Here is a 144179-nt window from a genome sequence, read left to right on the forward strand (position 1 = left end):
CGGACTTTCGAGGTCGACAATGGCTGGTAGAGGACGTCCGATCGTTTCGGTGGTTAAGTTGGGTTAGTCGGCCGTTTTTCGACAAGGTTAGGGTTCCGGCGAGGTTAAGGGGAGTGTGGCTATAATTTTAAGTTTTTTTTTTACTTGTATTTTTTTTAATTTTTAAATATTTTGGACCAATCAATCACGTGCTGACACGTATCATGGTCACCTGTTATAACTAGTTATCATTGACTCGTCGTTGACTGGTTGGGACCATTGGAGGCAAACTGGTCCCATAGTTGAGATTAGTAGATAATAAACCTTAGTTGAGATTATTAGAAATAAATCGCCCATAATTAGAGTTATTAAGTAATTTTCTTTTAACAAATTGGTCTTACACGATGATAATGATAGTTTTCGTTGTGTTCTTGTAAGTTTAAGGTCACAAGTTCGAGCCTTACATCTATGCTACTTGTGTGCACTTATATAATCTAAAGAGTTTGCTATATACATTTAACCGATACTCCCTATATGCCAATACTCCCTTCGTCCCAAAAAGAACGACCCATTTGGGTTGATTACGCGGGTATTAAGGAAGTTAAGTAAAAAGAAGTAAAAGTATATTGGAAAGATAAATTTACATGGGGTTTGTAAAAAAGTTGAGAGAGAAAGTAATAAAATAACATGGAAAATGAAATTTTTATACGGGGAAGCTAATTTTCAACAAATATTGTTGCAAATTGGTGGTGTTTTAATGCAAATGGGTCATTCTTTTTGGGACAAAGTTTTGGCCAAATGGGTCGTTCTTTTTGGGACGGGGGGAGTACTAATTAAATCCCAACAATATTGACTAAGGTTTAATAAAGTAGTGGGAGAGCCTAATTGCTTGTGTAAATGCTACGTAACTATGCAAGGTGATTTATTCAAAAAAATCTACTTGCCACGTGGTTCAAGGAGAATGGTTACAATTCTTACAAACCTCATCTATTATTAGTCGAATTTTGATTTCAATTAGAGAATTCCTATATTAATTAATTAATTAATGTAAATCATGCATTTTTTTTTTTTTAACTCATGCAAGTTTATATGCAACTATATACGAAGTGTATAAATGCATAATGCTCAAAGTATCAATGATATAAACTAATGATTTATTAGGACTTGTTCTATTTACTTAAAACAAGTATATCTAGTCTGAATTTTTTAAGGTCTGATCTGGTGTGGTCTGATCTGATTTAACAATTTGACTAATTTTTTACCGCATTTTAATACTAATTTTTAAAGAAAAATATTAACAAAATGGATCTTGTTAGATTCGTTTCATTATGAACTTTTTAAATATGTAATTTTTATAAATTTTTTTAATACGCAATTAACAATATTTAGCGATAAGTAAATGATAATAAAAAGTTTTGATCTGGTATGATCTGAATCTTTTTTACCTGATATAAATTTATTAAGTAATAAATATCTGAAATAAGTTGAAGAGAACAAATCCTAAATCGGGAATGTTTGCATCTCGCAACCAAAAAGTTGTGCGATCAAACTCCACTAAGAGGAACTTTGGAGTGAAGATTCCTTTATTCTTTCCCCCGCTTTCAAATTGCCTAGCCTGCTTATCCAGGCTGAGAGAACCAGTGAGAGGTTCCGGTCCGATAGGATCCTTCTACTTACCAACCAAAAATAAAATAAAGTTAAATATTGATTAATTAGAGTATTTTAAAAACTAATTGAGATATTAATGGTATGACAATTGCCTTGTTCTATAAGAAAGTTTGGAGTCTGTCTCACACATGATTAATATTAGAACTACTCTAATTAGTGGAGTGCTAGCCAGCTTAACTAATTGGACCCACATAACATAAGCCATACATGCAACTAACTAATCATGATGAAAAGACCACTTATGATTAAGGTTTGTACTAAATCTTATACAGTAGCTTAATTAAACTGTACTAATTTAAGATGAATGTACGTGGTAACTAGTATATAATGCTGGTACTTGATATACATACACATATATGGTATCACTATTGTATCTGTTCCTTAATGTTCTTGCTACTTATTATTTGCATAATTGCATGGGAATTAAAGCAATTAGGAGGAGATAGTAGAAACATGGCAACAAGTAGGGAGAAGAAGTGACTAGTAATTGACAAATGAACGAACAATGCAAGACGTTCGGGTAAAATCTATATTAACACATTACAAGCAGATGTGTCAAAAACGAACCAAATCGACCCTAATCCGACCCAAACTAAAAAAAATAAAAATAAATTAGATTTCGACTTATTTAGACACAATAATTTAGTATGTCTTATATTAGAAATAGACTAGGCCCTACTTGAATTCATTGAACCCCACTAGTACACCTCTAAATTTGTTGGAAGAAAAGTGTAGCTTAAATTACTACAAATAAAAGTAACGCTAAAACATTTGGAAAAAAAAAAAAAATGATTAAATAAACGTGCACTAATTTAAGTTGAGCACTTTGAACTTTAGAATTGATGCTTGTTCCACACTTCCACTTATTTATATGACTTACATCTTGTATTCTTATTGGAGTAAAACTTAAAGTTTTTTTTTTTTTTTTTTATTTTTATTTTTTTGAACCCTATTAAAGATTTAAAACTTAAAGTTCATTCCTTTTTATTCCCTAATTTTATTAAAGCACAGATTTTTATGAATACTTTTTTATTTTTTATTTTTGAATAATACATTGTTTGAGCTCACAAAACTTCATCAGTCCCATCTATCAGATCATTCAAGATCACCATCACAAATGTATACGTACATTATTTAACCAATACGCCGACCTAGCTCTACGCCCAAAAAATATACCAAAGTATATATACAGAACTCTTAGAATTTTTTTACTAGGGAATCATATAAATATATGTTTTTTTTTTTTTTTTTTTTTTTTTTTTTTTTTTTTTTTTTTGAGGAATATAAATATATGTTTATTGAATTCTATTTTAAATTTATACTAGAGCACCATCCATCTTATAAAATACTCCGTATAAGGTAGTGTGTTGTATTTTATTAATATTTCCTAACTTAAAAAAATAATACATTATAGAGTAGATGTATACATTTGATTGTTGAAGGTCATTTTTAAGAATACACCAATTGTTTCATCACATCAGTATAATAAGGCAGTGTAGTGTATTTTATAAATATTTCCTAACTTAAAAAAAAAAAAAAAAAAAAAAAATAATAATTATAGAGTATATGTATACATTTGATTGAAGGACATTAGTAAGAATGCACCAAATTTTTTTATCACATGCATCACATTTATTTTGATAGCTAACTTGTGCATTGTACATGCCAAAAGGGCAAAAACTAGTTATTATTGAAATTGAGCTAAAGAGTATTAGTTACATTATATCAAGTTAATAAGTTATATATAGAAAAATATGTATAAGAAACTATGTTTAAGCTAGGTTTGGGTCGGTTAATACTCCCGAGTTATTAAATGTACTCACATTGTTTTTCATTTTCAATGTGTGTGATCCGGAGCTACACCGGTTGCTACTCTAATTACACAGCCTTGTGATTATATGTACTTAATAGTTACTTTTAATATTTATATTGCCTTTTTTTTTTTTTTAATTAGTCCTTATAATTTGCAATTGTATTCAATTATTTTCATATTTGTAACATTGTTGATGATTGACTAAGATGGTTAAATAATCATACATCCTTCTTTTAATAGGTTAGGTGTTCGAATCTCTTAATTCTTAGGTTTTTTATGGTCGGTTCAAACCTTTAAAACTCGCTTGCATCAATTTATGTGTGTAATGAATGACATTAAACCACGATCGACATTTGGATGAGATGATGTGGAGAGAGAGAGCGCTATGTGGCATATATGATGAACTTCACTATGATTTATGAACGACTTTTATTATATATACTTCTATAAATTACTAGTATTTGGGTCCAAGCAATTCCTAGTCATAACTTTAAGATTAACCATTATTAGTAATTTAGTATACATTATTTATGACTCAATATTATCTAATTATCTTAGTTAAATGACAAATTTGTCAAAAAAAAAACCTTTTAAGTACACCATTTTGCGAAAAAAAACCTTTTAAAAGTTTTTTGACAAAAGAATATTTTATTTTTAAAAGAGAGCATAAAGTATGAAGATCAACACACATTGGTGGTAAGAAATTTTGTGATGGAATTGAAGGTTACACGTTTGAATCTTTAATATTATGACAAATTACTTTTTAATTTATTATTATTGTTTTAAGTTGATGAAAAAAAAGGCGATAAAATATGAAGGAGAGTGTCATGTATCACGTAAATATTCTATAGGACACAATTATAGATATATTTTTATTATAGGTGCACTGTAACTTTTAATTGGATATTGGTTTACTCAATATATTAATTATTGGTACACCGTACAAGACTTTAAATATGATGCCATATACAGTTACACACTTGTTTATTTTTTTTGACAATCAACAAAGTGACTTAGTCTTAAACCCTAGTGTCATCATCCAAATAAGACATAAAAGATGAGCAAATTAAACTCTATTGGTATGCATAGATGTGAAATACGAAGTAAATGTAAAAATGAGGACATTCAATAAGATGACTAGAAACCATGTCTATTATAGTATAATTAATTTAGAAATTAAAACTAATAAAATATTGCAAATTAAGTAGTCATTTTATCTTCCTCTTACAGGTTAAAGTGATTCAGCTTTGCAGATCATGTTTGAGAGTAATTAGGGGGGGGGGGGGGGGGGGAGGTAAGAGAATCTTCCTACACTCAAGAAAATGTATTGTTCTCTTCAGCTTAATTTCAGTTCAATTTCGCTCCAATCACTTAAGTTTATTTCCTAATTTCCTTTTCTCATAAAAAAATCATTTCAGTTTAGTTCGATTCAGCTCCAATTAGTTTAATTAGTTCAGTTCAGCTCAGGTTAGTAAATCAGAACAGGCCTGATAGTTGGTGGAATTCAAATTTATGACCGACCGATCTCAAAGTTACATGATAAGTTTTCCACCAACTTCATCAAATATGTTTGGTCAAAATATTTGTAATTTAGTATTTATAAAATTCTTATAAAAAATTATAGGAAAATAAAATGAAATGATGGAGTCAAGAAAGTTCTGATATATATGGTACATGTGTATCGTATCTATGTATCATATTTTTTTTATTTTTTAAAAAGGATGTATCATTAAAATATTACATCCCATTAATTTGTATTAGAATTTCCAATTTTCAAATAAGACAAAAAAAAAAGGATAAAGAGAATATACAACGATCGATACATACGTTATACACGTAGCATTCAAGCTAAGAAGACTGCTCGTATGTCGTATGCCGTATCTGTTAAAGTACATGTACATGCATGCATAAAGGATTAGTTAACAAAGTTTTTAAATTAAAGTGGCTAGTTTGAGCTTTTTCAATATCTTAATTACAAATTAGAAATGAAGTACAAATGTCAAATGATCGATCTTATTAAGAGCATTGTACACCAAACATGCGATAATATAATATACTAATTCATATTAGAGTGGAATTAAGGACAAATCATAACATACTTTATTTTGATTTGTTCCGTCTAGAATGGAATATGCTCTTCCTACGTGTATTCAATATTATTCTATGTGAAGTTATTTATTTTGGAATTTGGATGTAGAAATTTGGCATAGTTTCACCTAGTGTGCTTGAGGTTATACATTAAAACGATTTTAATAAGTATTTACACCATTATAATTTACGAAATATTTTTGTATATGTTGTGTAGATTATTAACATTGGTCAAATTAAATTATACTTTGTATTGATAAATGTATCGGGTTAAGAAACAGATTGAGTATAATTCTATTTCCATCGAAATACCAAAAGATTTTTCAAATAGGACAATAAAAAAAATATATAAGTGAATGAGGTATACGAAGTATAATTTGAGTGGTTTTTGTATGAAACAAGGCTTGTGTAGTTCACATTAATTTTGCTTATTCAATATGATCTAATCTGTTATGACCTGATATGATGGTCTAATTAGACCTATCTTTAACCTTATGTGTACGATAATAAATAAAGAATAACTATATCAAGTGAATTTTTGTTAGATTTTGATGAATGTGCGTTTTATTAATATGTAAGTTTCATAATTTTTTTATCATGAAATTAAAGATATTTAGCGATATAAAATCGTACATAAAACGATGAATTGATCTGAACTTATTTCGGACCTGTTCTAATTTACTGAACTAAGCTGAACTGAACTAATTGGAGCTGAACTAAACTAAACTGAATTGAAATGGATTGTGTATGAGAGAAGGAAATTAGGTTTTGAACTAAACTGATTGAAGCTGAAGAGAACATGCCCTTACTATAATCCGAGCTGAACTATTGTGTTTTTTTTTTTTTTTTTTTTTTTTTTTTTTTTTTTTTTCTGATTTGATCTGAACTTTTTTTTTTTTTTTTTTTTTTTTTTTTTTTTTTGTTTGTTTATGAAATAAGTGAAAATAACGTGAACTAAACCTAGCTTAAGTCAAAACGGAGAAATAAACTCTGAAAAAGTTAAAATAGGCATAAATAGATGGGACTAACCCAACAAAAACCGATGGCCCATCTATAGTACAACCCGTTGGATGGGATATATACGTGTAAAGATCTAATGAGGAAGTTAAACAAACAAAAAATTAAAAAAGTAGAACATGCAAAATGTAAAATGCAAGCAATGTATAAGTAAGGATTAGTTTAATGATTAAGCTTAAATTAATGCATTAATAAGTGGGGTCATAGATAATGTATATGTAGGTCCATACCCATTAAGAGTGAAAGACATTCATCCACGTGATATTTGGTGGAACTTCGCCTTCATTGATGTATTCAAATTTCTTTCTTTCTTTCTTTTTTTTTTTTTTTTTTTAAAAAAAAAATAAAAAATAAAATACTTTGTATTTATTTATTTAATTTTATTTTCTAATATTTCGGCTCAAGAACAACTTCCTTAACTCTTATTATATGTTTGCATGTTCAAAGTATATTTGGTTTTGGCCTTAAATAGTAAAAATTGTTTTGTTGCAATAAACAAATAAACCTTAGACTTACTCCATAGATTATTATATCAAATTATCATACCATATACGTTAGCAAGTACCTCACATGTACAAGTATATATTAATGTTTATTAATTAATGTTCAAATATTTAAGTATATAATATATGGTACATTAGGAAGGGGGTAGGGGAAAGCGAAACCTTGAGGTGTTTGAATTTGACTAATTTTACAATTTGTCTGTGGTTATTAGAAATACAATATACGAAAGTGTACTTAATTTAAGTAAACCCTACCTATTAGGCACTTTGCTGTTTTTTATTTTAATTTTTTAATTTTTTTTGGGGGTGTTTAGAGAGCCACAAAAGGCGGAGTAAGAATCAATCTCATGATTTTCTAGAACCGAGAGGAAAAACTCTAACTATTTGAGTTATACCTCACTCTCTAATTTTTTTTTATCTTTCGTATTGAAGTAATAATGATGTCTTAAATTGTTCTACTCATGAACCGGAGAATTGATATCGAGCTAGAAGTAGTGTCTAGTTTGATTTAGGGAGGTTCTTATCGCCTTTTGTTAAGGCTTAGGCGTAAAAAGGAGACTTTTGCAGATTGATCACTAATTTAAGATAACACCATATCAACAAGGTTGTCATATAATTTACGAATAACTTATCGATTTATCCGAGCTAGAAAGGAAAACAAGTGTTAAAAGGACAACGATGGCCCTCCTTTGGACATTGCCTAACCCGATTAAGCACCGCATGCCATAGTAGATGATGGGGACATATAAAATGTCATGTATACTTGAGTAACTCATCATTCTCTTAGATGAGTCATACTCCAATACCCACTTTTGAAAAGTTTCAAACTTATTAGATGACATTTATTTGATTAATCCAAACATAATTAAAAAAAATTAAGTAAATTACATATGACATAAGCAATTAGGTGCTTTGTTAAGTCATGAGTGGCAACCAAGAGTTGTATTAATAAATTATTTGATATTAATATTGAAAAATTCATATAAGTTGGGTATAAAAGCAAATTTCAATTATATTATTTTAATTAGAGCATCAAATTCAAAGCCTCTTTCTTTTTTCATATAAGTATGGAATAAGCAAATTTAATGATGACTAAAGTATACTTTTTAATTTAATTATAAGCTAATATAATAATTAACATGTGTCTTTGATTGGATGGTGGAATTTACTATGACATTCAAACAAGTTAAAATAAATCAAGTAATGATATTCCACTTAACATACGTATAAGGTTTATCCAATAAATTGCTCACGCAAAGTTTAGCATGGATCTTGACTAATTTGGCTAATGTCTAATGATGTTTAGATAGGCCACCAAGTACTCTATTTCTTCGTGGAGCTGGCCAACTGGGGCATAGGCCGTATAGTAACAATTATGTTATTATGTATCGATGTTGTACCGACGTTTCGTTGTGGACTTGTGGTGAAGTTTGGTAGGTTAATTCGATCATCTCTAAAAGACTAAAATGGTGTGTTTTTATTTTCGGGGATATATATGTCATCTTACACTTTTTAATCTAAACCATACCAAATTTTATTACTTCGTCCGTTTTTTAAGCCATATATGATATCGATAGTACCATTGCCTCCATTCTTGCTTTTAAAACACCATAAACATTACCACACCTTATCCCCCAATCCCCTAAACATGAGAGTTTTAAGAGTGCTACTAATCATATCATATCATATCATAACTAATATATAAAGCTAAACTTTTAGCCAGGCGATGAGACAGCGACACTTGGCGTTCCAACTTTTCGCCAAGTGTCGTGTCAAGTAGGATAGAGTTATATAGAATGCGACGAGACAGTGACACTTGGCGTTCCAACTTTTCGCCAAGTGTCGTGTCAAATAGGATAGAATTATATAGAATTCAATTTGTAGGATAAAAAAGGTAGTTTAGAATTTTATTTTCAATCAAATTTAGATAGAATTTTAGGATAAAATTGTTAATTTAGAGTTTTATTTTTTTATAAAGTACCAATATTTCATATGTACAAATTGAATTATAATTTTATTCAAAAAAAATTAGATTATAATTCTCATAAATTATCATATAAATTTATTTTTTGTATCATAATATATTTTTGGAGCGAAGGAATTAGTTCAAAATGTACCACATCCATGGTTTATAATATATTCTAATCAATTAAAATAATATACTTCACAATCTAATATAATTTTATTACTGTGTGTAGACCTGTCAATCAGGTCGGGTCAGGAGTCATTTCAAACAGGGTCAAAAAATATTTTTCACCAATATTATTATTATTTGTCATTATGTCTACAAGTTTAAATTGCCACAAAAACACGCCAATTCCTAACTAATTTTGTATCAATGATATGTTTTAAAATTTGACATATAAATTGAAATATATCTTTAAATTTAATAAACAACCCGGGCATCGCCCGGGCACAAAACTAGTTACTTTATAAACTTCTTTTTGATCAATTATATAAGACCATAAAAAAAAAAAAAAAAAAAAAAAAAAAAAAAAAAAAAAAAAAAAAAAAAAAAAGCGAGCCACTATAGGAAAGCAAAATTTGGGTAGGATGTATGTACAAGAAAACATGTGTAAAAGCCAGAGATTATGACCCACTATCGAAGATGTACAAGGACTCAACACCTAAGAGCATTAAACTCGTAATGTAGTCAATTTTGATGATAAACTTACTAAACTATATCATATTTCTATTAATATAATGTATTGTATATTAATATCATATATTGTGTTGGTAAGGAAAAAAAATAATATAAAAAATATAACAAGTCGTCTCTTACAAATTAGTTAGATCATTTATATAGGTCAACGCTTCAGAGTAAGGCTCAAACTCGTGAACTTGCTTGACAGTATGAACTATGAAGTACTTATCCTCGTAATCAAAGTATTATAAACTTAAGGAGGTGGGTGATTGATGGGGTCATATTATTCATAACTTCATACAAATATCAATGTGGTGTAAATAATAATGAAAGAAAGAGAGAACTTGTTGTGTAGTAATCCAGCTAAGCAGTCCAATCATTAGAATAGCATTAAGCCATGGAAAACAAACCTTTCCTCAAAATTATGAGGTGATGAGCTTTCGAAATGCGACCCACTTACTTACTTTGCTTGTCAAAAATATTTTGGGATTGATTAGCCTTCAGAACTAATTCCAACTTAATTATTCAGGCCCCACACGTTCCACAAAATATCATCTCCATTAAGGAGGGTTAAAAGAAGCTTAAAAATCGACATTAGTTTTATGAGACGGGTGTATGGTAAGACTCGGGTGAGTTTTTAATTACGACTATCTTTTATAGGGAAGACCGATGACTATCATAAAATTAAGAGATTAACTTAATATCCCTCGCAAGTGAGCTGAGACTAGTTATCCTACATTGAAGGAGACAAGGGGGATGAATAGCATATAAGTTCGATGCACTGCTTCGTCTCTATCTATCACCATTTGGTTTAAGAATAGAATGAGCTTATGTTAAGCTTTATAAAGATTACGAAAGACAAGGGAGACACTGTAAAAGTCTCATATACTTCGTACAACCACGGGAATTTCCTACAATGAAAAAAAAAACGTAGTTTTCTAAACATACTTCCATTTAGATAGGTGAGTAGTGAAATCAAGATGACTCCTTTGGGGAGAGCAGATGAAACGACGAATATAAGAAAAAAGGTAATTGGCCAAATATAAAAGCATGATAACTTACCATGAATCTTTTAACCATCTATATACTTGATCGTAGTAAGAGTTAAAATGCATTTCCTATGAATCAAATTACACAATTAACGCTTGAAATGAGGCTAGAAACCAATAAATTAAAACATAGTTTCAGAGCTGACTGATTATAGCTAATCCTATTGCCTTTTACATATGCATTTCCTATGAATCATATTACACAATTTAACGCTTGAAATGAGGCTAGAAACCAATAACTTAAAACATGGTTTCAGAGCTAACTGATTATAGCTAATCCTATCGCCTTTTACAGAAATTGCTAGTGGTGAAAATGGCAGGGATCAGAAGTTGCGACGATGATTAGAAACAGGGCCAAAAGGTCTAGTGGATTAGCTTCATCCTGAAAAACTTTGCCTTCTCTAAAGTGAGCACAGGAATTTCAAAGGCTTTCATCAAGTTTTTACCATATACGGAGTAATTGAGAATGAGACTGTGGTTCTATACATGCTACATCATGAATTAGTAAATTGCATTCAATATTCAAATTTTGAAATGCAATAATTTCGAAATTTCCATAAACATTACATTAAACTAAGTTTCAGTATCAAATCCAATATTCCAAAATCCTTCAGGGGTCAGTGGAGGAGCATACCTGTACCTATGCCTTGAAACACCCTCATGATGTTCACACCGAAACTTATGTCCATCAACTTCTCCATCTTTAGCATTGGAAAGGACAGCATCATAAAATTTCTTGCACTGCTTGCATTCTATTCCATTCAAATTTTCCCGCTCAGCTTTTTTCCGAACAGGTTCCACATATTTAAAACCTTTTGAACCATCACCAGACCTAGGAGCTTGCAACTGCTGTCTTTTGGGCGCAGATTCAGCTCTCATGTCCTGTGTCTCGTCATCTGAATCCATGTCTTTTGGATTTTCAGCTGGAACATCACGTAAGCTATCCTTCACACTCTTGTGCAAATTTCCCCTAATGTCTTCATATGGTGTATCAAGAAAATCATCATGCGGATCAGGACCACCGGGACTTTGACGAGATCGAGTCTCTCTCCAACCAGATACAGGGCGCTTTCCACCAGTTAATGAGCCCAAGTTTCTGGTCTTCCTACTAGTGGTCCAATGGTTTCCAGTAGGAGAGTCAGACCCAGATGAAGATTTGGAGCTTAACTTCTGATTTAATCTGACAAATTTCTCACCATCTGAGCTCTCCATAGTGTTGATTTCTTGCTTCACTTTGTTCAACTCACATGCCACCACACTACTTGCTAAATTTCTCTTCTTGACTTCTGCAAAATACACATGCTTAATTATTTACGCAAAGTAGTATTCTAACTGTAACTCTCTTACTCGTAATAACTAATTGGGAATGAATGGAATGATGGATGCAAACAAAAGAGCCAAAAACGGTTGTAAGGAAGTGAAACCCTTCTTTCCAACAACAAACAGATTGACACCACAGGAATGACACTCATGATACTGAATTTACATAAACTATCATTAGTCAACAGAAGATGAAAGAATCCAGGATAGTATTAAGCAACAAATCATACGATTAGAGTTTGTAAAGGTATATACTTTGAGACAGGAAAAATATATTGCGCAATAATTTTTAAAGCTAGTCCTTTTCAACGATCCTCACCAGATAATGCTAATTTTGTTTCATCACCGTTTAATGGATCACCTTCTTCTTCTTCTTCTTCTTCTTTCATTTGAAGCAACAGTTCTTCATTGGTGAGACCAAACTTGTTGAGCAGATAGCTGTGTTGAGACTTGAGTCTTTTATAAGCTGCATGAAGATCTCTTCGTCTATGCTTCTCGGTGGCTAACTCTGTAGTTTTTAGTTCAATTTGCTTGACCAAATCATTTTGAGGTACTCTTGCGTTAATTATTCCATCATCCCTATTTCTAAGACTCTCTTGAAGCTTCTCACCAAGCATTTTTTTCTCTCCCTCAAGTGCAGACAGCAGTTGATTCTTCTTTGTCAGCTCGTGTACTAATTGCTCACGCAACTGCTTTCCCTCATCTGCTTCAGCAATTTTTCTCCTATATCCATTTCTGAGACTATCTAAACTGGTTTCCACATTTTCCAGCTTCATTGAGAGTTGTTTGTTTTCTTCTTCACTTTTGATCAGCATCTGTTCAGTATTCCTCATCTTCAGCTCCTGTGAATCAATTTGCCTCTGCAATTCCTTCGCTAATTCTTTTCCATTGGTTACATCTTCATTCTTCTCCTGAAGCTCTTTGTCAAGTGCATCAATCTTTCCCTCAAGTTCTTGGGATTTGTTAACAAGAAGCTTCATTCTTTCTTCATGCTCTTTCACCTGCAGGTCCCTATCTCTGAGAGTAGTGGATTTCGCCTCAATGATATCATGTAATTTAGCATGTGATTCCATAGCATCTTCAACTTCTTTTGTCTTCTGCTGCAGCTTATCCTCCAATTCAGCTACCCTTGCTGCTAGTCTTGACTTCTCTACCATGAAAGCTTTACATTCATCAAGGACCAATTCCTTTTCGAGAATTAGCTGTTTCATTTGAAGCTCGAGTTTACTTTGCCTCTCTTTCCACTCATTTTCAGCAGCGTTTCTGGCTTCCAAATATATCTTCTGGACAGATTTTGCACTCGTTTGAATATTGGGGTAAAGCTGACTGCAAAAGATATACTCAATCTGGGAAATTCTATCCTTGGCTTCCTGAATTGTAGCGACCAGTATAGTGCTAAGCCCTGAGACATACTTTGTATCATGGCTCTCTACCTGATGACTTACTTTAGGAGACTTCTCTAATTCAGTAATGTGCATTCTGCAGTAATTAAGAAAGAAATTGAAGTGATCATTCACATTTTCACACTAACAGAAGAATAATCAATTTGCCTAACAACAACGACGACAAGTATATATACAGCTCGTACTCACCAATCCTAACAACATCAACAATTCTACGATGTTTGGTGATCCGAGATTTTGAAAATGGGATACGAATTAATACTTGCAAGTTGCAACCAACGAGTTTTCATCTTTTATAAACGATTCAACTGCCATTGCCTTGGTTACTATAAGACTTAAAGTATCAATAATACTTACTAGTTCCGTTAGGGGTAATTCCATAAAATAGATTACAAACATAACTACGGTTTCACAAAGAGGGGTTCGACTCGAGCAGAGCTCGAACAAAGTAGCCTCGGTTCAATTTCGATAGGATTTAGGCAAGCTCAGTTCGAGCTCAAAGTTCGACTAGCTTTAAATCCAAGATCGGATTGTGCTCCAATAGCCTCAAATTTTTCCAATTCATATCGTGGGATAGAATAAGATCGAAAATTGCAACAAATTAGCAACAATTTCAACTCAATTATCAAATTAGGGTCGAAAAATCACATTAATTTCTTCTAGCTTAAGATATCATTCATATCATCATCAATTGCACATTGAAAAATTCGAGAAACAAAATGGCTCATTATAATGTTTCACAATTTCAGTAATTATAACCAATACTAGTTCAATAATCCAAATTAAAAGAACCCTAAATTGAATTTAGACTGACAATCAAATCAACGACTATGAAATTCAAGCCCTAGATTGGGAAATTAATATTCGAGGATTACAAAAGAGAAGAACATCGTACCTTAGAAGCTGCTTCAACGGAGGAGAGAAAGCTCAGAAGCCGCTACAGTAGAGGACTGAAAGTGCGCTTCAATGGAGGAGAGAGAAAGAGATTTTCAGCGGAAAAAAAATAGCGCCAAACGAGTACAAATGAAAACATAGGAAAGTAGACTACATAATGTCAACCGTTACATCTACTACGGTAAACAACAGAGTTGTACATAGGAGTGTCTATAATTTGGATTAAAACCGAAATCCAATCAAATCTAAATCGAGTTATCAATTCGGATCGAATTCGAACTTTAAATCAGATCGGATTGAGATTTTTTGAAAATTCGGATTTTCGGATTGGATCTAATTGGATCCAATTCAAATTGAAAACCGAATTGTAAAATTAAGCTTGTATAAATATGTATTTCTTTATTTTTTAAACTTTAGCTCAAATACTTACTACTACATAACTTAAATTTAATTAATTAATGACTTGATGTTGAACTATTTATTTTAATCTTAATTTTTAAAACTTGTTTTTATATTAAAGCTTTATTTTTATAATCGCATTAGGTGCTAAAAAAAATAATGTATTATAATTCGGATTTTCTGATCGGATCCAAATAACCGAATTTTAATTCGGATTGGATTGGGAGAGAAGTTCGGATCGGATTGGATTGGAAAATTAAAAACCGAATTCTATTTCGGATCGGATTTGGATTAAATCCAAACCGAAAACCGAATGGACACCCCTAGTTATACATCAATTGATCAATACTCAATACTTCAATAGTAACAAGTTTTGTTTTCTCTAACAAAGTGTTGACTCACTTTAACTTAATAAGGTTTAATCCTGAGGTATGAGATTTGAATCCTATCAAGTGAGGATACTTGGGGAGTAAGGATTCCCGTATCCTATCCTCTACTCCCAAGTATCTGGTCCAAAAAAATCCGTGAAAATTGAGATGTGGTCAGGGAAACAAACCCAAATATTGAGTTAACACTATTCTTATGCTACTTGGGTTCTTGCTTCTTCCAATCCTCTAGTGGTATAAATGTATGATAAGAGGAAGGAGCAAAAACCCAATGGCACATACATAGTAACATAGAGCCTATAGGACCCATCAAGCCTCTAGCCCCCTTGCAGGCTTGCAGCTTGCTAGACAAATGCAACAGGTTAGCCAAAATTTAAGTAATTTATCTTATAATCTTTTATTGCTCCTATGAGTCCTATCTAAAGATGGCAATGGGCATGCCGGCGCAAGGTCTAACACGAAAAAAGAACGACACATTACTGTATATGCTGAGCCGTAAGTCGCTTTTATTTGATAGATGCACGATAAGGCACAACACGACAAAGCATGTTAAAATCAATGAAAATTTTGCTTAAGCACGCAAGCCTTGCACAATGGCACACGGGCATGGGCCGTGCATGGGTCAACCTTTTGAAAATTTCGGTTCGACACGGCATGTAACTCATGGGTCGGGCCTAACCAACTCCAAAGCATGTTGGCCCGGCCCGGCCCAGAGCCAACTTTAGTTCTATCGAGGCATGCATTCTTGGGTAAAAGTTATTGTTTATGACACGACGTACGCTATTACATTTAAATATAAGCATTGCCATGACTTTTGATGCATTGCCCTCCCCCTTCTTTTTATAACTACCACCATCTATCAACCACCCTCTAGTGCCACTTCCATTAATCAACACATGATAACCAGTTAAGTTTTTTCAATTGTCCAATGACGATGACAATTGAAGATCACACTTACACCTCAATATCGACATCGAACATCCTTAACTGATGGTTTTAAGTGACAATTCTTGATAAAATTTTGTTTGCATATTTTGTGGTTGTTAAAGTCTTGGTCCTGTGTGATTTTAGAATTGATGGTGTCTACGAGGAAAGGGAGGAAGAGGGAGACGGGGGAGGGAAAAGAGCTATAGGAAAATAGCAAAATACGTCCACTGTCATGTGCGACATCGAGTAGTTCAATTTGTTTGCACAAGAGACTTTAGGGCATGATAAACCAAAACACAACCTTATCACAGATAAACCCAACAGTCACCTGAGTCGAGTTAAAATTTAACCATAGTTAAAGTCTCAACCAATTAGAAAAAAAAAGCATTTAGTTTTAATTCATGATGGATTCAAAGAGGCACAAAAATCTTCCAAAAGACAAGCAAAACCCATACCCTCCACATTTTTCTAAGACCTTTTTATTTTTCATTGAATTTTTTTTGAAACTTTCATATTTTTCTTTTGAGATAAAATTAGATTAGAAAAATTACCCCTTAAAAATTGGGAAATTTTTGTAATTGAGAAAGAAAATAGCGGCAAACATTGAAAAACCTTAAACCAACGTTAATGGTGGTCCTTCATATTCATGTTCATGGTGTATTTTGATTCAAATATACTTGTTTACGAAGTATAGTTTACTTGTTTTTCGCCAGGTATTTCTTCAATTCAGTTGCTTTTACTTTCAATTTCTCTCCTAATTTTACGAACATACTGATTAAGCGTTGATTCTAGGGTTTTGATTTTAGTTTGAAAAATGTTAGGGTTTTTTGCGGGTTAGTTTTGTTCGTTTCAGTTAGTTGAAACTGTAATTTGGATCAATTTGATTCCATTTTACTAATAAATTACTATTCATTTTTTTGTTGCTGAATTTGATATTTTGCTGGGTTTTGGAATTTGAACATGGGTTTTATATTGTTGAATTCAGTATGCAATTTTTGTTTGATATTTTGCATTTTGGTAAATAGAATGAATTTTGATGGTTATTTTGTAATGTTTGTTAGTATGCTGAATAATAATGTTTGATTGCAGAGGGTATACTAATCCTTCATTTGCAATTCATAAAAGAGGGAATTTGATTGTTGTTGGACATTGTTTTGGAGATTGTTCTTAATTTTGATTTGGTGTTTTATAGAAATTACTTAGTCCCTTCAGTTTGTTTGTGTATTTGGAGATTTGATTCAAATTTGTTGTTATGCTTAAGGGTTATGCTGTTTAATTGAGATTCGGAAGATTTGGATGATACTTTTGCATATTCATTGAGTGTACATTGATAAGGGTGAAAAGAATTGGCATGGAGTGCAATAAAGATGATGCAATCAAGGCAAGGGAGATTGCGGAGAGGAAGTTTGATGCCAAGGACTTACCGGGGGCCAAGAAATTTGCGCTCAAGGCACAGAATTTGTATCCTGGTCTTGAGGGGATTTCGCAGATGTTGGCAACTCTTGATGTGTATGCCGCTGCAGAAGATCCAGTGCTAGGGGAGGCAGATTTTTATGGTGTGCTTGGTGTGACCCCTAAATCAGACGATGATACGATAAGGAAGCAATATAGAAAGCTTGCTCTTATGCTCCATCCTGACAAAAACAAGTCTATTGGAGCAGAAGGGGCTTTTAAGCTTATTTCAGAAGCCTGGAGCTTGTTATCTGACAGAAACAGGAGAGCTGCCTATGATTCAAGAAGGAACATTAGGGGTTTTTCGCAGAAGACTAAACCTCCTTCTCAGAGTTCATCTGTGCCGCCTGGTGCTAATGGTTTTTACAACTTTGCTAAAGCTACCATGTCTAATCCCAAAGTTAATAAAAATGCCTCCCCATCAAATGGCTCTTCTGTTCCTGGTTCATCTAAGAAGGCAAATCAGAATTCTTTCTGGACTGTTTGCCATAGATGTAAGATGCAGTATGAATACCTTAGATGTTATCTTAATCACAATTTGCGCTGCCCTAATTGCCGCAAGCCATTTTTCGCCATAGAGACACCCCCACCTGTTTCAAATGGTTCTGAATCGTCAAAACCACGGGAAGATTTCCAACACTGGCAAAACTCTCAGCAGGAAGCGAGAAACAAAAGTAGTCATAATGCTGGGCACAACACAGATAACTCACAGTGGACTCCATTCTCAGGAGCAGCTGGTGTTTCATCTGTTTCTCAAGCTGCAAATGTGGTTCAACAGACATATGAGAAGGTTAAAAGAGTGCGTGAGGAAGCACAAGCTGCCAGAAAACGAGAAAAGGCTAAAAGGAAAAACGATGCTTCTGGAGAAATGATCGGTTCCTCTAGCGAGAAAAAGAAAAGAGTGAGTGATGATAGCAATATGAACAATGATCATATGGGCCTTGGAGGTGCTGGAGTTGGCATATCAAGCACAATCCCACCTCCCAGGCACAGTGGTACTAGGTGGTCTGGGTCAGTTTATGCAAATAGAATCGGTGAACTCAACCGTACTAGGGAGCTATCCCAGAGCGAATTGCGTAGCATATTGATGCATAAGGCTAGGAAAGAAATTCTTACAAAAATAGCTGAATGGAATTCTGCTAGTATGTTAAACAATGCTGCTCAAAAGGAGATAGCAACTAAGAAATCTCATGACAAGGACAATAGGCAGGAAAATGTGGTGATAAATGGCAACTTGGGAATGAAGTCTAGTAAAGCAGCAGACTCTGGCTTAGTTTCTGAGGATAATTCCCTGTTAAGTGTGACTCAAGATCGGTTATCAATTCCTGTTCCTGATCCAGAATTCTATGATTTTGACAAGGATAGGACTGAAAGGGCCTTTGGAGAGAATCAAGTATGGGCTGTATATGACAATGATGATGGCATGCCCAGATTTTATGCTATGGTTCAAAGTGTAATATCTCGGGATCCATTTAGGATACGGATCAGTTGGTTAAACTCAACCACAAATACAGAACTTGGTCCTTTAAATTGGGTTGGTTCAGGTTTCTCAAAAACATGTGGAGACTTCCGAGTAGGCCGGCATGAGAAAAATGATGGTCTGAATTGTTTTTCACATAAAGTTAGATGGACAAAAGGTTCACGTGGAGCTATTCGTATCTTTCCAAGGAAGGGAGATGTGTGGGCACTGTATAGGAATTGGTCTCCAGACTGGAATGAACTCACTGATGATGAGGTTATACACAAGTATGACATGGTGGAAGTACTAGAAGATTATGATGAGGAGCTTGGAGTTGTTGTAATACCACTTGTCAAAGTTGCTGGCTTCAAGGCTGTTTTTCATCATCACTTGGACTCAAAACAAGTGAGGAGGATCCCTAAGGAGGAGATCTTTCGGTTTTCTTATCAGCTTCCTTCTCACTTGCTTTCAGGTCATGAATCTCCTAATGCTCCAAAGGGTTGCCGGGAGTTGGACCCGGCAGCTCTTCCACCTGAATTTCTTCAAGTGATAGCTGATGCAAAGGATATAGATATAGTGGAAAATCAGGCGACTGAGAGGGTGGACATTGTAGATGATGATGATGAAAAACCACGTGATAGAGGCATACGAAATACTGCAGAAACAAAGGATCATCTTCCGCCAATAGGAAAGCGCAAAAGGAAGCCAGCAGCCCAGCACTGTAAAAGATTTCGTAGTTACTCAACTGAAGTATGACAGTGCAGAACATTCAAGACGATTCAATTTCTTGACTTTCCTGTGGAAAGCGATCTGAATTTGAAGTTATTCCAGAAAATTTGTTCAGGACCTATCAATAATACAATCTTGTTGAGCCTTGGTCATCATGCTAAATATTGCACCCCTGTACTTTCAGGCTTTCAGCAAGCGAGTGAAAAACCGCTACTTGGTTGCAATTTGAAACAGAAACAATGAGGACTGATGTATATTCACAGGTTTCAGCCCAATGACAGACAGCTTGGCTCATTTGTCGAGTTTATTTGGCAACAAGCGAGTTGGGGGCTCCTCGAGTTCATGTAATATACGCTACAAGGCCTTTAAATATACAAGTCACACCTCAATTAGGCTTAGCCACAGTTGTTCTCACTACAATTGTTGTAGCTTAGGATTTTTTTTTTTTTTTTAGACACTAGTCTGTTTTCTTAGTTTATACTGAAGTGGTTTTATAAAGATCATCTGCTGAAGCAAAACAAACTTTACATTGTGATCTCAAGTCTACCCTTGGTTCTTATTCATAAACACTTGGGCGCGGTTATGATCACTGTCTCACTGATGCTTATGCTTCTACAATAATTTTCGACATGAATATAATTTAGTTTTCAAACCTAAAAAATTAAATTATAAATATACTTCCTAATTCAAATGATCTTGGCTTAAGTTGTTCTTTTTTTTTTTTTTTTTTTTTTTTTTTTTTTATGGGAATTTTGGCTTAAGTTTGTTAATGACAACATTGTGAAAGCAGGCAAAATAAAATAAAAAACAGAGTTGCTTAACTACTTTTTGCGGGAAACTCTTAATGTACGTTCACAACTTCACACACCATTTAAAACCGCCCAAAAGCCCAACTGTTTATGATAAGTTGCTAAGTAAAGTGGGTTACCTACTCCTTTGGGTATGCTCAGCTGTATGCATTATATTTCATATGCACTCTCTTAACTTCTAACGACCAATTTGATAATTGTTGTAATGACAATAAATTACACCTAGTATGGAACAATTTTGCGAAATTTGAATAGTCATTATCAGATCCTATCGAATATTGTTGTTCTTTTTAATATGGGCTATAGAATTATAGATATAACCAAGACGGTGAATTAAATATGTCTCATCAATTTGTCACATAATTTTACAAGAATTCGATATTAAAAACTTGTTCTCTTCACTTAAAACAAGGACATCTGGTCTGATTTTAATAAAATCTGATCTAGTCTGATTTAAATTTTTATTATCTGTTCTGGTCTGATCTTATTTAATAATTTGACTAAATTTTGAATGCATTTTAATACTAATCTATAAACAAAATTATTATCAAAATTGATCTGGTTAGATTCGTCTCATTATGAACTTTTCAAATATGCAATTTTCATAATTTTTTTGTAATACGCAATTAACGATATTTAGCAATAAGTAACTGATAATTAAAAGTTCTGATCTGAATGATTCTGGTCTGGTCTGGTCTGATCTGATATGAATTTATTAAGAATAAGTAATAAGTACATGAAATAAGTTGAAGAGAACATGTCCTAACTTACGTCAGTGTATTTGTAGTTCTGTACCACATGTACGATTATTCCTTTGAGTTGATTCAAAGGTAAAGGGATGTCTAAGACTCAAAGGCATCATTCCAAGGACCTCTCATTGTTCTCAATAAGAGTTCTATTGCCGGTATACCTTGAATATCAAATTCAAGAGTCAAGACATTAAGAGAATGAAATTATTCCAATGATACCAAATACTTCCTCCAACCATCATAAAAGATGTTCTTTTCGTGAGTTTTTCATAAGATAATCATCGTCCAAATAAGAATTTTTAGACACGTAAAGTGAACACTTAATTTTATATCAAAACAATATTATAGATGTGCTCTATTCACTTGATTTTCACTTATCAACTTATTTTAGTTGTAATTTGTACTCGGATAATCCTTTATTTTTTCTGAACTGAACTTATCTAAGCTCGATTGACTTCTTATTACACCTGAAATAAGTGAAAAATGAAAATAAGATAAACATAACATACCCTAACCGTAATTTATAATAGCTAATCGTTTTTTGAATCAATATAATTTATAATTAAAATTAAGTAATAAAATAAATCAATCTAATAGAAGTAGACAAGTAGAGTAGTACTCCCTCAGTACTTATTACAACGTTGAGGAAGTACTAATGAAGGTTTGATATGTATTTGCAAATACATATCAAACCTTAAAATATTAAAAAGTATTGTAAGCACATGGGGGTGAGAGAAAGGAGGAGAGAGATTGGCAAGTGGGACCAATTTTTAAATGTACCACTAAAAGCTTATATAATATCATTGAATGTGTAGTGATATTATTTATATCAATTGATCTTGTATGGACCCGGTCTACAATAAATTACCCAAAATTTGACACTTTCAAATAATATAATCACATTCTGGATGATATAATCACTCTTTTAGATGATATAATTATCTTTTTGTGAGTCATATTTTAATCTCATATTAAACCATTTAATGAGATTATATAATTATCTTTAGGATGATAAAATTTAAAAATCATCTTTTGAATGATGTAATTTACTATTTGATACTTTTTATAATGATAAATTCACTTTTTGAGTGATACATTTACATAATAGTTTCAGATGATATAATCACTTTTGTAATAATATAATCACATTTCGTATGATATAATCACATTCGTATGGTACACTAAAAGGTTGGGTCTACAATAAGTTATTGTAGACCGGGTCTATTCTAGTCTTTATATATTTCTATACGTAGCTGGTACCACTAAATGAATATACAGTAACATTGAATGAATATATAGTATCACTGAATGTTCAATGATACTATTTGATTATCTAGTGATACTATTAGTCACCTAGTGGTACACTTAAATCCAGCACGTGGGGGTGAGAGAAAAGGAGGAGAGAGATGGGTAAATTCCATGCGAAATGTCTCAAATGCCCCTTGATATGTATATACAAGTACCTATCAAACCTCCCTTTGGAAGACCTCTTACAACGTTAATGAGACACATGAAAACGTGGCATCCACGTAGACAAAATAGACCAATAATAACATGCCATGTCATAGCGTTGACGTTTAAGACTTAATCCAAAAGCTTTCTCTCTCTTCTCATAAATTAGCTCTAAACCCATCAACAACTTTCTTCAGATCGACAAAAAAGCCGCGTTGAAGAGAGAGAAAGTGTTAGACAGAGAATTTCATTGTTTTTCCGGAGTAAAGATAAAATCTGTCTTCTTTTTTCACATTTTTCGGACAATTCCCTGAAATTCTCCTGTTTTTCTTTTTTCAAACACCCAGTAATCATGGTATTTTTCTCTTTAATCCCTTTTTTTTATATGTAGTTTTTTTATATGTAGTTTGATTTCGCTTTTTATAATGTTGTAATTTGATTTTGTGTTTATTATGAATTTCTCTCCTTTTGGGTTTAACTGGTAAAGTTGTGATCTTGTTGTTGAATTTTCAAATTTTTTGATTTGTTTGACTGAATGTTAATCAGATTCATGCAATTATAATTTCCTGTAGATTCTTGAATATGGATCTTGTTTGATTAAATTTTGAAATTGGTTTGATTTTTTTTTTTTTGTTGATAAAGTGTGATAAAGATCCGTCATTTTCTGCATGCAGATGCAAATTGCAATGCATGAACTTGTTAGCTTGAATTCTAACAACAAACCCAAATCTTAATATTTGATTGTTAAATATAATAATGTATTTTTTTTTTTTTTAATGTGGCGTAATTGTTGGAATTTGTTGATTTGGTAAACCACTTGTGTTTGGTGTATTGATTAGATTGTAAATTTGTTCTTAGATTATTTGGAGGATGATTTAGTGGTTCTTTAAGGTTAATTGAATTGAAATGTGGGTAATTGGGGTTTGATATGCCTGATTTCTTTTGGTGGTAGAAGCAAAATTTTGAGAAAACCAAAGAAGAATGGTTATTGGTCTAGTGTATGAAAATGATAAATGATTGATATAATATATGGTTGTTGCTAGTTTTTTTTTTTTTTTTTTTTTTGTTGGTGATTGTGCATTTCTATGCATAGTTAGTTTATGGTGTATACAAAGTTCAATTCCATTCACTCATCAAGTTTTATGTGAAGTTGTAAAGTTATGATTGAAGATTTTTCATATGCTTTGTAATGAATGTGCATTGATTGAGATTAGCATAATGTATTTTATATTGGCTATTGAATTGGTTGTGGGATATATGTATGTATAGATTGTAGAACACCCTATGAGGATTTGGCATCTAAATGACCCTTTTGCTCATTGTGTGATGTGTGTCTTTTATGTAGACAACCTCAAGACGTGTTGCTGACAGGAAGAACGAAAAGTTCCAGAAGAACGTCACAAAGAGAGGCTTTGTTCCCGAGACTACTGTCAAGAAGGGCTCCGAATATCCTGTTGGGCCTATCTTGTTGGGTTTCTTTGTGTTCGTTGTCATTGGCTCATGTAAGCTTCTGTTTTGCTTTATTTCCTTTGTTTCTAATTGTTGGTTGTAGGAAGAAGTTTACCTTCATTTTTTACATTATATATTGTCTGGTATTACCACTGTCCTAGTGTTGTGACTATAGATTTGGGAATAGTTGAGGGCCTTGAGGATAATTGGGGTGTGATTTGCATTTAAGCTAAGAAAGATGGCTTTGATTTCTGCAATTGTGAATATGAGAGTTTCCTTGTAAACTGGCCTCATTAACAGTTGCACAACATATTTGGGGTGTGATTTGCATTTAAGCTAAGAAAGATGGTTTTGATATCTGCAATTGCGAATATGAGAGTTTCCTATAAACTGGCCTCATTAACAGATGCACAACAATACAACATATACGAAGTAAAACATGATTTGATTTCTTTGGTATTTTTGAAACTGCACTACCTGAAGTGTTGGACATCTTAGGATTTATAGCTGTAAACATTAAGGCTTATTACTTCATTTTCAGTTGGCAGCTTCAAGGTGTAGAAAGTCTAGAAACCCTTCCCCTGAGTCTTGACTAACTGTGAGTTTTGAGGGTTTGGTTTGAGTATGCTAGTTATGCATGAACAAGACTACGCATGTGGACAACGTATTTTTTTAATCTAATTTTTGCGGGTGATGTTCAACTGATTATTTTGTTACGTTCCTTTCTATATACTGTACGGGTTTTTATATTCATGTTAGCCGACCCCAAATCATTTTGGGACTAAGGCTTTTTTGTTGTTGGGGTGATGGAAACTGAGATCCATTTCTCCAAGTGGCTTCAAGATTTGCAGTATATTCCTTTTGAGGATTGACTCTTATCTTTTTGTTTGAATTAGAAAAGTCATATTCTGGTTGCATTTTCATCTTGATTCTTTATTCTCCATATGCATCCTTCTTTGGTCATATTACTTTCTTCATTTTTGTTCGCTGAGGACACACTTGACCTTTTGTACACATAATTTTTTGATAGTTTGAAGTTATAAAATCTGTGGATAATAAAATCCGCGTTACTTGAAACTATTTTTCAAGAGGAACTTGGGAGGAAAAACCTTACATCTTATCTGATTGTTAGAATCAACCCATCTTTTGAATTGTTGACGAAAGTTTACAAATTTGTCATGTGGTTGTGTAAGCTCTTTTACTAAAATTGTTTATTTCCTCCTTTTCAGCTCTCTTCCAGATTATCAGGACAGCAACAAGTGGAGGAATGGCTTAATTGCACAATGTGATGTTTAGCTCTTTCTCATATGTTTAGTCCACAGAAATAGTAGTAATCGAGATGAATGTACCAACTGTGTTGTTCGAATGCAAATTTTGAATAAATAATAAGATGCAGTGATGCACATTCTCTACTCGACTCGCTTGTTTAACATGTTCCCTTTACTTACTGCTATTGCTTTGATGTTACACTTACAGTCTGGGTCAGTTCCAAAAATAGACAGTGGCGCTTAAAACAGAATGTAAGATACAGAGTCCTGAAATCCTTAAGCGGAGTATAGGGAAATCATGTAATGCTGTTATTTCCGATATCAGTGTCTATAATATGTACATCCTTATGGAATGGTCGTCCAAAGTAGTTATTCGCTATTTCACTCCTTTCCCCCTTAAGTTGACAAGAGAGTTAAAGTTTGTTAGATTGTTACGTACGTGTAGTTCGCTACATAAAAATTTTGGCTGGGATGGGTCATCCTCAGCTATCAGAGAGAGTCATAACTCATAACAGATCCTTTCAGCATCACGAAGACTGGACATATAAAAGCAATACCTTTTTAATAGCAAAGACAATTGCTTAAGCAGTAGTTTTCAATGGATGAATGTTTACTTGTTTAGAAGGGAATCCCTCTAACCCTCCTGTCCTTGGACAGTTGGACGTTGCATATTGAAATTGGCAATGTTCATGTTTATAAAAAGTAATAAAGCGCAAAATATGTAGCAAATTGGCCATATAATTAGCTAAATTTCTAAGATGGTTAGACCTTCATTTGTCTTTCTTTTCAGATCCAAATTCCAAATAGGGTTGGAAATGGTCATTTGTCTTCAAACAATCTAAACTATTGCAATGTGTTGAATCTAGCACATTTTAAAGATAATCTTCCCTAGTCCCTGCAGTATCAACTATCAACCTAATTTTGCATATAAGAGATATGATACAAGGGCACCTTTGGAAATATTCCTTCCTCTTTCTTCTTATCGAAAATCCATTTGTAAATCTTTGGTAAAGTCTGTCGCTTAACTAAGTATGCTACATGCTCAATTACTCATGAGTCAGGAGACATTGGGTGACTGCAACCTGTGTGTGCTGGGGAACAGATGATATGAGCACCGTTCATTCTTTTTATGTTTACGGTGCTCTTCTCAACAAGTTTGAAGTGTATTAAGATCGATTTCGTGGCAATTACAGGTAGTTCAGATTGTGCAGGAAGATTGCACAAGGAAGATTGCCAATAGGAGGATTATGCATAGAATTGCGTCTTCAAATGACACGAATCAACAAAAATTCTATCGAGCTCAACACCTATGGCCAAAATCGCATTTCGCGTGCTGTCTCTCAAATGCTGTGATATGATGTTCAACCCACAACATTAGAGCAAAAACAAAACATTGCCAAAGATGACACAAATATTAAGTACTCCGTAGTATATCAATTTTACATGACACTGTCGGATGTTACGATTTGCAAGTTCTACAATACACTGCTCGGCAGGTTCTTAATTTTGTAGTACTCAAAATAAAAACAACAAACTTTCGTGTATTCAAACACTTGAGTAAAGGATAACTGCCATTGTATTCTTACAATCAAAGTATTCTTGCAGGGTACTGAAGCCTGAATGTTGCAGCATCTGAAAACATGGAAAGAACTTGGCAAGGAATAAAAGAATTAAAACAATTAAGGAACCGCGGTAAGGCAAGGGTTAAAAGCAGTTCCACAAGCAATCCATTGCCGTTTCCTCCCACGTGGAAGAACACAACCAGGAACCTTCAACCACTCCCGTTTCGCCACATCATAGGTGACAATCCGGTTCATCTGTCGTGACCGCAGTGACAGCATGAGCAAACTCTTGTTACCCAAGCAAGTCATCCGCACGTGCTTTCCGTAAAACTCTAAGCACCATACATTTGGCATTCTGTCAACCTCCTTCCACAAGAGCGTCATTTTCTGAAGCTCCCATACACACACACAAGTGGCGGCATTCTTAGTCAGCAATCCCACCAAGAAGATTCGGCCTCCACACTCCGCAAGGTTGTGGTCGGTCGAGTTTGGTGGGGTTGGGATGAGATGTTGCTTCCAAATCCCGCTCACCATGTCATAGGACACAATCCCATCAGGTTCCGACCTCATGAAGTAGATCGTGGCATCAACAGACACCGTATTTGATCTAAAATTCAGTGAAAGTGGGAGCTTGATTCCTGAGGGCAAATTTCCCGGGCGTGCCCAAGTGTTCTTTAGAGAGTCATAGATTTCATACTCCCCATCACGACCGAACCATAGTATCTTGTAGCCACGTGTAGTTGAATTTCCATATTGAATCATACCAACAGCAACACGGGACCAGACCTTGACAGATCTTGGAGGGAGCTCTTTCCAAACCTGGGTCAGAGGGTTACATACGTAAAACAACCGATGACCTATATCAAGGAAGCAGACAAGACCCCCTACAGAAGCAACTGGCAACAGGATAACCTTTGGAGGAAGTGGAGGGATGGTAGGATGGCGCCATTTCTTTGCAGAAGGATCATAAATAGCCCCTGTGTTCACATTTTCATGAGTTATGGTATAGAACCAAGGTTGTGATTGAGACACTTGGGCACAGTGTTCTGTAAAGCTCCTCGAGGTAAGCATGCCATTCCATTTCCGACACACTGAACGGAAGCGGAAGAACGTAGCGATGGGAAGCCTAGCAACGACTGCCTCCAAAAGGTCCTCAGGAAATTCCTTCCAGATCTCCTGACTCATGTTTTCACATGAGTTTGAGGATCCAGAATGCTTTCCACGATTTCGTTCTTTCCGAGATCTCTTGGTGGGAGGTGGCTTATAATGATCAACCATTTTTAAAATCCCAGGTTTTTCAGCTGGCATGATGACACTATTGCAGTTTTCTTCCACGAGATTGTCATCAAGATTGAGGAAACAGCAACTGTAAAAACAGCAGAAATAAATCAAATAATTATAAGCAAATATGCCTTTTCAGCATGTAAAACAATAAACAATATCTTCAAATCATCATGAGGATCAGTATAAATAGTTTAAGGTCTGCAAATACAGCAAGGATTTTTAACATTAGATACAAGGAAACTGTTTTCACTCCCAAATTTTCATAACATTCCCATCCTCTCACATAACAAGATTAAGAGAGGGAGTGCAGCAGCTAATATGTGGAATACAAATATCAACGAAGGACCCCTGTGATTGACTTAGGAGTGATTGTTCTCTGTAGACTGAGCAATACAGCATGTAAATGGCATTGTCCTTAAATCAAGGATATCCAAATAAATAAAACATTTTATGTATAGGTTCAAGTCAAGAGTGTAAATGCAACCATATTTTAAAATCCAATTAGGTCATTGTCCCATCACAGTTAAAGAATGAAAAAGTTAAAAGCGAGACCTACTCAGTCCCAGTAATGACAGAAAGCAGGGATGGCACTTGATTACCCCAATAGTCTAGTCGTATATAAAGCCAACTCCATTCCAAGTACAACTAAATCACAGATCAACGACAGAGATCACTAACAGAGTAACAGGTATTGATGTTTAATCCTTCTAAAGCTTGATAAATAGCATCTTCATATAACATAGTAATTAGAAATTGTATATTCATCCACCTGATGCTTCAAAAGCTTTGAACCACAAAGATAAATGTAGCAAGATGAATAGTGTTTGGATGATAAATCCAGAAGAAAAAGGGAGGGACAGTGAGGGATTTATCTTCCCTAACTTCAATATGGAAAGGGAAAACAAAAGGTAATACTGTTTTGAAGGTCGGCCACATTGTCTATATAGAGTTAGCTTCAATGCTTTGAAATACAATTAATTCTAGCAAAGATTTATACAAAATTACTTCCAATTTTACTTCTATAACACCAGCAGTAGGCCTCAGCTCAACCTTCATCTATAGCACAATACAAGTCACGATGTTCAACACTGAATGAATGAACAGTAAGCAATTTAGGCCATTACTTTGGTGAAGTAGAGGCAACTCATAGTAGAAACCAACTTGTCATTCTAATTTTTTAAAATCAAAAACAGACTTCATACCTCAAAATCTCTAACCCTAAATCTTAAACCACACTGCTCTGCCCCCCCCCCCACTCCAATTAGAAGGAATAACAGTCTAAACACCCCTTCAAACTGACAATTTTCATGAGGTAACACTCCAAACATGCCTTAACATTTTTTTCTAGAAAGAAAAAAAAAAGGGTTCACAGTCAATGAGGTAAGAGAGATGAGCAAACTATTAAGCCAAAAAAGATTTGGATGAATTTTGTATTTCTCTTTATCTAATTCAATGACTAAATAAATAAATAATAACTAAACAACATCTTTCTGAATGAAACAACTGCCATATCACTCCCATAGGTATGATGGCAGGACAATCAGAATAGAAAGCTCCTCAACCATAGCCATAAACATCTCTGCCTTTTCTTCTCCTGTTCACTCCGGTCCCCTTCCTCTATAAATAACCCTAGTAACACCAATCTCAAAGGCCATCCGACACCCAGCACTTCAGTGGTTTGCGACTTCCCGGAAACTACTACTATATTTAAGTTGTTTATCTCTCAAGTTTTTCATAGCCCCATTGGGGCTTTGACACTATGTATACATTTAGAGACCTTATATTACACTGCCATCCACCGTCATCAACATCTGATACTCATTTATCCTTTTAGTAACTCCTTAAGGTCAACCTCATATCAACTCAACCTAACATTAGAAAACGGTTTCTGAGGTAGAGAGTTGGCCTTGGAACAATATAAGAAAATCATGTACTTAGTGAAAGACCAATCCACATCCTTCCCAATTTTCCATATCCTGCTTCAGCAACAGCCAAGTGCAATTGAGCTGCTTACAAATGGTTTGATGTTTCTTTCTAAAGTGAATTCATGCTCAAGTACGATCCAACAATAGCACATTGTAACTTTGACAAACGCCTCGAATTAATTTTCATCATATCACGCAGATACAGCTACGTGACTTATGCTATAATCTTTACCCCCCCAAAAAAAAAAAAAAAAAAAAAGACAAAAAAGAAGCAATATATGATCTACAAGTCTTTACTCCAAAGCCTAATTAACCTTAACGGCATAAAATCATGTAGTAAATTATCCATAATACTACCTCCGGTCCAAATTACTCGCAACTTTGGAATATTTTATACCTCACAAATAATATCCCAAAGTTGCGAGTAATTTGGACCCGAGGTAGTATCACACACATACACCTTATAATATATGAAATAATCTAGCAATTAAAAGAAAAATATCATTTAAGATAGCTCTGCATTTCGCTACATAAGTACAGAGTGTAATTCATTGAAGCTTCACTTTAGTGATTAGTGTAGTCATTTAATCATTATTCCTCACTGTATCTATGATTCTATGCTTACTGTGTATATCATCATTCATTTTGAAATTTGGTAATAAGATGACACATAAAACATAGTACATTTTAAGGTTGCAGCCTGAGGTGAGCATTACTACTTTAAATGGGAAAACAAAATTTAGGCGTATGTTTAAAAGAGAAATAATACTTCATTTCAGAGACAGCAAGATCTCATAATCACATTCTCACCTTGACATGCATAAAATCTCAAGGAAAAAGAAAACTAATAAAGATGTGTTCAATTAGGGATAACATCCTTTCTTGAGGAATATAACATCATCATCATCCCCTCCTCTCCCTACCCTCCGCCCCCATCTCATCCCCCCACCCCCCTTGACAATTGATTTGGAGTAAGTCTCACCATGTTTGCGTGATAGGCTATCCTACATAGATAGTGCCCCCTCATACCATGATTTTCCAAAGGCTTCATTGCCTTTAATGGAAACTTTTTTCTAATGTAGAAGTAATTCCAATCATTACTTTGAATGGAAAACTTTATTCCTCATTCACTTCACCAAAAATGCCAATTAAACCCTAGAAGAGTAGAAGCATACCGTTACTTACCTAAAAGGCTAAAACAATATAATACCACCAACTATACAATAATATTCATACATATAAGCACCAAATCCGAGCTACCTCATTGAAAACCTTACAACCGTGTGTCAATACAATCTACCAAACCAGCCACTTTCCACCCAACAAATTAACACTAGGTTGTTGAGTGATTGAGTCCATCACTTAACTCGAAATCAGAGCAAGTTCGAAACAGGATCTAGAGTGTCTACAACTAAGCCAAGAGGTTATCTCCCAGCTTTCTACTCCCTACCAATCGTAGGTATTACACGACACGACATGACAGGCCTCGCCATGGTAAAAAGGGAATCATTATAATCACTGTTATTCATCATTAAGACCTCAATTCAAAGCTCAAACAAACACATGTACAAATTTCAATCACTTGCAATCAAAATTGCATATTAGCTAAATCCCAGAAAACTCACAGCTACCCCAATCAAAGGGTTTGAATAAATAGCTAAATTAATCACAATAACATGAAAAAAAATCAAATTAATCACAAACCCAAAAATCATAATCATTCACAAATGAAATCAGTAAATTACCCACAAAAAATTGAATAAAATGCAACAATAAAAACCCAAAAAGAAAAAACCATAAAAATCAAAAATAAAACAAACCCACAAACAAAAACAACCCAAAAATCTGGATCAGATGAGAAATTATACCTGGGAGAGGAAGAAGACGAATAAGAGTAAGAGTGAAGAAGAGGATGAGGATGAAACGATGTCGTATTATAGCCGTAAAGTTGAGAGAGTTCATGAAAGTGAGAAAGAAGCTGCCTAAGCATGGCAAGCTCTTGTTCCATAAAACCAAAACCTTGGAAATTAATTAATCTTCAATTTCCTCTGAAATTTCTGGGAAATCTTCCTTGTTCTTAAATCTCAAAGAAGAAGAAGGATTCTGGAGAAGAAGAAGATGAACAAACCAAAACCACTACTACCCTTCTTCTTCTTTTCCATTGTTTTTCTTTTCTTTAACTTTCTCTCACCTGTGATTTTTGTGGCTTTATTTATCTGCCTTTTTTTAATTTTTTGTTGTTGTTCTAATTATAATTACAGTATAATTATTGCTTTGTTTTTGTTGTTGTTAAGTAAAAATGTAATCTTTAGATTTTTTTTTGACAATAAAAAAAGTAATCTTTAGATTATTTGTAATGTAAGTACACTAGACTACCTACTCGTAATTTTTGCAACGTCAAATATATCAACCGTGCGATTTGCGATACCATTGCTTTGTATTGACCCGTACGCAAACCACCTTCCGGGGGGCTTTGTTTGTTGAATGAGTTTTAAGGAGAGTTGGTTACGGCCGATGGGCCGTTCGTCTTGAGTTTGTTTCGGGTTTTTATTATGTTTACGTAATGTGATACTTTGTTTTATGATTGGAAATTTTTAGGTTATTTTAATACGGAGTTATATAATTGGAATTCTTATTGGTGTTTAACTTTATATTTTTAGTATATATAAACCTTTTAAGTTGAGTAATTTATTCACGCGGGAATGAAATTGTTTAAGATGTGACTGAAAAAACTTATAAAAGTTAAGATGGAGTAATCTTTTAGCAATCGATGGAGGAAATTTTTGATGAAAATAAAATTAATGTTGGCTTTTGATTTTTCAAGTTGATAGAACCACCATTTATGTCAAAATAGGGTATGATGTTGAGTATTGAGTCCAGCAATATAGCTCAATTTATCGAATATGATTCAGTTTTCTCGAGTCTAGTTATAGCAAGATACCTCTAGTTTTGTTAATGATGCCACTATGTCAAACTTGATAAGCGTTGTTGATGATTACCAACATATTTACCAATCAAAATGTTATTGTAAAGCTTCATAGGGTCTTTTTGTCCAGGTGCAGGTAGTCCGCATCTTCACAAACATGTCTATTTCACCGAGCCTCTCTCCGAGACAGTGCCCAGATCGTTACGCCTTTCGTGCGGGTCGGAACTTATCCGACAAGGAATTTCGCTACCTTAGGACCGTTATAGTTACGGCCGCCGTTCACCGGGGCTTCTTGTGTATTTTGTGTGTAGTCAGCCACATGTGACTGCTTATAAAAGAACAAAATAAGCTTTGTAACACTGATCGAATAATCCCTGAAACACTAATTGAATAATCCTTGACGGCAAAAATTACCAAAAGTAGGATCCACATCCTTGTTATCTCACGAAAAAACAATTATGCCCTCGAAACCATGAGATGTAAAATAAAAATTAAAAAAGGATTTATAGAAATAATAAAAGGTGTGGGCTTTCTGTATTGGATTCCTTCTTGAAAAGTGATGGGGTTGGAATTTTGGTTGCATAAATTCACAAGCTACATATTCTTCGGACCGCGTTAACATCATGCACCTTTGAATATTTTTCCTTACAAACAAAAATAATTTCATAATTTTGCACCCAAAGTTTCTTAAATTAATTACTTATTTTTGATGGATTTTTGTGCCGTATTTATTCTTTAGGCCCACCACAAATTTGCCTTTACATCATGATTTTCTTATATTAAAGGAAGTATCTACTAAATTTCTTCGAACTTTTCATGTTTTGTCCATTATTATTAGTTCTCTTTGAACGTAATTTTGGTTTTTACCTTAGTTTTGTATATGTCTTTCCATTAACAAAGTAAGGTCCAATCCAAGTGCTTTATGATGGGTTTTTTTCTTTCAAAAAAGTTATTAAAGCTTCGTTAGTCATCATCAAGTCTTGTCAATGACATAGTACTTCTCATAGAGTTAATCAACTCTAATTACAAAAGTTACATGTAGTAAGGCTCTATTATCACCAACTTAGGGCATGTTTTGATTTATTAAACTGAGTTGAACCGAACTTATTAAAGCTGAATTGAATTGAAAATAAGCGAAAGAGAACAGACCCTTAATTAATTAAGTTAAGTTATTACGCTTTTTTACTTGTATGAATGTATTTGAACCCTTGCCTAAACTATTTAGAAGTTGATAGAGCTTATGATAATTAATTTTAATTATGAATTGAACTTGAACAATCATAGTGAAACATAATACCTCCATGAAAATGTCGTCACGTGGCATCCTCCTTGTGTCATATTGACATCACTTGCTTGGTTATACGAGGACAAGGGTTGGTAAGAGAGGGAAGGGATGTCAACAAAGAAAAAAAGAGTAATAGATGTATATATTGTCACCTTCCATTATATTAACCAAAAGATTAAACTCTTTAAAATTTATATACTAATATAGTCTTATAATATACAGTAATTCCAACCTAAACTTCCACCAAAAAAGTGTACGAAAAATACCTAAATGAGAAAAATGAGCCAAAACCAAATGAATGAATGATGCCACAACCGCCACCCCTCTCCCTCGTCACATAATTTACATTGCGGTTAGTGATTGTTCCTTCAAGCCATCACCTTTATGCACAACATTATTCTAGTATATATGTTCCTTGTACGATTTGTGTATACATTATTAATTACCTCTTTCAATAAATTAATTTAATAAATTCTCTACCCTAAAATGTTAGGTGATTTGTAAGTTGGTTGCATTTTAAAAGTTTCAATATTTATATTCTAATAAAAGTAAGATTTATACATAATCTTTAATCCATCTCATCTATTATAATTTGTCTCACTTGTCTACTCATTACACTACATGTGTAATACTTATAAGTTATGAGATCTTTTAAAAGACACCCTTACTTACAACTTAATATCGTTTGAAAGGTTCGTCAAACAGATCAGGTTTACGTGTAAAAAAACAAATTAATAAAGGTTTAAATTATTAATTAACTTAAACCAACCAAACTTCTCTACGTACTTAAGTTTGACTTTTTATCTATTAATTTTGATTGAACTCACTGTAAACATAAATTTTAAATCTGCAAAATATAGATTCAAAATAAATGCAACAAAGTGTTAATTTTATTAACTTGATTATCCGATGTAGCACTTTTATATAAATTTTTTCGTGCCTACACTCATTAAAAGTATTAGAAAATTTAAAGTTAAAATAGTTATACAGTCTTGTTACATTTATTTCGATGTGTAACTATTTAAGTTTATAAAATACTACTCCGTACAATTACTATTGGAAATATATAGTTAATAAATCTATTATTGGAAATTATAATTGATCACATACAATGGGAAATAAGTACAAATGTGTTACATGTGAATAAAAGAAAAAAAAAATTAATGATTATTCTTGACAAAAGAAAGTCATGCTAATGATGATGGAAAATAGATAAGTGGAGGTAATAAAGATGGTGAGGTTATTATGTTAATGATTACAAGAAATTAATTGAGAAAACCCCAAAAAAAAAAAAAAAATGAAGTAGCAAGCTAGTATTATGTAAATGTAATGATAACATGAATGTTTTGGAGGAGAGAAAATTGGGTGGAGTGGGTAAGTATAATTGCTCATTATGATCATCATCATGATTGTTCCCCTTCTTTTACGTGTGCCTTGATTTATCTTTAGCTTCTTTATCAATCACAATCACTTTATTAGTTTACTAACCCCCAAATTATCACTGTTTTAGTCTTTTAAGTAATCTATAATATGAATATATGATGGTTAATACCAAAAGTTTCTGCTACAAATCACCCACAACTCCCGCCTCCCCTCAACTCTTTCTTTTTTTTTTACGTACCCTCTTCTCGACCTCTTTTTTTCCGAGCTCGAAAATTAGAGTTGGACACGGGATGAGCCGTAAGTCCGTAATATAATAGTGTGTCTTGTCGATCTTCAAGTGTAATCATGCCAGATGAGTTAAGAAAAGTGTTACCATGTAGAGAGTTTGTGTCAATTTATCATAAACAAAGATTCATGCACGACCTGACCCACATGTTATAAAGCAATTTAAAAAAAAATGTTGGCTCATCAAATTATGCTAGTGTCTTATCGATCTTCAAGTGAAATCATGCCAGATGAGTTAAGAAAAGTGTTACCATGTAGAGAGTTTGTGTCAATTTATCATAAACAAAGATTCATGCACGACCTGACCCACATGTTATAAAGCAATTAAAAAAAAATGTTGGCTCATCAAATTATGCTAGTGCGAAAGCTTGAAATTTATGTTCATTCTTAGCCCATGGCCCATTGTGTGCTTCTTATGTATGTTGTGTTCATGTGTTGAGCTTGCGCAAGACTCATGCTAGTTTTGGCTATTTTTAAACCGAGTGATCCATACCCAACTTTATCGAATTTTATTGAAAATTGCTTCAAGTTATGTATTGTGTTGTTTAATGATTTGTTGCAACTTACAACTAAAGATGACATTTGGTGGTAATGTGGTATGACTTCTAAGACTAAAAATTTTACATGTAAGATTTGGGTTGCAATTTTAAGTAAAACACGAAACACACAAAAATTGAAAACTGAGCCTTGCACGTCGAGATATTAGTGATAGAGTATAAAACATATTCCTGGGTCTCAACTATCAGCTTAAGCTTTTGGTTGAGTTGGTCCACTAACATGGTATCAGAGCCAGCGTGACACAAAGGTCACGGGTTCGAATCTCATCCGCCCCTCCTTCAAAGTGGAATTAATTCGCACCAGGTATAGGTGGGCCTGTGTTGCATCCACATAATTAGGGTGGATAATAATGGCCTGTTCTCAAGTTCCTTTGTTGAATTTTGGCATTGTACATCATTTAACTATTGGGCTAGGCCTAACCAGGCTCAAGCCGCACAAGCTTGGCTTGAAACATGACCCGCAAACATGTTAAGTTAAAAGACAAGGTAAAAACTCGCAACTGTCAAAATCTAAGAATCTCAAAATATAATGACGCTCCATAGTGCATCTCAAAATTTTAAACTCCGGTGTAAAGTCATAAAAATATAAAAATCTATGTACTTAAGGATATATGTATTACGAGTATTAAGGGAGAATGATCAATCATTCAATCCACATAGTATCACACATTCACACCTCTATTGTGATCTCATTAGTGAGAATGCAATTAAGTTTGGTCAAGATCCTATAGAAAAGTTAACGAAGATCAAAATTTGTAAGACAATTCAAGGATCTAACTGAAAAGAAAGCATTGAAGACTCAAGAGTCATCAAAGACTAGACATAATGGCTAATTTAAGTGGGTGGCATAATTACGTACAATTATTTGGTCAAAAAAGCATATAGATTATGAATGATCAAGACCCTGTCAAAAGAAAAGAGTGATCAACACAATCTTTTTTGGTAAACTACTGAAAAAAATGTGTTTACATTAGTTCACCTCATTTTTCAGCAACTGTACTTCTGTACGGTAATCTTATAATGAGTGTAGTGGGCTTTGGACATGTGTCCAATTTACACATTAAGCCCACTTCATAAGATCATTAACAAAAAGATAGGCCCAACTAATGAACCTTACCAACTTAAAAGTTTAAACTACCAAAAAATATTTAGGATTAAAGCATTTCTACTACTGTTTCATAATGTTCTTTACACTTTTCACCTTTGTTCATTCGTCTTTGTTCTTGCTATAAATTATTGCACTTTTACCCGCTTTACTCTACACAAAAGGAATTTTTTTGTTTTTCATTTACTTATTTTTGCTACATATTACTCCACTTTAACACCCTAGATCTCCAATTTTAAAAAATTGTGGAAACAGAGGTAGTACTTCATATGATTTCCGCGTCAGTGTAAATGATGTTTACTTTTCTTTTATTATTCTCGAAGTGTGACAACTATTATGAGACATCGGAAGTAAACAAATTTTAAGTTCCAAATTTATTTTGAAGCACCTTGATCCATATGGATCTACAATACAAAACATTGCAACCAATTTATAAAAGGCCCAAATCATATAACAAGTCCAAGCTATTATTCATAGTTTTTATTTTTTATTTTTTATTATTTTTTATTTTTTATTTTTTATTTTTTTAATAGAATACAAGTACAATTATTCATTCAATTGAAGGAAGTTTGTACTTGAGGTAAGGTTGAAAGTTAAACTTAACCCAAAACCAAGTATAGAATAAAGAATGTGACTCAACAATACCATACTTGCCAATATAGTTGTTAGCTAAATAATTCATTCATACCATGCATATCATCTTTTCAATCTAATTACTACCCATTAATTTCTACTAGCTAAAATTCTTCCCTTTAAATCCCATTTTCCTCCTCTCAAAAATCAAGCAATTTAAACACTAACAAAAAAAAATATGGGAACACAATTGTTAAACCAAGTCCCCTTAGAGGAAGAAGAGATAATTTTCCGAAGTAAGTTCAAGCCAGTTCCGGTTCCAGAAAACATTAGCTTACCGGATTTTGTGCTCCAAGACGCGGAGTTATACTCCGATCATGTGGCATTTGTTGATGCAATGACGGGAAAGGAATATACTTATGGTCAAGTAACAAGAGACACAAAAAGGTTTGCTAGGGCCTTAAGGTCACTTGGCCTAAGAAAAGGGCACGTTGTTATTGTTGTCCTTCCAAATATGGCAGAATATGCTATTGTTGCTTTAGGTATTATGGCTGCTGGTGGTGTTTTTTCCGGTGCAAATCCGGCAGCACACGTCTCGGAGATTAGCAAGCAAGTTGAGGCCGCTGATGCTAAGCTTATTGTTACCAATGGTACCATATATGAAAAGGTTAGTGTTACCTAAAGTATTATACTTGCATTAATTGATACATAACTATCATAAGTACTTCTTTTGAATTACAGTATAAGGTTAAAAAAAAAAAATGGCTAAAAGGTTAATACTCAATTAGGCATGCTATAAAATATGAGGCAGTTAATAATTAGACTAAATGAGTCAGAAAACATAAAACAATATGACATTGCATAACAGAAATTAGATGGTTTCTTTTTAATACCATTGGCGAACACCAATTTTTTATGGAATTATTACCTGTAAGTCCGGCCTAATTCGGTCTGTCTATTAGCAGACCGAATAATCAGGCCGGCTATATATAAGGGTCAAGTATGCAAACCATATTGAATAATGCAATTTTGACTAACCTAGTCTAGCTCAATCGTGTTTGTAGGCCCAAATAGTGGGTTATGGCTGGGTTAGCCCAATCCGTTATCATTTTTTTTTTCTTGTAACGTACAATAAAATTTAAAGGTCGTATTATTGCAGTTAAAAGAAAAAGAGTTGATTTCGCAATTGAACTAACTCAACATAACTAGTTCAAAGCAATTAAGCAAGCTAGTATACATACAACTCAACATGCTCATTTTAGGCCATGTTTTGATTTTGAGTACAGAATGTATAATATACTAACATTAACAAGTACTAAAAATGCATAACAGGTTAAGGAATTGAGCCTACCAAAAATCATCCTAGGAGAAGAAAGAATTGGAGGAAATTCAGGAGCAATCTACTGGGAAGAACTCCTCCAAGCAGCCGATAAGACGAACATGAACCACTTCTCAGAGCCAATTCAAGAAACTGATCTTTGTGCACTCCCATTTTCATCAGGAACAACAGGAATGTCTAAGGGAGTTATGTTAACTCATCGTAACATCGTCGCAAACCTTTGCTCTACCCTCTTTAGTGTGCCTAAAGAAGCAATAGGCAAAGTTACCATACTTGGTCTAATGCCCTTCTTTCACATATATGGTATCACAGGAATATGTTGTGCTACCCTTAGAAATAAGGGTAAGGTAGTTGTGATGGGGCGGTATGAGCTTCGTACATTTTTACATGCTTTGATAACTTATGAGGTTAATTTTGCACCTATTGTACCACCCATTATATTGGCCTTGGTTAAAAATCCTATTGTTGATGAATTCGATCTCACTAAGATTAAGCTTAAAGCTATCATGACTGCTGCTGCTCCTCTAGCACCCGAAATTCTCAATGCATTTGAGAAGAAATTTCCTGGTGTACAAGTACAAGAGGTACGCTTTTTAAGCTCAAACTTATCAATGTTAAAGAATCAAGTCAAAATTTTAAGCTGATGGTTGAAGCAGCGCAGGATTTATATATTAATTGGTCTATATGTTTGAACTTGCTAGGCATATGGACTGACGGAACATAGTTGTATAACTCTAACTCATGCTGAACCAAGTCAAGAACATGGTGGCATTGCTAAGAGGAACTCAGTAGGGTTCATCCTACCGAATATTGAGGTTAAATTCGTCGATCCTGAGACAGGCCGATCACTCCCTAAGAACACACCCGGTGAGATTTGTGCTAGGAGCCAATGTGTTATGCAAGGTATATATGTACATAATTACTTAGCTTGTAACAAGTTATGTTAATTAATATTGATCAATACTATATAGTACTTAGAAAAAATAAATATAATGTAACAAGGTTATTACAAGAACGACGAGGCAACTCAACAAACTGTGGATAAAGATGGTTGGCTTCATACTGGAGATATTGGATACATAGATGAAGATGGAGATATTTTTATAGTTGACCGTATCAAAGAATTAATTAAAGTCAAAGGCTTTCAAGTAAGTTTTAATTGAACTTGCCTTAACATAACGAATTAAATTTAACGTACAGTTATAGTATAAGGTGCATTAAGTAACGTGTTACAATAATATGCGCAACCATATTATGTTACAATATACGAGTAATATTGGTTTTGTAGGTTGCTCCGGCTGAATTGGAGGCTATCCTTCTCTCTCACCCTTCAATTGAAGATGCAGCTGTGATTCCGTACGTATTTGTTGTTGTTGTGATACGTGAGGTTTCTTAACACGATTAGGACTATTGTTTGTAAGCGTTTTAAAATCTTGTCGAATTTGAATGCAGGGTGCCAGATGAAGATGCAGGGGAGGTTCCAGCTGCTTGTGTAGTAATCAATCGAAATGCCAAAGAAAGTGAAGAGGACATAATGAAATATGTTGCATCAAATGTTGCAAGTTATAAAAGAGTGAGATCAGTTCATTTTATGGAAACAATCCCAAAATCTCCATCTGGGAAAATCATGAGAAGGATCCTCAAGGACAAAATCGCCGAAAAGATCAAGGCTAACACCAAATAAGCTTAGATAAAAGTATCGTTGTACTAAATTGTACCCGTGCTAATGAAAATTGGCGACAAAGAATTTACATGTTTGTGTTATTATAGATGTTTACTACAAAGATTTATCTAAAATTTGTTTCACTTACTTAAAATGATAATTTCATGGGTAATTAAACGAAATCTATCTCTTTTGAGTAAGTCAATTTTTTCTATTAGAAAGCCAATTGACAAATGATGGCTTATAGGGGGATCAATTTCCAATTTAGGGAATGAATCTCAACCTTTCAACACTAGGAAGAGGCATCTTAATTAAACATAATCAATAAATTTATTTAATTAGTTGATTAATTAATGAATAAACAATATCAAGGAAGCGAAAAGGGAGGAATCCAGTTGGATCATTTACCTCAATTGCTAAGCTGTTGACATTATTATCCCAAAGAAGAAAAGAAAGATGTACTTAGAACTATGTCCACGTGATTAAGGACTAACCTAATCATCATGATCAGCATCAATTGGGAGTTTAGGGCCTTGTTTAGTTCAACTTATTTTAGAAAAAAATAAGTTCAGATCAGATTAGACCGAATCAAATCAAATCAGACTAGATCACCACTGATCAAATTAGAAAAGCAAAAATGAGGTGAACCAAACAAAACCCTAACTCTCGACCGTCTCCTATTTACAGCCACACACGTTTGATTGAACATCATTTTTAATGAGCAAAGTTGATATATAACCGATAAATATTTATGAGACGAAATTTTATACGGAGTATTGTATTTTTACATTTAGATTCTTAGTCATTCCCCAGTTAATTTTTGTTTGATTTTGCGAAACCTATCTTCTTTGTCGTTAATTGTTAATTTTAGATGTCGTATGACTTTAATCAATAAAAACTAGTGTCCTTTAGGAGGACTTATAATTTATTTATTTTTGTAAAAAAAACCAATAAATATTTAAATTTGTAGAATTTCTTAAAGCTATTCTAGGAAGAAGAATATCATCATTAATAAATAACCATATGACATCTAAAATAATAATAATAAAGAATTTCTTAAAGCTATTCTAGGTTGCATTATTGAAGGGAATCATTAACGTTATCTAACATATATATATATATTTTTAAAATTAAAAAGGGGTAAAGATTAATAATAATTCAACAAGTTGCTTAGTATAATAATGAATTAACCATAAACGTATCTTAATTAGGAGGCTAATTGAATGAGCTAAAAGAGGAATACTGCCCATAAAACAGTGGGCTAATTAAGAGCTAATACACCTGACAATACGTGGTTAGTCAAATCTTAAGTGGGCTTAATTATAATTAAATCCCACCAATCGCATTTAATTAATTCCAATAACCTGGGCGAACAATGTGAACAAGTACAAGTTGCTTAAAAATTAACATATCATCAGCAAAGTGTACTTACCTAGGATAACATTTCCTCCATCCTAGAGTATCACAAAAAAAAAAGATTCATTAGCCAATTTGATGATTTTAATAATATTATATCCCTATTATTAATTAATTAATTAATTAATTATTGGTAGTTAATTATACTAAAGTTGATAATAATACTCGTACTACATAATGAAAGCACATCAACTATATATCTACCTTTTCCACATGCAAATTAAATCATCTTCATCTATATTAGTTTCACATTTTGTTTTGGCCTTTGGAGGATGGGGTGAGGGAAGGCAAACAAAAAGAGCTACTTACGTATGTAGATTGAATATTGGTCTAGAATTAGGGCATGCGGTTCATTTCATCTTGTTTTTGTTAAATTGAAATTATTTTTTCTGAATTGAAATTATTTTTATTGAGCTGAAATTAAGTTTACTGAATTGGAATTATTTTTGCTGAACTAGATTTATTTTTACCGATTCTCTTATATATTTCTTCTTTAAAGGTACTTATTTTTACTGAACTGAATATTTTTTTTTTAAGGTGGAATGAAGGGCTTTAGTAGTCACGCAGCCTCACGCTCATTCGTGTAATCGTTTATTATTTGAAATTTTTCAAAAATAAAAGTGTTTCCTTTCTCTAGCATGGTAATGATTTATTATCAAACTTCTCAATATTTAATTTGTGTCACACACATATGATTAGATTTCTAGCTGACCACTGTTACATAGTGTCATCTCATTAAATCAAAATGTGTAAATTTTTTTTTCATGAATTAAACAGCGTGATAACTAATTGTTTAAGGACAAGTGAACTTTGAACTATATACGTACGTAGTAATAGACTAATAGTATATGATACCCCATAATCTTTACTAGAAAAAAACAATTCTAAAAGTATGGTAATTTCAAAATATTGGAAAATTCCACTTACGAAAGTGATCATGATTATTATATATATTCAAAGTTTGGATTGGACTTTTTATGCTCTTGAAATAATAAAAATGGAAATCTATAATTTAATGGTAGTATTTTACATTAGTGGAACTTGGAATTAATTAGGTCAAAATACTTACAATATATATATATAGAAGTATATATATGATATCTTGTTGAGATACTTCATTAGGTAAAAAACAAGCATCCCTAATTTCGTTGTAAATTGTAGCCTAACCACATATTAATATATAAAGATCAAGTCCATTAACTATAAATATGTCTTAAAATCTAAACTATTGAAATTGTTACAAGCAGTGCACCAATCAACATGGTCAACTTACTCGTTAAAGACCTACCAATATTGCACCTAATTTGCAATTATTTATTATAAAAGTTATAAATATTTCATTTATTTAGTAATTCATATCAAATCACTCCATTCAAGAATCAAGAATGAAACCAATGTTTTGTTCAAGTTTTCATGTAACATGAAGAATTCCAATTGTGTTAAAAAAATGTGTTTAAAACTAAATAAGTTTATAGGTTAATTTTGTAAGATAAATTTAGGCAAATTAAAATTAAGTTTGAATGGTTTGGATGTAAGGAGTAACATTCTTCAGACAAAATAATTAAGTTACAAAATCACACATAATCACAAGGACAAATAAATATTTTGATGATTTTCCAATAATTTTAAAGGTTATAATAAATTAAATAAGTTGAAGATAATGCAGTCATAGACCATAATAAGTCAAATATGTAGCACAACATAGTGACATACATAACTCATTATTATTACTATATAATATATATCATGATTGATTTTGTGTTTTCATTTAAGATTAGAAATGTTATGATTGATTATTTTGAGTAATTGTAGTACTTAAACATATAATACTAATAAATTTTCCTTTTTCTTAAATGGAAACAAAATTGAAAGGATGTTAATTATTGAAATAGCATATGAAATTATAATGCCAAGCAATCGGACCCCCTTTGCCAATTTCATTCACTTCTTGTTGTCGTATTAAATCTTCCATGCCACAACAAACAAGGTTAATTTTATTTGGTTGTATATTTGTGGTTTTATTGAACATTACCTGAAATTATTTGTTTCTGGATAATAACTTGTTGTCAAATCACTACTATATTTTTGGCCCACTTTTTTTTTTTTTTTTTTTTTTTTTTTTTTTTTGAATAGCAAAAATATTTCATTAATTAAAAGTCATACGACATCTACAATAGAGATTCGATGTTAACAAATACATAAGATATTGAATCAAATAAAATTTTCCTTCATAAAAACTACAATCGTCGAGTAGATCTTGCATTGCGGAGCATCTCCCACTTATATCGTTGAAAATTACAGCCTTGTTGGAGAGACAATCTAACGATCCTTTGTAGCCGTGAGGATGTTTTCCTTCTGATTCATATGTTCGTATTCGAAAACTTGATAACGTTTTCACCAACGAAATAATTGCACGACAATCCATTAGATTTGCTACCATGAATTCAAAACTAAGAAATTTCTCCCTCGAAAAGAGGAGATAAACCTTGTCTTTCGAAGGAGGTCGAAAAACTCTTGTCTTTCGAAGGAGATCTAAATCCTTTCTTTCGAGGGAGAAAAGTTCCTCCCAAAAGGAGGAAGCATTATTATAAACCTGAAAAACCAATAAAGAAACAAAGATTGGGGCTTTCCACCGATTAAAATCGATGGAAGCCCCTTCAAAATTCAACAATGGAGGCTAGGGTTTTGGAGAGAGAAAGGAGGAAAAAGGAGGAGAGGCTCTTTTTTTTTTTTTTTTTTTTTTAATAAAGAAACAATATTAATGCATTTTTATCAATACTTAAAAGTACCGTAAATTTATTTTTTTTTACAACCGCGATTAAACAAAAAAAAAAAAAAAAAAAAAAAAACTAATTTGAAAAGCTATGTAATAATAAATTAACCCTACACATATTAGCAATATCTATCATAGTATGATTCAATATAGAGTAGGCGGATTTAAAAACTCCGATATGAACTTTGACCTGTGGATTAGCTAGAGAAAATGTGGATGGTTACTAGCTACGTTGGCTGATGTCTTGGGGGTGATATTCAAGAAGTAAGATTGAACTTCATCTACATCATTGCTACCATTATTTGCAAGCGTATTTAATTATATTTCTAAAAAAAATATCATGCTTGCTTTATGTTGTACAAGAAGTGATCAATGTTTTCCTAATTCGAAATATGTACTACTAAATTGTCATTTAATAATAATATTTGATTAATTTAAAGTCAATGAAACATCAAATCATCTTAACAATGCGTGTAGTAAAGCCAACCTATTATCAAGCCGGCCTATAAAATCAAATCATCAATACAAGTATTGTTAATAATAAATTATAAAAATATTCTACACAATTATTATCTTTATTTCTATTCGAATGGACAATAATCTATCAAAACAAGAAATCTATTGAAAAGAAGACTGATGTAACTCTAATTTAGACCTACAAACCTAAATATTCAACTAAAAATCAAGAGGTTAGGTAGTGGTACCACCATTTTTTACAAGGTTTTGAATGCACCCAAGATATAAATATAAATGAACGATGAAGATAAGCCACTCTTATGTGCATCAAGTGCAATTGTGGATGAGACAACAGGTAGAAGCCAATTGAAATAGAGTGATGATAAAGAAAATAAATGGAGTAGGGTTCACAACTAAATTAAATTGTTGATAATAAGGTTCAATATAAATAAATAAAAAATAATAATTGATCCATAAAAATTCTTTTAAAAAAAAAATTAAAGTAAAAAAAAATAAAAGGGCTGTGACTCACAGCCACTGACAAAATGAGTCAGCCACACATGATTCTTCCACATGTCCCTATCTAAAAAAATGCATCACAAATTGCATGATTTTTATTTTTTCTATAGATAACCTTTTTCCATCTCTCAATCACTCAACTTTGGCTTTTGCAACCCTTTGATTTTACTGTGTAGGCCCCTCCACCTGATTACTCCCTTTTTCCCTCAAAAGGCAAAGAGATCAACCCATTATTAGTAATAATTCTTAAACATATATTGGCATGCATTTTTGTAAATGACAAATGTAACCTCGAGCACAAGTAGTAATAATATGTCAAAGTACGATGTATTCAAAATTTGTTAATTTTTCATTGAAGTTGCATGGACATTGGACACTCTAGATGGCATTGTTTGTTTTTTTTTTAATCATGTGTTGTGTTCTAGCTACCTAATTTTGCTTTTCTGGATATCTTATCTTATTTGAAGTTATATCTTATTCCTTCCGTTTGTTTTAAGTGAAACATTTCTACTAGTTATGTATGTGAATGCAAAACTTTGACTAATAATATCTTTAATTATCAATAAACTGAAATTATAACAATTGAATATTAATAAAGTATTCATTGAACCGATTGCAGCAAGCAATTACAGAAGACACTTTTTCTTATGTATAAATCACCAACATTAGTCAAAATGAATTATGTAAACAATGCGCTTTAACATAATAAAGAAGGAAATCTTAAACCTATTTTAATTATTGTAATTTGAGCTTCAATAACCCTTAGCATAACTTATTTTTCTTAAACTAACATATAAAATATGAAATAAGTGTTAACAACGTTTTATCCGTTGTTTATTTCTATAGTCAGCTTTGCTTGTGATAAACTGGATTTACCATAAGAACCTCTAGTTACTTAAAATGAACAATTTGGAAAATATAATGCTAAAGTACTACTAACAAAAAAATGTACTGGTAATATCATCCTTTAAGGACATGTTCGGCAAAATGTAGCCGTAAAGGTAGCTGTTAGTTGTTGTTACATATAAAATCAATATTTTTTCCTAAGACTATAGATAAAATTTTCAACAGCTACCTCTAATTTCAAAAGCTAATATTTCTAATTAACTTTTGATAAAAGTTACCCCAATTACTATATTACCAAACACTGATTTTTTTTGTTAAAAGCTACGTTACTCAAAAACCACTGTCGAATATGCCAAAATTTTGTTAGTTACGCAATTGCATCAATTTTTTAGAAAGATGCCTAGTAAAAGGCATTTAGGAACACAAATTCTTGACGATTAAGGCGGACTTTCATTAACAAACTTATTGTAAAATGGGTTAAAGTTACCCTAACTATCTAACCTACTACAAAAGTTACCATTTTTTAACATGAATTTTATCGTTAAAAAAACATTTATAATAATTATAATGTATTAGATTAATTATGTTAGTTTTCATACCATATACAAAGTGTAAACAACAGGAAGATATCTTCGTATCCAGATTTGGTTCCGCCACTAATAATGAAAGCTTCAAGTTAGGAGAGAGAAAATAAGAGTGTCGATTCAGGGGTTACTTGCCACCGTCACTAACGGGAAATTTCCATCCGTTAAAATAATCCGTACAATTAACATAATACTAATATCTACCGTGTATGGCCCGCAACAGCGACTGATTGACAAAATTTCGTCAATCAGGCTGATTGCCTGGGTCTGACTCAATAAACTAATTGTGGGGTAGGTAGTTTAGGTATGATTTTAAAGGGGGTACAAGTGTTATTTCCCCATAAGTTACTGAACAAGCTAATTGAAAAAACTCTTAAAATGAGTTTTTAGAAAAAGAGCTTATTTTTTGTGGAATAAGCTCTTAAGATAAACTTCTCATCAAACACCTTAAATTAACTTATTTAATAATCAATAAGCTAATGTTGGTAAAAAAAAAGCTATTTACCAAATATAGCCATTACTTTTTTTGTTGGTCTTGGGTTAAGGGTGTAAACAATAGGAAATTTTGTGTAGATTTACCCTAAAGATAGGTTCATTTGTGAACAACTACCCATTTTTATTTTATTTGTTTAGAAATACCCACAAGTTTGAAAATGTTTGGGTAGCACTACCCATTCACATTTTCCGTCCAATTAAGACGTTACTGGAGCCAACTTTTTTCACTTTTGCCACCCAATTAAATCCCTCGATTTGTTTAAAGGTTTTAATTAACCTAATTAATTAGGGTTTTAATTAGAATTCACTTTAGGGTTCATGAGTTTAGTAATATTTGGGGATCTTGATTTATAAGGTTTTGAGGTTTAATTGAATTGGGGTTTTCGCTTATTTTAGCATTAATTGACCATTGTAATTGATAAAAGTGAAAATTTGGGCAAAATAACGTTTTAATTGGACGAAAAACGTTAATGGGTAGTGTCACCCAAACATTTTCAAACTTGCGGGTAGTTCTAAACAAATAAAAAAAAATGGATAACTGTTCACAAATGACCTTATCCTTAGGTAGGGTAGTTCTACACAAAATTTTCTGAACAATATTTCAAACTATACATATAAGAAAGGAATAAAAATATACAATAACAATATTTCATTGATTTGTCGTGGATTACAATTCTTGTATACTTTTCATTACTCTCTCAAAAGGTTAAAATTTTGAAATGTGTTTATAATACGTAGCCTTGTCGACTTATTTCATATTATATGCTTATAATGCATGTTTGACAACAGGGAGATGAAGTCTTTGTGACTTAGGGCTTGTTCTGTTCGGTTTAATTTTAGTTCAATATAGTTTAGTTAAAATCAGTTCAGTTCAATTGAATTGTTTTCAGTAAATCTGGACAGACCCTTATTACATTTGAGTCTTGTTAAACCCTAAGAACAACCTTTTATATATAGAGAGTTATATAGTAATAAACAAGATGACTATAAATTACAACGCGTTTTGTGTGCGGCTGACCACATCATATGACCACTTATAAAAGAATAAAGTAATTCTTATAACATTGACTAGGTAACCTTTATAATATCGACCAAGTAACCCCTAAAACACTACCAAATAACCCCTATAACCCTAACCAAATAATCTCCATCACATAGTTGTGTATGGTTAAGTTCATGTAAAAAAAAAAAAAAAATCTTATTTTTAGTAAAAATAAAAATATAAAATCCCACACATATTGTATGAATATTATTAGCTGTCCTTACATAATCCCCCCAACCAATAATTCTCTTTCACCTGTCTTTCTCTCTCTTCAGCTTCACTCCTCTCTCTCTCCCTTTCATGGCGTCTTATTGAAATTGGTGAAAAGTGGAACACTAATTATTAAATAGACCCAGATTTTTTTTTTTAATTTTTTAAAAAAGGGTAAGCTTTCTTTGAGCTTTTCTTACCTAAAATTGATGAGATTTTTAGAGAGAGAAAGAAAAGATTATTATTGTTGGCTAAAAGGTATGAACTTCCAGACTACTTATTTACCCTTTTTTTTTTTACTAAATTTGGGCTGTTCTTCTTCTCTTTTAATTAATCCAACTAATTTAATATTATTTTGATTCTGATTCAGTACTTTTTTAAGTATATATTTATGAGTAATTTCTGGGTTATTTATATTATTCTCCTGTGTTTATTCTGCTAGTTCGTCTTTTTTTTCAGTGCAGATTGATAAGATTGAGATAGTTACTTATTTAGGCTAAGCATAATTTTATGATTTTATTTCTTGTACTGGGTATTTTTTGCAATTTTGGTCATGATTTTCCCAGGAAAAAAGTTTTAATTTTTGATTCATTGATTTCTGTGATTTGGGTTGTTTATTTTATAGTCTTATACTTGTATTTTTCTGGGTTAGTGAACATGAAAACGGTGTCGTTTCGCTGCTTCTTTTATTTTATTTTTGCGAGCTAATACAGTTTATTTTAAAAAAAAAAAAATAGTTAAGCCCTTGAAGTAGAGCAAGAGGCAAAAACCCAGAATTTGGGTTTTTGTAAATCTTTTATATTAACGATGATTTGCGTGAACGTGTGATGGGTTTTTATTCTCTCCAAAAGCTGGGAACTTGACTTTTTGACTACTCCCTCCGTCCCATAATTACAGGCAAATATACTATTTTGGGTGTCCCAAAATGTTCCTCCTATTACTAAAAATAACACCCAATCATTACTTACTTTTTACCTTTTCCATACAAATTACACACATATCTAATAAATCATTACTTACTTTTTCACTTTTTCATACAAAATACACACATACCTAAAAAATCATTACCTACTTTTTAACTTTTCCATACAATATTCTCTACTTTTTATCAACATTCTTCACTTTTTAGCTTTTCCATACAATATTCCTCTACTTTTTCCATCCTCCTTAAAAACCGTACTTTTTAGAGTTATTTGCCTGTAATTATGGGACGGAGGGAGTAGTATTTTTTAAGAAATAAAATTAATAAAATGTTGGGATTATGGGAAAGATCATACTCACATTGTAATGTGTTTAATATTATAATTTTTATTAGTATATACTTGTAAAAAAATAAAAAATAAATGGGAATCCACTTTGTTCATATTTAAAATTTGTCAATTGGGTATTTCAAGAAAGGGTAAATTGTTTGCTTAATATTTTGATGGGTCATTAAGCATTAAAAATCTAGTAGGGTTTTGGGAAGATGGGGTCATTTTAGATCTGCAATGATTTGGTGGGCATCCTGTTTTAAAAGGGGTTTTTGGGTTAAAATTTAGTAGCGTTACATCTCACTTTAATAGACCACATTGTGCTTGCTTTCGTATTCGAGAGTAGTAAAAGTCGAGTAAAGGTAAAAACTATCTATTCATTATAGGGTGGCTAGTTGCCAGTCTTGCCACAAATAATTGGAGAGAGAGAAAGTGAAGGTTATGGGTGGTTGTATGTTATGAAGAAATGAAACAAGCTAGGCAACTCAATTCTATAAAACGAGGTTAAATTAGTTACTTTCCAAATAGGTTAATTGGGGGATGGTAAAATTTCTATAAATGGGATTATAAGAGTACAAAAAGCTTAGCAATTTACAATATAAGTAGTACCTTTCCCAAGTTTGAAAGTGGGTTATATTATTGCTGGCATTTATGAAGCAAGGTGATTAAGTTTTATTAGTAGGGGATTGGATAGAATTCATCTTATTATTGTACTTGAGCTTGATAACTTTGAGAAAATAAAAGTTGCAGAAAATGATTGGTACTGTTCATTGCATTCTATTGACTTTGGTTTTGTGTTCTTATATTGTATTTACTTTTGTTTTTGGGTTGTAAAAATGGAAACTAATACTTGTTGGTTTACACAAGAATAGGTTCCTTTAAGTTGTTTCCGAGTGCTACGATGCATCCGAGTTTCTGTATGAATTGAGGCGACGACCATGAGGGATTTGTGCTGCACAACTGCTGATTGTACTCTGCCTCTTTTTCTTTTCAATTAAAGGTATGACTTATTGTTGTGTATTGAGGTTTAGTTATGGTGTTGATCCGTCGTGAATTTGTGATTATAATGGTTAACTCCTGTCTGAATATCAAATGTTTGTTCATTTATTTTGTTTCTTAACACCAATCATGTTAGTTGTTTTTAAGGCCTGCTTCAAAAAATTTGAAGATCTTGCTGTTATATTGTTTTTTGCAGTTTCAATCAGTATTCGATGATATTCAGCCATTCAGGTTAATTAGTGGAGAGATCTAGTCTGTTCTGAAGCTTCAGGGTTATTCTGCTTTCAAAGATTTTTTTCTTTGATGAGTGCGATTTCGATGATGGAATTGAATGCAAAAAGTCCCTTCCTGTGGGACTGGGAGAACTTAGTCATGTTTAACACAAAAGCAGCTGAAACACCGAAAAAATTGCAGTCGGATTCTGAAATTGAGGGAATAGAAGGATTTGAAGCCGGGTCTTTCTATTCTTCTGGTGGTTGTAGTGATGGTGGTACGGGTTCTGATCTGGGATATGCTTCCTCGTCGAAGAGCTCAAAATCAGCTTCTGTTGATTCATCCGCAGACAGAGAGTTAAAAGGAAACCAATTTTCATTGGAGGCAACCGATTGTTTCCAACAGGATCTTAGAGGCAAGAGAGATTTGGTTAATAGTTCAGGGACAACAAGAGCATCACCAACAATTGAAAGCTCAGTGGCTTCTGGTGAATCTTTGATTGCTTTGGAACTTGGGAAGCGGACATACTTTGAAGATGTTTCTGGGGCCAGCAATGTGAAGAATACTGCTCGGAGCTCTATTCCACCTGATTCTGCTGCTAAGAAAACCAAATCTTCATCACCCAGCATAGAAAATCCGCGTTGCCAAGTTGAAGGATGCAACCTTGATCTTTCCTCTGCTAAAGATTATCACCGGAAGCATAGAGTATGTGAAAATCATTCTAAAAGCCCAAAGGTTGTTATAAACGGACTCGAGCGAAGGTTTTGTCAACAGTGTAGCCGGTAAGCTTCTATGGCAACTGAAAATATTATTATATTGGGGGAATCTCGCTGCTTTCTTCTGCTTATTGATATCTAATATCTAGGAGATTGCATTCATTTTTAATTTGTGGTAGTACGGTATTTGGTTAAATCTCTGATAGTACCTGACCCTATTATTGTAGGTTCCATGGCCTTTCGGAGTTTGACCAAAAGAAGAGAAGCTGTCGTAGGCGTCTTTCTGATCACAATGCACGTCGCCGGAAGCCAAAGCCAGAGGTCATTCAATTCAACTCAATGAGGCTGACATCCTCCTTATATGGTATTATTTGCAGCCTTTTCTCCTTAATTTTGTCTTTCACATGCTCATCCATATAGTTCTTCTATTCCTTGATTGTCAATTCATAAATAGTTTTTCATTTGGGTAATTTCCTTGTTGGAGGTCAGCAGTGACCGCTGTTAGTCTGCGTTATGTTTCTGTGTGATGTGTTCCTACTTCCCATGATTAATTGAAGTCATTGACCGAAGTTGCCCATAAGCTAGTTCAATAAGTGTATCATACAAGTACTACATACCTCCTCTTGTTAGTCTCAACATTCGGTCTTCTGTGCAGTTAACGTATTTAGATACATTTCTTTCACCCTGGAAGTTAGTATGGGGAACGTCAAACTCAAGTTATTCTGTTCGTTTATTAATCATATTTTGCTACTTTGATATTGGTACTTGTAAGAATATTTTTTCTTAGCTCTGGTACACAAATTTAGCATTGTAGACCCAACCTCACTGAGCAAAAGATCAGGCCAGTTGGGGTTGATGGGTTCACCTTTGTTTCTGCGTCCTTAGATATGTTCAGTCAATTCATTGATGTGCTGCTATCTGTTGAATAAATTAAAAGTTAAACTAGTTCGGTAGGGCCTCAATGGTTGATGTTTCTTATGTTTGATATTGCAGAGGGTAGGAACCAGCTGAATTTTGCCTTTGACCAGGTACCTATGCATCAGACTAGGCATGGTACCTGGGATAGTGCAAGAGAATCCAAGGTTACACTGGCGAAACCGGGATTTTTTACTACCATGAAAACCGGGGGTACTGATCAGCTGCATTCAACCCACAGTGGTCTGCCAAGTCCGACAACCAAAGTCTCTCCTGTTTCGACCCAACTATTGCCATCCAAGGGTGTGCCATCTGATGTCTTCCAGCGAGGTATATGCTCATTCCATAGCCTAAATTTTTGAAGTGATATTTCCAATATGAATTTGTCATACGAGTAGTAGTAATGTCTTTAAAAGACTAAGATGTTCATCCTATTGTTCCGAAAAGTTGCAAATTCAAACTAAATCACCCTCCCCTGTTCCCCCCATTTTCTTTGCTGGATGGGAGAGGATTATACATTCAGACATTCAGTGGGGGCAAGGGGAAAAAAAAAAAGGAAAAGAAAAGGCTCTAAATTTGCATTTCAAGATGTAAATTTAAGTTTGAAGAATACAGGAGAGCTCCTTCTAAAACAAAAATATGATTAAAAATAGAGGCTTAACATCTTCGAGTACTAATTAAATATCTGTTTTCTTTTTTCATTGTAGAGCAACTGACTGCAAAGCATAATAAATTTTTACTTCATACTGTATGTATAGTGTATATATAGATGATATTTTTTGTTGCTGTCCTAAACATAATATCTAACCAAATGCTTGGAATTGGCTAATAATCTGAAGGTTTACCAGTCTCTGTGGCACCATCCAACTTGGCTGCAGCTCAAGATTTCCGTGCTCTCTCTCTTCTGTCAACAAGTTCTTGGAGTTCATGCGACCCAGAACCTCCTGCACTTAACCATTCTATGCATACAAATCATGCCTCATTGGCTCCGTCTTTGCCTCCCATGCATCCATTGCCTCTAGGTGGCCCTCCCATATCATCGGAGTTCTGGCAAGCTGATCAACCAGCCTCAGGTGGTCCTGGATCTCACTTCTCGACTTTCCAGTTGTTCAAAGCACCGAACGAGTCCAGCTTCTATCTTTACTAAATTGCAGCTGATATGCTGAGTAGTCGAGTAGTTTATGTTATTGCTGCAGATATGAAGTTTTTGCTCATCCTAGACCATAAAGTGTATGGAGTTTTAAGTGGTTTGGTGTGAGCTTGGTTATTGTAGCTGATTATTAAGCTCGACGTCTATTCTAAAATTTAGTTATGCTTAGCAGCAGACTGTCCTCTGATTTCTTCGGGTAAAAAGATGCTTGTACCTGTATGATTGTAGTTGAGGTTTTCTGACGATTGGTTCTTGTCTGGCTTTGTCAGACTTGTTTTCAATTTTTTAGGTTCACTTTGAAACTATGAACAGGTTATGCTTTTGTAGTCTCGTCTCTGTATATCTTGCTTGAGTTCCTTTCGTAGTGTTGCTTACCAGTTTTTTTCTTTCTGCTGTATAATTTTGTCCGAAAACCATAATTGGTCGCGTATGATTCTTGTCTCACAATTTTACTCTCCTGAACGCGTCCCAAACTACTTAAAGATGCTCATTAGTAAACCCGAAACTACCTATTATTGCTGGGTTTTTCATCTGCTGAAATTGAAGAATATAGTACTCTTTAATCAAACTTAATTTGACAGAATGTTTATTGCTTTGTTTTATTGTTTGAGGCTAGGCATGCACATAGAGGTAAGTGCATCCAAGGGTGATTTTTTGCTCATTTGATATTTTATTTGTTCAAATTGACCAGAAAATACACTTAAGGTTTTAAAAATTAGTACGTAGAAAATAAACTCGATCTGTAAGACATAAAAACTGTAGAAGGAAAACAACCTAAGTTTATACATCAACATGAGGTCATAGATAGTGAAATCGATATTTAGAGACTAACCAAAATATAAAATTAATCGTTAAAAATTATGACTACCACCAATAAACTAGTAGTGAGACTACAATTATGACTACCAAGTAGCCAACTACAAATTCTAAAATAGACCTGGTCTACATTAAGTTTATTGTAGACCAACTACTGTCACGTGAGCTTTCTACGGGCAATTAATTTTCGTTGTTTCCCTCGCTTCATTACTCTCATCTTAGCTCTACCAATTTTACTCTGCCCCATTTTCTCTCTCTACCATCTGCATTTTTTTTTTTTTTTTTTTTTTTTCACTTCAAAGATCGAATTACTCTCTATATGCACACTTTCAAGCTCTGTGATCTTCTTCTTCAATGGTGAAACGCAAGGTGGTGGAACGCCTCTTAGAGCGCGAGGAGGTGGAACACAAAACCGTGGTAAAATCTCTTACTTCACCTTGATTTTTCAACTTTGTAAGCTTTTTAAGGCTTTTTTTTTTTTTTTTGCTTGAATTTTTGTTCATTAAAAACGAATTAGGGTTTGAATTTGTTCAATCCATGTATAATTATAATTATAATTAAATTGAATTTCGTTATTTTATTTTTTTAATTAGTTGTTTGATTTAGGTAATTAGGGTTTTGATTAAATTTATCAGAAGGTGTTTGTGGTGGCTGAGTTGGGCGAGTGAGGCGAGGGTGTGGTTGGCGCGAGTTAAAAGTCTAGGTTTAAGTGAAGTTTGTTAGGGAGTATAAGATGTATAATGTTGTTGTTGGTGCGACTTCGATTTTCGAAGGAATGTATTATCGTAGTAGTTGTCTGCCTCCTGCTTCTGGCAATGTCAAGATTAATTCTAATAAAGCTTTAATGGAAGGTGTGGGTGTGGGGCTTGAGGCTGTTGGTAGGAACAGCGAAGGGGAGTTGTTGGCTGTTAAACTTGATGGAGAATGATAAAAAATCTTACAAAATTATCTAATTTCCACAACCTCTCCTCCTACTAATACCAAATTCCTCCAGTGTACCAAATTATATAAGAGTTTTATGTTGCGGAAATGCACAACTCAGGTAGCATTGACGCTAAAATATTATACAGCTCATTTCACATATCAGAGTAAAATCTTCCTTTTACACCCTGTTCCACATATGTGATGGTTGCGAGAATGCGAGGTTCGAAATGCTAGCTTGAAATCTGAGTTATGTGAAAATCAAGCTCATATGTGATGCTTGAATGTTTGTAATGCTATCAAGGAGACGAAATGGCCGTTGATGATATTATACTTGCAGGAGAGCAATGTGAGTGTTTTTCTTTTAATCATGTTAGACAAAATGGCAATGTGAATGCGAGTTTCCTGCTAATGATGTAGAACAATCCTTTGCAAACTTTTTCCCCAAGGCTTTTTAGCTTTTGTGGATTTAGACTCTGGTTGATTTAATAATATTGCTTCCATGTTTTCCCCTAAAAAAAAGCTTTATGGGCATGATATATAAGTGACAAAAGTGTAAGTTGGGTTAGTTTAATCCATTAATTTTACTTAATTAGTTTGATTAGTTGTAGATTTAGTTTGATAAGCTTGTATGAGTTTTGTCATGCTATATCTTGTTCTTCTTTAAATTAGTGAAAATTGTTCACTTTAATTTAAAAGCCTATTAGCTCAATTGGTAGAGCATTGTGCAGCTGCTCAATGATGTAGGTTCGAATCCTGCATAGGCTATGAAAAACTGATTATCATTAAAGGGTGACTTCATTTAAATAAAGGTTTCGAATCATAACAATAGTGACTGTATAAATTGGTCAGTACATGTGTAAATATGCTTTGATTATGTTTAAATAGGAATCACCATGCATGAAAATAGTATTACTACAAAAAATAACTATATTCAAATAGGATTATTACATGTTAGAAAAAGGTCACTATATTCAAATAGGAGTTACTACATGTAAAAAAAATATCACTAGATTCAAATAGGGTTACTACATGTAAAAAAAAGTTCACTATATTCAAATTCTACATGTAAATAAAAAATCACTATATTCAAATAGGGGTTACTTCATGTAAAAAAAAGGTCACTATACTCAAATACTACATGTAATAAAAAAATAAAATAAAATAAAAAAAAAAAAAAAAAAGGGTCATTATATTCAAATAGGGATTACTACAAGTAAAATAAAGGTCACTATATTAAAATAGGGGTTAATCACCACATGTAATAAAAAGCCACTATATTCAATTAGGGGTTAATACCATGTAAAAAAAAAGGTCACTGTATTCAATTAGGGGTTACTACATGTAAAAAAAAAGGTCACTATATTCAAACAAGGGTTACTACATGTAAAGGGTCACTATATTCAAAACTAACCTATTTATTAAAATGGGTCACTATATGTCTAAATCTTATTAGCCTATGTAGGACTTGAACCTACATCCTCTGTGCCAATAAAAATATACACAGTGCTCGACCAATTGAGCTAATAGGCTTATAGAGTTTTTAACTATATATGATTCTCCAAATCCTACAATGCTTTATTATTAAGGCATTAATGTCTCTGAGAACAATGTTTATCATGTTCCCTTCTTATCACCTAACATACATAAAAGCATTAGATATCGATCTGACTATTTTCGGCTAAATAAAAGAATAACGTATACATGTTTTATTTGCATATACCTCATTCTTCTCGATCACAAGTTGTGGGACAAATTATACCACACTCCATTCACAATTGAAAATAATATTAGAAGCTAAATAAGTTTTATCAAAAGCAAAAGAGGGATAATACCAAGTCATAAGCCTAAGCACGTGAGAGTTAATTGAAGGCAGCCATCTACTATATAGCTGATTGTGGAAACTCAATCAACTAGCTATATGTATAGTGACCCTTATAATAATATAGCAACCTTTCTCATACACTAATGTCATAATAGCCATAGTGACCTTTATTTAAGCATGTTGCTAGCCTCATCCCTCTATACTTCCATTTCACATGCCTTCAAAAGGGTTAAACTGGTTGTAAACCATATAAACCCTAATTTTATTTCTTTAATTTTTTAAAATCATTCCCATCATCTTTTCCACACCAAACTTCACTGCTAACGTTGGACAATGAATAAATCAAAAAATAACACAAATCAAAATTCTACTCACAACGTAATTTATGCAATTTTCCATAAGCTACATAAAATTACCAGAACTAAGTAACTAACACCATCATCAATCATTTAAACCTCAGATTATACACAAATGAAACCAAAATTGATCAAGAAAGTTTTAATTGATTAACGTTTTAGAATAATTAAAAGCCCTAAGTAGAGAAAAACAGATTGATTTGGGAAGAATTAAATCGAATTAAAAGCATAATCAATTTTTATTCATGATATTTGCAGAAAATCAAAATAAAGAGTTATTGATACCTTCATTGTTATTTGTGTTTGATTCCGATTCAAAAACCGATTTGTTGAGACAATTGCAGCAGAATTTCTCAATTGATGAATTTGCATCATAATTTCGGCGACGATGTTTGTAGAGGAGAGAGAATATAGTTCATTTTTTTTAACGAAGGAATACTGGATTAGAAGGGGTTTTGTTATAATTGGGCTTGATAGGTGTGGGCCGGGTTATTTTCTTCAGACAACAGCACGTGAGGACATAAGGTCCACAATAAATTTATTGTGAACCAGGTCCACCCAAGAATTTTTGGTAGCCAACTAGACAAGTAGTTGTAGTGAGCTACAAATTATGAAAGTGCCAACTTCGATTTGTCACGAACCAACTTGGTTCTTTAGTCTTGACTAGGTACTAAGATTTTATTGTTACGTCGTTGTCTGAATCATTTTTGAGAGAGTGTTCTTCGATTTGTTTAATCATTTTTGAGAGAGTGTTCTTCGATTTGTTTATTCTAGACCACGTTTTTTGTAAGAGTGAAATATCAAATTATACCACGTTATGTATGAGATTGATATATCATGTTCTGCCACAAACTTTATAAATGTACTTCTTTCATCACATATTAGTTGCAACTTTGAGGTATTGTATACAAGACATAAAAAATTTCTTCGAATTTATCAACACGCTAACTATCGAGGTTACATAGGTTCAAAGCGTTTTCTAGAGATTAATAGGTACGTACACATTTGTGAAACTAATCCGAAGTAAGTAGTGAATAAAATTAAAGGTTCATTCAAGAACAGTTGTTTTTATACAGCAGAATACACAATTTATAGCCAGTTCATATGAAGTGGCGAAAAAAAAATATACAATTAGGGTCAAGTCCAGTTTCTCCGACGTGCAGCTTTGGTTTTTTCCCCCCAGTGAGATTAGGTCAGATGCATCTTCGTCTACAATTGTAGCCACACTTGTTTTTCTTTCTGCAAATCAAACATAAAATAATAGAACACCCTCCCTTTCCCCTTCGGACTACCAAGTAATACAAGTAAAATATTACCAGTAAATAATATAGATAATTCCTTGTCAATAATAATAATAATAATAATAATAATAATAATAATAATAATAATAAATAAAATAAAAAAATAAAAAATAAAAAAGAATTGAAATGTTTTCCTCCAGTAAATTATAAATTTATCCTTAAGAACAGAACTTAAGTGGCTTTTAATCTAAATAGTACTAAAGTATCCCCATGACATAAGATAATACTCCATACGACATAGCTCGTCCCAAGTCCTGCCCTCGCCCCTCCCCAATCAAACTTAAAGTCTCAACCCCAACAATAGGTACAACATTTGGAGATCTCACTACTGCTTAAAACTTGAGACTCCAAATGGATTCATCTAGCAGTCAATTACATGCCCTCCCTAGTAGCATTTCCCATGAGGTATACGCTCCATGTTGACATTATTCGCCATCTCCGATTTCAAAAGTTAATATTTAAAAGTCGAGTCTTTAAAAAATGCAAACTTGGCATCACAAAAGCACTATGTATTATAAATCGGAAAAAAAAAAAAAAAAGAAAAAAAAAGAAAAAAAAGAAAGCACTACGTATTAAAAAAATCATTCAGAAAATGTTGTTTAAGGTACATTTTCACAAGTTAATTTGACGATGCCAACAAGCAGTCGGACAACAGCACATATTGGACCAGAGGCCACTTATGGGTCCAGTAGCTAGAAAGTCTGACCCACAAAAATTGGTCCAGAGAGTCCAATAATTGCTGTAGATAATTGCTTATCGCGTCGTCAACAAAAATATAGATATGAGTATATGATAGGTAGACATGTAGAAAATCAACATAGGCCTTGCCAGAAATTTGAGAGGTTTCACAACAATCTGTTGCAAGAAAAAGCATCCACAAGCCTAGATTCGACATTTTGAAAACAGATAGACAGAAAGTAGGGTGCAATGATAAATCAACAAAACAATACGCCAAAAAATAACGAATAGCATGAGATGATGAGGGTCTTAAATTATTTACAGACTTCTCACAAAATGTGCTGCAAACAAGACTATGGGCCACAAGTCAACTCACCCAAACTCAAAATTATGCGACCTGAGCTAAATTGACCTACCAGTTAAAAACCTCCAAGACACTCGAATCAAAGCTGAGGTAAAAACAATATGAGCATAAAATTCATGTTGCAGGACAAAAAACCTCAAAAGTAACAGCTGAGTTGGAATTAGCAAGGTGAAAATGCAGATTCTGGGGTACAAATAAGGAGTTGTTCTCTCTGAACCACAACTGTGAACAAAGATCGCTGGAAAAGGATAGCTTTAATCTAGGTACTAAGACAACTACAAGAACACTTGTATTAAAAAAATCCAATATTAAGTGACCCAAGAAAACCCTGGACACCCAAGGACCGTATGCTGCATAGACAATAAAACTAAAAAATTACTGAAAATACAGACTGCAGTAGCTAATTTTCCACTAATTGAAAATACGCAGTTGCATGCTGACATAACCTCTAAATGAATAAATTCATCTCATAGTAACAATACCTAATCAGGTAAAACTTCGCCAGAGTGCCAGACTTAGCTGGACAGAATAAAAGGGATCCACAAAGACATCACAACAGATAATACAATAACTCGACACAGATTATGAGCAAGGTAGAGTGACCGCTGCAATAGGAAGACGACATGACTGACTTTCAGACACCGATATTGAGCATGCTGGACGACAACTCTGGACCTTCCCAATAACCAGACATGTCCTAGTACTCACTGGAACAGTAGACAATTGCGAATCAATAAATGCATGGCTTCACAAGATACCAAGAAAAAAGTAAAGACAATTGGTGAAAATACCATAAATGCCATACTTGAAACCTCATCCTAATCAAGATGAACATATATATGCAAATGACAAGACAATATAAATCTGCAGATAATGCAAAAGAAATACAGACAAATAACCCATTTGACACACGAATGTGCAACCCACTACGGACCTGATCGTTGCCATCTGCTGCAGGAGAAGGTGATTTATTTTCCTCACATGGCTTATCAGCACCACAGTTCTGCCTATTGCACTTAGTCCTAAATGGATAGTTTATATTACCACATTTTTCACACTTCCAGCTTCCTTCAGGCATCTTTTGCTCTGTTGATTTGATGAGGCAAGCAACATGTTCAGTTAACATTTATGCAGACAACACTGAAAACATAAAACTGACAAGTATTATACATTCAAAGACTTACTTGAACTTTTCTCTGGTTTTGGAGCCTACAATTTTTTTTGAATGCAAAGGGAAAAGAGAAAGAATCAGGATCCTTGAACTTACAAATTACGTTGTACACACACAGTAAACAGTACTGACAAGCGAAGAGTGCAAAAATATGTATTCTCTAATAAATACAAAAGATGTTAGAGAAGCCAATATAACCTGGGCACCAGGCTTTGGTGTGTTGCACTTCCTCATATTGCAAACTGTTCTGAACGAGAAATTCACGTTTCCACATTTAGGGCAAGTCCAGTCATTGTCTCGTGTGCCATCTTGATTAAAGAACAGGAAACACTATGTTAGCCCTGGCCAGAAAGATAAATAATAATGCATACTTTTAATTAAGATCATCCCTAGAGTAAATATATTAAACCTTTTTTCTGAGACTTGTCATCTGGAAAAAATCCTGGTCTTGCGCCCTGAAAAAACAGGTAGCATCCAATAAACTACTAGCAAGTTGCGAGATGACCACCATCGATGGATAAAGCATATCATTAAATTATATTTTCACGTGTCATCTAATTATATGTTGCACACATGTTATCTTAACCGCAAAGCATGAGACTTGGAGGTGTGATACTAAATGAGTGGAAAGAACCTCAACAGTTGGTGGTCAAGATTAAAACATTTCTTGGTACCACACAAAACATCAATGCTATTATTAGTTCTAGAAAAGACATACCATGGGAGGGGGAGGCATGGGTGGCATGCCCATGCCATAACGGTCCATCATTGGTGGAGGGACACCATACATTCCACCTATTAAAAAATGATTAGAGAAGTTACTACTAGCCTAATAAAAATGTATCAAAATGCTCAATCAGAAATAAACATGCAAAAAATTATCCAAAGCAAGAAGATTGGTACTATTTTTAAATTTGTCCTTATAACCAACCTTCGACAATGTAGTGTCAAGACTATCAACTTAATGTTATCCATAAACCATCAAAATACTTAAAAATAAATAAATAAACAACAACAGCAACAAGAAAATCAATAGTTCAGAAATCTTAACAGTAAATCTGCATCTTGACAATTAAAATTATAAACTCAAATTACCTTGACTCATACATTTAATTACATGTTAACAGGTAAAACTTGGCAGTATAAAATAACTAAAGCCAGTAATAAATAGCCAAACAAATACATTAGGATGTAAAAATAAAAATGAAAGAGTCAGTACAAAGGGCAAGTTTTCATAAAAATCCGTCCGAACAAAAATAAATAGATAAATAAATAAATAAAAGAATATAGAAAATGGTACTTTCACAACATAGACTGAAGAGAAGCAGAGACATCTTTCCCCGATTATAGAATTAATCTAGAAAAAGATAAAGAAAGAGGCAAGAAAAGAAAATACCATTTCCCATCATAGATCCACCAGAATATGGTGGTGGTGGTCCAGACAAAGGCATTGGTCGGTAGGGGCTACCTCCAGAGATGCGATTTCCATAATTATAATGGTATGCTGATCCCCCGGAATATGGAACATCATAAGGAGGAATCGATGATCCATTAAAAACAGAAGAACCATAAGGTGGCATTCCCATGTACATGGAAGAAGGTGGAGGTCCAGATCCTCCGTATGGTGCATTAGAAGAGTAAGGCTGGGGAGGCTGCATTGGCCTTAATGCAGGTTTCTGTAACATGCAAAAATCATAACAAAAAAGTTAACTGGGATCAAATTGGAAGAAAATTGATTAGCAATGAAATAAACAGCAAATGATATATTGAAAAAAAAAATCAATATATAGCTGGAGTACAGACTATCACAATACTGCAGGCACTTGATAGTTGACATTACATTCCAAGCATCCAGAATTTCAGTTTCTATCGGGTAAAAAAGAAGAGAAGAGGAGGAGGGGGGGGGGGGGGGGGGGGGGTAACAATCAAAGCACATCCCCAGCTATGTCGCATTATAGTTGCCACAGTGAAAAAAAACTCTTGGTCCCTCCATTTCATAATACAACATTGCCCCTTTTTTGACGTTAATTTCGAAAAATGTGCTCAGTAAACAATCATTTGAAGAAGATAGTTTGAAAATTCATCCAACGGGAGGCGCATATTTTAAAATCTTACTCTCCTCCAAGATCATCTCCAATTGTGAGACTCAAATCGGGTTTAACCCCCTTCCCCCTCTCCCCCCCTATAACGACCATTAGTCTCGTGAAAGTTTTCTATAACGACCATTTGTCTCCAACATATTTCTATAATGACCATTATTTTAATATACAATTAATGGTCCAGATCATCATTATCCAATGGTAAAACTCTCCTATAACAACCATTAGTCTCATGAAATTTTTCTATGCTACCTAATTCATTATTTCTTTGATAAATAAGAATTTGTTTCTCCCGTATAATGAGACCTACTAAACAATTCTATCAAAAAAAAAAAAAACCTGCTACTTCATATGATGGGGGGTTCTCTTTTGACAACTCTCTCTTCATGTGCCCCTATTAGCCCTCATTAGAAGTGTTCAAAGACCCCCGCTCCCCTCATACACAATGCTCTATGAGAAAAAAGAAAAAAGGTGTTGTCTAGGAACATGGGAGATGGGCAGATAGCAACTAGTACTTGTTTTATGAAAAAAAGGATATAGCAGGTATTCTAGAATGTGAAGGTAAAATTAGTACTCTACTTGAAGAATCCTATATAGAGGCCAAATAGTTCAGTAAAATGATGGCAGGAAAGAGGAAAAAAAAAAAAGAACACCAATATATAGTGATACATAGATTTCATAGCACATCCTACCGCATTGTGATCAGCTGGTCTGGGCTGTGTACAATTTCGCATGTTGCAGGTTGTTCTAAACGAGAAATTGACATTGCCACAACCAGGGCAAGTCCAGTCATCTTCCCTACGACCACCTGTGTATGAAATGGATGATGTAAGTTACAAGGATAACAGTTTTAAGAAGCATAACTTAAAATAGGCCACAATCACTCTTCCAGCTGAACAAGCTTAAATTCCTCAACTGCCAAATTACACATCACAGTTCAAAAATTAGGTTCATATTTCTTGACATAGTTTCCACCTCCTCTTGTCACTTTGTCAGTAAATTATATGGTCAGATAACACACTAGGTGAACTCGTTATATAGTCGATTTAATGAACTTAACCTTAAGTTGTAGAAAATAAAAGATGAATGGCAAGAAAATGCAAGATTGATTAATAATTTCCCTTTTAGTCTCTTTTTGTTGTAGATATATCTATGAAAACATGTTCGACATGGGTGTATAAAAACCCCCTACTCAATTCTATGCGCTTCAACCATCAAGTTCATACTGCACTAAACCCTTAAAATAGTTCTTCATAATCTTTCCTCCCCCCCTCCCCACAACCCCATTCCGAATTTCCAATCTAGGGACACTTGTACCTTGCCCGACTTCAGTTGAAGATATATAGCCCCTCAAGTATCAAAGCACAGGACGTGCCACACAGTAGATTATAGTGGAACATTTTGCAGTACCAGAAAATCGATAACTTCAGTCTTCAGCTATACTAAGATGACCAATTGATCAAATACTAACCGTTGAAGACAGCGCTAGCTACACACTATGTAATATGTATGGCATTGGGCAGCAGAAGGATATTAAGTATTTATACAATTATACGGAGCATAAATTATGTCGTGTTTTTCCTATAAGTTAATAATATATAAAACTAGGGAGAAGCCAAGAAATCATACAATATTTTCATCATATCCGCCAATTAATTATGTTTTCCATATTTCTCATAAATGAAAAAAAAAATCAAAAATAGTACTCCGTACATAGCTACATTTTTTATGTCAAATTAAATCAGAATAACTTCACTAACTTAAATTGTTTAGACAACATCAACAACAACAAAATTAATTTCAATAAAACCCTAGAAATTCGAATTGTTACCATCTGTTCGAGCACGCTTGGCGTTTGAAGGATTTCTGTTATCCACCTGAGAACATCAATCAACCAAATTTCAATAAAAACCCTAACAATTCAATGACAGCATATCCTAAATTAAATTAAAGAAAATCTCCAATCAGAGGACAAATCAACAATTACAACCTCAAAAATTAAAACTGAATAGCAATTAAAATCCTAAGTAATATCGAAACAAATCAAAACGAAAAAAAGCTCAGAATTAAAAAATCGAGCCAAGAAATTAAAAAATTAAGCTTCGAAAATCGACATTGATGAAGAAATGAGAGTGAGGATTACCTGAGACATGTCGAGCGAGGAGAGAGAGATCGAAGAGAAGGGTGGATTGGTGAAGAGTGAGAGTGGAGGAGAATTAATTCGATTAAACAAATTAGGGTTTGTTGTCGTAGAAATTGGGAACGAGGAAGTAAAAACTAAAAAGGGAGGGATTTTATTTTATTATTAAAAGGAGTCGACTAATAAACATGATAGTTGTTGGTGATTGGACGAGGCTCACGAGAGGGGTGCAACAAGTTATGAACTTGGTTTTTCGTAAGTTATGAAACATTTGGGTAGCATTATTCTATAACGTTTTTCGTCCCGTTAAGACATTACTGTGGTCCAATTTTTTTCTTTAAAATTTCTTTTTTTTTATTTAATTTAATTTTTTATTTTAATGCTCTGAGCTTTGGTGCAAAAGGTGCACTTATGAGTCACGAACTCAAGACGGATGGGAGTAAGGCTATAATAAGATGGTAAGGATCAAAACGCTGAGTTATCTAAGTTGAAATTTAGGTTGTATGTGAATGTGATCACTATTGGCAGAGTCACATTAGTATTAGATGGAGCTAACATATGCCATGTGCACTTATGAGTCACTAACTCAAGACGGATAAGAGTAAGGCTATAATAAGATGGTAAGTATCCTAACTTTGAGTTATCTGAAAAAAAAAAAATTAAACGGGTAGTAAATATAATTATTAGATTTTAGGTGGTAGCAAAATAAAATAAAAAAATTAAACGGGTAGTAAATATAACACAAGATTCTTTCGCTGGTAATAAATGTTAATTTTTCCTTAAATAAAATGAAAAGAACAAGAGCTAAGAAAATAAAGATTGCATGGTCAAAGGTATAAAAGAATATGCAAAAAAATCCTAGCTTGCTAATCAATCAAATACCTTATGAAAATCAATAAAGCAAAGTTATTTGAAGACATATTTCACTTGATTAACAAAATCTTATTTGCACGACGGTCCAAACTAAATATGACGGTAAGGACTCAATGTCTCAATTGCTCTTATGATCCAGTATATGTCAATCATCTTTTTGAGCCTTTTATATTTTGCCAGACACCCTTATGAGTTCTTCATAGTTCGAACCCTTTGATCATTCACGGTGAATAATTGGGCGACAGGCACAATCACGCCACTTTATTTGTGAATAAAAAATAAGGAGATATCAGTTAATTAAGTAAAAGTTTCCTAATTGATGAAGATGCTGAATAACAATGTATATCAACATTAATCAATAAAGTTTCTTCAACAATATATACTACCTCCGTTAACGGTTATTTGCAACATTTACCAAAATAGGGTGCTACTTATTATTTGCAACAAATCTATTTTTTTCTTAATATGGTAACTTTTTCTGGTAAAATGACCAGAATACCCTCATTTAAAAATTATTAACACATAATACTACATATAATTACAAATTATTATAACTCTAATCTCACTTTTAATTTTCTAACTTTTCCCCTCAAAAAATCAGATTAATCTCATCTACCCATCATCTCTCTCCTCCATCTTCATCTCTAAAATCACCATCTCTCATCTTTTTCGATCTTCATCTTTTAGTTCACCATCATCATCTTCTCTCATCTGTCATCTTCTTCCCTGTTCATCTCTTATCTTCTTCCCTCTTCATCTTCTTCTGTATCGTCATTTCTTCTCAGATCGTGGTGGATGATAATGGTTTGTGGGTGGGTTTGGTAGATTAGGTGGTAATTTATGGTTCGGGGGTTGTTTTTGTGGTTTGTGGGTGGGTGTTACTCGCGGATGGTTGTTTCAATTCGTGGGTTGGTGTCAATAGTGGTGGTTTTGGGCGGTTCGTGGGGGTAGTTTCGTGGATGGGTTTAGTTTTTGGGTTTCAGATTTAATGGTTCTAGGGTGGTTTTCGTAGTTATTGTGTGGTTTCCGTGATTCTTGGGTGGATTTCGGTGGTTTGTGGGTGACTTTCGTTGAGTTGTGGGTGGCGTGGGTGGTGGTTCGTCGGTTATGGGTGGATTCCGTCAGTTCGTGGGTGGTTGTCGGTGAGTTGTGGGTGATTGTCGGTATTGTGGGTGGCGTGGGTGGTGGTTCGTGGGTTCTAGGTGGCGTGTGGTGGTTATTCTGGGATGTTCTTTTTAATTGGAATTGATTTTTTTTAATTAAAATAATGTAGTTAATTACATATCCATAACTTTCAATAATCATGTTTAAGAAGTTTTGCCTAGGAGTCCGCGCATGTCCCTTTCGTTGCAAATAACTGTTAATGGAGGTAGTATTAGATATACTTCTAGCCAATATAAATAACATACTTTTGTAATAGAATTCATTGGAAGATGGATGTTAGCACACAACTATGCTAGTACTAGGTTTATTTGTTCCCTCTAGGTTTTCTCCTTGGGAGAGTTTTTTTTGTTCTTTCGGGTTTTTTCCCTTGAGGGTTTTACTAGCTTCCATTGTTAGGTTTTTTCAATTTCTTTGAAGGTTTTCCTTCTCTCTTCTCCCTTCTCCCTTTTCTCTCCATCTCTACCATTTCGTTTCCTCTTGGTCTTAGTTGTGAATCTTTGTAGGGGCTTCCATTGGTATTTTTACCGGTGGTAAGCCCCAAAAACATTTCAATTGCTTTCAATAAAAATCTTATATGATAATTTTTCTCTTGAGTTTAATTTCTTTTTTGTGTTTGTTTGGTGAGAATTGAAGATCTAGGGTTTTATAATTTCTACAAGAATCCATAGGACCACATGAGTATTTTCACTCAAACGACTACACATCAGTGGATTTCAAGCTGAATCAGTGTGAACTCACAGATTGTATTGCTTCAGATGAAGTTTTTTATTTTATTTTATTTTATTTTATTAAGACGATTGTAAATCAAATCTACGATGTATTTAGTTTTAAGGTGTGTACTTATGTTAGAATTCTTGATTTTTTAGGAATTATATGTAAGTGCCGTTTGGCTATATTTTATTAATGATATCCCTTTTATTCTTGTAAAAACAAAAATCATTGAAAGATGGTTTAATGCAATTTACAATCAATGAATCAAAGAATCCTTTTCTTGATTTGCCCATAGCATACTATGTAAGCTATCTCGCACCCCAAAACAAGTCAATTATTTTACCTTGTAAATCATGTTAACAGCAAGTTGAGGAGCAAATTTGTTTACACTATTTAGGCCCTGTTCTTTTGAGCTTCTGGGCAGAGCAGAGAAGATTTCAACAGGGCAAAGCAGAGCAGATTTTAGCAGAGCAGATTTCAGCCGAGCCGAGCAGAGCAGAGCATAGCAGATTTTATTATTATTATTATTATTATTATTACTACTACTAATACTACTATTATTATTATTATTATTAAATATTAATTATTATTATTATTATTTTATTATTATTATTATTATTATTACTATTAGTATAATTACTATTATTATTACTATTATTATTATTATTATTATTATTAAATATTAATAATTAATTATTATTATTATCTTTATTTTTTATTAAATATCAATAATTAATTATTGTTATTATTATTATTAAGTATTAATTATTATTATTATTAAATATTAATTATTTATTATTATAAAATATTAATTATTTATTATTATTATTATAAAATATTAATTATTATTATAAAATATTAATTATTTATTATTATTATTATTATTAATTATTTATTATTATTATTAAATATTAATTATTATTATAATAATTTAATATTAAGTATTAATTTTAAGTAGAGCAGAGCAGATTTCAGCAGAGCAGAGCAGAGCAAAGCAGCTCTAAAGAACGGGGCCTTAGTTAGATTTGTATGGGTATAAGAAAATTATATAATACAGACTATAGAAAGGATTACATGGGTTATTATTAAGTTAAAATTTGAATTTAATTAATGAATTTAAATGTGACTGTTTCAAATTTAATTTCGTACCGGTGGTTCAAGCTGGGGATTAGATGGGTCTGTCTAAAATACCTATATAGGCAGCACACAACACTATCCTCGGGGTGCTCGAGGAACCCTATCTGAAGCTTAAATTAGCTAGTGTTTTTTAAAGAGAGAAAGATTACTTGAGAAAATGATAAACTCAGAGTATCTAACCCCCTCTTTGTTGTACTTGGTGTACTATTTATAGGTATACATTCTTTATGTAATCATAGAAGAGTAATGTATTGAAAATTATAAATGCATTTGGGTGCACCTAAAGTTAGAAGCAAGTAGTATGCAACAAATAAAACAGTACGAAGTATGTTTTTGCACATTTGATATTCTTCACTCATTAGAAAAAGTGGAAACCTGGAGTTATCGACTAATATAAATTTGTGATAGTGATAATTAATAACTTTTTTTACCTCTAAAACATTTTCTTCCAATTGTCAATATAAATCGAGTTGGTGATTGGTTAGTTAATTATGGGGTAATGTCCAATAAAAAAAAAATTATTATTCATTTTTGAGGTGAAGGATTTTCAAGACGTTTTATTGGAGGACTTTAGGAGTGTTTCTAGGTCTGGGATGGTATCAAATAATGCAACATGATTGTTAGATGGTGCTTAGATATAGTACTTAATGAGTTGTTTGTTCTTTTTCTTAGTTTGTTTGTTTATACTTTTTTTTTGGAGCTTAATTATTGGTCAATACTTCTAGGTTGGACCGATAAACATTAGATAGGGACCATATGAAGGACATGGTATAAAACAATTTTTTTGTCAACAAAAACATACACATTACACACAGTATAATGCGGTAAGGGAATAAATTGGCATTACTAGTAGTGGAATTTTGAATAGTTCAAATTACAATATCAATGACTAGAAATATACCGAGTTCCTACCAGAAAAAGTACTTGAAATTTTAAAACAACAGTAAATTTCCGAAACTACAACAATTTGAGTGAGAGTTTCTTTTTTTTGGGGGAATTATCTCTCACTATCTCTTTTTTAACTCATGATCATACTTAGAGTACAAGAAAAACAAGAGCTTTTACACCAAAGTTGGCATAGGTAGAGTGCAGAGAATAGCAGACACGATCACCGCCACGAGAAAGCTGCTCAATACACCATTACCATGCTTAATTCCACTTGCATTACTCCCTTGTAAAATGCCTGTTGATGACGATGAAGACGAGGGTGTTCCGGGCGGTGAGGATGTCCCGTTTTTCAAGAAAATGGAAGCTGCCGGAGAGCTCGGAGATATTCCAAGAAGCTCTACACAAGCATTCACCCCGTATTGATAGATTAGTCATTTGTAGCTGGTTACAAACTTACAAGTTACGTGTAGCCATTGACCCCATTGTAACACATAACACGTAATTCATGTTACAAAAAAAGTTCCAATAAGCCAATAAGGCAATAACTGTATATTGCACCAATTAATTATATCCCGTCAAAAACAAAAATAATAATATTCGAACTTATGTAGAAATTTATAAGTCTTAAGGATCCATAACACGGTAAAAAGTGATAAATGTCGTACATGTATATATATTGCTAGTTAGTCACTATAAAGCTACGTATTTATTTTTTTTTTTTTTTTTTTTTTTTTTTTTTTTTTTTTTTTTTTTTTAACACGATAAGAGTGACAAATATAGTACATATACATATAGCTAGCTAGTCCCTATATTGGTACGTTTTCACCAAAACTATATCTGTACGTCTTTAGCTTACGCAACTCTGAAGGCACATTAATTTGTGACAAAATCCAAGGTTGAAGGTTAGTGATGATACGTCAAGGGCAATGCAATAAATATGGATGGGTATGAATTGAATTGATGAGGTACGGACTATCAATTAAAGATGGCCGATTCATTTATTTTAGTGTCAATTGAGGTAGTTGGAAAGTTACGTGAAGAAAATTTTTTATGTTCATTTTTGTCACTTGCATATTTGAAATTCATTTCCTACCCAAATTACAAAAGAGAAAATTTAAGTAAAATTGAAAATGTTTTACGACCATTATTAGGACCGTAAAAATAATTTAATTTTACAACCATCATTGATGTAAAAAAGAAAAATAAATACTAATAATTAAAAAAATAAAATAAAAATCGAAGCTAGAGTCTATCTTATACTAAAACTTATGTACTATTTTCGTGTAGGTTTATATTTTTGTTACAAACTTTTTCAAGGGGAAGTCTTCTACGAGTTCTATTTTTAGCTAAGGAAATTAACTCAAGTAGAGATGTGTAGTTGAGGTGCTTGGAATTGGTGCCCCGAAATAAATTTCACATATGGATTTAATTAAGGAAAATGATAAACATAGCCCTAGAGGCTAATGGATTTCACTCTCAACACTTTAATCAACCAATAACATTTTTTTTTTTTTTACTAAAAATAACATGATGTTTTTTTTTTAATCAACCAATAACATGATGTTATAACAATATACTTTTGTCAAAATTTACTCTAGCAAAAAAAATAAATATGCCTGATTTTATAGTTATACAACTAATTAACTCAATCATCCGCTATCTTTAATGAAAGGATAACTTTATCTTTGAAAAAAAAAAAAAAAAAAAAAACCCACCTAAATAATTATCTCATTTTTCAATATTAATGTATTAGGAAAATTATATACAGAGTATATTGCAAAGTATGTGACAATTAAATACAAACACATGAAATGTTTGATCACTCCAGGCCATTAGTAGTTTGCTCACAACAACATACAATCAATAAGTTAATAACAAAATCACTATGAGAATAATTGACATCAAGATTAATCAATGATTAACCATTCAATAAGAAACTCCATATACAATTATGACCAATCCAAATAATTAATCATCTTAGCTTAAAAACAAACAAATCACCCAGAACTGAACCCCAAATCCGGATTAACCCAAATGGTGAACCAACAAATCAAACACCGATTAGATCCAAACAATTAACTAGCAAACTAATTAACACATAAAGAGTAATATAATATAATTAAAATAATTAAAGAGTAAGATAGAGACTAACTAGGGCAATTGGAAGCACTAGCATTAGCAAGATGACAAGCAGAAGGAAGTTCCAAGAGTTTTCCTTCTTGAATCCCAAGACTCTTAATTTGATCAGTACCATTATGTGCTTGTCCTATAAAGAAGCACAAGCACACTGGCTGCTTCTCCTTCATACTACTCACCGATGTGCAACACTCTTTCGTAGGCTCCGAAGTACCGCCTTTCGCGTAGTTTAAGCAGCTTATCAACTGCTGAATAGCGCCACCACATTGTTGTGTCAACGACGCCGTTACCATTGAAGGTTTCATTATGCCTATGCATAGTGTTGCAATGATCAAGAGTAGCTTTAACTTTTTTAGGTTAAGGATTTGGGAAGCCATGATTTTTGTATGGAGTTATATTATAGTTTGACTAGCTAAGAAAAATAATGTTTGTTTGAGGTGAGTATAGTAGTACTTATAAGAAAAAGAGGTTGAGAATGAATTTGAGGGTTTCAAAGTGGTGGTGTAAAGATTGTGAAGGTGTATGATTTATGGCTTGTTTTATGGTTGTATGTTAATCGGTGTCATTTATTGTTTGTAATAAAATATTGACAGGATATGATTTAAATGAAGTCAATGCGTTGTATATTCAATTAAATAAAGTTTTAATCTTTTCGACTCAATGAAAAAGAAAATTAAGCAACATTTCGATATTAATTCATAGGAACCAATCTCACAATTTAGATTTTGTAAACTTAATAACTCTAATTTTATTAATGAAAATAATGATGTTTACAGGGATATATACAATTCCACGCGATAAACAAAACTAAAAGATAAAAATAAACTCTAAAGTTATCCCTTATTATACTTATTAAAAGATAAAAAATTCATATTTTTCTTAAACTAATCTAACTTGCACTACGAACTAATCATGGAAACAAACACTAATTCTGTTAACCATGCATAACTTTTGGTTTGACGCCACTCAATCTCACATGTAATAGACGACTTAAACAAAAATTAAAGAAAGTAGTTAAAATAATCGACTCGAACAAAAATGAAAGGAAGCAACTAAAATTTCTATCTTGATCTTAATCTGCGTCAATAGTATGAGTATATTATTTAATAAATTATTTAAATCTTTGTTAGAAAAACAACTCACATATTAGTTGGGAATAATTAATTATTCCACTACATTTATTAAAATCAGGGTTGGTTTTGAGCATGTGCAGGGTGATCGATCACACTTAAGTGAAACTACTGTAAAAAAGTCCCCGATTCTTGAATTTAGTAATATATTTATCCTAAAAAAAAATTATTTTAAGGCCCAATTTAACAAAATTGCACCGGGACACTTAAAGTGTTAGCATTTGTAGCCCCGCCTCTAATTAAAATGTCACAAAGGATAACTCTTTAATTAAGATAAAAATACTAATGAATTATTATGTGATCAAACTCTTCTGATGTGATCGAGTTTTGTGTTTAGTCTAATGATGGTGATTTATCATTATACATTGTACTCATAATGCAATTATGCAAAACACACTTGTAATTTTGAGATATTTTTGTGTATATGTTACCTGTATAATTTATTGTTGAGCTTAGCTTGCATCTTTCACTACAAAGTATTTAAGTTTCAACTATTCTAGATGTTGTTGACTAAGTCAAATGAAGTACTACTAGAGATGTATGATCGAGTACATCCCCAACGATATGTTTTGCACTTTGTGCATTTATAACTATAACTAGCTAGAGACCTAGAGTACTTCTAATTTAACTCAACTAGTTTTTTTATTTTTATTTATTTATTTTTTTTAGGGCAAATTATTTCCTCCTAGCAAACTCATCGTTTTAGTTTTCATTTTAATCCAATAAAATATTCTAGTCGTACATATTTCTGTAAAAATATTAGTTCAATTCAAACAACATTTGTTGAGAGAGTTTTCCTCGGTTCCAATCAGAGCACATCACGTGGGTACCGAGTAATAGTTGGCATGAATGTATAGTGTGGGGGGGGGGGGGGGGGGGACTTTCATAAATGTTGAGGACAGTATGTAGGAAGTAGTTGAGGATATATATAATTTGAGAGTTAAGACAAAACCTTAATAAATAAGGTACGTACCTTGCCAACTTCAAACTTCATCAATTTCAATCCAATTACGCATACCCATCAACGGCTAGTCGGCAATAATACCTAGTTGATATATCATTATATCATATTCATATATATATATACACATCTTACCATTATGAATTTATTATATTTCATAGAATAAATAAAATAGAAAAAAGTGGAATGCCAGTTGCTTGATATGTCTATTTCCACATGCATTTTTCAGATTTATTAGTCATCAATTTCTAGTTGTTCGATTGTAAATTATTTCAGCTTCAGTATGATCATAATTGAGTTATGTTTTAGTATTTTTGTTGTATGAAGGGTGGTTCATTAGATGAGAAGCGGGGAAGATGGGAGGTTGTTGTATTAATTCAGGGAGTACTTTATACCCCTTCTGTTTTTTACTAACCCGCCTTAAAATATTTATCTCATTTTGATATTTACAAAGCTTATTTACCCCTTTATTGTATAATAACTAACACAATTAAATTTTGTACACATGTGGTGATGTGGATGCAATGACTCCACCTAAATTTTACTAGATTAAATATCATTAATAACAAAATTTAAAAGTTTTATTATGAAACTTTACTTTAATATATATCTAGCAACCTATATTATGATAAAATATGTATTCATTACGTTTATAAGAAACTATAGTTAGAGTTGAAAAATAAATATTGAAAAAAGGGTCAAAAGTGTCAGCAGGGGTTGGGGGAGTATGTTTTTGAATTGGATCTCACATCCAAACAATCAATTGCTCCGTATATACCAAACTAAGCTTGGTCTAGTGAAAAGGAAAGTTAATTCTCACTAGCGACACTTTAAGGAGTGAGATTCCCTTACCTTTAGCCCACTAAACTCGGGCTAGATTGACCAGTGAGAGGTCTCCGACCTAATAAGACCCTTCATCTTACCTAAAAAAAACTCTGTTTATACTTGCTTGGGTCATGTAGAATTTGAATTGGAATAGTTAGTTTTGAGTAACCAATGTTTTAGATTCAATTGGGTTGGTCATGATCAATTTCAGTTCGGATTAACTTTTGATCCACTAACTTTCTTGGCACATATGACTAACGATTAACAAGTAGCTCACATAAAGCCCAAAATATGTTTTACAAGCCCAATTTCTAATCAATCAACAAATTAGACAATGTAGTTATGGAGTTGCATGGCTTCATCAAATTAAAGTGGACACATAACACATTTCACAACCCAAAAGAATCACCAAGGCTTTATTCCTAAAATATGATAACGAGAGCCAACATACATACACACACACACCATATAACCTAGATGTGCTCGGAAATGGAATATTTTTGGCTCATCTCGTCTTAATTAGATTTGAATTTGATAAGTTCATAAAAAAAAAAAAAAAAAAATAAAATAAAAAACAGGCAAAGTAGAATATGTAAATATTGTCAAAAGTCAAAACATATTAACTATAAAAAGAGCATAAGAAGTATTTGTTCTAAGATTTAATATGGTCAAGATCAGTATAGACTAACAAGTAGCCCACATTCGGCCCAGAATATTTTCCACAAGCCTTAATCCAGCCAATCGTAAAGTAGAAGTCCATCAACAAATGAAACAATGAACTGCATTAAAGCAGCCCATATTTGGCGGCCCAAAACGATGGCACGCAAAAACCTAGGCTATCTCAAACTTTAAAATACACTTACACAAAAAAAAAAAAAAAAAAAAAAAAAAAAAAAAAAAAAAAAAAAAAAAAAAATTCACAGGTCAACAGTACAACACCACCCTTACCCCGGAAAAAGGAAAAAAAAAAAAAAACCCTTACACGCTTGGATATAAGAGTTTGTCGAGAACATCTAAAACAACTAGTGGTGTCGTGGTTTTACCTTCATGCTTGAATAAGAGTATGGGATAATTAAGCTCATCTTGTCTCAATTAAATTTGAACTAGTAATTGGCTCGGGTAATGCCTCGAGTCATTATAAATTTGTATTTTTTGATAAAAAAACTAAATTTAAAAGGTTAGTGTTCAACAATTTTTATAAGTAAACAAAAATAAAATAATAATTTATATAAAAGTTACGAAGTACTCCGTATTTTGTATTTGGTATTAAATCTGTAGAAATTTAGTAGCATCCAAAGAATCAACAATCATTAGCATGTGATTAATGTCTTAATATACAATTATTAGGAGTTACATTCTATGGAAAAATTAAGTGCAAAGGTTATACATATAAAGAGTTTTAGGATAAATAAATGATGACACATAAGGTGTCACATATTGCTTATGTGACGCCAAGTCACATGGAAGGAACGGTGACACATGACAATAACATGTTGTCCCATTAAGTTTTAATAATATTATAGATTTGAGGAAAGTCTCAACCATTTTGAGAGTCTAATATCACATGTGTAGCTAATGATACACTCAATTTGACTTTGAACATTGTAACCATGTAATGATATAAGAATTAGTTATCTAACCAAGCTCATAATCCACTATTATTCTTGCCTAATTAAAAGTTTGAAATCTATCAAATCTTGTAATTTCAACTTTTTTTTTTTCAAGTTTCAACATCTCTATGATTTCATTTTCTTGTCTTATCCTTTGACATTTTCCATGTAAATCACTTTTTTATTTCTATTGTAAGAATTTTAAATAAACCAACTAGACTTTTATAATATAAAGATGGGGACATAAGCCTTACAACTATGTAAGTCGAAACACATTTATCGACATAAACCCACCTCTTCCTATATTTGAATATTAGGATAATAATATCTTTATTGAAATATTCTTTTATTGGCCAATCAAAAAAATCAGAGTAATTAATTATAAGATAATTAAACTCTCTCGAATCTTAAGCTCCTCGCACAATTTCACGTCTCTTACGTATTGGTCCCACTTCACCTATAATATAATGCATTTAATTTTTATAAATCACCAATTAAAGCGACAAATTATGTACAAGTTTGTTCTTCAAAACAATTAAACTTGTACGATAATTATTTATTTGCTAATCTAATTTATCACTAGCACTTGTCAACTTTTTATTACACATTGAAACTTATTATAAAAATCACCCAAAGACGTGCTCCAACGTGACACCCGATCAATCATTTCATGGTTTAGCATATAATAATTTAACATTAGCAATATTGTCAATTACTACTTGTCTATATCCATCCTCCTATTCTAGTATATGTTTATATAAAGCCTTACAATAGAAGGAAGTATAAAAGAGGGTCAAAAAACACACCAAAGTTGCATTATATACATCAAACATGATGAGGGCTCACAAGAGAGGCACCAATTATCTTGGTACCGATAGAACACGGCTACTTGCCCTAGGCACATTGTTCGGGTTCGTAGCGGGTGCACTACTAATGTCGGCCTTTGGGGGATCTGTAGGCAGGTGGTCATCTTATCGATATTCTTTCTCCTCAGTGTCCACCGCCACACCGGTACAACTGAAGGCGATCCTTCACTACGCGACTTCCAAGGTGGTCCCACAACAGTCCCTAAAGGAGGTTACAGAGTCATATAACGTACTCCAAACCCTAGGGTCATGCAACTTCCTAGTATTCGGGTTGGGCCACGACTCCCTCATGTGGGCCGCGCTTAACCCGAATGGGACCACCCTTTTTTTAGAAGAGTCCCCGGAATGGGTCACCTCCGTTTTAAAAGGCGCGCCATTTTTAAACGCCATAACGGTGTCGTACAAGACTCGGCTCCGAGAAGCCGATAAGCTACTAGAAACGTACCGGGAGGAGCCCGATTGCCGGCCCGAGAGGGCCTTCTTGAAGGGAAACCGGCATTGCAAGTTAGCCTTGGATAACCTACCAGAAGAAGTGTATGAAAGGGAGTGGGATGTGATCATGATCGACGCTCCTAGGGGATACTCCCCGGAACACCCCGGGCGGATGGCGGCGATATTCTCCGCAGCCGTGATGGCGCGTGAGAGGAAAGGAGTAGGTAATACACATGTTTTCTTACATGATGTTAACAGAAAAGTGGAAGAAACGTTTGCTAAAGAGTTTTTGTGCATGAAATATAAGGTTGGTAGTGTTGGAAGGTTGTGGCATTTTGAAATTCCACCGGTTACAAATCATAATAACGCCGGTAGTATCAATAGTTTTTGTTAACCCCGTATAATATTTTATTATTATTATTATTATTAAGAAATTAAATATACTCAAATTATATAATTTTTTTTTTCATTTATATTTGGAATTTACTTGAATTTTCATTTTGAATATACAAGTACATCGTTGTTGCTATTATGGAGCACTACATTTTGAAAGTTCATCAACATCTCGTACGTGTCTAACTTAGATTTAATATATAACGAGTATTATATACATGTTGTCATCGTCTAATTGGAGCGGTGGATATTGAGATAAAATATAACTTGGTATCATTATTGCTGATATCATATCTTATTACTCCCTCCGTCCCTAAATTACATTCTTGTTTTCCTCTATTATGTGAGGAATAAATGCTAGAAATAGGAATATAATTTAGAGACGGATGGAGTATATATTTTTGATAAATTAAGACATTATGTTCACTACGAGTTAATAACTTTATCTTTGATATATACGTAACGAGTATTATTATTTGTATCGTTAATGTGTATGTAATGATTTCATGTACTCATATTATTACTTTCATCATTTTCTTTCTCATAACTCATTATCATTAGAAAATTAGAATAATTATTGTCTGTATTTGTTTTGGAGAAAAGTCTACAACATATGATTTTATTATATAGTTGATAGATCGTCACTTATACCTAGCTAATTAATTCTCTTAAAGAAAAGTCGTTTACAAGCTAAGCTTATTATTGTTACTCAATCATTAAAAAGATACATATAAAATACACGAAATTGTATTCGAATTGATTTATTGATTGGATAAGGCTGTCGTTATAAAATTCTTATTGTTGTTACCATTATTGAGCATGAGCATATATATGCAATGGCTTCAACATCTCCCTTCAAAGTAAAACGCGGTTGGGAATCAATCTAGTTTGAAAGATGTATAATCGTGGACGGTATTGTCACGAAGAATATATAGATTTTACGCTCGATTTCTATTCATATTACATTTATCGTATCACTTGACTAATTTTTTTCATCTTATAAATTCATTTTAATTTAAAATATTGACATAATACCATTTACTATCTTCGATCCAAATTACTCACAATTTTAAAATATTTTATATCTCACAAATAATACCTCAAAGTTACAAGTAATTTGAACCGGAGGTAATATTTAAATTATTTATTCATTCACACACTTGTTAAGTTGTTAAGTGAGTAATAATTAATATACTTGTAAATATCATAAATATTTTTATACTACTAAAGTTTTTGAACTTTTTCGAGATGCAAATTAAATAACTAATTTCTCACGCCCTTTTCATTCATCTCACTACGTATTACGCAAAGAAACCTCAAAGAAATGTGATATTACCTTTTTAACCTTTAATTGAACGTGCAATCTGATCAGATCACTTTCCTTACTTCCCAAATTTTCTATTGCTTACAATTTTAAAAAGGTAACACCTTTCTAAAACCTATGCACTAACATTAACAATATTTTTTAAGTCCTCTAGTACTATAGTACTATATATAACACCTTACTACATTACTCTAGACAACAACATCAAATACTAGTAATAATTTTAAGTAAACAAAATATGAAGGGTCACAAATCCAACCAGTCTGATCGGGCTCGGTTTATCGCCATCGGTGTGTTCTTAGGGTTCGTCTCGGGTGCACTCTTAATGTCGGCTTTTACGAGCCGATGGTCATCTAATCAGTATTCGCTGACCTCCATGCCCGTCCAAGGAAGGGCCATCCTTCACTACGCGACCTCAAAGATAATCCCACAACAAACCCTGGAGGAGGTTACAGAGTCATTTAACGTACTCCAAATTCTAAGTCCGTGTAACTTTCTCATATACGGGTTAGGTTATGATTCCCTGATGTGGGCCGGACTCAACCCAAATGGGACCACCCTCTTTTTAGAGGAGTCCCCTGAGTGGGTCACCACTGTACTAAAAGATGCACCGTTTTTGAATGCAAAAACGGTGCCATACAGAACACAACTTAGAGACGCGGATCAAATACTAAAAACATACAAAAAGAATCCAGATTGTCAATTCTCTAGGGCTTTCTTAAAGGGTAACCAAAACTGCCTTTTGGCCTTAGAGAACCTACCAGATGAGGTTTACCTACGAGAGTGGGACGTGATCATGGTCGACGCCCCAAGGGGGTACTCGCCGGAGCATCCAGGGAGGATGGCGGCGATATTCTCTGCAGCCGTGATGGCACGTGACCGGAAGCGGCCGGGGAATACACACGTGTTCTTGCATGATGTTGATAGACCAGTGGAGAAAAAGTTTGCTGAGGAATTTTTGTGTAGCAAGTATAGAGTTGGAGCTGTAGGAAGATTATGGCATTTTGAGATCCCACCATCTGCTCCTAATAATGAGGGTAAAACAAGTTTTTGTTAAAGATAGATCCAACAATCGAATTTCTTTTTTCTTCTTATTATTGTTGGTATGTGATCGTTACATATCATAGCGAGGTAAGGTTACGTATATTAATTATATCGTTGTCTAAAATAATTACATGTATCGAAACTTACACTTATTTATGAATACTATACAGATAAGAATTAAACTCTTGACCTCGTGTTTAATATATACTTTTTTTAATTTATTAAGTTTTCGTATTGATCATATTGGTTTAGTTTGTATTTATATTGATTTGGATCGTGTACATTTTGAGGTCGGTCAATGTACATATTATGAATCTTGTGACTATGCAATTTATGCTAGAAAAGTATAGATCGAGTTCTTTTCATAAATTGTGTCATAAGAATCAAACTCTTGACCTCAACTCCTATCCTATATATATGAGAGAATATTACTTCCAAATTTTAATATTTGGAACTTATGAATCATTTTTATTTTTATTTTTAACTTTTTTGTTTGAAACAATTTATTTTTGCATAAAGTATTCTGAGGTTAAAGAACATGCATAATGTGATTTTCATGATGTATACATATGAAAAGGATGTGCAACTAAAAGTTACACAAATGATCAATGTTATCGATGTTTGAGATAACATTTTTTGTTAGATTTACGTAGCACTCTCTCCGTCCTTTTATTTATTCGAGTCTCATTTTTAACATTTATTACTCACATGACAAAGAGAAATGAGACTCTAATAAAAGGACTGAGGGAGTATGAGACATGGTTAATGTTTTATGATATCGATTATATTCAGTGGCGGACCCACGTAGGAGCCCGGGGTAGCACGTGCCCCCCTCCAAAAAAAAAAAAAATCTGTAAAAACTTGCTAAGGCCTGCAATAGTATTAGTATAAAAATTTAATTTGTGTATTTGTTAACAATGAATGGCGCTGCTTTGATGGTGAGGCCGTAAGGGATACAAGTAAGAAGTTGATTATTTTGTGCGTCAGGGTACAATTAATTCAGGTTCATACACTCTCAATTCATAGAAATTCTTCCCATTTTCATAACAGTGTTTCCAATGTTCGTGTTTATCCATTAATATATACTTCATTCCTCCCTTTTCTTTATAGTTGCAATACACACTGTATCTTAAGAGAATAAGAGTATAATCAAGTGGGTCATGTGCTTTTAATAAAGGCAATAGTACAATTTTCACCATAAAAACCTTCTTTTTATAGTGTATTGCAACTATTGTTTCACATAATTATATACTCAATGTTTGATTGTATAGATAGAACATCTATATTAGTCAAAATTGTGTATTTTACACTACTTTTTTGTAAAATAAGTTAAAGTGGTTGGTTATGTAAATTTGGGATAGTAAATACTTAAAATGGGACACTATAAAAGATACCAAGGAAGTATACAACAAGACAACCTATTATATAAAACGGTAACTTACTTTGTTAAATTGTTTGTTGCATATATGTGACGCCCTAAATAGTGTATAAAGAGTATGAGTTTATACGTTACAGCTATGTAGTTTTTTTTTTTTTTTTTTTCTCTCTCGTATGTAGTGCACAGTGCGCCAGTGCTACCCCTACTTACAATTTCTGGATCCGCCACCGATTATATTTCGTAGCTAACATATTCTATTTAAACTATATTTCAATTGTTCAAATCGAGAGTAACGATCGAGTAAGCTAAGGTTGGTCCAAAGCTTAATTATCGTCACATGGAATGGGGACTCACAAAATTAAAGCATCCTTATTGGTCTAAGTTGACCTTGGAGTTTGTGAGATGTAGTAATTTAAGGCTAATACCAATAGACTTATATACCATTGCGTGATTTATCATTTTATCTAAATTGAAGCCTTTATATTCAACTAATACAAGTTAATTATTGTATGTTGTTATATGCGTCAAATATATTTAACTTATTATTATAAAATTAATACAATTAATGTAAAAATTGAAAATGGATAGATGTTTAATACTCCATTTATAAACAATGCATACATCACTAAATATTGAGGTTCGATCGATTAGTGTTGACATTGTAGCGTTTGTGTTGTTAACTTCAGATTAACAATTATTAAATCGTATTGTAGAAGCTTCTAGATCAAGTGTTTAATGATTATAAACAGAGTTGAGTTTTTTGAGAAGTTATGGCCATTGTATATACTAGTAGTATAGTTTCCAAAGCAATTAAATATAAAAGCTCCAAAAAAAAATCATCAATACATGTATTTAGGCAGGAATATAAGGATTATTTGAGCTTTTTTTCTTTTCTTTTCTTTTCTTTTTTTTTTTTATTATTTTTTTAAGTATTAGTTATATACTTGTTTTTTTTTTTTTTTTCTGTTATAAATGTTAATTTCAATTGGTTTGAGAATACATATACACCTTAACTTTGACATTTGTTACTGATAAAATGATGTAGGTTAATTGTCTATATGAACCAACTAACAACTTTCGTTCGTCTTTTACAAGTCAATGGATTGTAACAAAACCCAATAGTATTATAATGCTACATTTCTTTGATATAATAAATAAATAAAAAGGCACTATATTACACTAGCTAGGTTAATTATTATTTCCCCTAGCTTCTTTGTTTGTGTGAATCGATTACATGAGTAATTTTATTGAATACTACGTATATAATTAGAAAATCAAAGATAAGGTGTACAAATTTTTTTTGGAAAATTTGTCAAAAATAACACCACATTTGGCCGGTCTTCCGGTAATAGCACCACCTTTTGATTATTCCAGAATAACACCACCTTTCACATGTATTTGCCGAAAATGAAACAAAACCGGTTGGTAACCTGTTTTACAGGTTACCCGTGACACGTGTCACAATGTCATTGGTCAATTTTTTAATATAATTTTTTTTAAAAAAAAACCTAATTAATTAAATAACAAAGTTAAAATAATAATAATAAAAAAAAAACCACCACCTAGCCCCCGCTGCCCAGCCCCCACCCCCTACCCACCCTCGCCGCGCCCTTCCCCCTCCCCATCCTTGCCGCCGCCCTTCCCCCTCCCCATCCTTGCCGCCGATCAATCTCCCCTGCCTTCCCCCTCCCTCCACCCATTCCCCGTCCTTAAACAACCCACCACCGCTTTCCCGTCGTCATTTCTAGCCCCCTTCCCTTCCCAATTTTCGATGCCCCTACCCATCCCTTCTCCATTTTTTATACCCCCTCCCTTTCCCTTCCCAATTTCCGGCCCCTACCACCTTTCTCCTTCCCCGAAACCATGAACGAAACCGGGAAGGGCTCGAAATTGGGGACGATGAAGGGAGGGGGGGGGATTGAATCTGCTACGGGGAGGAGAGGTAGGGGCTGAAATCGGGAACGGGGAAGGGAGGAGCCCGAAATCGGAAACGGGGAAGGTGGATGGTCTTGGTGGGGGTGGTGGATGTCGGTGGGCAGAGGGGCTGGGAATGTGGGAAGGGGTTTAATTTTTTTTTTTTTTTTTTTTTTTTATGTTTTTTTTAAAAGTTTTTTCAAAATTAAAAATAAAAATAAATAAGTTAACCAATCAAACTAGAACACGTGTCTCAGGGTTACCTGTAAAATAGGTTACCGGTTTTTTGTTTCATTTTTGGCAAATACATGTGAAAGGTGGTGTTATTATGGAATAATCAAAAAGTGGTGCTATTACTGGAAGACCGGCCAAAGGTGGTGTTATTTTTGACAAATTTTTCAATATTTTTTTATAAACACAACTTAATTATTAAAGTGTTCATAGAAGGTGTGAATATATCATCGCTAAATGACCACAAACATAACGAAACCACTAATAATAACCATTCCATAATAGACTCATACTAAATTAGTTGCAACTTTTTACCCAATACTTGCGATGATGATTATTTCTTCTAACAAGATACAATAGTCAGTATACGAGATTTATTCTCTTGGACTTCCATAACTTTTTCTTATTATACCTAGTACGGAGTATTACCTTTATTTTATTAGTGCTGAAGATATACTAAGCAACTTTTACATAGTTAAACATTTTTTTGAATCTATTACATGTACTCCTCCTATACATTTTACCTTTTGTTTAATTAAATTTTAAAGTTAGGCATTACAGAATTAACCTAAATTAGTGGTAACATAATTTCATTAATTTGCACCGAAAAATATATTCTTGTCGCACTACTTTAGTACTTTTGTCCGTGGAATTGACAAAAAAAAAAATTAAGTGAATCTTATTTACTTTAATGCCACGTAGCATGTGGTCAGTAAACTGTACGGAACATAGTTTTTTGTCTTAAGTACAGTGCGGTAAAAATTGTACACTTGTCGTTATTTTACGCATTTGACGAAAAAGGAGACATCAAGCGTGAAAGTGGGTTGCACAATAATCAAAGAGATCTATAACAACCAATCACATTTCAACACTTGGTTACTAGCCAGTAGTCAACATTAAAGCCATTTAAATTCTTGAGATATTTGCTTAATTACTCCATATTATTTGAACTAGTTTCATGGTCATTTTATTAGACTTAAATGAATCCATAAGTAGCTTCTTATTGGATAAAGAGATAATTTGTACTACCAAGTATAAAATATTCTAAGATTAGCATTGTATTTTTCTAACCTCAAAAATCAACTAGAGAGTTTCAAACAAGTACTAGTAATAGTTTGTAATATTTCGTACTTCATATTACTTCATAATATACAGCGAAATACGGAGTACTATGTCTTATGTTAGTTAATACTTATAGTTGTATTTTCATAGGAATTGAAATCAACTAACTCTTTGTGTATTTTGTAACATATTCTTGTTTTTTGGTGACAACCTCTTTGTGTTGGTCTTGAAGCAATATAAACTTTTGAAATTTGAGCTACACCTTTGTTGACAATCTATTTTGTTATGACTCTATTGTCTTCTATATATATTTGACCTTATTTACATGTTTTTATGAAGTTTATACATATGCCCTTACATTACCAATTATATGCAAGCTACCGATGGAAAACAACTGTAAATAGAATGACACACATACATGTTGAGAAATAATTATCATATGTACATTATTAAAGAACCTTTAAGGCGATGAGAATAAGAAGAAGAAAGACATCTAACTAGCTCATAACTTTGAAGGAGTTATAACACCGCCTATTAAACATGCAACATACATACGTATTATTAGGTTAGACTTCTAGCTATTAAGCTTGTGTATATGTGGGATTGGGAAAATCTTCCTTTTGATATGCCTTGAATTAGCTCTTCTAAAGTTTAGTGGTTTTGAGTGAAGATTATATTATAATTAAGACCAATCATCTATTTAATAAAGTGACATGTCATTGATTTGTTCCACATGCATTAGAAAGCTAAGATAAGGAAATGACTTAATTATTTAACATGTATAAGTCTGACAATCTATTGCGTTTGTAACAGTCAGTTGCATTGTAAACTCTCAATCGATTTAAGTTTATTTTATGATGTATGTATTGTTCACCTTGGAAAAAGTTAAGGTTCTGTAAATATTGAGTTGATTATGTATAATAATGATAAGTAAAGTTTATGTGAAGTAAATGCAAAAAAAAAATGATCAACAGTCTAAATACGCCAAAATTTAGTAAACTCCCTACGTCAAATGAAATATTCTTATTAATATACTCCATATGATATTATTGTGATCGACATCTACATTCAATATAATAGTTAATTTTATTTCTTATTGTTCCGATATAAATTGTCGATAATGTGAAAGGGACTACCACATGTGAAAATGGAAGGATTGAAATAACACACACATAATGTCATGGACACTTTTCAATTCAAGGACGGAATTGGAATTTGGAAGATTAGAAGATCCTAACTTATGGAGAAGTTAGCCAAAAGAAAAGACAAATCAAATTATAACGCACATACATCTTAGACACTTAGACATCATTTTCTTATTTAAGTTGTCGTATGTACATGAACATGACCCAAATAACATGAACACGAAAATTCCTCTCCAATTAAAAATAAAAAGCTTACGCCATAAATTCCTTAACCTTCCTACACACTCATATAATATTCCAAGCAATCAACACCGCATTTTACAGATAACAGTCGATAGGTAGATATACATTCCACTTTTTACCAAGGTAGTGACCCAAATAACATGAAGTACTTGTCAAAAAATTAAATGAACGGGGCGTTTTGAATGTGGGAATGAGAGTTTGTGGATTAAAATGTGGAATAAAAATTGGGAATTAATTGTTGAGGAATAAATAACAATGTGACAATACTTTATTTGGATAGTGGATGAGAATATGTAGGAAATAAATAACAAAAAAACAAAATTATCCTTATTAACCTTTCTACTCCAATCTTTTCATTAATTATAAAAATGTCATTTTCTAACAATTTCATCTCCATCCATTTATTACCTACCCTCCCTAATTAATAAAATATTGGGAATTCACTCTATTTTTTTTATTTCCGATCTCATCTAACAAACAAGGATTTTTTTTTTAAAATTTTTTTTTTAAATTTTTTTTTGAGTTGGGATTAAAATTCCCAATCCACCCTTAATTCCCATGTACCAAACACCCTCCGAGTATATATAGTTAATTCCTACAACATATTCTGGCATGACAAGTGTCAATTTAATGAAATAGAAGCATGTAGGTAAAGAATTTTCTCATACGTAAACATATTTGATAGAGTACATAAATTAATTATGGGTTTCAACCATCAATAAAAACTTTTAATTTGGTTGGTCTTTTAACATTGTGTATCAAGAGTCAACATGACAAAAGGTCACACGGTTCAAATTAATTTTAGAGAGTCAATCATATTCAGTATAATTTAAGAGAGTCAATCATATTTGTTCCTTGATACGATGTATAATTTGTAATTAATTACATGCATCACTTTGACACTTTGTATTAGTATATTATTCAATTCGTATACTAATACGAAAGATTATATCCAAAAAAAAAAAAACCAAAAAAAAAACCAAATATCAAATGGTATTGTGATGATAAATAACATTTATCTAAATAATCTCCCTATTTTACAATGGAAATACGTAAATTAGTTTGTATTGACAAATGACTATTAGGTTTTTTTTTTTTTTTTTTTTTTTTTTTTTTTTTTTTTTTTTTTTTAACAAACAAAATGACTATTAGTTGATGAGTTAATAAAGGTAAAATGAATAACGGTAACACATACATTTTAGTTAAATTGTACTGTACTTTACTATTCAATAAAAGTAAGAGCTGAAAACAAATTGTAGGACATTTACTTAGTAAGTTTGAAATATAAAGTGTGACAAAGTTTACTAAAATAAATTAATAATTAAATTTTTTTTTTGCAAAAATGAAAGTAAAATCCTATCTCTCCAATTTCTTTCCATAATGGAATTTATGATACTATAAGTTGAATCCAATAAATGGTGCAGATTTATTTATATAAATTGTGCAGATTTATTTATATAAATAGTGCAGATTTGTCAAAAAAAAAAAAGACTGTTATAAATTAAATACTATATATAAATAATTACCTTTTTGCTATATTCAAATCTAATCCACTCTGATACTAGCTAGTTTTTAACATCTAATAATAATGAAGAAAATAATCCTCTCTGATACTATTATTAACAACTAATACTAGTTTTGGCATCTAATCCTCTCTGATACAATTGATTTAGTTATGTGTATTTTGTGATAATTAGATATCCAAATTACTAGCTAGTCAACACTACACAAATAACACATCATACTTCTTCAAAATAAATTACTAATAATAATACAATGTACTTCCTACATAACACTTGGCACGGAGTACCAATATAATTTATTTACATGTCTACCAGCAATGAAGTGGTGAGTTTGGATGGAAAGGATTTGACCATGAGTGAATGTTTTAAGTACCTAGGGTCGATCATCCAGAAGAATGGTGACATTGATCAAGACGTGACCCACAGGATTAAGTCAGGGTGGCTTAAATGGAGAGCGGCCACGGGAGTGTTATGCGACCGCAGCATTCCCTTAAAGTTGAAGGGAAAATTCTACAGGACTGCCATAAGACCAGTGTTGCTCTATGGTACAGAATGTTGGGCTTCTAAGAAAGAGCATATTAAAAAGATGGAGGTTACGGAAATGCGCATGTTAAGGTGGATGTGTGGAAACACTTTAAGAGATAGAATCAGAAATGAGGTTATTCGCAAGAAAGTAGGTGTGGCGGGCATTGTAGATAAATTAAGGGAAAATCGTCTGCGTTGGTTTGGACATGTAAGACGGAGACCCGAGGGTGCACCGGTGCGAAGAGTGGAAGAGTGGGACCATGGAGGGATTAAACGAGGAAGAGGGAGACCAAAGATGACTTGGTTGGAAGGAGTGAGGAAGGATATGAAGTGCATGGATTTACGTGAGGATGAAGTTTTGGATCGTAAGGGATGGAGGAGAAAGATTTATGTTGATGACTACACGGAATAATCAAATTTGGTTCATGTTAGCCGACCCCACTTTTGGGATTAAGGCTTTGATTGATTGATTGATTGATTGACATGTCTACCACACGCGCGCCTAAATCTCAAGGTTTACATTTGATCTTGATCACCATTTAAAGCCTTTGATTGATATAGAATTAACTTACACTACGCAATATTTTGATATCAAATGAACAAGTAGAAACTATGTAATCGTATTTTTTTTTGTACGAATGAAGAGATTATATTGCCACTAATTATAATCATTTATAATACGAGACAAACTCAAACGTACTCGCTCATACAATTATACAAGATTAAAGCAATGAATTATCAAAATAAATTAAGTTAGCACGAAATGGGACAAAAAAAAAGAGAGAAGAAAATACACGCAAATTAATTAGATTTTTCTTTTGGATAAGTCCCTTTCAAGTTTCAATATTATAAACACCAACGTAATTACATTAATTAATACGGAGTATTAGCAATAAATAATCGTACAATATTACTAAAATCTCGCAATACTTTTCTTTATTACAAACAAAAATAAAAAATTAAAAAAAAAAAATCACTTTTTCTTCTCTCTCTTATATATCCTCCTCCTCCATCACACCCCTACTTAAAGCCTTAAACACACACAGAGAGAGTGATACAGAGAAAATTCAGAGAGAGAGAAAAAAAAATAGTGGAAATGAAACCCGAAAACGACGTCGTCGGAACAACCACCGACAGACCGCGGCAAACCGTCGTCGTACTAATCAGTTTCTTCACCGGCGCATTTTTAATGTCGGCATTTCTAACCGTGGGCCACCGTGATTGGCCGTCGTACCTCCTATCTCTCCGGCCCAAGCCCATGATCTCCGGCCCAAGCCCAACAACTCCGATCCAACTTCAGACAATCCTCCACTACGCCACGTCAAAGGTGACCCCACAACAATCTCTCCAAGAAATCACTCAATCATTCAACGTTCTTAAATCTTGTAAATCTCCTTGTAATTTCCTTGTTTTTGGGCTGGGCTACGATTCCCTAATGTGGGCCTCGTTTAACCCGACTGGGCCCACTTTGTTTCTGGAAGAAACTCCTGAGTGGGTCACCACTGTTTTGAAAGACGCGCCGTGGTTAAACGCCAAAACGGTGTCGTATCGCACGCGACTTAAGGAGGCTGACCAGTTACTTGCGAGTTACCGGCACGTGCCTGAGTGTTTACCTGGAAGAGCCTATTTAAAGGGTAACCGGAAGTGCCGGTTAGCGTTGGAAAATTTACCGGATGAGGTGTATGAGAGAGAGTGGGATGTTATTATGGTCGACGCGCCTAGAGGGTATTTTGCGGACGCGCCAGGGAGGATGGCCGCGATTTATTCCGCGGCCATCATGGCACGTGCGAGGAAGCGCGTGGGGAATACGCACGTGTTCTTACATGATGTTGATAGGAAAGTTGAGAAGGAGTTTGCTAAGGAGTTTTTGTGTATGAAGTTTAAGGTTGGTGGTGTTGGGAGATTGTGGCATTTTGAGATACCTCCTAATAATAGCACTAGTAGCACCACATTTTGTGATTAGTATACAAATGTTATTTACCAATACATTATAAAATTTTATCTTGGTGTAGTAGGTATTGTTTTATAAACGACCTTATGATTAGTATAGAGGTAAGGTTGTGTATAACTGAATTGTTTATTTAGATGTATCGAGATGATATTGATATATGAGAGAAGTTGTGATAGTCATACTTGGACGGATGAGTTTTCTTAGATATTCGGTGATGTCCGGGTTGATTTATCATAGCCTCTTTCTTGAATAAAGTTTGAATCGTTATTGTTGTCATAGTTTTCAAATTTTAAAGTTGACATGACTAAACTTAAGTGGTGTTGGGAAATAATTATTGTACATTGGTTTTGATTGTTGCACTCGTCTTTGCAAAGGGATAGATTAGTCAAAGAATGCAAGTGTAGGAGAGCGTTAGTCACATTTTTTTAGTGTGGAAATCTTGTCCTAAAAATGTAGAGTGTTGTATCAAATGACCAAAATGATTTAATGTTGTAAAGACAGACTCCAAATCTAAAACTTTTTTTTTTTTTTTTTTTTTTTGTACAAGTAATGTTGAACTTACTTTAGATGAGTGGTGACTCTCTCGTATATACTTCATTCGTATATAATATCTGGAATTTTACACTATTTCCACATATCGAGTACTTTTTTTTTGAACTATTAAATCCTCCAAATATTGTAATTGAAAAAAAATAAAATTATTAAAAGTATATAAACAGTGTAATAATGCGTACTAGCATTATCTAAATTCTTTATCATTTAGTTTATTGATTTGGTTTTCATTTTGATTGATTGTACATGATACAAAGTATATATGAAAAAACAATTAGACGTTTTTCCTTATTTGGCTGGATTTAGGCAATTAAAATGATTTTAGTGAAAATTACTAACCAACATTTCCTTAATCACCTTTTACATGTTAGTTACCTCAATTACATAAATCAACACTTGAGATTAAGTAGTATGAAGCATAAGTAGATGGCGGGGCTCAAACTTTAAATTCTCCATTATACCCACCAAGTTTGCTCACGTATTCACATGTAGAGTGAACGTAAAAACTCCAATCCCCTTATGAAACAAATTCTTTGTAACCTTTGTAAAAATGTCCTCATTTCTCAAGGGGAATAGTAAATTGGCACTAAATCACCAATGCTAAATTGACTAACTCCATACGACTTTAATGGGGACTATTAGTTAATAGTACTGGATTATCATTTAGTATCATTATTACTTGTATGTTTAATCAAAGACGTCACTAATTCTAATAGGACTAACTCCATAGGACTTTAATAAGGACAATTAGTATCATTATTATGTTTAATCAAAGACGGTATCTATAAATTTTATTAAATTTCAAATCAATCAATAATACTAATATACTATACATATATATAGGTATAAGTGCTTATATTACTCCCATCTATGACATTTTTGAACCAAATTCATTGCACGTTAAAGATTTTGGAGTTTGAACCTATCCCATACTTCCAACATGTAGTTAATTTTTGAGTTTTGACATCTTTGATTAATATTTTAGTCCTTATTTCATTTTCATTGGACTTGCTAATTATTGTTAATTATTGTAGATGAAGCAAGTGGTTCAATGGAGTAAAGGTGTGTGTTTGAATCTTCTTCATCGCGAAGAAAGGAGGAGCATATTGCTTTTAGTTTTTCAGGCTAAACGGAAAATAAATCAGATCTCTACGCTTTAGCCCGGTTCTGAAAGAAATACTAGTACATAGGTTTCGTGTTTTGATCACTGAGAAGACTACATACACTCCTTGCTTTTCATAAAACTATCCTTTGAGGTTAACAAAGTTTATAACAACAGTTAGTTTAACATAATTAGTGTTAAACTAATACTAGAAATAGTGCAAAAGTAGTTTAAGCAATCGAGCATATATCATAATGCATCGATGATAATATGGAATAAGACTAGTTAGTTTAAGCAGTTCGGTCGCATGAGAAAAGGGAAGTATTTGTAAGCATCGATGCCCATACGAGCATTTCGTCATCTGATATAGGGAAAACAATGCCAAGGAAGATTAGGAAGGCATGTGTTTGATCGCAGCAATATACATTGATGAGTCTGTTATAAGTTACAGCATACTTCGTTTATATGTTACAGGAACTGCAGAACAATATGAATAATCTAATACTAGTATATCAAAAAGGGGAAGAAAATCTAGCCTACAGGAAGTACTTCATCCGATCATCTCTTCGCATGGCGTTGTACACAGCTTGCACCTGTATAAGCAAACATCACAATATAAATCAGCAATAATTTGTCAGCTTCTACCCATAATTCATGCACCTACTTTCAAATGGCATTGGTTATAGTCCTTATAGATCCAAATATGCAATAATTTATGTTCAAGAAAAAGAGAAAGAGTAACCTGTTCGCTAGACATGACTTCCACAGGTCCGATATTAACAGATACATACTTGCCCTTTGATGATGTTTTCTGCTTTACTTGACCCTATTAAAACCATACAAGTTTAGATAAATTTTGGCAGTAAAAAGATGTTTGGACAGAAAAGGCTAATTCATAAGCCAGACGACAACAATCAGTCAATCATGGTAAAACCACATCTTAACAAGTAAAACAACTATTTTAGACTTTAACCTCCTTGTAGCTGAAAATATGGTCTCTGTTATTAACTTGTTTTACTTTATACAGCATTCATCAAAACATAGAAAGAATGAATGAGATTGAAGCCACAATTCCCATATTAGAGTTCAAGGAAGCCAGCATCGACCACATGAGTCAACAAAAACTACTATGGGAATCATTGAATGAGAATGAAGCAACAAGCAGAATCATTGAATGAGAATGAAGCGACAAGCAGTTGGGGAAAGATTTAGAATGAAGAGGAAAAAACTGAACCAAAGAAATGTTATAAAGAACATTGACATTCGGTTATTGAGCTTCAGTGACATCACTGAGTCATATGTTGTATGTCAGTGCTAGTGTCAACAGCTATGTTAAATATTACATATCGTATAATCAGTTAATCCTAATGTCAACACTGTTACCCAAAGAGCAGGACAATAATCTTTGTGAGAAGAGGGCAAAAAGGAAAAGAAAGATTTCATGTTAAGTTGTTAACCCATTCTTGTTTAGTTGATAAAATTATCACACCGCTTCTCCCTTCTTAATCCCTCCCTTCCAACTTCCCAGCATCTATCCAAGCTTCCAACCACCCTACAACTTAATGGCATATATGCCTTTATCCCTCAACAACTATCTAAACTCGTCTCACCCTCCATTTCAGCCAAGAAAATAGTAGATGACATTGGCCAAATGCATCAATTTGATCATTACATTCATCCACCATAAAGGTCAATGCATGTTATGTGCATCACGGTTACACCAATGAACCACCTCTAGCATTACCTTTGGTTACTAGAGAGTTGCTGAATAGTGATTCCCTAATCCTCATAGGCCATAGCGAGCAGATAAAAAGTGGAAAGAAAGAATTGACATAATTCTTACATTGAATATATCCTTTAATCTCAACCAAATACCTATAGTATGCCAAAGATAATTTGAGGAAACCAGTGCTTCCATGTGAAACTCCAATCAAAGAATATTTGGTAACCATGGGAATTAGCAATGGATTTAGTACACACCACCTTTTCATAAGCTTAAGATGCAACATGTCCTAAGTTATGCTTATAGGTGTGGAAAGTCTTGTGCTTAATTTAATTTTTTAATTGGTTAACGATTTTTATTAGCAGGGTCTTCTTCAAAATTAGCATATCTAGAATACTATGTCTTATTACTTCATAATATACAGCAAAATACTATGTCTTATTTTACTTTATACCACATCTAAACAAGTAAAACAACTACGTAGTATTTTAGACATTAAACCCCCTATAGCTGAAAACACGGTCTCTGTTATTTTACTTTATACAGCATTGATGAAAACATAGAAAGAATGAATGAGATTGAAGCCACAATTCTCATATTAGATTTCAATGAAGCCAGCATTGACCACATGAGTCAACAAAAACTACTATGGGAATCATTGAATGAGAATGAAGCAACAAGCAGTTGGGGAAAGATTTAGAATGAAGAGGAAAAAACTGAACCAAAGAAAAGTTACAAAGAACATTGACATTCGGTTATTGAACTTCAGTGACATCACTGAGTCATATGTTGTATGGTAGCGTTAGTGTCAACAGCTATGTTAAATATTCCATATCATATAATTAGTTAATCCTAATGTCAACAACAATCAACATTGTTATACAAAGAGTAGGACAATAATCTTTGTGAGAAGAGGGCATAAAGGAAAAGAGTTGCCTATTCTTGTTTAGTTGGATAAAATTATTACATCGCTTCTCCACTCTCAATCTCTCCCTTCCAACTTCCCAGGATCTATCCAAGCTTCCAACCACCCTACAACTTAATGGCATATATGCCTTTCTCCCTTGACCACCATCTAAACTCATCTCATCCTCCCTTTCAGCCAAGGAAATAGTAGATGACATTGAAAAGTGGCCAAATGCATCGATTTGATCATCGGATTCAACCACCATAAAGGTCAATGCATGTTATGTGTATCACGGGTACACCAATCCTCATCTCATCCTCGAATAGCATTGCATTACCTTATGTTACTAGAGAGTTGCTGAAAATAGGGATTCCCCAATCTTCATAGGCCATAGTGAGCAAATAAAAAGTGGAAAGAAAGAATTGACATAATTCTTATATTGAATATATTTTTATATCCTTTAATCTCAACCAAATACATATAGTATAGAAAGAAATATGCCTAAGGTAATTTGAGGAAACCAGTGCTTCTATGAAACTCCAATTAAAGAATATTTGGTAACCATGGGAATTCGCAATGGATTTAGCACACACTACCTTTTCATAAGCTTAAGATGCAAAATGTCTTGAGTTATGCTTATAGCCGTTATAGGTGTGGAAAATCTTGTGCTTAATTTTTTTTTTTAATTGGTTAATGATTTTTATTAGCAAGGCCTTCTTCAAAGCTACTCCCTCCATGTCCCATAATATAGTTCCTATTTGTGTTTTTTCACGGTATTTGAGAAATAGGAGGAAAAAGTAATAAAGTACATTAATAAAGTGATAAGCATAATCATAGACTAAAGTTGGAGAGTGAAAATGAAAAAAAGTACAAGGCATGTGCAAAATTCAAGGGTAAATTAGGAAGTACAAGGCATGTAAAATTAAAAAAGTGAGGGTTTGATGGTCTTTACATACTATCCAAAAATAGAAACAGGAACAACATTTTGGTTTTTCCAAAATAGTAAAACAGAAACTACATTATGGGACAGAGGGAGTAGCATATCTAGAATTCTTTGGAACTACCAATGATTAATTCACTTGGTCATGTTTGAGCGACTAGAATATATGTAAGCAAGCAAGAAAAGAGCCCCCCATCAAAATTGCCCAGCATCATATTTCAATAAAACATGTTACCCAGCCAAAACTCTAAAGGTCATGATTTATCATTAATTCTCACAAGATTATGCCTAAATTCAGTGTTTATCAAATATTCAATTTCAATACAGTACCCAACTATTATGGATTTATGAGTATATTTTTGTGGTAAAAGTGTGATTATTCTATTAACCCTCAAGACTATCCATTTTATGATAGAATAAGGCAGAGATGTGCATCTGTTTCCAGATACTAAATGGGGATTTTTTAAAGGGAGAGGGGGGGGGGGGGGGGGGGGGGGGGGGAATCCTTATAGAGGTCAGTTTTGAACATGACCTAATAGCCATCCACCACCCCCCCCCCCCCCCCAACAAAAAAACAAAAAAAAAAAAAAAAAAACCCAAAAATAAAAAGGTTAAGAGGCTTTGGAAGAGCTATGTTCCACCCAGGACCCCAGGTAGACATTTTCTTTAACGTAGATACGTTCGATTATGACTAACGATGGTAGGATGGGTCCGAGTTCAGTCTTACATGACACATTCACACACAAAAAGATAGAGAAAAAAGGAACGGCGTCTAAGGATCATTGGAAGCAGGTATAGCTTCCTGCAAACAACTCTACAAAACCAGTAAAGACGACAGAGTTGGCTTCCAAAAGCAATTTCTCACCCCTAGTCCCTTTCTTCCTCTCACTAATCACAATCAGGCCTCCTATGTCATCAGCACACTAGTAAATTGTTTCAAATAATATTATGTACTATCTACTAAAGCATAATTTCTTACCAATTCACATTACATGTAAGCTTAAAATCAACATAGAGATCTGCTCCCAAGCCTCCCATTCACATAAACAAACTATGTATGGTTGTCAAAAGTATTGAAATTTTAACACACTTGGGGTAAGGATCCAACATATAACCTTTGTTACCCAAAAATTGAAGGTCCTAACCAATATGCTGAAATAATACTCACAGTTGATTTTAAGCATCATAGATCTAGAAAGAAGGAAGTTTTGAAGAGATGCTTCCCAACCAAGTTGCTTTTCATTAAGAAAGTATTGACCGGGCAACCACACGAAACTTATAGGTATTTGTCACCAAGGCTTTCGTAGCATATCAGATAAACATGCTTCCTCAACTTTTAACAGGTGCAAATTGATGTCGGTAACCCTATATGCTTACCACATCACATTGATATAAATATATCTTTGGCGGACCAAGGTGATATCTACATACAAAGAATGAATTATGAAGGCACATTTCTTGTACATACTACAGTATATCCACATATAAGGCCATAACAAAGAGCACAACAAAAATAGACATCAACTGTCTCATTAGAAACTATTGCAATGTTACTAACTCTTAATTAATCAGCAATCAGTGTAGTTCTTATTAGTAAGAGTTACCTCAGGGATGGGTTGTTGAAGGACTGATTCAACAGCTACAACCATAGAATGCACAAAGTCATCACCACCAGTTCCAATAGCTGTAAATCCCCTAATTGTAGGGTATGAGTTCACCTACCATACAAATGAAAACAATTACAATATCAGCCCTATAATAGACTCATCACATTCCATTTCCATAATCAAAACAGGTACACAGGCAAGCAGAATAACTGCATCCTGCACTATAACTTCGTAACAGCATTCAATGGCCATGATGGCAGAAAGTAGAAAGTAGAAAGAATTCAAGGAAAACAATATAAAATAATACCTTTTGATCAAGAGCCAGCCATTCATTGGTAGAATCATCTGCTACTGTCCCTCCAATGACAACATTTGTAGTTTGTCCAACCCTTCCTTCCGTCTTTGAGACTTCTGAAACAAACACGAAAAAGTGTACACATATTTATACTCCAATTACTTAAAGGCAATGCAACTCAATAAAAGTAACAAGAGTCGGGTTCATACAACTATCGATAATTAGAAAACTATATCCAGTTCGCATACTGAACCTAAGTACATATCATTACACCAACTATCGCAGAATCACATAACAGATGACATGAGTTAAAATAAATATATTGGCACAGTTGGTTAAGCTAAGCAAATCCTATTCAAGTAGTCGATTAATCTTCTATTCTAGGCACCGGAGTTCATTAGACTAGCATGTATGCATTACTTAATCAATTGTGTATTCTGCTTAGTAAATAGTTTGATCCCATCAAATGTCACTCCAATATAAATACGCATATCATAAAAGGGTACATGTCCAAGCGCCACAACCAGTTATTTACAAGATAAAAATACATACTACTGATTTATAATCAACTGTCATTTCTGTCAAGTGTCCATAGCTTACGAATGAAAGAAAATTTAAACAAGGGTATTTAAAGTGAAATGACGATTCTAATTGATAAAAGGAGTTATCCTTTTAAGCTAGAATGCCATTAATTCTTAAAGTAAAGCACTTTACATCCTAATTTTCACAAATAGCATCCAATTCCATGAAAATCAACTAAATTCATCAAGCATAAAACTTAATTAAACACTTAAACATCAAAAGTAACAAACTTTGACATAATATGAATCAATAATCAAATCAACACACTAATTCACGAATACCCACTTCAAAAAATCAAAAACCCAGAAATAAAAAGATAAATATCACACCTGAAATGGCTTTAAGCACAGCTTCTTGAGGTGGGTCCTGGTCATCCTGAGAAGAGCAATTGAGCCGGTGGGTTCGGGTAACCCGATAATTCGAACCCATGTTCAGATGTTGGACCTTCAAAGGGCCAGAAGGAGGAAACCGGTTGGATGAAGATGGAAGCAGCCATGGCTCGGTAGAGAATATGGTTCGCAGCACCATTCTGCACGCCATGTGTTCGACGTTTTGCTTCTATCAGTTAAATTCTATCAAAGCTTTTTCAGTTTTTCTCTCTCTTGTTTGATTCTTTTTATCTTTTTTGGTGTTTTTTTTTTTTTTTTTTTTTTTGCGGTTGTATTTTTCTCCCACATATTTATACGTGCGATTTTAGAAAACAACACTCAGTTTATCCAAAAAATTGGGAATTCCAAACCCATGTACCGGAACAACTTTGCTTCTCTCGGAACTTGTTTTCATCGCCTGATAGCAGAGGTGTTAAAAACTAACTCGATTAATCTAATTCTAAATTCTATTAAAAATACATTTAATTTATATTTTACGGAGTAATTTTTATGGACACAATAATTTTGGATGATTCAAATTTTTAATATACATGACCTAATCGAATCCAACTTATCCCTATTCTGTTCAGCTTATTTTCGGTTCAGCTCAATTCAGTTTAGTTCTGTTCCTAATTTCCTTCAATCATAAACAATTCATTTCAACTCTATTCAATTCAGCCCTAATTAATTCAAATCAGTTCAATTGTTTTTAGTAAATTAGAGCAGACCCTAAAACACTAGATTTGACACATCTACTTATAGGAAGTATGTGTTATGGTCTGATAATAGATTTTCTAATTTATTTTTATTTGATATGGTTTAATTTTATAAAATTTTTACCTTATTTTATTATTATGTATCAATAAAATAGGCAAGTGATATTTTGTTACATTCGTCTACTTGTGTGCTTTTTAAATATGTAACTAGCCTTCTGACCCGTACAATGCACGGGTTATTCATAAAAAATTGCATTGAAAGATGAATTAGGAAATATCAATAAGCTACTATGGCTATAATGTGTGATCAAAAATATGATTAAAGAAATTTAATTTTTGAAATTGTAATTGAAATGGGGATTAAATAAGGGAGGGGTTAAAATTAAAAAGAGAAAAGGATGGAGGGGTTAAAATTAAAGAGAGAAAAGCAAAAGGTTGAATTAAAGAGGGGAGATGAAGATGAAATGTACATGGAAGATAATCATGGTTTTGAAATATACTGGCTACCCAACTATTGTAGTTGGGTATGTACATGGAAGATGAAGCATATAAGTTTAATGAAAGAATTAAAGAAATGTAGTGTAATAAAAAAAATTAATTAATAATGTAAGAAGACATGTGGCATATGGATTAGAGAAAAATATATTGAACTCTAATAGGATGGAGACATGTGTTTTCCTTAGTTATAGTTTTTAAATACTAAGTATAGATATAGATATAGATTTTTGCACATGTAAGTTTTAATGATACGGAATTAAAGATATTTATAAAGATATGATTCTTTCTCAACAAAGAAAAGTGATCTTAATTAAATAATATCAAGTAAATATTGGATTGATGAATATCAAACACGTTGAGATGGCCGAGTTGGTCTAAGGCGCCAGATTAAGGTTCTGGTCCGAAAGGGCGTGGGTTCAAATCCCACTCTCAACATTATTTTTTTTTCTTTTTCTTTTTTAAAAAAAAAACAGAGAGCAGATAACAATTTCCTGTTGACAATTTTACGATTTCCTGCTGACAATTTTTTGCACAAGAATTAAGGATAGTATGCTACCAATTCGATGAATGAAATGTGCAAATACATGAAACAAATAAATGTATACTCAAAATTGACTCCTTTCGTGTTTACACTGAATCACTGCATAAATTTCAAAAATGTTCCTAACTAAAGAGTTTGTATATGGAACCATCAACACAAGAAAATTGTGGTACTAGTGCTAATATCCTAAAAGCATTGCTCTCTACTTTCAAGCTCTTTGTCAAAAGGGAAGATTCTGTCCAGTTACCGGATAGCGAAAGAGGAAAATTACAGGGGGAAAATATATAAATAGTGAGTATACCAATAACCCCTTTGGTCCAATCGCTGGAGAGGAGGCCACCTCCTTTGCCCTTGATAAATGTCGCATTCTATATTAATACTTCGTATATTGAAGATTGAGGAGGCCAAAGTCATCACTATGTATGCCCACAATCCAGAGAAACAATAAAGACTTCCAAAGTTTCAATGTAGAAGAACGAGTTTTTGCAGGACATTTTTCGAAGCATTGCAACTTTCGGTTCGGTCATGATCTTGTTGAGTGTAAGCTATCTTGGTGGCGTCCAAAAAAGGAGCCAAGGGTGTTGATGGTTCAAAGAGTCAAACTAAGATATCTGGCAGTGGATAAAAGTTAATAGACTTGTCGGATGTTGATATTAATTCTTGAAGATGTGATATAATCCACGACACAACGGTCGTCTTCAGTTGAGAGGTGCTTTTCCAAGGATGCAATTTCAGAGTGTTCCCTGTCAGCAAAGATGCGGGGCACCCCTGCCACATAGAAGATGAAGATGAACAAAAAGACGGTGGTTAGATAGTTGAGACTATACACCATGAATATTTGGGGTGAACATCTCATAAAATGGCTGAAGATTTATAGTCATATGAAAGTTCACTGCTTCACTTTTACAACTAATGCAAGCATTGCACGAAGATTGTAAAAATTAGGACAGAGGATGCCATGCTTACCATGAAAACATTCCCTAGCTTCTCCAGCCATCAGCACAACATCACCACTTCGTAGGAACATTGCCAAGGGTTCATCATCTCTAGACTTCCCACCAAGAAGAAATATAGCTTTACAACCCAAACTGAGAAACAAATGAAAGTAGAAAGTTCAACTTGCTGCTATAGTAAATTTTTTAAGAGCAATACTAGAATTGACAAGGCCGTAGCATAAGACCTCATGCTAACTATAGGTTTAGTCCAATCTAATTCCATGTCATCAAGGTGTCCGCCAAGGGTGTCCCCTGAAAAGCGGAAAGCAGGAGGTCTCAGAGTCAAAAACCATGGGAGTTCAAAGTTAGCCACACCAAAAGTATAATAAAAAGAACATTGAACATATTTCTCGATACCTGATGCAAAGTAGTTCACAATAGCGGCTTCTGGCTTGAAAACATCCCCAGAAGGCATAGCAGGCACAGCCAACTTCTTAACCAGTTGACAAAGTTCAGTTGGAATCTTGTTATGTGGTAGAGAAACATCATAATTGCGCTGTATCATGAAAATATATTAGCCTGAGATTAAACCATCAAGAAAACTAAAAGTGCCATGCTACAAGCTAAGTTAAATGATGTGAATGGTCACCTTTGACCAATCAAACTGCAATCCAAGTGTACTCCACCGCAACTTCCGTAGAAGCGCTGATGCCAAGATTGAATTCCCACCATATCCCTTCAAGGAAACATTTCCCATCTTATCGCAAAATTTCCATCTTTGAGCCTGTCCATTGCTCAATGACTCTGATTCTTTTGGTGAATGTTCGTCTTCAACTAGGATTTTCTCTCCTTTAGTGGCAGCAAACAAATCTTTTATAGGACCATAATGCGCATTATGGTTTGTCCGATTGGGAGGTTGAGGGAAGCTCATCAAGCTTTCCTTTATCCATTGACACTGTTGTTCCACACTCAATGCTCCAGGAATAAAATAAAAGCCTACATTAGAAAGAACAATTAAGTTTCAGGGGGCCTAGTTTCTAGGTACAGTAGAAGCATATTTGAAATTTATGCTTATTAGTTTCCATCGAGAATACAAACTTAAGAGTAATAACACTATTCCGTACAGTATTCCGTAATAAACACTAGAAGCAAGGAAGCAACTCCTAAATTTCGAATGCAGTTTATGTGTTACAGTTTTCCCTCTAATGCATAAGCAGCCTCACTAAGCAATCATATCAAAGCATCAATCATAACACAAGTTCTTACCCGGGCAGTTGTCAAGACGAATAACAGGACAATCAAACCCCTCCTCAATTACATGAAACCCATTTGGTGTTTCACCGGTTTGATTGAAAGTGTCCATTATCGACTTGAAATCCACTACCTCAGATAAATCTACTGGTCTCGGCTGCTTCTTCCTAAAACAATAGCAATCAAATCAAAAACCTTCAACCCCACAATAATCCAGAATAACAAAAATTTGATCACACATTGATATCAAGAAAAGACGAGTACTTTCTCGAGTTTTGATCATAATAGAGCTTATACTTCTTCTCCGCTCTACGAAACGCAGTTCTATCAACATCGTCGTTGACTCCATCACCATACATTTGATTCCAAGCTTACTACCCTAATTAACAGAACAATTCAGCAACACCCTCTTCATCAGCAAGAAATGTAGTTGATTTGACATCAAAAATTCCACTTATAATTTACTCATTTATTATAATTTCTAATTGCATCACAAAAACCTACTCATGTAATCATGTCCATCTATATCACTGAAACAAAATCAAAAACTTGCCTATAAATATATGTAAAATGTAACCAGCTAAATTCGAACATATGAAAAACAAATCTCAATTAAATATCGAATATCACATGCAATTCAAACATTCTAGTATTCTACGAACCAAAATTTAAAAATCCAAATTTAGGGATAAAAAATTGAAACCCTAACACGCAAAAATTAATTAGAAGTTGATAAATTTAGGCCACAATTTCTCAACGATTAACTAGAAATCTATAAAATTATCAAATTTAAGGACAAATTACCTTGGAGTAGCAGTGAGATCAATCCAGTAGGCAGTAGGGTGGGTAAAGGTGAAGTTTTAGCGCTTCAAAACCAAACCAAATTATCATTTTCTTCCTTCTTATTTTATTTTCACCTTTATTTTTATTTTTTTTTAAATTAGAGTTGCATCTAATTGTTCTCTATGTAATTGTTTTTTTTTTTTTTTTTTTCAAACATGTTCTCTATGTAATTGTTAGACTTATTAATGCATATTATTGGATGTAAATGTAAATTTTTTTAAAAGATTTCACTAATGTGTAATTAAAAATATTGATAATGTTCTTTCAAAAAAAAAATATTGATAATGTTAAGAAAAATGTTGAACAATGTCAATTATTATGAAACTAGTTTCGTCCCGTGCGTTGCACGAATTAAATAGCCATTATTTGTTTAAATAGTTGTCAATTTTATATTTTAAAAAAAGCCATAATCTTTTTAATTAATGTTGAAAGTAGCACTGTATTTATTTAGTTTTGGAATATAGGAAAAAAAAAATGATGATGTCAAAAATAGTTTAGGCGAGAAATTTTTTAATATGAAATTGACATGTGTCCCTTAAAAATGTCAACATGTTTTGTTTTAGTATGAGTAATATTTAATAGATGTATAGAGTTTTTTGTTAATACATATTAATACTTCTTCAGTCCCCTATTACAATGCCTCTTTTGGTTTTTGCACATGAATTAATAATAAAGTTGTAAATTTTTTATAACTAATGATTATATGTACATATGTACACATGGGGTTAGAGAGAGATAAAGAGAGAGATAAAGTAGTTGGAAATAACTAAAGAGATAAAAGATAAAATGTTGGAAATTGATGTTAAATAATAGAAAATATATGACAACTTATCAAAAAAGGGTACTCCATCCGCTTTTAAATACTTGCTCCACTTTTCTTTTTCGGTCGTTTTTAAATACAATAATTGACAAACACTACTCCAAAAGCTACTTTCATTAAATTTTGATCAAATACAAGTCTATAGCTCTAGGCCGCACACACAAACCAAGAAATAGATAGTCCACTTCACAAGTCGGTGAGGTTCTATCCCAAAACCATATGACAATACGAGGAGTAGCTCCTTAGCCTTATAAGTGATTAATTATCTCTTTTTCAACTAATATGGATACTTACATGTGATGATAGTTAAAAGGTCTAGTTTTTCAACACTCCCCCTCATATGTAAGATCCCTTTTTAACATTGTCTTATGTGATTTTTTTTTTATTTATTTTTTTTTTGAGTCAGAGTGCTTCTTCACACCCCCTCAAATGGACCTACTTTTAGCCTAGTGAACTTTAGCTAAATAGGGTCCCATATCGTGGGTCTGGCTCTGATACTATGTAAATGAACCAACTCAACCAGAAGGTCAAGCTTATGGTTGAGGCTTAAAAATATGTTTTAAACTCTATCATGCATTCATGCCCCTCATACGAAAGTCCGTTAGGTTTGAAGTGTGGATGCAGCAGGGACCTTCCTCATATCATGCGCTTAATATTCCACTTTAAAAGATGGGGTGGATGAAATTCGAATCGTGATCTTTGAGTCATGCTGGCTTCAATGAATTATTGTTATCTCTTATAATATATTATAATATTTATATTTATAATACATTCTTAGAGTAAATGTTCTAAAACCCAATCTTAGATATATAGACTGTTTGGTTAATTGTTGAGGAAAACATTTTTTGTTTGGTTGTGGGGGGTTCGACAGGGCCCTATAAGCCTTCACAATACTTAAGCAATATTAAGGACCTAAATTAAGGAAAGACAATAATTTACAACGAAACTTTTAAACTTAACTCATTTAAAATTATCCGAGGAAGAGATATTAAAATCAAATAAACCCAATAAAAAGATATTTTAATGGATTCATGAGATTCATCTCACATACCACCACATGAAACATGGCCCCAAATAGAAACAATTGCATTCCCACATTAACAAAATGGATAAAGCAAGAATGACAGTATACTTCCATACAAAAGCCCATATAACCGGTTATGAATATTTATGAAGAAAAACACAAATTCTAGGATAAATATTAAAAAATACCCCCTCTATATTAATTTAATTTGTCCTTTGATAAGATTAATAGTTTTAACTTTTAGAAGAGTTTTTTTAAGAGTAGTTTTGAAGCATGGTTATCAATTGTTATTATGATTTTATAAAAGAAAAAGAGATGAGGGGCAAGAAATTTATCAATTGAATGACAGTAAGAAATCCTAAATTTTTACTTACGAGATAGATAAAATATTCTAAAAAAATTATTGCGCTTGTGGTAAAAAATAAAAACGATGCATTAGTTCCAAACAAAAAAATTAAAAAAGAAAATTAGGCAAACTAAATTAAGATAGAGAGTATTACAGTATATACGTTTAGAGCTTGTTCACCTACTCCGCATTTTCACCTGCCGAATTACACTTAAATTTTATCAGATCACGTAACTTATAACCGATTAGTCGACTAGAAAACGAGTCATATCGGTAAGGTCGTAAGGATACTCAAGTTGAAGGATGGTAAAGGAAGCAACAAGGCCCAAACAAAAAAAACAACAAATAAGTCCAAAAACATAACAAGTTTACAAATTACAACCCCTTAAACTCTCAAATCTTCTAAAGGAGTATTATTGTGGTGTAGGAGCTTTCCATGTAACCAACCCAATCAAATCCCAACTTTTCTTTCCAAACCATTCCTTATATACTTTGTATAACGTGTTCTTCTTTCTTACCACATTCAATCTTCCATAACATTTCACCTCTAAAATCAAACCCATAACCCAAATTTAATCTTCCATTGATTTTATTCTCTCTCTCCTAAAACTTAGCCAAAATGGGTCCCTTGGTTCTGACCCAATTAGCCTCCGGTCTTAGCGTGTTAGCCGGTGCGGCTCTAGTGAAGTCAGTCTTGGACCAGAATAACACCATGGCTGGTCCATTTCCAAGGTGCCCATCTTGTAACGGGTCGGGTCGGGTTGCCTGTTTCTGCTCGAGATGGTCAGATGGTGATGTGGGTTGCCGCTCTTGTTCGGGTTCGGGTCGGGCTGCGTGCACCAAATGTGGTGGTTCAGGTACCGGTCGACCCCTTCCGGTTCGGCTTATTGCTCGAACTCCTACTAATAATAGTAATGGCCGCCCTTATTAATGGAGTAATTAATTAATTAATCTTCTTTGTTGCTAGAAATTTGAAAAAAGAAAATAAAAAAAAAATCAAAATGTTATAACTTTGTAATTTAATATGAGTACATATTTAGTCTCATTATATTATATACTTTTGTTTCTTGAATTTGTAATATATGTTGGTCATCATACTCAGAGATTATAAATGAGATTTCTATAGATTTGTGAGCTTGTGATTAAGTATTTCTATTCGAGATCTTGCTAACAAGCGCCCTGGGGAGTTAGATAAGGATAAATTATATTGGTTGAAATGGTATTAAGTTAGGAATTTATGACAAAATCACGCGTCGTTCGGTGTAATTAATGTTAATTTTACTTTAATATTTACACTTTAATTTCTCTTATCTAACGCCGTGGGGCGCTCATTAGCTTTTGCCTTCTATTCGTGTGGTCGTGTTATTTGAACTAGTAATGTGACAATGAAATTCGAATAGGTGGTACATAATATTTAGGGTCGAATTATGTGTGATGGTGTAATTGTTTGGAGGTGGAAATTGCATGTTTTATTATGTTACGAGTACATGAAAATTGCTTGTTTCACACTTGTATAGTTGTATAGGTTTCTCTAACTTTGAAATTGGTGGCTTTTGCATTAGATGTTTGTACAATTGTTATAATGGTGTTGAATTAAAATTCTATCCTATGGCATTCTTAATTAGAAATACAATACTTCATGTTCGTAGTATTGTAGTATCCTTGGAGTTATTTTTGATGAATTGAACTCTATAAGAAGGAACTATTGCCCGAATTTGGAATTCCCATATAAACTAACATACCTTAGAATTATTTGTGGCTTATACTAATTAATCGAGTATCAGTATTGGTGTCTATTTATATTTGGCGGATTTAGGCACATATTAACCCCATTCCGAATAATTTGGCAAGAGCCTTTTATTGCCAAAGCTTACAAAGTTTAGCCATTAATTCGATTACACACTATCTATCTATTATATGACAATTACAAATTTACAATGCTTGATTAATCAAGAAAGTGTAACCTCCTAAATGGTTATGTGAAGTTGCTACTATATTCCAACTTTTGGAAATGTAGTGACAATTTTCAAGAATTATGTGAGCTCTTTGAGCATTTCAATTGATCAATCTCTTCTCCAAAACATTATTTGTAGCTTGTGAAAGTATAGTGAAGAATTATAGAGTAAGCCATTTCTAATTTCTTGCTTATGATTGACTGACTTGATTTACTCTTACAAAATTGGCGAGTTTGTAAATTGTGTTATACTGTTATGTAATCTTTGATTTAACATGACTTAAACTAGCATTATTAAAATCTACCTCCTATCATTTAAGTATTATACTTCATACATGAATGGAGAGCTAGTTCTCTAAAGAATTGGAGTAAAGGCTACTTGAAGTGGAGTCAATTGCCCCCATCGCGTAGTTCGCCTGTGAACTATAGGCCTTCGTTATTTCACACCCAATCTAGGGTTGTGCACTTGCGCGCGATTCGATTTGTCCCTCTGTCAAGTGCCAAAAGAAGAAAGAAAATTCTAGTCCTAGGTGAAGGAGAATCAATATTCAACCCTAAGCATTATACCTTGAAGCCGAGGGCAAATCTGATTGATCTAGCCTGTATATCGTGAAATCATAAAGAAAGGAACATTCATCAAATAGTTACTAAAAAAATTCAAAGTTTTGTTTGACAAACTTCAATTCATTGTAACTTTTATAAGGGATCAATGACGTTATATTCCTTTTATGATAAGCTATATACAATGCACACTAGTCTTAAATGGATCATTAGAGAATTAAAAGTCTAGCTTTGGCATAATACTAATAACAAAGATGCAAATTGCAATTAACATCTTAAACAAGCTAATTAGTAGGGTCAAATCATCTTAATTAACAACCACAATTATATGAGTTGCTCCATTAAGACACCAACCAACCATAAATTGTTACTTTGACAGTTTCTTGCTTGATTAGTTCATGGTATGACATGACATCATGGATTAAGTATTAATGTAACCAAGGTTAGTTTGGGTTAATTATAGTTAATTGTGCTAGTGGATGGAGCCAAGTCAAATCTTATAGAGCTGTTTTGAATTGACTTGACTAAAGTTGGACTATTATAAGTTGTAACATTTGTACTATGCCAAGTTTCTAACTAGAGAGACTTAGCTTGCTACACAGACCATTTAGACTTGCTTAAAATTTTGGGGTTGTAATAGTTTGACTAATTCTCTTGTATAACATGACAATAGTTGTTTCGCTTTATTGCATAAATGTAGCTATGTATATATATATAAGAGTTGGGCCAGTTGGCTCAAGTGGTAACCAGCTTGATGTCGCATAAGGAAGGCCTCGAGTTCGCTCACCAAATGTAGAAAACTCTTGTTGGAAGACTCACCTACCATAAGCCAAGTGTGCTACTTGAGTCGGATAGATAAAATTACAAACTTCACCTAAATTTTATGCATAAAACACAAAAACACCCAACTTTTTCTTGGAAGCGACATCTATTTTGTCACATTACATTTGTATATTAAATTTTGTTGGGCCTTTTTCTTCTTCTTTTTTTTTTACTTATCATTTCTTTGGTTTTGGATCAAACCAATGTGGTCCATTATATCTCTTTGGGCTGCCCAACAATACTGGAATCTCATAGTTTAACATCTTGTTCGGTTCAATGATATTGGGCTTAAAACTTGCGAATGCTATCTAATCTTGCAATTACATTATGGACTACAAAGGAATTATTTTGAGTCATGGGAAAAAACAAAAATTTAAAAAAAAATAATCAGAAATGTCCCAAAATGGTAATTTGACTACTATGTAATCAAAATATAGCCCCTCGACAAGTTTATATTTTATTATATATACTCGAGAGCATGAATTTATGATGCATGCTTTTAAATTTACACAAACTTTAAAAAAAATCGGGTGTACAATAATTATTGTACATCCACTATAAAGATAGATGAGATTGATCAAAAGTTACCCCTAAAATAAATAAAAGTTACCCTTATATGCATAAAAGTAATCCAATACAAATAAAAATTATTAGTAAAGAATCACATTTTAAATGACTAAAAATCAATTATTTGTGATTAAATGTAATTAAATTACCATTATAAAACTTTTCTTATTGTCTATTTATATAAAAATTGTATTATGTTAAAAGTTACCCAAAAAAGGCAAAAAGTTACTCTAAAATTAGGTAAAAGTTACCCTTATACTGCTCGATGTACAGTTAAATTAGTGTAAATCGGGTGTATATACAAAAGTTTTTGTTAAATTTATGTTATGCTATAAGAAAGGAAGATTATGATTTTCTTTTTTTTTTATTTATTTATTTTTTGTTTCTTTTTGTTGCAATATTTTGATAATTGCACTTTTTATATTTCTTTCCTTTTATTTTAGTTGACATATTTAGCAATGAGTAATTTTGATTTCATTTTTTGATTTATACATAAAAATAAATTTTAAAAACTAATTTGAACTTTTTTTTTTTTTTGGTAGGGCACCTGCCCTACTAGGTCCTTAGCTAGCTCCGCCTTTGAATTAGGACAAAAGTCCTGTTAAGTTAATCTAAATGTTTAATTTCAAATATAAACTTTTTATAAATTTTCCTTGATAACCAAAAAATATTTAAGTTTGAAATCACACATTAGCAAATTTGTTTAAAAAAATGTATGTGCCAAATAAAATAAAATGTAGAAAGTACATTCCTTAGTTTGAACATATATATGTTGTTGAATGTTTATGTACTGTATTAGTTTCTATATTTTTAAAATTTTGAAATAGATATTTGATCTCACACAGAGTTGGTGGTAATTGAGGGATTAAATCTTATATAGTCATATAGAAGGGAAACTAAAAATATATATATATACGAAGTATAAGAGAAGAGTACAAGTTTCTGTTAAAGCAATCTAAGGTTAGTTATAACTTAATTGTTAATTTCATGTTGTAAATTAATACTTGGTTGTTAAGAGAGACATAACAAGGTAATTATCTTAACAAAATGACATGATTTGATTTTCAAAAAGCTTAATCAACATATTCTCTCTGACAAAATCTTGGTCGTCTTTACTTAGGTTTAAACACTAATCATCACTTCCACCATTATTTTGATTGTTTCGCCTTGAAGGTAATCTAAAGGAGACGACCATACCATCACTACAACCACATGTTCATGCAAATTATCCGATATCTAAAACTAATTACTAATTCACGTTGTTTGGATGATAAAGAAATGTGTTTTATTGTACTTAATTAGCACTAATTATTACTTATATTAAAATACATATATTCTTTTTAAGGTGTAAAATACTGATAGAATATATAAACTGATCATGGGCCTCAACCATCAGCTTACGCTTTTGGTTGAGATGGTCCATTAACATATTCGTATGTATGTGAGTCAAGTTTTGTATGAAACAATCTAATTCATGAATAAAATATATTAGTATTATCATGATATCGATCAAAGAAACTTTTTTCATTATCAATCTACAATACTTTATTAATTTTATTTTGTTGAGGCAATGCAGGAAGGTAAACTTAATATAAATACATTTTTTCAATAAATTAGTATGAGACGATATCATTTTAGACATATCTCTTATCCTTTTCTAAACCAAAGTAAACTATATTTTAAATTTCAAGCGGATATTGCTTCCTTAAACTACAAATATTCAACCAGCATTACATGTGAGATATAATGTTTGAGTTAATAACGTCTCAACGCAAAAGTTAATATTATGATCATAACCTCACATGCATGTGTTACTTAGTATTATAATGAATCTAAGATTCACATTGGTTAAGCTGCGTAGCTAACTACTCCAAGTCCATATATATATAAATTATAGTATTATACACTTAAATTAGGCAATTGTGATTACTAATAAACATTATTTTCATAATATGTACTAAAAACTTAGGAATGAAGTGAGCTAGCGACCTACCTTGATGAATTCAAAGTGAGAACACATCTAAAGCCAGAAAATGCTCTCAAATCTCAATATGTGTACACAAAATTTATTTTGTGTCCGAGTACACCTAAAACTAAGTGTATCGTGTCATGATGACCTGATAACACTAATTACTAGAGTTTGAGGCTCTTAGCCTACCGTTTAATTTAATTTGTTCATATTAAACAAATTCGACTTAGTATGAACAAATTAAATTAAATTCGTATAATGAGGGGCGTTTGAAACTTTTGATCTCTTTTCTTTTGTGTCTGATGTTAGCAATCTTAGCTTGCATGTGCTAAGATATCATAGTACCTTAATTAATGATGCATGTTTTATGAAAATACTAGCACAACTTAGATTGTAATCATCACTTAAAAGAAACTCTAACCGTGTAAGGACATCAATAATTTGTGCTTCCTTCCTTAGTCAAATCGAAGCCATTAAACGTGGTTTGAAAATCTTAGCTTGTAAATTTCAATTATTTGATCAATTCTAGTTCACAAGATATGGATAGTTGTAAATTAATTATTTATAATTATACTGTGTATGTGTTTAATCTCATGCCAACCAAATAAAGCATCATAATTATATTTGATCCTTCTTTAATTCTAATAAATTTTGTGAATTATGTACTCCCTTTATTTCAAAATCTTTGCAATATTTTGACCAAAAAATTATATTTGTCAATGCACAAATTTATTTGATCATTAATAATGTATTAGTAAAATTTACATCTAGATTAACCAAATAATATGTAATAATATATATTAATGTTTATACATTAGTTAGAAAAATTATTGGTTGATATTAATATGTGAATATTGTAAAAAGTCAAATTAATACATTAGTTACAAACATTCAAATTAAAGGAAAAATTATTTTAATTTGTTGTGTGGTAGTAAAAGTTTTTTTTTTTTTTTTTTTTTTTAAATGTACTCTATAATCAAGATTAAGGGTCTGTTCACATTTACTGAATTGAGATGAACTGAACTAAATTGATTGGAGTTGAACTGAAATGAAATGATTGGAGCTGAATTGAACTGAACTGAACTGAGCTGAAATGAATATTTTATGAGATAGGGAAATTAAGAGCTGAATTGAACTGAACTGAACTGATTGGAGCTAAACTGAACTGAACTGATTGGAGCTGAACTAAACTAAAATGAAATTAAGTAAATGTGAAAAGGCCCTAACTTTTTACTCCCCACCACGCATAAAATTAACCTTCACACAACCGATAATTAATTTGTTCATATGAGTTAAATAGATGAACATAATCAACAATTGATTGTCAAATAACGTTTTTGCTTTGTATATAGCAACCCTGTTTGTCTTGCGGTGTGCAAGGTAGCGGAGTCAACAAGCTAAGGGTAGAGTCATATATGGGTATAATTGACTTTTGTATGGGAAAAAGAGAAAGGTAGTGAAAAGAAAAGAAAAGAAAAAAACATAAGACATAGAGTTGTGAGTTTGGCCTAAATAATGCGCATTTGGGCAGCCATTATGACTAATTTGGACTCTCAAACATAAAAGTTGAACACCATTATTTATTTTTCTGCTGTCTTAAATAAATCATCTAGCTGGGGTCGACTAATATATATTTGTGGTTCTTACTATTTCTATTTTTATTTTTATTTTTATTATTATTATTAATTTTATTTTTCAGAGTCAAGAATTTGGACTTTGTATTTGGAAAAAGAAACCTCTCTTCGTTCTAAAGCAACCAAGAATTTTATCTTTTAATGTTGTTATATGCGAGACACCTATGTCATGCATTTCTATGACCTATGGATAAGTTCAAATAGTTGAAACCAATTCTATATAAAATGTCGGATAAATACGTGAAATTCAAATGAAGAGAACACATGTGTTTTGATAAAGCTAAGGTTTAATAAAAGTTACTCGCATCTAAGATAAAGTTTGATAAATTAAGCTAGATTAGTCCATATAAGTTCTAATAAGTGTAATTCAGATAAGTAGAAGACACTTTTCGTAAAGTGTGAGTTTTTCTTAGTATGATTTTGCAAAAGTTAAACCGCAAAAAACAAAAGCAACACTTACTAAACAAAGGGATGGAGTAGAAACTAAAACACGATTATACAACAAATGCAAGGCAACAAAGATGAAGCTGTTATTACCATGTTATACTTGATGATTTAGAAGCTAGCTAGCAAACATTAATAGTACATTAGTGATAATATACAATTGACAAATTATGAAATTAATATCAAGTAGATTTGACAAATTATAGTTAGTCACATGCTGGTGGGGTTAATTTAAGTAAGAATGAGAGATTTTTATTTTTCTTTTTAGAGGATGAGTAAATTCAAAGGATTTGATTATCAGTAAACGTAATTGAGATTTTGTTTCATAATCAACCAGCATTTTGCAGAGGTGAGACATCCACCTTTAATTTGTCTTAGGTACAAACCATGTGGTATTATTGTTTCTGCTAATGTTGTTGGTCGTCCAATGAATTTGGGGCCCTTCAAATTAATGGAATTGGAGAATTATTACATTTTTATTTACCTTCTAGGGTGCATGCCATTTTCTAGGGTACATTTTCTGCTTCTTTTGCATGATTGGGATGTGTGGTAAATTTTTCACTCACGTCGATTATTTCATTGCATGTTTAAATTGCATTGTTAATGTGAGTATGTGACAACTAATATAAATCAGATGACACAACTGAAAGACATGATGAGAATATATAGACATACACAATTATCTCATTACAAGTTTGATTAAGGGTCTGTTATGTTCACCTTATTTTCACTTATTTCAAGTCTAAAGATAAATTTAGTGTAGGAAAAATAGATTCTAATAAGAGTTATACAAATACAAATTACAACCAAAATAAGGTTTAATAAGTTCAGATAAGACTAGATAAGTTCATATAAGTGATAATCAGGTGAATATAACACACTTTAACACGTACTATATATTGATGCGACAACTAGTTTTAGAGAGGGCATCCAAATGAAATAAATTACATTACAAGGTGGTGTTCTTTGTCAAATCTTCTTATGAGATTCTTTTATTTGAAAATTAAGAATTAACTATGTACTAGTAATACCTACTAAAAAATTAAGAATTAATAAAGAAAATCGAATCGCGTCACATCTTAGATCTAAACAAATTGAATCCAAATCATATGAACCTTGTAAAACCAATTTCAGATATCCGATATTTAATTTCAAATAAGAGATTTTATGACATCGGGTTGTTGTCGCCGTGGTTGCCATTAATATAAGTTGTGGCAAATAGTGTGAGCATTAATGTATTTTCATGCCTTTTTTTGGTGGGGAATAACAACAAATTAAATTGTGAGAAAGCAGATATGAGATAAGACTAATCGAGTGATTGAGTTCTCACAACTTTGGAGAGTAAAGTAGTAACGTACTAACGTGTTTGTGGTGGTTGAGAAGTCTATCAAAGGATATTATATAGTGGGCCTAACTGGGCCTCTCTATTCCTCACTTGATCCACTTGGGCTTTTGGTTGTGATTGTTTCTTCCATTATGCCGGATTCTCGGTATCTTTATTGGTCGACTTCATTTGGACGGGTTTGTTATGAGACTTCTGATCAATTTAGGATCTGTTCTCTTGACCTTAATTTTATACAGATGAAAGACAAATAATTTTTACTGATTATTATTAAATGTAAAGTATTATTTATGGAAAATGGCTTTTTTAATTACATTTTTTGTTTTTACGGATTCTTGATTAATAATTATGTCTAAATTTTCTCAAAAACTTATTTTTATTAATTTCCTATAATTTATTCATTGAGGTTATTGATTTTGACGGATTAAGGTTTATAATTTTATATTCATTAAACCAAACTTTTTTTTTTTTTTTTTTTTTTTGAAAACAAACCAAACTTAATTTTGCTAATCTTAAACTACTTTTTCTAATTAAACTTACACTATTTTCCTGAACTTAAATTAAATTAGGGCCTGTTCACATTTATTTAATTTAATTTCAGTTCAGCTCTGATCAGTTCAGTTCACTTCACTTCAGCTCCAATCAGTTCAGTTCAGTTCCTAATTTCCCTCTCTCATAAAATATTCATTTCAGCTCAGTTCAGTTCAGCTCCAATCAGTTCAGTTCCAATCAGTTCAGTTCAACTCCAATCAGTTCAACTCAGTTCAGTAAATATGACACAGACCCTTATTTATACTTAAAATTATTTGAATAAGGTGAACGAACCAAGGTATAATTTGAATTATTTCCAAAAAAAATTGAGTTTAGATAGATCAAAATGTTCGTTATTTACCATATTAAAACTCATCTTTACATATTAAGATTGATATTTACTAAAATAAAATTTCATAAGTATTAGTTTTATTAATTAAAACGGGTTTTTTTAAATAAATGTTGTTGTTCTATAGTGAAGAAAACATGGCATAATTATTTGAATAATTAGATTTTATTTATAAGAAATAATAAAAGAATTTATTTGATCATATTCATTCTTTCATAAGAAATATAAAAGTATTTTGTGATTTCTCTCTTAAATTTAAGGGTTTTTTTTTTTTTTTTTTTTTTTTTTTTTTTTTTTGAAATAAGGTAAAATTATATTAACACCAAGAAAAAATATACACCAATACAAGGACCCACCACGGGGAACCCAACAATCAAAAAAACCAAAACTACAACTAGCTGCAGAAACACAAGCCAAAAACAAAAACACAATCAGGAACTACAAGACAAATTTAAGGTTCAAACTCCTAATCGGCTAATCCTTCTTAATTACGGGGTTAATATGACCGTCCAGTTTAGGCTATATATTTTTTTTAGCATAGCTCGTTTATTATTCATCAATAGTTAACATATTTATACAAAACCTCAATTATTAACGTATATGTAATAAAGTATCAGTATGTAACAGTTTAACAATATTGCCCAAAAATATTTTATACTGTATTATCTATGTTTAATTTTAATTAAATGTTACCTCTGTTTCTTATTATTTGTTACAAAAAAATATTTTATGTCTCACAAATAATACCTCGGTCCTTTATTGTAAATAATAAGAAACGATCATAAGTTCGTAACAGATTATAAGTTATTGATACACTCTAAGAAACTAACACCCACTACACCCTAGATAGTTGTAATAATACAATATTGGTGAAATTGTTTAGGTAACAATCTCTAATCTCTATATGAAGTGTCTCAAAAGCCGGAAAAAGAAATAATAATATCATAAAAACTGAAAATTTTGGCTTGTTCTATTTGGATAATATAAGTTAAAAAAAAAAAGTAACAATTGTATATATGAAAACTATTAAAATAATTAACATGTCCTTGTTAAAAATACGAAATTAAATTAATAAATGAAATTTAGAGCAGTTTGCTAGTACTACTAGCATACGTCTATTCTATCCATTGTACATAAACGTGATCATAAGTCGATGAGCAAACTTTTTTGTCTTCTGTGCATGCATTGTCATGCAATTGTCTGATTATAAGTAACTAATTAAGCATGTTTTAACATTATATTATATAGTTTTTATGTACCGAATTTTCTGTTTGTTCATAGGAAAATAAGGCAGTGTTGTAGCAGGCAGTTTTTGTGTTAGGTTAGGCATGCATAATTAGCTAGTTTTTATATACAAGTACATTCTTAATTGGCGTTTGATTAGGTCGAAAACGAATTGAAGCCGTAATCTAGAGTTATAGATATATTGTGATATTGATGTATCATATAATAATATTTAAAAATTTACCATAATGATGATATTAAAAAAATTTATATATATATATATATATATAAAAGATTATGTAAGGTTTTTTATCACCTAAAATCGATCGTATTGTCAATAAGTGATAATATTGAAGACATTATCATTGATATTGATTTAAGTCTTTTCTCTTAAAAATTACTTATAGAATTATACCATAGTCATTATCACACACTCTTTATTTATCTATTACCGTCTATCAAACAGAAGTTGTTGGATAGAAGAGTTCCGTTTATGACGCAAATGATCTAAACTCTCCTTGGAACACGACAGCAAAATAAAGTTTAACAAAAGTGTACGTGTAAAGACAAGTGAAAACTAAACATATATGTTTGAATTTTCAAAACACAAGAAAATAAGAAGAAAAAACACTTGCAACATACAACTATATATATTGCAAGAGTCAAGACCTTTTCAACATTAAAAATGTTGTGAAAGATCCTATATATGATCATTAATTGTAACTTTTGGGATTTCCAAAGATTAATCAGATTAGCTTTTTGTACACTTTGAATTATTTTCTTAAGTGACGATTATAGAGTGTTAATTTGTCAACTTCCTCTTTGCGTGGTGAAGGTTCATTTGTAAGATGTTAACATGCAATTAGAATACAAAATCAAGTTTATAAAATTGTTATAAGGCATAAACCAATGTTTAATTTGATTAATCACTTCTCAATAACAAAATGCGAAATGTCATTTTGTGTAAAAATTATTGATCATGTATAAAATTGTCCATTTTTTCATTTTTTTACATATCTAGAAAATTTTATTTTACCAAGTAATTTTATAAACGACTATGAGCCAACAACTGAAAAAATAAATTAAAAAATATTTATATTATCAACTGGTCAACAATCCAAGTGAATGACCTAATGGCCTAACTTATAATTAACAATGTATCGATTGCCAAATAAAAACAATAAAGGCATGCAATAATACATATGCTTACACAATCTATACCATACTTCCCATTACTTTATAATTTTCATTCTAACTTTCCAACATATGAATAATTATAAGTATTAATCTAATCTAAATGCTTGAAGTTTGTTTAACTAGTTTTACTTGTCTCTGTCATATATTTGTGCTTTCCACATCTATTTCATAGGAGTATAATATAATACTACCGTCACAGTAATTTTCATGCTTACATATAATATAATTACGTAATTTATTAATGACACTTTTCTAACTTCATTCCAAATTAGTGAAAACAGCCATTAATCATAAGTAATAAACTAAATTACAAGTATATTACGACTGCTTGTCTGCTAATTAAATACTTTTTAAAAAAATATATTAATGCAACAATTTTTGGCCCCGAAGTTCGAACTAATGATTATTAAGTAAATTATCCTTTAGGATTAGAGCAAAATTAATAAATGAAAAGTCAATAACGTATGGCCTTAATGTTATGTTAAAATTGATTGCGTAAGTTATTCTTGTGGGAAAGCTTTAAGTGCAAGTTTACGTTCAATTTTGTGGCTAATAACTTGTTTTACATGTTTATAAATATTTCTTTTCATCAAAAGTCATAATTATAATGACAATTTATGTATAAAATCCAAAAATATATAAGTTCATCAAACAGGCATTTGTATGTAATTACTTAATCAGACTTTTTCTTGTAGATAGGACGGCTGTAGGAGGACAATTGGAAGACCGTTTTTACGAAGGCTATTGATACATATTCTAAAATGGTACTTTGTACTTCGTATTTATTAATTTAGAGGTTAATTACTGTCACGAAAATAATTCCGTAGTTTTCATTAGAGTGTAGAGTAGAGTATTTATACAAGTAATTAAGGCACATGAAATAGGCCCGTTAGCTATATGATATGTACACTAAATATAGGCCCTAACACCCCCCCCCCTCAAGTTGGAGCATGCAAGTCACAAATGCCCAACTTGCCAAGTAAATACATGAATTGACTTTTACTCAAAGCCTTGGTAAATAAATCTGCCAATTGATCTGTTGTCTTCACATAAGATGGACTAATGATACCATCCTGAATCGCATCACGAAGATAATAACAATCCACCTCAATGTGCTTTGTACGCTCATGGAAAACCGGATTCTTCGCAATATACAAAGCAGATTGATTATCACAAAACAAACTCATAGCACGAGGATGCGAAACACCCAAACTCAGAAGAAGAGCCTTCAACCATTTCAACTCATCAGTAGTTTTAGACATTGAGCGGAATTCGGCCTCTGAAGAAGATTTGGCCACAGTGTCCTGTTTCTTAGTCTTCCAGGATACGGGAGAAGCACCAAGAAATACCAACCAGCCAGTGATGGAACGACGCAACAAGGGACAACCCGCCCAATCTGAATCGCACCAACCTGTAATATGTAAATCACAATCGGAACTCAAAAGAATTCCCTGACCCGGACATCCCTTCAAGTACCGGACTGTACGAAGAGCCGCTTCCCAATGGTCCTGTCGCGGTTGTTGCATAAATTGAGATAAAATATGCACCGCGTATGCCAAATCCGGTCTAGTAAAAGACAAATAAATCAGACGACCCACAAGTCGCCGATACTGCTCTGGATCAGAAAGCAAACAGGACTCAGATTTCGCCAGAGTATGATTCTGCGCAATAGGAGTACCTGCCGGACGAGCACCTAGCAAACCAGACTCTGCAATAATGTCAAGTGTATATTTCCGTTGACATAAAAATATGCCTTCCGGACTACGAGCAACCTCAACACCAAGAAAATACTTCAAAACACCCAAATCTTTCATATGAAAACAGTCACTCAAGTATGACTTGAATGTCGAAATCGCAGAAGAATCATTACCAGAAATTATCAAATCATCAACATAGACCAGAACACTAAGTTGAATAGACCCAGATTGCAGAGTAAAAAGAGAATAGTCAGAGTACGATTGCACAAATCCGTACCTTTTCAGAGAGGCGGCCAATTTAGAGTACCAACAACGAGGTGCTTGTCGAAGACCATACAACGATTTCAGAAGACGACACACCAAACCAGATTGAGAACCATAAAACCCAGGGGGAAGCTTCATATACACTTCCTCATCAAGATCACCATGAAGAAATGCATTGTGGACATCCATCTGATGCAATTCCCAATTCTTTGCAGCAGCGACACCAAGAAAAGCCCGAACAGTGACCATTTTAGCCACAGGAGCAAAAGTCTCGTTGTAATCAATACCCTCAACCTGATGATTACCAAAGATAACAAGACGAGCCTTCAATCTCTCGAGTGTGCCGTCAGAATTAAGTTTGACCTTGTAAACCCATCTGCACCCAAGAGCTTTCTTGCCCGGAGGTAAGTTTTCCATTACCCATGTTCCATTGTTTTCCAATGCATCAATTTCTTTTTGCATTGCCTCTTTCCACCCCTCATCTTGCATTGCCTCCTTGAAATTACGAGGCTCAACCATCGTGTCAATAGCTGCAATAAATACACGGTGTCGCACAGAAAATTTATCACAATTCACAAAATGTGCTAAAGGATAGGGAGTACCTGAGGAGCATGGAGTAGACGATGAACACTGAGAGATAGATGGACTAGGAAGAGATATAGTGTGAGCAACATAATCACGATGCCACCCCGGTGCTTGCCTTGGACGTTGACTACGGTCCAACACAAGAGAAGAAGAAGAATCAGTGGTAGGCGGAGCAGCCACCTCATGACTGTCCGAATCAGTAGCAGAGGCAGTAGACGCCCCATCAGAGCTGATGGTGGCAGTGTCCTTGGCAGAGGACAGCACTGGAGAACTGTGGGCAGGAGAGGCCATGGTCTGGCCGTGGTTGGGACTAGTAGGAGTGTCGTGCAAAATGGCCTCTTCTCCAACCTCCAAAACATACTCCAAGTCATCCAAGAAATCATTATCAACCCCAACAACCTCGAGTGACCCCCCCTCAACACCCAAACCCGATTCCACATGATCAGAAGTAAACGGAAACTCGTTCTCATGAAATTTCACATCACGAGATACAAAAATGTCACCAGTGTCTAAGTCATAGCATTTCCAACCTTTCTTCCCATGAGGGTATCCAACAAATACACATTTTCGACTTCGCGGGGCAAATTTGTCACCCTTTGCCCTTTGATTGTGAGCAAAACATAAACACCTAAAGACACGCAACTCATCAAAGATTGGTGGTTTAGCAAAGAGTATTTCATATGGAGTCTTATTGGCTAACAAATAGGAAGGAGTACGATTAATGAGATACACCGCCCCAAGGACACACTCACCCCAAAAAGAAATCGGCAAATTGCCTTGAAACATCAAAGCACGACTCACATTCAATATATGCTGGTGTTTACGCTCTACCCTACCATTTTGCTGAGGGGTACCGACACAAGAGGTTTGAAAGAGAATACCATTTTCATTAAAATAAGGAAGCATGGGTTTGAATTCAGTTCCATTATCACTCCGCACACATTTAACAATGACATCAAATTGACATTTAACCATAGCAAAGAAAGAGCAAAAAGAAGAATAAACTTCAGTTTTGTCATTTAATAAGAAAACCCAAACACCACGGGAAAAATCATCAACAATCGTCAAAAAATAATGAGCACCACAAGAAGAAGCCGTGTTATACGGTCCCCACAAATCACAATGTATCATTTCAAGAATACGACTAGCACGACTATCACTATCAGGAAAACTGTCTCGGGTTTGTTTAGCTGGAGGACAAATTTCACAAGCTTTATGTAAACACTTAGTACCAGTACTACCTCGAATAGCAGGAAGCAATTTGACAATTTTCTCTGAAGGATGCCCTAAACGACGATGCCACAACTCAAATGTAGAAATCTCCGGACCCGTAAGAGCACATACTTTTGGGATACGCCGGAAATAATATAGTCCATCTATCCGTTCACCACCTCCAATTAAGCTCCCCGAGGATTGATCCTGTATAGCACAAAGAGAATTAGTGAATCGGACAAAGCAATTAGAATCATCAATCAATTTAGACACCGAAATTAAATTGCAATTCAATTGTGGAACAAATAGAACATGTTCAAGAGTAATGCCATCCGCCAAGACAACACGACCCTCCTTAGTAGCCATGGCCTTAGCACCATCGGGAAGACCAACAGGACAAGGGATAATAGAATGATCATCTTGTAAAAAACTATCATTGCCGGTAACATGGTGGGATGCACCGGTGTCAATAATCCATGAGAAAGATAGAGAATCACTAGTCATAGAATCCATAGGAGAATCAAATACACCCAAAATAGAAGAGGAAGTAGTAGTAGTAGTACTAGGAAGTCGAGGAAGGGCAGCAACACTATAGGTAGCATCGGCCGCGGGGTGGGGTCGCGGGATATCCCCGCGGCCTGGCAGAAGCGGCGAGGAAGAGGCAGCAGCCGCGGGACAGGGTCGCAGGTTGTCCCCGCGGCCTAGCAGACCTTGCGTCGCCAAATTAGAGGGGGGCGGATTAACGGCAGATGGCAGAGCATTAGCATAGGTAGAAGCGACTACTGAGCAGCCGTGGTGGCCGAATTTGGCCAGCCACCAGTCAGGGAGGCCGTGAACAAGGAAGCAACTATCGTAATCATGACCCGATCGATTACAATGGGTACAATATAAGTGCGATTTGCGTCGGTGCGTAGATAGAAATTTATCAGTGGATTCAGAATTAGAAGAAGACATCAAGGTATTGACAATCACCATTAGTGAACAACAAGAAGAAGTAGAGTAGTAGTATGAGGAGAAGAAGAAGAAGCGCAAAAATCGAAGGAAGTTTTGAACAACAACTGAAGCAGTAAACAAGTATAATTGGGGAAAAACCCAAAATCGATTTAGAGCAGCAAGAATATTTGTAGAAATTGGTTGATTAAAAAAAAATTCAGAAATTTGATTGTAGAGATTATGATAGAAGTTAATTTAGGGATTAGAATGATTTTGGCTCCGATACCATGTCACGAAAATAATTCCGTAGTTTTCATTAGAGTGTAGAGTAGAGTATTTATACAAGTAATTAGGGCACATGAAATAGGCCCGTTAGCTATATGATATGTACACTAAATATAGGCCCTAACAATTACTCTTATGTACTAATGATATGAAAATAAAAAAATGGTTCGTTCCTTATCACTAGGAACATAATTGAAATAGTTCAATTGGTTTTAGTGTTTTACTATGAAACCCTAATTAATTTCTTATTGTTTGGTGTCATTAAATGTGAATTCTATGACTTGTTCGATCAAATCTCGTAATTAAAAAGACAAGAATATTATTTCAATGCTCCATTGTAATATCATTCAATGTTGAAGATTGACAATTTATTTTTGGTATCTTTGTCATCTAATTAAAATCAATGAGGTACGGTACAACTCGTACAAGTAAGTAAATTGGAACTTGGAAGATCGAATGTTTGTAAAATAATGAAGTTAATTGTTGAAGAAAACAACGCATAATATGGCTTGGTCCCGTAGTTATATTGATGAAGACATTATTTTAGACGTGATGAGAGGAGTGATTTGGATTATTAGGATGTGTGCATGTTGTGGAGCAGACTAGTAAATGTGTCCATTGATCTAATAAGGTTTTGTAGCTTTAATTTGGTATCAAGAGTCATATGGTGAAATCGATGTTGAAAAAGATGGTTGTGCGACGTGATCAAGGTATGCATACACTTATACACACCAAGTCGTTGAACAAATCGTGCAACACATACCATTAACATGTGTCATGCAATGCCAACCATTCAAGGGTCAAGATTCACATCATTCATTGCATGATTCAAAACCAAGCCACGCCGCATGTGATATGAGATCGGGTTATTTGAAAGCCTCTGAAATTGATTAAATTGAACTCTAATTTTAGATATTCGAGTTATTTAACTAACATATAATTTTCTAGGTTAAAAGTAATTCAAGTTATTTTAGTAGCTAACATAATTTTCTACTTTGCATAGATAGTAAGTTAGTTTAGTTAGTACAATCAAACAGGACAATGGAAGCTCAGATAATGTGATCAAATTTCATATACATGCTTCATTCATCATTGAGAAACTCGATCTAAAAAAAAAATAAATACAATACTTAATCCAAAATCACGGCAATAATATTATACATAGTTACATACTCGTAGTATACATATATTTCGTATATTATTTTAAAATTTTCTATTAACTCAAACAATTACCCTAAAAATTAAAAATACTCCAACAAAATTATCATGCGTGTAATATTAAGGTTAGATGCCGGCCAACATATATTACTATATTAGTACTCGTATAAAAAAAAAATTGTTTTAATTAAGTTAGACACCGGCCTCACATCAGAACATTAATTCATACAATATTAGTTAACTAATTTCATGATGCAACTCTTTGTTTGTCATTAATCACCTAATCCCACTCTAATATCTATTTAACAAATCTTAGCATGCCGATGTTTTTGGTCGGCTAGTTGCTAGCGTCCCGTCATCAACGACTTATTTATGCTCCCTAATTAACATAATTACCTCTTAATTGGATATAACTTTAATCATCATATGTTATCCCAAATTTAGATATATCTATAATCTAAGTTTTAATTTCTAAAATATAGTCATTTTTATGATAATGATGATGGTGATCAAGTTGCCAATTAGCTTTAACAACTTCCATGTCAAAAATGTTAAATTGTGGGACAAATTAAAGTGGGATTAATTTTATAAAATATGAATACAACCAATTAAAATACAAGTGGGGGATAATTGGATGAGAAGGAGCTCTCAAAGATGACTTTATTTTACAATAATCAAAAATATAAATCATAATTATTGATGGGTCAAATTAAAAGTGCATGCACCTTGGTGGGTTTAACACATTATAGATGGCATGCATAGTATTGTTGATGTATTAAGGTTATATAATAATCTACCTAGACTTGGCTTTTAGCTACTATTTGAACCGTCAAATCATTAAAATGGCAAAGTTTTTATACAAGTACTACCTCGGTTTCTTTTTATGTTTTTAAATTAGCTATGCATATTTGTTAATACACATTTGTTAATAACACACATTAATATTTCTAATGATGTATGAGTAAAAGAATTTAATTTATTGAAACAAATTAATTAAAATCAACAACAATAATTTAGAAGATTGAATAAAATTGTAAATACGTGCAAGAATTTAATCAAAAAAATTGGAGAGAAGGCATGTTAAATCTATAAATTTTGTTGGTTTGTTACCATTATGTCTTTCGTTGTAGTAGGGTATAGATTGTTGTAGGAATAATACTATTATTGGGTATATTCATTGTACCACTCTATAATAATCAATGGGTAGACAATCCTATCCTTTGGAGGTTGGTGTCGGTGTATACATTCAACAAAATTAGTGTAAGTTATTGTTATAAAAAAAAAAAACAAAAAAAAAAACGAAGTACTTGCTGCTTATACGTATACTTCTTCTATATATTCAGTGTTACTTGATTTAGGTCTAATAAGTTCATCTCATAATTAAATTTTTATAAGATCAACGCTTCAACGCTTCAACGCTAATGCATTTATTAAAGTTCAAATAAGATAAGTTTATGGTTAAGCTAAGTTAATTATTAATAAAATGAAATAAAAATAAGTTAATTGAAATAAATTGGAAGTTAAGAGGACAGTACAATACCTTGCTTGAAATGAAAAAAAGAATACATATCACTTAGAGCAAGGGTTCTCAACAATACCTCATGCAAAAGGGCTTGGACTCGGGCTCGTATCCAATCTACTATAAATTTAAATAAGACCGTTTTATTACCAATATAAGACCACCGTATAAGAGGGTTAGGCTGAGTCAAGGTATGAGAAATTGGGATATTGGATCACATGCAAGCTTAAAGATATGTTCTGATTGATTGAACTGAACCAGATATTTTATGAGAGAAGGAAATTAATAACTAAAGTTATTGGAGCTAAATTGAATTGGACTGAACTGAAAATAATCTAAAGAGAACAGACTCTTAATTGTCGCAATGAATCACATAAATAGTCCTAGTCCTATGATGATAAAGTGATTTACACAAATGTTTTTAGATCAAATATGATAATCAAACTTATCTCTTAAGTTCAACATTGCGAGTCTGTTCTCATTGACTGAACTGAGATGAAATGAACTGAACTGAACTTATTAGAGTTGAACTGAAATGAACTGAACTTATTAGAGTTGAGCTTAACTGAATATTTTATAAGAAAAAGAAATTGAGAGCTGAGTTGAACTGAACTTATTAGAGCTGAATTGAATTGAACTGAACTGAAAATAATCGTATGAGAACAGGCCCTGCAGCTCACATGTGGAACAAAAACCGTAAAATTTCAAACAAATACACGTTTTTGCTAACAGTAAATCCATGTTAACTAACCCACTTATGTAGAAGAGTTAGTTGGTGAAAAATTGACCTGGTTAAAAAAATAAACCTGGTTAATAACCCTAAGTGAAGAAAAGAATAAAATTACCATGACGACGAGAGTAGAACGAAGTTGACTTAGCAAGCACGTAAAGGTAAAATTAAGCAATGTCCGAAGAATGGTAGGCAAAAAGCAAGGTTGTGTTGGTAATAATATAGGCATAATCTGCCTTCTTACTCTTAATTACCTGCTTTTATTACTAAACCTACATGTGCCCAGTCACGCACTCATCGAATTGCCCTCTCTACTACGCTTGTTTTTTTGTTTTTTTTTTAATATATATTTAGTGAAATTATATTAATTATTCACACGTCCATTGAGTTTATTTGTTACGTGAATTTAAAGTCTTATTAATAAGTTGATTGGAGATGGGTTAACATACAATGACTCCAAGGTTTGTATTAGTCGATGTGATGAGAAGAGAGAAAAAGATATAATATGTGCAAATTAATGCTGCAATATTTGTAAAACTTGTTAAAATGATAATTATTGCAATGTCTATGAATTAGAGGAAATATATATTACATACTATAAAGTTGTTTAATGGATAGATCATGCATGATTATCGGATCGGGTAAAAAGAATTTAACTTCTCAACAATACAATAAGATAGATATAAGTAAGTAGGTACTTCATCAATCAACAAAACTATCATGAACAATTTCTAAGATAGTAAGTGCACTTTAATTTGCTTTGAAAATTCTAAGTCTAATTAAGGCTCAAGATTACATGTTTAGCTATACCATGCTTGACTTGAATAATATTTAAAGGTCATATCGAATTTATATACCCATATTAAAGCAGAGTTTTTTTTGGAGGGAATTTTCCTTCATAAATTCTACTTTAATTTTTTAAAAATTCATTTAGATTTTTACAGCATTATTTATTTGCTTAGGAAATTTTTTTTAACTAGATTTGTTTAGGAACTTTATTATTTAATTATTTATCGTTATGATTTAGTTTTGAGTTATATTTTTCTACATACTCCTATATTTGATTTTCAATTATCATTAATTTTAAAAATTGAGCATGCATGACTCGAAAATTATCTAGTTATTTATATAAGACTCAATTTCACTTCATCCAAAAAATCAAATAAAGGAGAAGATTGCGTGCCTATGAGAAGAAAAACCATAATTACAAGTCAACTTTGACTACTAAGAATCTTTGACAGGCCTCCACCCCCAAGTTTAAGTTAATTAAACTCCATGTAATTAAAAATCACTTTAATTTCATGCAATACTATATATTTATAGTACTAATAATTACTACAAGTGCACCCTACTAATAGCATTACTAGTATTAAAAATTGATACTTGTATTATTTAGTGAAGATCCAAAATAAGAGTATGATCAGAGAATGTTAGACAACTTACTAATTACTCAAACCCACTTAAGTAAAACTCATGAACAAAGTCACTGGGATTCTACACGATTATCAAGGGGTAGATAGTTAATTAATTAATCAAAATTAGATGAAGAATTATACTCCATTTACGTTAAGCAACATCCCCTTAATTCCCTCTTCCATCTTATTGCCTCATTTATGGTTCGTTACGCTAAATTCTCTCAAATCCCTACAATATTAATTAACTAATTAATTAATACGCGTATAATATATGATTATATATCATATCTATATATCTATAGACTATAGTATAAATATAATATATGGTTGTATTATTGTAGTCACTTGATCAAAAGATTGTGGCCAAAGAATGATGGGCGTCTTACGTTACTTTGTCCCCGAGTTGTCTTGATTTTTTGATTAATTAATACGAATGTGTATAATTAGTATACTTCTTAAAGCAAAAAAAGTGTGGTTAAATTTGTATTTATATAATTGTCTTCTTTAATTATTTTATGTTTCTTTTAGTTTGCTAACTATCTATTAGCCTAGCTAGCTAGCTTGTTGTTTTTGGACCTCCCCTACATTTACTTAAAACGCTCATTCAATGTTGGCATGACGTTTTTGAAGACTTTGCATGTATTTCTATCCTCCATTTTCTCCAACATTTTAGTTTTTTTTTTTTTTTTTTTTTTTTTTTTTTTTTTTTTTTTTTTTTTTTTTTTGAAAGAAAAAAAAACCTTGGGTTTATTATTTTCATTCTTTTCCTTTTCTTGTTGTTCTATTATTTTTGCGTCATCTTTCTCCTTTCAATTCTTTGTTCTATCGATAAACTTAATGCAATGATGACAAGACCAATAATTTTTATTTGGTGTTTAGAGATCCACAAGGATGGATTATGAGAATTGATCCCAAAATAACATCTTGAAACCGGGAAGAAGAAAGCTCTAACCAATTGAGCTATCCTTCTTTCTCACGACAAGACCGATAATAACAATGGTGAAACTCTTTTGGCTAGCTATACATAGTGATGAACACTCAATATATAGACTGATCATATCAATCTTTACGTTATATGTCAAGACTTTAACGCTATTTATAACAACAGCGTTTCATCAACTATGAATACTTTTAAGATTTCGAGGGTAATTTTTAGAGATAAAATCTTAACGCAACCTGAAAACTATTACTAGTAAAATATTTACGACAGTACATCAATTAAGTAATGTTTTATTGTACACGCGAATTGTAAATAAGTGGTAGTAGCTAAAATTTGTTACAACAATAAGAATAACATTGTCTAGTTTGATGGCGAGGGAATGAATGTGACAAGAATAGTGACATGATTTTAACTCTTATGGATGCTTTTAGGGTAATTTTGAAAAGACGTATTAGGAGCCGACGACGTTGTTTATATATATAAAAAAAATGCATAATGCATGGTGAAAATATTTGAGTTGCATGAATAATAATTATGTATAGTACAAGTACAATGTAGCAGCCGTCGTTGTAGGATGAGATGTTATTAATAATTGCTTAGTTCGACTAACTTTTCTTTTGCAATCAAAATTCACCTACTCGATAACGTTAATACTTTCTGATCACTTCGAAATTAGTTGACACTTTTTTTTTTTTTTTTTTTAACTATATATATATATTGAAACGTATCTAATAAAATCACACCTGACTATATTTTCGTATTTATAATTTGTATATGTTAGTCAACATTAAGTTTATAAATAATGTCAAAAGTCAAAATGTGTTTATTAATTTGAAACGGAATGAAGAACTATATTAATGGTATGATGGCGTCGAATGTGTATACTAGATGATAAATGTTTGATATTTCCGTTTTTATATTTTTTTTAATTTTGTGAATGGATATACTCTATGATATATGTAGTCTATTCTAACAACTTTCCTTTTTTAACGGCTAAACTAGCAATTTGATTAGTTGCAAACACTTTGGATAAGTACGATTTGAGTCAAACTAGTGGTTGAATTGGATCATCTTAGAAGACAAGGAAATGAACTTAATAAGTAATGATTTAGGATTATAAAGTTGCTGGTTTATGCTGTCATGAGAAAGAAACATTAACGATTATTTACAAAATTATTAAGATTAATCTTAATTACAGCCAATGGAATGATAATTTGCCATTTGGATTGAACAATTGGGTTGTAATCGAATGTCTCATCAAGAGTTATTTTGTACAATTTCTTGATTTTAATACAGTCATTAAACATTAATTAATTAATTAATAAGTAAATTGTCAACAACCTTTCAAAAAAAAAAGTAATTATCAACTATTGCTTGTCTAAGTTAAATTTCTCAATCTCACCAAATTAAATTATATCATTGATAATGTTTAATTAGTTACTAAACCCTCTTGTATACATACATACTAGATCATTTGCGATGCACGGATATAATATACATAATTTGTAACTCTGTATGTTTTCAAGTCATATTATCACTCAAATATAAAATATGACTTAAACCAAACTATATAAATTAGAATAATATAAACAAAAGAAAATTCATATCTACAACAAAATTTATACAAGGTTAATATTTGATTTCTTTAAGGTGCTATATGCCTATATATATGTACCTTAAGATAGGTACGGTATAAATAACTTTGCAATTAATATAGCTTTTCCAAAAAAAAAAAAAAAAAAAAAAAAAAAAAAAAGATGACACGTGTATAATTTGAGAAACAGATTATATCAGCGGTTGTTATTTTAGTATTAAAAAATTATTATAGATAAATATGGATTCAGAATTTTGCTTGGTAAGGCCATCTCAATCATTGATGGCCTAAAATTATATCCATAGTATATATGTGTGTTGCCAAACGCATGGTATAGTTTAATTAATCATTAAAATTGTGTAAATTATTTATAAGGGTGTTTTACTTACAAAAATATTAGTAATAAATATCGGTTGCAATAATTGAACCGTTGGTTTCGTTAGGCAACACGAAACAATATAATGTTCACTCACAACATATCATAAACCTTATCTATATGTATATTCCATTGCAATATGATTACAGTCACCCAATGTTGTTTAAAGATCTAAAAACAAAGGAAATTTTTTCCCCAACAAAAAAACAACGTACAAGTGGCGTCTTTTGTTCGTCAATTTCAATCCCACTTATTATATAACATACTGTACAATAAATTCAAAATTGGAAATTTCCATGTTACAATTAGACCATGAATTACACATTATATATCGAGGGGTACTTGTACAAGTGGAGAAAAGATTTATTTTTAGGAAGATTACTAGTCCCAATCATAACTAGCATACAAATTTAATAATTACAATTTGAGAATGAAATATCTTGCTAGCTATATCTAATCCAGCTTTACTTAAGTAACTTAACACTCGGTTAGAATGTCTAAATTAAAGATATTACGTCTTTGTGTGACGTTTACAATCTTAATGCTCTCGTGTGTGACGTTCATTATTTCGTCATGTCCCTAAAAGTATAATCAATTTAACATTACAAAAAATTATATACAAAAAAAAAAAAGATATTATATATATATATATATATATATATATATATATATATATATGTATGTATGTATTTCACAGTAAAAGTACATACAATAACGCAAAATTAGATTGACAAATAAATAATTACATAGAAAAGATAAGCAAGTATATATAAAATTATAAGGAAATTACATAGTTTGCACCAAAAAAAAAAAATTACATAGAAAAGATATTATGCAAGTATATACTTCGTATATAATGAAAAAGAAATCAAATCAAGAGTATAATCATGTACATACATCCAGGACTTCTAGGTGTACAAGTGTACAACTACAAAATATCAATTGTTTCAATATACGTAGTATTTTTTTTTTTTTGTTTATAGATAGAAATAGTTACAAGAAATTGGGAAACTTTTGTTTTATACGAAGTAATCATGTACTCGTACTTGCTTGTACATAATTATTATTATTATTTTTTCAAATAATTAATCATTCTTTTGTGAATAATAATATTAGTAGAAACTTCATAACGAAGGGTAAATGACCATAATACCCTTTACTAAGAGGATAAGTTCATAAAAAAAGAGATAAGAGATTAAGAGTAGTAATTGAAGTTCACTTACCATGCACGTAAAGGTGAAGAAGGCATATTTTGTCGCATGAATTGCAGCCAAAAAAAGCAACATATAATTGCACCATTTGTACTAGTTGCTTCCACGGTCAAATTGGCTAGCTTTTACTCACTTATTACTTTCATGTTTCAACCACTTTTTTACGTTAATACTTCTATGAGTTGTATCTAGTTAATACGTACATTGAATCCCTATACAGATTAACTACTAGATACAAGCATTAACATAAAAACTAAAAAACAACCATTTTAGTTGTACGTTCTCTCATAACTTCACTTCGCATTGTTCAAATTTGTAGTTGAAAGTTCGGGTATATAGGTAAGAAATTGTATCATCTATAAATGTTAATTACTATTGATTTTATATATATATATATATATATATATATATATATATATATATATATATATATATATATAGGGGGAGGCTCTCGTGAGAATTTTTCTTATGTGAGAATTTTTTTTATGTGAGAACACTCTTTATGTTCTAAATTTTTATGTGAGAACACTCTTTATATATATATATATATATATATATATATATTATATAACAATCTAAGGGCATATTCTCTTCAGCTTATTTTCAATTCAGTTCAGTTTAATTCAGCTCCAATAAGTTCAGTTCAGTTCTAATAAGTTCAGTTCATTTCTTATCTTAATTTCCCTCTCTCATAAATTTTTCAGTTCAGTTACTTCAATTCAGCTCCAATAAATTCAGTTCAGCTAATCAGAACAGGCCCTAAAATATTGTATTTTGATTGAATTATTTGAATTTTTAAAGATAATTTGGACATTAATAACATAATCAATATAACAAATACTTGGCATCGTTCAATTAAACTAGTGATTGAAGTTTGCATTCGGATACAAAATTATTTCCACGCTTAAGTTAAAGAGGTACACCTCCAATATCGACAAGTATTGTTGTAAAAAAAAAATAAAAAATAAAAAAATAAAAAAAAAATATCGACAAGTGATGTTGAGTTTAGCGTGTTGTGACTTGTGAGAGCACTTGCTCTTAAGACACACATTGGCTCATCAACATGCATGAAATACATTGTCTTGTTTGTGTTAGATCTTGCAGTAATTGGAGAGTTGTCTTATACGATAGTATAGATAAAATCTATGAGTTTGATTCGAGATAATAAAGAAATCTAGTGCTATACATCTAAAGCTTGAAAAATGAAAATATCACAACTTGCAAAGTTGCAATCAATGAAAGTATCAAATCCAATAAAACAAGCCTAGCTTTTCTTATTTCAAATAAAGTTATCACTAGTAGTTGAATGATTTGGTGTTATTTGATTTTTTTTTTTCTTATTTCCTGTTTTTAATTTTTTTTTTAAAAAAATAGAAAACTGAAAACAAAAAACAATGCCAAACAAGCCCTTAGTGTTTTTTTTTTTTAAAAAAAAAACAAATAATACATATAAATTTATACGAATTATATAATGAAGAAGTCCACAATATATATTGATAAATTTTGTAAAATCAAATCACATTAGACATAAATTAGACCAAATTTTATTAATAAAAATAATGACAATATAAGTAGTATTTAGGGCCTGTTCTCATACGTTTATTTTCAGTTCAGTTCAGTTCAGCTCAATTCAGTTCAGTTCAATTTAGCTCATAATTTCCTTCTCTTATAAAATATTCGTTTCAGTTCAGTTCAGTTCAGCTCAATTCAGTTCAGTTCAATTTAGCTCATAATTTCCTTCTCTTATAAAATATTCGTTTCAGTTCAGTTCAGTTCAGTTGAGTTTAGTCAATGAGAACAGGCCCAATGAGGTTTTATAGGTCTAGTAATTTAGGAAATTAATTTAGAGATACAAACAAATAAAATCAAACTAGAAAAACCATGAATGAATTTTATAAGTTTGAGATAACACTTAAAGGGTCATTTTAAATTAAGTATGTGATGAGTCATTCAAGCTAAGTCTAGAGAAGTTAAGCATATCAAACTCTAAGTTCGTTACTTTGTATTACATGATTATCATACAAAAATAATTGATAACGATGTTATCATAGTTAATTCAGATCCTGTTTTCTTCAGATTATTTTCAGTTCAGTTCTATTCAATTCAGTTCAGCTTCAATAAGTTCAGTTTATTTCAATTCAGTATTTCTTTCTCTCATAAAATATTCAGTTTAGTTTAATTTAGTTAATCAGAACAGGTTCTCAGTTCGGTTCGATTCAGTTCAGTTCAGTTCATGCGATTTTGTAGATCAAGGAGAGCAATGAAGATGGAATATCGGCAAACAAGGTAGGCTAGGCAAGATGACAAGAAAGGAGTATCGAAAGGGGGAAAGGGGGGCAAAGTAAAGGGTGCTTGTTGGTAAAGCTAATTTAATGGATTTATGTTACGTTACACTCAGCGATAACCGTGCGTTTGGCGTGCATTTCCCACTTTTGATTATTTATTTATTCGTTCAATCACCTTCACATTCACTGCCACTTACATTGTCTTTGTGTTCCTCTTTCTGTTTCTGGATTTCCCTCTTTTCAATTCTTCGACATGTCACCTTCTTTGCTGACCAGTCAAACCCCCCACCTCACGAACTACTCACGTGATTTTCCCTTCTTCTCCTTTATTACATACTCCTCCTTAATACGAGTAATCATAGAAATTGATTTTGACACACTAAAACGACACACTGACCTCTATGTAAGAAGAGCATAGAAAATTGTCTCTTACAGTTGGTATGCCAAAAAAAATCACTTTCCATTATTCTTTTGCCTTTGATATGTTACTTCTCTTTCTAGCCCTTTTATTTATATATATATATGTATCTCGTGTATATATAAAAATACATCTAAATACACGCGATGTATGCTTTATATTTTAAACAACATGCAATTGTTATGACAACCTATATATATGAAAGATTTTTTATTAACATTATGAATATTAAAAATTGAACATAATACATTAAATATAGCTAGAAACGTTTTGTGTATATATATAAAATAAAAAATAGTTGATTATATAATATGGACCATTTGATCAACATCTTATGTTCTACTCCTCACATTAAAAGGCATCCCAATTATTTAATAAGATTGCCCTGAAAACTATTAATTTGATGTTACAAGGAACCGATTCATCCTACCTCATTGTACATGTAATTTACGTGAGTTTCACTCTTTTTTTTTTTTTTTTTTTTTTTTTTTTTTTTTTTGGACACAAGGAAACTCATGACAATATAAGGGTATTATATATAAGGGTATTATGTAACAAATACGAAGTCAAATCTAATTAAAACTTTTATGATGAAAAATTATATATAAACTTCATATGCCCTCAAGAGTATTATGTTTAAGATTTTAATGAAATAATGATTGGAGACTATAAATTAAAATTGCAAAATCAACGATATTATATTGAATTATAAAAACATATATAATGCATAAGTTTTTATGTATTATTATAGAGGAAGTGATTTACTACTCATACTTCTTATTTCCTACAAAGTATATTCTTATTAATTTGTGTTGCTTTGGTAAGGTTGTATTTTGGAGTTATCATTTTTACTCCTCTTAATGCTTTGTGGCGATTTGATTAAGTAATATGATTTCCCCTTTTTCCTAAAAAAAAAAAAAAAATATTATACTTTGTTTAGTAAACTTTGGTAGGATAATGACAACATATAATCATAATTAAAATTTTAATTAAATTTGTGATATGATAAGCTCATTACTAATAGGTTTAGCTAATAGGTGCTAGCTTATTTCCATTATAAAATATAAATGAAAAGTGGACGTGTGCATGTGAATATTAGCCGACCCAACTCGCTATACTAATTAAGCATCACATACATAATTAATTATAATACATGCTTTTAATTAACATGTAAAATTATATAGTATAAAGTAATTAAGCTAGTTAATTGTACATAATGACCTAAATATAGTGAGCATGCATAAACTTGTATTAATTTAGGGCACATAAGAAGAGGCAATTCAATAGGGTAAAATTAGCTTACCTCCTACTCAAAGAGTCACATGCATGATCACGCAGAAGTTAAATTAGCAAATAATATAAATTAACTTCAAACTCAAATTATAAAATCTCGTTTTACGAGGAAAGTTTAATGCAAATGCGTCAAGCAACATCCTCTGATTGTCCCCTCCTGAAATTCCCTTTTAATGTAATTTAAATTTATATATACTTAGTTATTTAAAGTATTTAATTATTTAGTTGTTTATTTAATTATTTAGTTAATTATTTATATTATTAGTAGTGAATTTAGATTCTGTTCTCAGGTCCCAAGTACATTATACGGAATGAAAGTTTAAGATTGACACAATTCTACGCTTTAAGACCCTTGCTTTCCTGTGAGACTAATTATTGCATCTCACCTCCCATCTCTTCTTTGACCTTTGACTTTTTTTTGTTAACTTATATGATCATGAAGTGAATTACTATATATTTTGTTTTCCAATTTTGGTTTTATCTTAGGTAAGATGAATGATCTAATCAAATATTTTTAGGATTAATTCGGGAAATCTCCTAATGAACTTTATTCTATAGTGAATGACGATATGATGCTTCATTTGATTATTTAAGTTAATCATTTTTCTGTTATTGCTGGCTTAGCTTTTATAAAATAACGTTTAAGGACATTGGTAATTAGGAATGTAATAAAGGGAATGAAAAAGAATATAAAGCTAATTTGCATAAAGGAAAACCCAATAACCAACACCAAAGGCTAGTGTTTCTTTTTCGGCAAATAAGGCGATTTTTCAGAAAATAACTTATATACTTAATTTTGGCTACTTAACAAGTTAAATGGCAAAAATTCAATGAAGAAGCCAGCTAAAATCTATTCATCAAATACTCTCAAATTGTATAGTGTAGGGTCCATGGGTCAATGGAACATACATGAAAATTTTGTATTTTGTACATGACTACATGATCGGGGGAAGCTTCTTATAGCAGTGACAATTTTGAAAATGATGTCCATGTTCATTCATGATCTATACGATTCATCGTGTGATATGTAAAATTAAGCGAGTATTGGATCAATAGTGGATTCATATCGAGCCATTTCAGATCACATGTGTCATATTTTATCCCATCAACTCTTGATTTCTTAATGTCCCACAATTTTATTTTTATCTACTCATCAATTAAAAACAAATCCACTTTAATTTGAATAGAAAGCTAGCTTAGAAGGAAGAAGTAATCAAATTGAAGAGAATCAAAGCAAAATAATTTGGAATAAAAAGCCAAATAAAATGATACCTTTCCAACCCCATAAGAGTACGGCTTTACAAACTTACGGCCGCTAAGGTGGTAACCATTTTATGGTGGGATCTCTCCTTATCGATCTTTACCTTTCAATTTTGCGTGTCTTCTTATCTAGCAACACATTATTCATACATTTTCTATTTATTATTTTATTTTTATTTTCTTACTATAAATTAAGATTCACTACTATTATCCTACGTGGCTCACTCTCAACAATTTCGAACCTTATTACTCACCTTTATTTGTGCAATTTTATTGTGCCACGACTGCCACGTAATTTTTTTTTAAAAAAAAATAGGCTGTTTAAAAGCCAACAACTTTATGATTTGCTCCCAAACCTCCCAACAAATTTTTGGGTCCCACATAAAAATAAAAATTAAATTAATTTTTTTTCAAAAAATAAAACTTCATAGTTATATCTTAACAGATTCTCCTTTATTTCTTATAAAGTTTTTGAGTAACTTGTGAACAATAATATATAAATTTAATTTATAATATGATTTCATTTAATTATTTCATATTGTGTGTATGAATGTCATATAAATTGTGATGCACTACAACATAGATGGCATACGTAACGTATGAAATATATTTCTTTCTATGGTTTGTTTGGCCATGCATTTCTCCTTCATTCGTAACTATTTGCAAGACACCTCACAAATTCCAACTAACTAGTTTGTGAAACGAAGGACACATGCCATATATGTATGATCAATCAAAAGTTTAATTTCTTATGTACATATATATGGTCAGCAATTGAACCTTCATACTAGTTAAGTCCTTGTTTCACAATGAAGTCTATGGATTAGTCGGGGTTTTCGGCGATAACATGTGTAGAGATCGAACATCTGTTCTATTTCGTAACATACGTACACTCAATGTATCGTATACTTTTTTAATTCGGTTACATACACACGGAGTACTTAATGGCTACACATACAAAACGTTGTTGCTAAATGAATAAAGTGATGTATTTGATGGGCTCGAATTGAAAAGCATTAGAAAATTAATATACAGTTAGATGTAATTATTTTGTATTGTTTCTATAGATTGAATGTGACTTTTAGTAATCAAATCTAATTTCAATGAACAATTAAAATGATTTTTATATATCAAGATATCTTAATGCGCTTATCAAAGTAGCCAATTGAATTAACCTTATTAGAATTGGTTCGACTTATATATCAATATTAACTTTAGAAAAACTAAAGTAAAGAACAAGGATTAAAATGCCAAATGTACCCTTGATTACAAAAAAAAAAAAAAAAAAAAAAAAATGGCATTTTTGCATACTAATTAATAGAATTTAACTAAAGTGAAATTACATAATTATGTAACATTTTTGCATACATACTAATTAATCCGTTGAATCATTATAATTAAGAAGATACCAGTATAAATAGTATGTAGCAAAAATTATGTCGGTCTCATATAATTTTTAATACTACCTTTATTATATATTAGCTGTAAATTTACAATTTTTTATGACTCTCAAATAATAATACCGATACTCTGTATCTAGACTCGATCATACGAGATTTTGCCAATTACGAAACTAAATAATTGACCACTTAGCTTCCAAAATCCTAAATGCATGATTGAGTCTCCTAAAAGTATATATGTATGGAAAAGTTCATGAGATACACGAAATTATAATTGCACTTTAAGTATTCAACAACAATTGATATACTAATTTCTTTGTCCCATGATATAACCAAAATTGATATCGAACTTAGAGCTTCTTCATCAAATTGACATGACTTACATCAATCTCCAAATCTTATACATATGAACCATCGTGCAATTAACTTATGGTAGAAGCCTACTCTTTTACTACAATTACAGAACATTGTCACATGGAATTACACGTCTAATTTACTCCAAAGTAAAAATTAAAAACAAAAATGTGTACAAATAAATAAATTTAGGAGTTGCTAATTTAAGCTAAGGTTGAGATTAATTAGACGCTAAGTTAGGTGTTTTGTACTTGCATATTTGTATGTATTTGCATGTAATAATTATATAAATAGTATAAAGTATGATGTAGAAAGTAAATAAAACTTGTTGGTACGTACTTGTATTAATATGTACATAATTATCGTAGATCATTTAATTGGATTCACTTAATTAGGTTTGAAACTTATTATAGAAAGGCGTAAAATAATGCCGTGATTTGGTAAATTCCGCTAGACAAAGTTATCCATTGACGTAGGGTTTAGTGGAGCCTCGCTTTTGCATGTCATGCAAAGTACAATATGTGTGCATGCTTTAACGTGCCATTTACTTGACTAATTAAGCAAATCTCACTATTCATCACCTAATTATGTTTTTTGTCTCTTGTTCCCACTTAGTTAAGAGAAGACTTGGAGATTATAAAATAAGATTAAATGAGAAATTATATATCTGACTAATAATGACTTTAATTACCTTACCTTTTATTGATATTTTGGAATTTAACTGGATAACTTTTACTCTTACTACCCTATTTCAAATGTAAAAACGACCGATTTAATTCATTTTTTTTCCTAATGTGTACTCATGATGATGATAATAATAATAATAATAATAATAATAATAATAATAATAATAATAATAATAATAATAATAAAGAGACCGCGAAATAATAATAGTAAAAAAAAAAAGGTTAGAAAATAGAACTTAACAATGTTCAACAAACACAAATGCTCTTTAACTACATAGAATATGTTGTATTCATTTTAGATTTGGGGAATATGAGTAATTATTACTTGATAATAATATGAATCGCGATAATAACTGAGTGGTATACAAATTCAATACAAAACTTGTCTACTAATTATTAGCGCGCTAATAGTTAGTGCTTCTCGCTCCTTGGATAAACAATAATTAGGTAAAAAGAAAACCTCTATAACATTTTTCTTAGCCGAATTCAGGTGTTTTTTTTAGGTTTACACTTTAAAGATTTGGTCACTTGGTGTATCGTTGAGAATGACGAAAATCAAGCGTAAAAAGAACGAGAAGACGTATAAAGGGAGAGAAAGAAAAAGGGAAATAAGTTAGGCCATGTTCTCTTCACCTTAAAAAAATAATATTAAGTAAAAATAATTTCAGTTCAGTAAAAATAAGTTCAGTTCAGTAAAAATAAGTTCAGTTCAGTAAAATTAATTTTAGTTCAGTTAAAATAAGTTCAGTTCAGTAAAATTAATTTCAGTTCAGTAAAAATAATTTCAGTTCAATAAAAATAAGTTCAGTTCAGTAAAATTCAGTTTTCTTAAAGAATAATTGTAATACAAAATCAGTAAAAATAATTTCAGTTCAGTAAAAATAATTTAAGTTTAGTAAAAATAATTTCAGTTCAGTAAAATTAAGTCCAGTTCAGCAAAAATAAGTCCAGTTCAGTAAAAATAATTTCAGTTCAGCAAAATTAAGGTGAATCAAACAGGGCCTTAGTGACTGCACGCACATGATGAATTCCGGGAAGGAAACTATAACTGGAAATTAATACAGAGTAACTCACTTATTAAAAGTTGATAAACACAATAAGGTGGTAGTTAAACTAAAAATTAAAAAATAAAAAATAAAAAATAAAAAAAACTAAAATTGCAATAAAACTCAAAATGAGGTTTACAAAAAGGTGGTAAAAATATACTCGTATATCCATTCCTAAAATGGTAAAAATAATTGGTTTAATTAGTTGTTAGTTGATTAAGTAGTTGGTTTGACTTTTCTAGAAAAAAAATGAATTAAAATGGAGGATTTATTACGGAGTATTGCAAATATAACTCCGCCAAAGTCATGAAACTTTAGAGATTATGATCGGAACTCATGCATGCATACAAATATATATCCCATTTTGCCTCTGAGCTGAGTGAATGTCAGCATTCCTTGCTCTTAAAATGGGAAATAATAAGGGAAATGACAATATACCAAGAAAAGAGATATATCTAAGAGCTTATAATCTTAATACTGTTAGGGCCTGTTTTGATTTAGTGAAATGAGCTGAACTGAACTGTATAGGGCTGAAATGAATTGTTTATGAGATAAGAATAGGAATTGAACTAAACAAACCCTTAGTAGTTTGATTGTATGAACAACTTTAAAAGACATTGAGATGATATATTATTAAAAAAAAAAAAAAAAAAAAAAAAAAAAAAAAAAAAAAAAAAAAAAAAGAGAGAGAGAGAGAGATCTCTTATTAGGTATTATTTATTAGGAAAATTTTCAATCAAATAAAAATATCTTTTAAAATCTCTTTGTATATGTTGATCATATTCCATCTATTTACTAATTAATCTATAATAATGTTTAATACGAGTACATAATAACAAGACATATAATTGAAATGAATCTAATTTAATAAGATCCAACGTAACTATATTTTTTCAGATCTACAAATCACAAATGTTAGTTAAAGTAGAGTTTAAGGATAGTGTCAAAAGTCAAAACGTCTCAGCGTTAATTTAGATAAAATGAAGTATTATATTCTTGGTCAATCAAACAGATTAGTCAATTAAAATTATACACTATATGCAATAATTATCTCCTTGTCTTGTATTTGCCCTATAATAATTAGTTGGAAAAATTGCTAAAAATAATACAATTTTTGGCCCATTCTTTTTTAATAATACAACCTTTTGATTATTTTGTAATAATACAACTTTTAAGGGATGCTCATTTTGAACAAGATAAAATTGAATTTTCGGTGGTTTTTGAGGTAGGAGAGGGGGGGGGGGGATATTCCACCCGTCCTAATCCCCACCACCAAAAACTCATCCCCTCTCTTTCCTAACCTCAAAGTCTATCGAAAATTCAATTTTGTCTTGTTTAAAATTAATCCCCTAAAGGTTGTATTATTACAAAGTAATCAAACAGTTGTATCCATGACAATATACTAAAAGACACACCAGCAATGACATGTGTCATCTTCTGGTGTGTCCTTAGTATTTTTTTTTTTAAAAAAAAAACTTTTTAAGAATTGATAGAAAATATATGCAAAATATTTACTTCCAAAATTTAGGAAAAAAAATTGTAGAATAATATATTTATAAACTTAAATATCTAACCATATCTTTGTATAAATAAATTCCTATATTAGTAATTATATTTTAATATATAATGACTATTTATAGTAAAAAAATCATGGATATATATTTTTCAACTTAATATAAGTTGGTGAACGAAAAATTATCATATAAAAAAAATGCCATTTAAGTTCAAAATAGAAGAAAGCAATATAATATGTATTCAAAAAAGATAAAAAAAAATATATATACTTCGTATATTTTAAGTAGCTTCTTT

General features: G+C 32.3%; 10 protein-coding genes, 1 non-coding gene and 2 pseudogenes across 13 annotated transcripts; 7 read left to right on the top strand and 6 right to left on the bottom strand.

The window, feature by feature from the left end:
• Nucleotides 1-10815: 10815 nt before the first annotated feature.
• On the bottom strand, nucleotides 10816-14493 carry LOC145631914 (protein gamma response 1-like). The gene is made up of 3 exons (XM_081684178.1): nucleotides 14380-14493; nucleotides 12401-13560; nucleotides 10816-12047 (listed from the first exon to the last, which is right to left on the bottom strand). The coding sequence occupies exons 2-3, from the start codon at nucleotides 13557-13559 to the stop codon at nucleotides 11335-11337; spliced, it is 1872 nt and encodes a 623-aa protein (XP_081540304.1). The 5' UTR covers nucleotide 13560; nucleotides 14380-14493; the 3' UTR covers nucleotides 10816-11334.
• A 2039-nt stretch (nucleotides 14494-16532) lies between these two features.
• LOC145640134 (uncharacterized) lies at nucleotides 16533-20313 on the top strand. Its single transcript, XM_081691444.1, has 2 exons — nucleotides 16533-16803; nucleotides 17352-20313. Exon 2 carries the CDS (start codon nucleotides 17442-17444, stop codon nucleotides 19755-19757), a length of 2316 nt encoding a protein of 771 aa, XP_081547570.1. The 5' UTR covers nucleotides 16533-16803; nucleotides 17352-17441; the 3' UTR covers nucleotides 19758-20313.
• Nucleotides 20314-26869: 6556 nt separating this feature from the next.
• On the bottom strand, nucleotides 26870-32524 carry LOC145640139 (F-box only protein 6-like). Its single transcript, XM_081691449.1, has 2 exons — nucleotides 32097-32524; nucleotides 26870-28385 (listed from the first exon to the last, which is right to left on the bottom strand). Exons 1-2 carry the CDS (start codon nucleotides 32234-32236, stop codon nucleotides 27137-27139), a joined length of 1389 nt encoding a protein of 462 aa, XP_081547575.1. The 5' UTR covers nucleotides 32237-32524; the 3' UTR covers nucleotides 26870-27136.
• Nucleotides 32525-38580: 6056 nt separating this feature from the next.
• LOC145632001 (4-coumarate--CoA ligase-like 1) lies at nucleotides 38581-41413 on the top strand. The gene is made up of 6 exons (XM_081684280.1): nucleotides 38581-39009; nucleotides 39675-40265; nucleotides 40383-40584; nucleotides 40684-40829; nucleotides 40970-41037; nucleotides 41134-41413. The coding sequence occupies exons 1-6, from the start codon at nucleotides 38581-38583 to the stop codon at nucleotides 41363-41365; spliced, it is 1668 nt and encodes a 555-aa protein (XP_081540406.1). The 3' UTR covers nucleotides 41366-41413.
• Nucleotides 41414-49694: 8281 nt separating this feature from the next.
• On the top strand, nucleotides 49695-55258 carry LOC145640142 (squamosa promoter-binding-like protein 2). The gene is made up of 6 exons (XM_081691451.1): nucleotides 49695-49943; nucleotides 51808-51935; nucleotides 52131-52929; nucleotides 53091-53227; nucleotides 53857-54108; nucleotides 54618-55258. Exons 3-6 carry the CDS (start codon nucleotides 52238-52240, stop codon nucleotides 54923-54925), a joined length of 1389 nt encoding a protein of 462 aa, XP_081547577.1. The 5' UTR covers nucleotides 49695-49943; nucleotides 51808-51935; nucleotides 52131-52237; the 3' UTR covers nucleotides 54926-55258.
• A 6067-nt stretch (nucleotides 55259-61325) lies between these two features.
• LOC145640144 (ranBP2-type zinc finger protein At1g67325-like) lies at nucleotides 61326-66760 on the bottom strand. The gene is made up of 10 exons (XM_081691453.1): nucleotides 66603-66760; nucleotides 66291-66336; nucleotides 65152-65267; nucleotides 63757-64036; nucleotides 63079-63155; nucleotides 62770-62815; nucleotides 62559-62668; nucleotides 62374-62398; nucleotides 62124-62275; nucleotides 61326-61896 (listed from the first exon to the last, which is right to left on the bottom strand). The coding sequence occupies exons 1-10, from the start codon at nucleotides 66609-66611 to the stop codon at nucleotides 61894-61896; spliced, it is 864 nt and encodes a 287-aa protein (XP_081547579.1). The 5' UTR covers nucleotides 66612-66760; the 3' UTR covers nucleotides 61326-61893.
• A 4541-nt stretch (nucleotides 66761-71301) lies between these two features.
• LOC145640148 (non-specific lipid transfer protein GPI-anchored 1-like) lies at nucleotides 71302-74025 on the bottom strand. Its single transcript, XM_081691458.1, has 2 exons — nucleotides 73525-74025; nucleotides 71302-71769 (listed from the first exon to the last, which is right to left on the bottom strand). Exons 1-2 carry the CDS (start codon nucleotides 73883-73885, stop codon nucleotides 71546-71548), a joined length of 585 nt encoding a protein of 194 aa, XP_081547584.1. The 5' UTR covers nucleotides 73886-74025; the 3' UTR covers nucleotides 71302-71545.
• Nucleotides 74026-78760: 4735 nt separating this feature from the next.
• Nucleotides 78761-79801, top strand: LOC145632077 (arabinogalactan O-methyltransferase 2-like). Its single transcript, XM_081684385.1, has one exon. The coding sequence runs from the start codon at nucleotides 78866-78868 to the stop codon at nucleotides 79724-79726; it is 861 nt and encodes a 286-aa protein (XP_081540511.1). The 5' UTR covers nucleotides 78761-78865; the 3' UTR covers nucleotides 79727-79801.
• Nucleotides 79802-81262: 1461 nt separating this feature from the next.
• LOC145632151 (arabinogalactan O-methyltransferase 1 pseudogene) lies at nucleotides 81263-82275 on the top strand (annotated as a pseudogene).
• Nucleotides 82276-90947: 8672 nt separating this feature from the next.
• On the top strand, nucleotides 90948-92343 carry LOC145640157 (arabinogalactan O-methyltransferase 1 pseudogene; annotated as a pseudogene).
• Nucleotides 92344-94123: 1780 nt separating this feature from the next.
• On the bottom strand, nucleotides 94124-100419 carry LOC145632230 (uncharacterized). Of its 2 annotated transcripts, none has more exons than XM_081684657.1 (5): nucleotides 100103-100419; nucleotides 99204-99304; nucleotides 98894-99007; nucleotides 94462-94545; nucleotides 94124-94312 (listed from the first exon to the last, which is right to left on the bottom strand). In XM_081684657.1, exons 1-5 carry the CDS (start codon nucleotides 100311-100313, stop codon nucleotides 94256-94258), a joined length of 567 nt encoding a protein of 188 aa, XP_081540783.1. In that variant the 5' UTR covers nucleotides 100314-100419; the 3' UTR covers nucleotides 94124-94255. The 2 variants fall into 2 exon arrangements, with proteins under 2 accessions (XP_081540783.1, XP_081540710.1); XM_081684584.1 differs by having other exon boundaries at nucleotides 99204-99307.
• A 1290-nt stretch (nucleotides 100420-101709) lies between these two features.
• TRNAL-AAG (transfer RNA leucine (anticodon AAG)) lies at nucleotides 101710-101790 on the top strand. Its single transcript has one exon. It is a non-coding gene; the product is annotated as a tRNA-Leu (tRNA).
• A 157-nt stretch (nucleotides 101791-101947) lies between these two features.
• On the bottom strand, nucleotides 101948-105005 carry LOC145632370 (DNA N(6)-methyladenine demethylase ALKBH1A-like). Of its 2 annotated transcripts, none has more exons than XM_081684828.1 (8): nucleotides 104887-104988; nucleotides 104347-104456; nucleotides 104098-104249; nucleotides 103481-103827; nucleotides 103249-103387; nucleotides 103077-103143; nucleotides 102863-102984; nucleotides 101948-102664 (listed from the first exon to the last, which is right to left on the bottom strand). In XM_081684828.1, the coding sequence occupies exons 2-8, from the start codon at nucleotides 104439-104441 to the stop codon at nucleotides 102525-102527; spliced, it is 1062 nt and encodes a 353-aa protein (XP_081540954.1). In that variant the 5' UTR covers nucleotides 104442-104456; nucleotides 104887-104988; the 3' UTR covers nucleotides 101948-102524. The 2 variants fall into 2 exon arrangements, with proteins under 2 accessions (XP_081540954.1, XP_081540888.1); XM_081684762.1 differs by having other exon boundaries at nucleotides 101952-102664; nucleotides 104347-104461; nucleotides 104887-105005.
• Nucleotides 105006-144179: the final 39174 nt, after the last annotated feature.

The sequence above is a fragment of the Chenopodium album genome, chromosome 1 (assembly GCF_948465745.1).
Source record: "Chenopodium album chromosome 1, dcCheAlbu1.1, whole genome shotgun sequence".
Taxonomy (NCBI): domain Eukaryota; kingdom Viridiplantae; phylum Streptophyta; class Magnoliopsida; order Caryophyllales; family Amaranthaceae; genus Chenopodium; species Chenopodium album.

Bases quoted from the DNA above. Each gene is read 5' to 3' on its own strand.
- LOC145640139 (XM_081691449.1), bottom strand. From the start codon at position 32,236: ATGGAACAAGAGCTTGCCATGCTTAGGCAGCTTCTTTCTCACTTTCAT. The intron at 28,386-32,096 runs GTATAATTTCTC...CTGTTTTTACAG, and splicing joins TCGTCTTCTTCCTCTCCCAG to TTGCTGTTTCCTCAATCTTG.
- LOC145631914 (XM_081684178.1), bottom strand. From the start codon at position 13,559: ATGCACATTACTGAATTAGAGAAGTCTCCTAAAGTAAGTCATCAGGTA. The intron at 12,048-12,400 runs GTGAGGATCGTT...TGTATTTTGCAG, and splicing joins AACAAAATTAGCATTATCTG to AAGTCAAGAAGAGAAATTTA.
- LOC145640134 (XM_081691444.1), top strand. From the start codon at position 17,442: ATGGAGTGCAATAAAGATGATGCAATCAAGGCAAGGGAGATTGCGGAG.
- LOC145632230 (XM_081684584.1), bottom strand. From the start codon at position 100,313: ATGGCGTGCAGAATGGTGCTGCGAACCATATTCTCTACCGAGCCATGG. The intron at 99,308-100,102 runs GTGTGATATTTA...TGTTTGTTTCAG, and splicing joins TGTGCTTAAAGCCATTTCAG to AAGTCTCAAAGACGGAAGGA. The intron at 94,313-94,461 runs GTTACTCTTTCT...TTGCTTATACAG, and splicing joins AAGTCATGTCTAGCGAACAG to GTGCAAGCTGTGTACAACGC.
- LOC145640142 (XM_081691451.1), top strand. From the start codon at position 52,238: ATGAGTGCGATTTCGATGATGGAATTGAATGCAAAAAGTCCCTTCCTG. The intron at 53,228-53,856 runs GTATTATTTGCA...TTGATATTGCAG, and splicing joins GCTGACATCCTCCTTATATG to AGGGTAGGAACCAGCTGAAT. The intron at 54,109-54,617 runs GTATATGCTCAT...AATAATCTGAAG, and splicing joins ATCTGATGTCTTCCAGCGAG to GTTTACCAGTCTCTGTGGCA.
- LOC145640144 (XM_081691453.1), bottom strand. The intron at 65,268-66,290 runs GTAACAATTCGA...TTTCATACACAG, and splicing joins CAAGCGTGCTCGAACAGATG to GTGGTCGTAGGGAAGATGAC. The intron at 62,669-62,769 runs GTTTAATATATT...TCTTTAATCAAG, and splicing joins TGACAAGTCTCAGAAAAAAG to ATGGCACACGAGACAATGAC.
- LOC145640148 (XM_081691458.1), bottom strand. From the start codon at position 73,885: ATGGCTTCCCAAATCCTTAACCTAAAAAAGTTAAAGCTACTCTTGATC. The intron at 71,770-73,524 runs GTTAGTCTCTAT...ATGCTTGTGTAG, and splicing joins TAGTGCTTCCAATTGCCCTA to AGCTTCTTGGAATATCTCCG.
- LOC145632370 (XM_081684828.1), bottom strand. From the start codon at position 104,441: ATGTATGGTGATGGAGTCAACGACGATGTTGATAGAACTGCGTTTCGT. The intron at 103,144-103,248 runs GTATCGAGAAAT...TCCGCTTTTCAG, and splicing joins TGTGAACTACTTTGCATCAG to GGGACACCCTTGGCGGACAC. The intron at 102,985-103,076 runs GTCTTATGCTAC...TTTGTTTCTCAG, and splicing joins AAACCTATAGTTAGCATGAG to TTTGGGTTGTAAAGCTATAT.
- LOC145632077 (XM_081684385.1), top strand. From the start codon at position 78,866: ATGATGAGGGCTCACAAGAGAGGCACCAATTATCTTGGTACCGATAGA.
- LOC145632001 (XM_081684280.1), top strand. From the start codon at position 38,581: ATGGGAACACAATTGTTAAACCAAGTCCCCTTAGAGGAAGAAGAGATA. The intron at 40,266-40,382 runs GTACGCTTTTTA...TGAACTTGCTAG, and splicing joins CTGGTGTACAAGTACAAGAG to GCATATGGACTGACGGAACA. The intron at 41,038-41,133 runs GTACGTATTTGT...ATTTGAATGCAG, and splicing joins GAAGATGCAGCTGTGATTCC to GGTGCCAGATGAAGATGCAG.